This window comes from Thunnus albacares, chromosome 7, assembly GCF_914725855.1.
Source record: "Thunnus albacares chromosome 7, fThuAlb1.1, whole genome shotgun sequence".
NCBI classification, from domain to species: Eukaryota; Metazoa; Chordata; class Actinopteri; order Scombriformes; family Scombridae; genus Thunnus; species Thunnus albacares.
In genome coordinates this window covers 2,740,164-2,884,342 of record NC_058112.1, presented here as the reverse complement: position 1 = coordinate 2,884,342, position 144,179 = coordinate 2,740,164, and the positions used below count along the sequence as shown (strand labels likewise).

Below are 144,179 nucleotides of genomic sequence, written 5' to 3'. Positions count from 1 at the left end.
AAGTAGCATATCACATGACGAGGTGAAGCTATGTTTGAGTGAAAAAAAAGGGTATAAATGCAGTTGCAAAAACAATACTCTCCACTCCTATCTTGGGGTGTTTGATTTGAAAGAGAACTAATTATCTGTTAACTCTCCCTGCTCTTTCATCTATTTCACTTGATTGTCTCTCGTTTTTCACTCTGTATTGAGTGTTTTGTCAGAGTGATTATTTGGGGTGCTTTAACTGTGTGCTCTCCCTCTATGCCTCTATGTGCCTTTTTTCTGCCTCTTTCCCAGTCGATGATCATGGAGGCTTCAGTGGAAATTATAAATGAAAGTTTTGACAGCATTTTAGGTGCAAATTCAGGAGGCTTATCTCCGCCCAGTTACCGCAGTGACAGTCAAATCAAGCGCACCTGCAGAGCAGTCGCCCCACACTAAACTGATATAACAGCTACATGAGTCGCATGTTTTACCTGCAAGACTTGTGTTTTAATGCTGTTGTTCATCATTTGTGATGTTAGAATACAAAGCTTGCGTCCTGGTATCAGTTCAGTTATAAAATCCAAACGCAACACGGAGCATCTCTCCTGCTGGCTTTTGACAGTGTTGTCAGCCAGAGAGTCGATCACACTGGACGGTAGAGGAGGAGACGGTAGAGATGCTGGTACGCATCTGTTTAAACAGTTTAGCCGACTTTGATGCATTTAACACTGGAGCTGAGAGCGTCAGAGCTCGGAGCAGAAACACAGTCACTCTGGGTCATACTGCTGTCCTCCGCTTCCATCGTCTCGCGCCAATTCATTTTGAAAGAGGAACGGCCAATGGGGAAACTCCAACACTGAGCTGGCCAACCAATGGTGTAACTTCATCACTTACTCACTCAAAAGCCTGTGGCTCTGTGAGGCTGCACTTACGCACAGTGGTGCTTTGAGCTAAATGAATGTTAGCATACTAACATGATTACAGTGACAATCCTATCATGTTCAAGGTCAAGTAAAATAATTGTCTTTTGCACTGGTACAGTATTGATGTTCATGTTTAGCATGTAATGTTTAGCATGTTCACCATCTTAGTAAAGCTGGGATTTATGTCATTAGTTTTGCAGTATGTGGCCAAAGTATTGGACTAATTAAAAATTTCATGTGACTATTGCACCAGATGAAAAGTTATTATAATTCATCTGTAGTTGTCAAGACATTTCAGTCTGAACCAAAAATGACAACCTGCTGGTGGCACGAGGGGAAAAATCAGTGGACCACTAAAGTCATTAGAGATTATCATCTAGGAATCATGAATGACTATTAGGGTATTTTGGTCTGGACCAATGTCCTGCAACTAGTGAGGTTAAAAATGAAAAGCTTTGATGTATTTTTCCCATGAGGAGGAGGGCAGTGTTATAAAATCCAGCATATGATAGCAGTGCCAGCAATATTCCACTCAAGAAAAAATGAAGACATCAATAAAACAATCACAGGGGAACACATAAGCAGAAGTTTAACAAAGAGAACATCAAACCATCAAAGCTGTCAAAACTCCTACTATTTTCAAATAAAAAAAACTGACATTTCTCACTGTCTGAAGAGTCTCTATTGGATCATTTATGCAACTGTGCATTTTTAAGAGAAAAAAGAGTTAGACTTGAGGTGAGGTGAGAATTAACAGCCAGTGTTATCTCTGAGAACAGACATTAGACTGAAAAAGGTATTTTTAAAAGATTAAAAGGACACACAAAAGAAACTACCCTTTAATTAAATGTTCACATTGTGACATATTATCATCAGTGCCTGAAATAAACAGAGTGGGTTGGCAAACCAGAGTGACTCACACCACTAATTACACCACAGTCTGTGTCAACCTGGTCACATAGTACCTCTGTGGTCAGTCTTAATAACTTTTATAAGATTAAAATCAAATGGTTCATTTTAGATGTCAGAAGTCACTATCAGAATCTAGAGGTTCTTATTAAATCTTCCTTTAACACAGGTCCCTGTTGTGTTTGCAAAATCTAGATTGAGAAGTTGAGTTATATAACTAGTTGAATTTATCATTATTCATTTGTTTATTTATCATAACTCAGATTCTGGATGAAGTCTTGATTATGGTTGCGCAACTAGCTAATGTGTTGATAAAGAGCACACTGATTAGTAATTGGTTCCTGTGTGTGTACAAGGACTGACTTTGCTTGATTGGATGGTGTAAAGCAGGCGGAAGCCATCCCTTCCATTTTATACTGACAGAGGTTAGTTGGGAAATACATTAATGGATAAAAACCAAGAGGTGTGGCGTGGAAGAGTGCTAAATAATTAAGTGAAAAGAGAAATGAGTAATGCAAGAGTGGCGAAATAATAATAATAATAATAATAATAATAATAATAACAACTTTTGTAACTGAGGCAAAGTAATGAGGCTAGTGGACCTCAACCACCTGGATTTAGAATCCCCAGGAAAACTGACTAAAGCTTGAGCTGGGTTCCCCACAGATAGTGGTAACAAAATAAAACAGAGATGTGGATTTTGACTCTGGATTGGCAATTTATTGAACACAAATTATATAATAAAATCAGGTTTAGGGCAATTTATTCATTACAACATGATAAAAGCACAAACAGTCAGTTGTAAAACACCTCAGAATCCACAGGAACCAGTCATGTTGTTGGTTAACTAAGTGCTACCAGGATGCCCAGACACTATTACACACACACACACACTCGTGCGCCATCACCTAAACAAAACAAAACCACACAATAGTGATCGAGTTGACAATGCACACAGTTACCACATCACACCACTACATGTAGTGAAGGGGAGGAACACTAGGAGGAAGAAGGGGAAAAAGGTAAATAGGCTGAGGTCAGATCACACAATAGAAAAAAACCCCACAAAAACATTAGCAAACCCTAGCAGTTGGTACCAACATTTCCATAGCCCATTCACTAATTAGCTGTGTCTAGTGCGAATCCATGTAAGAAATCAAGGCACAGATAGCAGCACAGTAGCATACAGGCAAAACAGCAGTGGAGATGGCTCCACTGATAACAGACTAATAACAGAGATGACATTTTCAGTCTCTGGATGCCACTGAGCATGTGTGGGAACCCAGTTCCATTTACAATGCTCTGCTAGCTTGTTGTACTACATATCACAACCTCTTGACTTTGTCTTACACCCTTAATTTTTCAAAGAACTCAAGTACAGAGTCTAAGACCAAGCTTCATTGCTAACTCCCTTGTTAACTATTTGCCTTTAAGAACATTGCGATCATCTGCTGCTGGTTTATTTGAGATTACCAGCAACAGCCAAAAGAATATCAGAGGCATCCGAAGCAGCCTCAATTACACTCCAAAACTATAGAACACACTACCGATAGATATCAGTGAAGCACAGATTCATTTATTAAAAATAATTAAATTAATATTCTCAAATTGCAGCCACTGTCATAAAAACATAAAAATAAAGATCAAATGAGTTTTATTTTCCATCTTATGTCACATTGATTATGGCACTCTATCCTTGTTCTTACTATTTTCTTGACTTTATTTTTTATTATTTTTATTTTTTATTATTACTATATACTATTATTACTCTTCCAGAATATCTTCTATACAAGATTGTACCATACCATACACTGCATTTGGGCAGTCAGCTTTCTCTGTGAAAAGGCTGCTAAAAGCAACTCAACTCTGTAACCACTGACTCTAAATTTTATCTCATGGTCTTCTCATGAATTACATTAGTTATTTCTAGTTGACATTGTGGGTGTATGTGATGTGCCACTGTGTGTAACTTTGTATTTGTATCATGCGTCCTGTGTGTTTTTTGCTTTGTGCTGTTTGTTATTGTTCTGTTATATGTTTTAACTGTGACTTGCTGAAGGCACTGTAGATGAAAATGAGCTATAAGCTAACTCTAGTGCACTACATTAAATGGTAACATTTATTTATGGTCCCAGTAAATAAATAAGACACAAGACTATTATTATTATGCATTCTATTCTCTATTTACATTATATTTGTATTCTCTATTTTACTTTTATTTTATTTTATTATTATTATCAGGTGGGTTTTATTTTCCACCTTATGTCACATTAATTATGGCATTCTATCCCTGTCTTTATGTTCATTTTAAGTGTATTTTCATGAATGTAAATTCTTTATTGTAAAGCACTTTGAGCTATATCTCACGTATGAGAGGTGCTATATAAAAACGTTTATTATTATTATTATTAGTAGTAGTAGTAGTAGTAGTAGTAGTAGTAGCAGTAGTAATATTAGTAGTAGTAGTATATCAAAGAACAAATGACTACTGTACACTGAAGGCTTACTGGATTGTGTTTTATGGCTTTCAACTAACTCAGCTGTGGTATAGAAAAGCTAACAGCCAGGGTGCAGAGCTCAGCATGCATTGCTGTCTCTCTGTTGAATGCCCTTGTGAGAACAAGATCTGCAAATGTGCTACCGGTTTAAAAAAAAGAAGTTAACATCAATTTATCAATTTATTTCAGTTTTGAGGAATATCTGGTGAAACACACAGTTTTTATCAAGGCAGTCTCATTGTAATCACTCCAAATAAAGTCATCATCACATAAATATTATTCTCATGTGCTAAACCCTAACTGTCTACCAGGCTCATAAATTTTGTGACATATGAGCCTAACATATGCATATACATTTACATATTGACACACACTACATGCTTTCACACAGAGTAAACCATTAAGCGATGAATAAGTCATGACACAATAAACGTCAGAGCAGCTCTGTGCCCCGCTGAGCCGACAGACAGCCGCAGGCTTGCTAGCTGCAGCTATATCAAGTTACAGATGGTCACATGTCAAAATGGTATCTCTCATATGGATTAATCATTGCATTAAGATGTGTATAAACTGTACATCTCTCTATATATGTTCTCTTTGCACATTGTATTTACATTGTCAACCACTTGCTGATAATCTGTCTTAAGTAAATTGTGCATTTAAATTGTGCAAAGTTTCAGGGTTGGAATATTAAGTCATCTCAAATAGATTCACTAGATTTGATGTATCTACTGTAAGTTAACCCTTTTTCCCTTCATTTATAGGCTTATGACATTGTCACTATGTGTCACCCAGGCATACCATATGTTCAAAAGTGCCATCATTTTGCATTTGAGTAGTACTGTACATGCTCTAGGAGACTTTTCATTAAAACAGAAAATAAAATTGTTAATTTAAATGTAGATTTTTTTGTTTGTATGTCAAGAGGTTTTTCAGGAAAATAAGAACCATGTTGTCAAAAAATGTGCCAAATGAACAAAATACTGTACAGAAACCCCCATTTTCATTGATTTGGTCACCCTGATTGTTTTACTGCCAGCAAGGCATCAATACATTTTGTGACATTCTGACTGATATCAAGTTGGGATGTTTTTTGTTTTTTTTGGTTTATTTCTTGTTTACATTATGGTGAATCTGCTCTACGGCATTATATGCTGTGTTTACTTCTCAATCCTTCCAGTTTACACAAAGGCAGGGATGTAGCTGTAAAAAGATCGACAGCTTCTGCTGATTTTTGCAGTGTGTATGATGTCTGTTTGAGTTATGATGTTATGAGATTAATGGGTACAAACTGTTATGGAAACTGCATCCCCTGGACACAAAGGGTTAATAATCATTGCAGTACTTTGAAAAAAAGCTGGAAGTCAAAGTTTGAACTTTTGCTGGTTTCCCCTCCTCCCCCCTCAATTCTTCTTCATTTTCCTCTGCCACCTCATTTGGTTTCTGTTTATCTCATTTATTCCCACCCGGCTCAGAGAAGAAGTGTTTGTGGAAGCAGACTGTCCCTCTTTGGAAGAAGACACTTGGCTGTCAACAGGATTTAGTTAGTGTGAATTATTAATGACAGAGGAGCGGGAAGACGGATGTTTAATGTCCTGAGCACCTACATCCGCCGAAAGGCCACTGCACATAACGTTCTGTTTCTGTCAGCAGACACACTTGACTGTGATAACACAATATGCTTTTAAAGAATACAAAACCTGTTTTATTTGTAAGGAGGATTCAAGAGAATGGAAAGAGCAATTATAGAAAATAGAAAACAAATCAGCCACAAAAATATAGAAATGATGGGAGATAAAACAACTCAGACAAAGCAAAGTAGTAACAGCCTGTGTTAAAGCCCCAAACTCATTTTTTCAGACCGCAAATTTGAGGTCTGTTGACAAGCATAATTTAGGAGTTTGAGTCAGAGATGAAAAATCTGTCAATAATAAATCTGTATAAAAGACTGTTTGACTGCAGCATTTGCAAAAATTATGAATGTAAACAAACCTTTGAAGGGGATCTATTATGCTCATTTCCACCTCCATATTTTTATTCTGGGATTCCATTACAGTAGCTTTGCATGATTCACAGTTCAAAAAAATCCTTATTTATCATATACTGGCCCTTTATGTGGCCCCTCAGTTCAGCCTCTGTCTGAAACAGGCTGTTTTGGCTCCTGTCTCTTTACAGCCCACCCTCCCCCCGAAGAGCCCAATCTGTTCTGCACCCACATCACAGTTGATTTCTGGTCACTCAGGAGGCTACATAAACAAACCATGAAACAAACTATAGTAGTAGAATATCACCTCTTTTTCTTGTTCTTTACTTGAAATGTCAACTTCTCAAATACATCCGTACAGGTTTGAGCTGTAATCCGATCCAAAATTTGCAAGTGAACAATGTAAACAACACATGTACAAACCTTAGCAACCAAGGCTACAGAATGGATGGCTGTTTATGGGCATGCATGATGATGTGACATCAGCTCGTTGGCAAGGTAGAAAAAAATGCCACAAACGAAGCATTCAGAGCATATTGAGGCCCTGGCTTCTGACTTGTAGGTAACATTTCTACTAGGGATGTGCAGAGAGCCCAGTATTAGTATTTGTATCTGTATTTGTTGAGGCCACTTGCCACTAGCCACTACTAGCATAATACACCCAAATCTGTACAGTCAAGTGAATTGGGTTAATGGGTAATGTAGGAGCCAGGTTATGACAAGGAAGAAGAAGCCACTGGATTTCTGGTTCTGCTTCACTGATTTGAATCCTTATTTTTTTTTAAAAACAAAAAGCTAGTTCAGGCAGCTGCACAATCATGGCGGTGTACTTTAGTCGTCAGTGCTATGCTCACACTTTGCTGCATGCCTGCTGCCACACTGCTCACATGAGCTATGCTTGCTTGCTGCTATTGCTGCTGCTGCCTTTATAGTGTTTCAAACGCCCCACCTCCACCCAGCATCCACCTGATGCTCTGAGTCTATCTTCTCCTGAGGGGGAAGTTAGTATTATTGCTCCACACTCCCTGCTGTGCTGAGCTCAATGTTTCCATGTGTGGAATGATGAGGTCTGAGCCTAGATGCCAAGCCTGCAGACTGACAGCTTGCCCGCCCTATCAGATTCATGAAAACTCAGTCACTTAGTCACATAAATGGAAGTTTTCATGAATCTGATAGGGTTGGCAAGCTCTCAGTCTGTCAGTCAACAGATTGACAGCTTGCCCACCCTATCAGATTCGTGAAAACTTCCTCTCTTACTGTACGTGACTGAAGTTAGGCTACATCATGCACGCGCTGTCACAACGTGGTTGCATGTAGCTAGCAGCTAGATGAAAGTTGGAAACTCCGGCTAAACAGCTATCTTTGAGCCGCTTTTCAAAAAAACAAGCATGTTTGGACCAGGCCATGCCTCAAAGTGAAGTCACAGCAGGATGGTTGTGAGACGTTTGTTGGCTTTATAGGATCCATTCAGTCACCAAATACGGTGTAACAACAGATCCAGATGCGCCTCAGATCATCTATGTTGACTGGACACCTGAGCAACTTAAGGTTTTTGTCTTTTGAAAGAGAACTAGCTGACACTTTGGATTACAATGACATAATCAACCTTTAAAACTCAAAGCCCAGAAGACTCCGCCCTCTGTGGGAATAGTAGCCACAGGTAAGCCAGTGTAATGTATTCTGGCCCGCCGTGACATGTTAGGATTTCAGTTTCTGTGAGGAAGATCTGAACTGTAACATGTTCATTGTTCAATTTGTGTTTGTAGCTGCTCTCATAACAAGGGTTATGCAGTGTTGGATTTGTTATTACAGTGGAAACCATATATAGTTATCAACCACTTATATGGATCAAAAAGCTCAGGGCAGAATCATTCCTATACAAATGCTAATTAAATAATTTACTTACAGTGATCATTTTGGGTCTTTTGATACATGAAAACGTATGGAAAAAATTTTAAAACTACAGTAATTCTAATTTTTTTTTTTTTACTTTACTCCCATAATAAACATTTGATATGTATCTAGTGGCTGAGGAACCATTATAGCCTCGCAGTAATTTGTCTGCTTCAGACTGGTTACCTGCTGTGCACATTGAAATCATGACGGGAAAAAGAAAGTAATTTTCTCTCAATGAAAAATGTAGTATCCTTAAAGCTCATGACAAACTGCCAAAAAGGAGCCAACGAGATGCAGCACCGAAACAACAATCAGCCTTTAAGCTGCTGTACTTTATTTTGAAAGTCAGTAAAAAAAGTAAATGGCAAAGCTGCCCGTTTCATTACTTTATGTTCATGTAATAAATAAACAAATGTCAGTTAGATGGTAATTGCATAAGAAATTAAGAAAAAATAAAAAAATTCAGTTGTAATAATCATCTGCTTATAGTGATCAATTTGACCCAGACAGACATGATCACTATAAGTGGTTTCCTCTTTATTGTGTTATTTCTTCTTTTATGTATAGATAGCCATTCATCTGGCTCATTTACATTGCATTACCAAAAAAAAAAAAAAAAAACCTCCAATCTATGACCATGTTAAAAGAAGTGCCCACCCGTGACAGATGTCCAGATAACAGTCTTTGTTGACCTTTTGTTTTTTTGTTTTATTAAGACCTTTTAGATGTTAATAGGTCTTATTAGGCATTTGACCCCATGGCAAATGCTGTTATTTTTCTTGTGAGGACTATCTTTTGTATTGGAACATCCAAAGGATTAGTGAAGTAAAACAGCTTGTAAGTAGAAATTCTGCAGTGTCTTTAGCCATCGCTGCAGTAGCTGAGCTGCTTTTGCTTCATGGTTGAAGCAATGTTTTCGCATTCAGCTTATTGGGCCCTATCTTAAGGTCTTGGTGAAAGTAAGGAGTTTATCTGGCTGTCAAAATACCTCACTCATGTATGGAGGACAGCACACGCAGTAATGATGGATAAAATTGTCTAATTATTTGACCAAAAAGTGGCAATACATGTAGGTATTTAAACAGACGGACAACAACAGATCAGACACAGATCGACTTTCCTGCTGCATCAATACATGATGACATGAGGAACACATGAGGAAATAAATGAGGTGAGAACAATGATCAAACTAATGAAGGAAATAAATCTGCACAGCTTCTAGCTGCTGCCAGCAGCAGGATCAGAACTTTGGAGAGCTGATCAAGTCCTAATAACTGTGTTGATGATTCTTTACATGATTAAAATTAATGATTTAATTTTTGAACAATACTTAACAAATATTCTTTAACATTTTTGAGAGTACAGTGATCAGGTTTCCATACTTTCAGCAATTAAAACCCTGCTGATTTGACCTGTTACTCAATGACTGAACAAAACGATTTTAAAGAAACCAAAGCTGTAATTAAAAAAATTAACCTTTTCAAAAACCAAACGAAGATAAATTTGCAACAAATGAATGAACAGGAGGGTCCAGGAGCAGCAGGGGTCAGTGTGCTTGTTATCGATTGTGCACTTTCACTTTGCGCACCAGCAGATCCGTTTCCTCTGCAGAGAAGTGTCCCTTCTTAGTACTTGGCAAATGCTCCATCATAATAGCAATCCACCAAGGTGCAAGCACACCGTGCTTTTAAAGGGAATGGGAGATGACACTTTGATTGGTTTATTGCATGTTACACCGAAAACACACCCATGATTAATTAGGAGACTATGAACAACCTCTTTGAACCATGCGCCTGGCGCTCTGACCATTTTTTCCACTGTTAAAATAGCAAAAGTGGATTTGGACACACCCTAAATGCACTTGCACCATGCACTTCAGACCGTGCACTTTAGATCGTTGAAATAGGGCCCAATGAGTCATATTTCTGTGACATTCATTTGGAACATTATCATGATGCATATCAACAAAAACCCAAAAACTCTGGAAATGGAACATGCAGAAATATAAAGTCCTTTTGAAACACTTCCTATGCCGCCTAGATATTTGCTGATGCAAAACTTTGCCCTCATCTTCCTTGATCTAAACCGGAAGGTTTTATTGATTTGTGCTGAAAATAAAACACTTATGTCCTTGGCAGTAAGACTTCCCCTCTCTCCCACTCATTGGTAAAATGCCTAGCACAAGTAAACCCATTTACCTGCCAAATCTATTTGCACCAGAAATCCATTTTGCCATCTGGCTTCAAAGAGACCTCTTACTCTGGAGAGACTTTCATGTCTTCCTAAATGTACAATCTCAAAAGGAAGCTTTGTTCGACCTGCTTAGATAATGTCAAAAATAAAAGCAGGGAACGGGTCTTGTGGGAGATTGGAAATAATATCTAATGCTATCAGAGATTAGTTGATATATGAAATAATAATTTTATGGAACAATGCTGGAGTCAATAAGTCATACTGGGCCCCTCATAGACCTGACTGAAAGTTTCCAGTGTGTTTAATGACACACACAAATCAAAGATTGAGGACAAAGGCAGTGGTTTTTGCTTTCCTCGTAAATCAGCCCCATGCTGACTAGCTACTCTCCAGCATGGACCACAGGGGTGGAGTAAATCAAATGAACTGGTCCCACATCAATTCACCACCATCTGACAGCCTGAAACAATCAATTTTTCAGTTCTCCACTTGCCATCACTTCCATCAGCTCTTATTAGGGTCAAATGGGAATGTCAATTCGATGGAGCCTTGAGTATAGCAATGGGGGTACATAAAGAGTTTATATATGTATATATTACTGTATACTGCATATATACAATATATATATATATATATATATATATATATATATATATGTACACACACACTCACTTCTATTACAAAGAACATGATTTAGCAAAATGCATATTACTATAAAGAAAATAAATGGAAATAAGAGACACACAAAATGAACAGAAGACTTTAGTCCCAGCTAACAATAAAAATATAAAAAAGAAAGAAAAGTTAGACATCAAGAATGAATTAGATATCACGAATAAAAGGTATTGACAATTAATTAATGAATCAGTTTTATAATCGATAGCAAGCTCTTAAAAATGTGCTAGTTTGCCTTCAACATATGTGCACCTCGATATCTGAGGTAATACTGTCCAGTTTTATAAAAACGAAGGTGAAGATGGTCAACCTGTGTAGCAGAGTAGAATCTGCACACGTCTTGGTTGTGCTTTGTAGTAAGTTAATTATGCGCTGTAACACATCCTTTGAAGACTGAATTCAAATCAAGAGGTCTTTATTGTATTCTCCTCATGGCTAATAACAATATTAGTTGCAAGTTTACAGAGGCAGTGATAGTGGGAACAATAGTGTATTATGTTCAGGATCAATGGATCATAGTGTTACACTAACATTATCTGATTGAAAACACCTGTTTCATTCATGATCCACCATCACTGGCTGATCAATCAGCTGACTGGAAGTGTCTGATCACATCCATGCAGGTGTACAGCACAGCTCTCCAGTCCAATCTTTTCCTTCTGTTTTTTTGTGTTTGGTAAATCAGATCTTATGCTCATGTGTGTGTCTGTTGGTTTTCAAGGCAGACTTTTTGTTGTTGCTTGGATTCTTTGAGATCTCCCATAAAGAGCAGAGGCTCATTCCATCAAGACTCTTACACATGGTTATATAGTTAAATCTAACTGTATAACCATGTGTAAGAGTCTCTGACCAAACTGTAACTGATGATGTACTTTAAACTCATTGCAGCCATAGCCTGTATATAAAGATGGACATAGTGAGGTGTGATGTCACCCGCTGGTTTGCATTGGAGCCAGTTTGAAGCCCAGAGTTGCAGCTTATGGTTGGCACCATCTTTTCTTTTTGGAGCCAGGATCTTCCAAATAAGGTGTGCGGGGTGTTGGATTTTATACCCTGGAAACACGGCCCACCACCTTGGACCCAAGCTAATGCTAGCTTACTGTTAGTTACTTTAGCCAAACTGTGCTAACAGGGCAGGTAATCATAATCAAGTAACATTAAACTTAGTGAAATATTGTGACAATGGTTCTGACTCAGTGTGAGTCCCAGAGTCTGGGAGAGCAGCAGTTGAGACACTTTAAGGTACTTCCAGATTGGCTTCAGCCTCAAGCTGTGGTAGTTGCCAGGTGATTGCAGCACATACTGTCCCTTAAATCCTACCCTGGCATCATTTCCTGACCTTCAGATAGTTGATAATGTCTGTGTGTGTGTGTGTGTGTGTCTCATTTTCTCGTTACATGCCCACATTGCCTAGATATTTAAGAGGTGCATTCACCCAAGGAAATCACTCAGCACCAACAGACTGTACCAGACCTTTGTTGCATTGTGTTGTAATGCTAAAGAGGTCAAAACTCCAGTAACACTTGTAATATACAGAACAACGTTATTGTTAGACCAACGCGGTTCGGCTTGTGGCCTTCATCACAGAACACAACTTTAAAAAGCTGTAATTAAAAATCATAATAATAATAATAGCATAAATAAATAACTTTATTAAGTGCTATGTATAAAAAGAGTAGGAAGAGCATAAAGGTACATCATAAATCAATATAAAATAATATGTCATAAAAACCACTACAAAACTACATACATGAGAGATATTTAAGAACCACAATAGAAACTCATTCATAGAGAAATCCTCATTCATGCCCCCTGGAGATAAACTTTTGAAATAGAAAATCCAAAATGCTCTCTTTTTCCCGAGAAAACTGACATTACTACCTCTTGGGTTGGACTTAATTATTTCTATGCCTATAAAAAATAGAGATGAAATGTGATGTTGCTTTTCAATGTCTTGCAACAGGACTGGCTACATTGTGTTGTGATGCTGACAGTAAGCCAAGCTAAGACCTGTAACAAGGAAAAAGACAATGCTGGTTAATGTGTCGTTGTTAGCGGCGCTGTGAAATCCATGACGTTCACTTTTTCGGAAACCCTGTTGCTTAGCAGCAGTCGCCCACTGGTTACAATAGTTACAGCAGGACATTCAATTTACATGCTTTGGCTGAAATCAAACTAGAAAATGCAATTTTTGAAGAAATTGTGTGTGATTGCTGAAAGCTGATTTAGATTACATTGCTGGAAGCTGAATAGTATTGAAAATCTTCCGAGGCTAATGTAAGCAAAGCTATGCAATGAGCCAACATGTGACAGAGCAAACAGTAAGCAAGATAGATTTTTATATTTAGACTTTTAATTGCATAAAGAAATAAGACTTGCACCTCTGACATTTTTATAATATAAAAGGAAGCTGGAATAGACAAGTTGAGAAGGAGGCATGTTTGTGTTTGTGCAAGTGCATGCCTGTATGTTATGTTGTTTTTGTATGTTTTGTTTGTTTGTGTTTGTGACATGAAGGCAGTTTTGAATTACCTCAAACCTGAAGGTTTGAGGTAACTAACAGTTAACAAGACTAGGTCAAAACCTAGTATATAGCTGGACTGGGTATGAAACGCTAGGGGCTTTTAATTTGAGAGACCATAAAGAGTGTTGTCTTGGCCTGCAGTGTGTGAAAAGTGCCCTGAGATAACTTCTGTTGTGATTTGGTGCTATATAAATAAAATTGAATCGGATATTGGATTTAACAATGGATACACTCTTCAATTCTGATGAAGTTACGCCGAAAAGTGGTGTAACTTCATCACTCAGTCAATCAGTCGGTCACAGTCTTTGGGCCCCGCTGTTCTGGTCCAGCCAAAAACAGAGAAGGAGAGAGGGAGAGGGGTCTTATCAGAAGGACTGTGTTTTGCAGTCTCAATCAGTAGATGGGAGCACCTGTGTGCTTTTTTTTTTTACCTTCAACTCTACTGAGTGCTGCCCTGAGCAGGATTCAAACTTTTTGATCTAAAAGGGACACACACAAAAGTGGCAAGATCTTAAAACCTTGGACTGCTCATATATACTGTTACTTGAAGAAAAAATCACTGTTTTTTAACTTGCATATCAACCTAAATATTAAATAATAATATTAAAGAGTGCAGGAGTCACATTGAATGATGGTACATGATAAATATATAAAGCAACTTTGTTCATAATAGCAATGTTATGAGGGGCACTGTCATGAGCCAGTATCAAATCCAGAACCATGTAATCTAACAGGGAAAGCTGACCCTTACCAGTGATTAACCACAGAACCATCAGAGGATTCCTAAAACACACAGCACAAATTCACATTTTGTTGAGGAAACATTGATTTGCCTAAAACAAAACTTCTAGGTCAGAAATTTGCACATCATTAGTGGCAGGAGAACTTGCAGAGCATGAGGATGTATAACATGTATACAAAGTGTTTGAAGAAAGAGAGAATCTGTTAATTTATGAAACGGGAGTGAGAAGAGATTGACAGCCCGCAGACAGAAATACCTGGAATACACTAGAAAACAGAAAAATAATCTGCTGAATGAGCTGCACAGTTTGACATTTGAATGGTTTTTCCAGCACAACCTATGCAGCAGTGGAAAAGGTCCAGAAAATGTCTGGAATGTGGAATAAGACATAGCATAATAATAAAGAGTGAGAAAAACAAAGTGTGATTGCTTTCAGCAATCATAATCATTCAACATGTAGCAGCCATCTGGCTGATGGAGGTAATTGACTATCGACGAGTTTTAGGTAGCAGCAAGTACACAGATTCATGAAACCATGATTTGATATGCCATTTGTTCTCTATCAAATGTGAGTCTTCTGTCTGATGAGATACACATTCTGTGTCTATGTGTATATGTGTACTACAGTGTGTTGAGAGCCATAATCTCAGCATAAACAGATTCCACTTCACTGTCGGTCAGGAAGGCAGAGGAGACCTTGAGCATCTTTTTGTTCCTCTGACTCATTGTTTATTATTATTACCACGGCCAACAGCTTTATCTTTCTAACCATGTCCTCTCCACTGAATGCAGGGGGGAGTAGCAGTGGCTTCTCTGCAATTTCCATGTCAATACACACGCTGGGGATGTCAAATAAGTGTTGAGATGAGATGAAAACAGGAGAGGCTCAAGTACGCCAGAGAGCTTTGGGGTGCATTGTGCTTCGCCCCCTGGCTCCACTTTGGCAGTCATCATCCTCACAGGGTCTTTTCATCCACATTATGAGCCCTTGTCTGTACCAAGTCCACGTTACAGGCTTAAAGGGAAACTTCGATATTTTTCAACCTGGACCCTATTTTCTGATCTTTTTGTGACTAATGGGGACAACAATTTTTGAAATTGGTCCAGTATTGAGTGAAAGTGCCTCAGCCGGAAGCTGCGAAATGCAATGTCATCCAACGGAGAATAGTGCAGTGTCGATGTATGTCCTATAAAAGTGCTTGTTTTTGCCACTGACAGGCTCAGATTGTTACTATAAGTGTCTGACAACTTTATGGAAGGAAACATACAGAGAAATAAAACATTTTTCTTTACCATTTGCTTGATCTGGACTGTTTGTTATTGTGTTTGAAAAAGTCTCACTCAAGGAAAAGTCTTGTTCTGAAATCACGTGCGTTGAGTTGTTGTTGAAATCAGTAAAATATTCAGCTATGACTTTGAAAATCTTTTAGATAACACTAAGCTACGCTCTTTCCATACTCCAACACAACAAACTCCTCTCGTCACTCCTCTCTCCAACTCTGTCATGGCTGAATATTTAGTTGATATCGACAACAACTCAACTCTTGCAAGATTTCAGAACGAGACTTCTCCTTGAGCGAGACTTAGTTAGACACAATAACAAACAGATTGAACCAAGCGAAAGGTAAAGAAAAATGTTTTATTTCTCTGTATGGTTCTTTCCATAATGTTGTAAGACACTTAAAAGATTTCAGTTTTTGGTCACCCCTGTAGTTACTAATAGTGACAGCAAGCGCATTTTTATCAGTAAAGGTCCCAGCTCAGTTGAAAATGACCTACCCACTGGGGGCAGCAAACATACCCTGAGCAGCTGCTCAGTCAGAAATGCAACAGGAAAGGACCTCATATATAGTGTATCTCTTCTCATTTCAGACACATAAATCATAGTATACAGTAGTAGTATACCTTTCCCATCATCCCTTAGCAATGACAGTAAAACAAGGTGTCTACCTTGATGACATGTAAGAGCCCATCATCTCCAGCTCTTCATCTAGAAGCTGCCAAATATAGAAACACGCTGCATTTACAGAAAATGCAACCAAATGCAGACAATACAACCCAAAACAGAAATGCGCTGCAAAAGCAGAAAACACAAGACAATACAGAAATGCTGCAAATAGCACAGAACACAATTGAAATGAATTACAAAACAACAAGTTTAATTTGAATGGAACACCCTGTGGCTTAGGTGTTAAGACTATTTAGGTCAATGTACCTAGTTTGAATCTGGTAGGGAACTTTTGTTGCATCTCTCTCTCTCTTGTTTACTGTCATCCATCCATTATTGCTGTCTAATAAAGGCATAAAATGCCCCCCATAATAATAATAATAAGAAGAAGAAGAAGAAGAAGAAGAAGAAGAAGAAGAAGAAAAACGTTTTAAAAAAAAGTATTTGTTTTTGCAGTGTGTTCTGTATTTGGTCAGGTTTTCTCAATTCACAGCCTTTTTGTTTGTTTTTTTGATTTTTAAGGATTTCTTAGATTTCTCAAAGGAGGTCTTCACCTGAATTTGCATCACCTACAAATTGGAGCCTGTTTATTGCACACACTGTAAAGGTTTTTTTCAATTCAACATTAATCAATATTGAACCAAAGTGGTGAACTGACCGACCAACTGACATCCTCTAAGACCTCGGGTGATTGGTTATTCTAAAGGTGGATGCTGCACTGCTGTTAGAACAAAAGATTATGACTGCCTTTGTTTTTCCTACTTTCCAAAATTCATGCCAAGGATGACAAAACTTGGGCTCCACTTTTTAAAAATGGTCAGCGTATGTCACGAGCTGTGAACTATTGGAGCTATCAGAAAATTTCTGGATTCAAAAACAGGATATACAGGGCTGCTTGAAAGTTTGTGAACCCTTTAGAATTTGCTCTATTTCTGCATAAATATGATGGAAAATGTGATCAGATTTTTACAAAAGTCCTAAAATTAGATAAAGGGAACCTAATTAAACAAATGAGACAAAAATATTAAACTTTTTCATTCATTTATGTGGAAAAATGTATCCAATCTTACATATTTGTGGGAGGCTTAAGTATGTGAACCCTTGCTTTCAGTAACTGGTGCGATCCCCTTTTGCAGCAATAATTTCAACACATTTATGCTTAGAACACAGTGTGTATTAATCATCCCTGAAAGGTAGGTGCTATTGCAGCATGAAATTGCATTTTTATTGTGGGGAAGACAAATTTTCAGGGTGCGCATCAGACACATTTTACTGTCAGGTGTAAGTGTAATCCAGCTAAATCATATCTAGACACAAATGAGAAACAAGCTGTGTATTAATGTCATGTGGAGAGATTTACAAAAGAGTTACAGTGTAATATTATCAAGAAAGACTCACAAACACGCGTTCACATTGACACAGACAAACTCCCTCGGCCTGTAACTGCGATTAGTCTGGATTCATGACAGAAGTAAGTAGCTGTGTCACTTAAGCCCTGTGGAGACTGTAAATGCCAAGCTAAGCATGGCATTTAGATCACTGTCAGTCATTCTCTCCGTGTCTTTCCCAGCCACTCTCCAGCTCTGTGTCTAACTGCTGTTCAGACATTCTCCCACACACTTTGTCCACCTTGCTGCAATTTTCTATCACATTTCCCTTCAATTACCTATTTTGTTTGCCTCACAGTCACACACACACACACACACACACACATATATACAAGCATGCCAGTGATCGCAGACCAGAGGAGCCTAAGAAGACTGGTTTAAACTGATCTTGACACAGAATAAGTATATATGAAGTTTTCATGCTGCAAACACTGCTCAGAAAATGCCTCCACTAATGGAAAGTGATGAGAAGACTGTAAAGAAACCTTAACAATCTTCTGATTATGCCTCGGTGTCCCTTAAAATAAAATAAAAAGGTTCCTGCGGTTAAACTTGTGTTTAACTCTTAAAGTATTGGCCTGGTATTGCACCCTGAAGGTCTACAGTGCCATGGTCAACACTCTTAACTGAAGATATGCTATGCTAATCCATAGTATTAACTAAAGGGTGTAGCACAAAGCTACTATCTGTATCTGACAGCTGCTAGAAATAGCCTAGTCTGCTTAATTTGCTGGATTAAATTGTTTTCTACTGCCATTTATACTCCTCATACACATATCCATTAGTTTGTCTGCCAACAAAATTATATAATATTCTAGCCATGTACCTGACTTAATCAAATAATAAAACTTGATTTGTATTTGAAACTCACATTCAAAAAAGAAAAAAAGGTAAAGTCAAATTAAAAAGTGTTAGTCAGTGGAAAAATACAGGTCAGAAAACTGGAGTTTGTATACAGAATATAATGGGGGGAAACCTAGATGGAAGTAAATTTGGTATGAAATGTTGGGAAAATAATAGCTCATCAGGCCATATTGCATATATTCATTGCATTTCAAAGGAAGGTTGTGCATGCAGTGGGAGGAGTTCCAAATGAAAGAAAAGTTAGTTTGAAGTGTCTTTGGAAAAATATTAGACAGATACTGACAAAAATCAAAGTTCAGTGTCTAATGTCACCTCATCAGTTTTCTGTCTGCTGTCATTTTGCTGAAAGTGCCAGGCTTCAGTATCTGATCATTAAGTTGAAATAACACCAATGGAAAGTCTTTCAAGCTTCTGAAAAGTTATTGAGATTGAACCTCAATTAATGTCTGAGTATTAAATTTGAACCTACCTACCTACACCTCTGTGTTTTTTACACCTATAGCCTATTTGTTCATTCTGGAACATCTGGATCATGCTGCTTTTGCTTCTAGCAGTTCATGTTTGAATTGTGCAACCACCTGGATTACTTTAATTCTGAAGTCTGCATCTGATGATTATGAGCTACAAGGAGTACCTATTTTTATGATTTATAAACACATTTATGGACATCTAACCTTGATGGATCCTGATGCCACTGTTGTTCAGGCTTGGTGCAGAAATTCTGATATTTTGCTTATCTGTTCAGAGCGCATTATCTGTGCATATCTGAATAATGTATTCATGTTTGTTTACACTTGTAATATTAACTGTATGATTTACTATCTTTTACCTTGCTGTAGGAGTCAAGTCACGTCAAATCAAGTCAATTTATTTATAGAGCACATTTAAAAACAACAGATGTTGACCAAAGAGCTTTACTGAGAGAATTTGATTGATGGTTACAATCAAACAAAAACACAGGATCAAAAAAGGAGCTGTGATGGCATCTGCTGTAATAAAACGCTGTTAGAAATTCATGTTGTTGTTTTGGATTGAAAGTCTCCCCACTGTTCATCATTTGGATTCTTTTATTGTGAAACAGCTGCAGAACATGTGCCCTGACCATCTGGATTTGTACATTTCTCTGTCATTTTTAGCTGTTTATTTTTAGTTTTCCCTTTTAGAGCTAAAATCCTCCTAAAGACATTTACTCCTCCTCAATTATGTGACCACAGTATGATTCATATGTAGATAAGGTCCTCTGAAAATCATTCACTGAGCTTTTATTGTGAAATATCATAATGATGACTTGCTGGTCCATTACTGTAACCAAAATAACCATCTTTTCTCCTATGTGAGCAGCAGAAAGGCCATCTAACTTCAGTGCTACAATGGCATCAATATTTATCTCTGCTGCTCTATGGCTTTATCCCCTAAACCCTGTCTGCAAGCCAGTGATAGCACAGGGAGAGCAGAAATCAGGGACACTTCTCATTCTCCCCCCTTTTTTCTCTGCTTCCCCTGTTACTGCTCCTGATGTTAAGATTGCTACTCTCCTGATGTTAAGATTGCTACTCTCCTGATGTTAAGATTGGACGCCTCTCATCTGCTCAGTAGATGGCTGGCTGCTTGCTTGGTAATCTACAGGAGGGGATTGCTGGGCTGGCTTTGTCTGGAGATTTGTGTAAGCCCAGGAAGTGAGGACTTTACTGAGAATGACCTCTGACTATCACCACTATCACTGTTTTCTGATGGGAACAGAGAAAGAGGGTGAGAGAGCAATGATTTGTCTTTTCTTTGGGTTTGATCCTGGTGAAAGGGTATTTTAAAACCAATGAAAAATGCCCCCACTGTGATCAGTTGCTCCACCTTAATAGCACCCAGCATTCATAAAGGACTAGACCCTGCTGAGAATTCAACTATTGTAAGTGTGTTTCAAAGAAGTACTGCATTTAGGTTGAGGTTAGGCATTGTGCCTGGCACAGTGATGAATGGCTTTATGACTTTGAAAATACTAAGCATCCATCAAAACATTAAGAATTTTATCTGTGGACCAAGCATTTTTGTTGTTCTACTTTTGTTACTGATGTGAGTGGAATAGCTAAGGTTGTGTTTGTGCAGAGCAGACAGCAGTGCAGTTTTTGACGCTCATTATGAAACTGGGCCTCTTGTTCCTGCCTGCTTAGACCATCTCTTGCTGAAAGTGCAAGTGCAAAGAGTAATTTATGTGGCTATAGTAGGACAGGCACAGACACCGTAAAATCACAAAAACGATTTGATGTTCTGAGCTTTCCTTTTGATAAACAGTTTTCATCTAGAAGACATTTAAATGCACATCACAGTAATAGTTGCCAAGTTATTTTGGTCTTCCAGGATTCTGGACACGTACACAATATTGTACAATGTGAGGTGACTGACAGTTGTATCATGTCGAAGGATAGTCTTGCCAAGGTGTTCCCAGGCCAGAAGAGATATGTAATCCCTCCAGTATGTTCTGGGTTTGCCCCAGGGTCTCCTACCAGTTGGATGTGCCTGGAACACCTTCAGAGGGAGGTGTCCAGGAGGCATCCTAACCAGAGGTCTAAACTACCTCGGCTGGTTCCTTTTGATGCGAAGAAGCAGCGACTCTACTCCGAGCTCCCCCCAGATCTCCAAGGTCCTCACTATCTCTAAGGCTGAGCACAGGCACCATCCAGAGAAAACTCATTTCGACCACTTGTATCTGAGACCTCATTCTTTCATTCACTACCCAAAGCTTGTGACCATAGGTGAGGGTTGGAACGTAGACCAACTGGTAAACTGGGTGTGGTCTAGTACTATGCCAGCATTACTGATGCTGCACTGATGTGACAATACTATAGTTAAAGGTTGGTTAGGTTTAATAAAAGGTGTAGGCTAAAATAAGTACTATGTTAAGGTTAGGACACGTCATCGTCATGGTTACAATAATAACCATGTGGTTAAGGTTAAAGGGCAATCATGGTCATGGCTTTTAAAAAGCAATGTTGACACGAGGATGGAAACAGGAAATGAACAGCAGTCGCCCTTGTTAAAGTCCGATTTTTGGTTGAGCCATGCATCCAACTTGAACTCCTCCCTGTAGACTTTGTTGTTCTATAACAACGTCACCTAGGCACTGTCACTGTTAAATGTAGATATGTGTCATTTTGGGGCACTTGCATAAATGACTGGTCATGTTGTTTTTCTAGGGAGGACAGTTTTGATTTGAGACTACACTGTCTTTCACACATAGTTCAAGGTAAATTACTGGGATAACCTTTCAGGCACCACTAGTGATTTTGACTATTCACACATGCAGCTACATTCAGGAACATTTCCATCTTGCACCTTTTCACAAATACCATGGCAATGCTGGAATAGATGGGGCAAGGGACAGTCCAGCAGATGATGGTAATGCAACACTTAGGGATGCCAACTGCCATAAAACTCAACAGAAGAAGAACATGGGGCAAGGCCAGATGTATGTCAAAGATAAGGCTGCTGCAGTGGCTCACTGCAAGCTAGCTAACTCGTACAAGCCACGTAAATGCATGTTCAGAACAAGAGTTCATAATTATTGTACTGATGGCAAAAGGCCATAACAAACGCATATTTACTTCAGTTTTGTGCATAAGCACAAGTCACTTTACACACCTTCACACCTCATTACTTTCCAAAGGCATTAGTATCCTTTGATTTTCCATTCTTGAATACTTCCACAACACAAGAATGCTTTCCTTAACTGAATGCACTGATAAATCATATATGCTTCCTTGAACAACATGTATTCTACATATAATTTGGGGAATAGTGTTAAGTGTGTTTGTACTGTAGTTGTTGTAGTTGTTCTATTCTTAGCCATGTTCATTTTTTTTTTCTTGGCTCTGTCCATTGTTTGTTCCAGCAGCCATCCAGTTTTCCCTGGAGGATCAACAAAGTTTCACCAAATCTTATCAAACCAAGGACTGTGGCCATCACTTTCAATTCACTGACAGTACCGAGTCACAAATAGAGAAGGACACAACAAGGGATTTTTCTTCTTTACTTATTCGTTTTGTTCGGTTCATGGAGCACTTCCAGTTCCTTAGCCCTCCAGGTTTGTGACAGGTTTTATTTGCCAGCCGTACTCCAGATATATCACTGTCAGAGAAACACTGTCAGAGAAACAGCTCATTACCATCATGGTCTTGATGTTGCCACCTGCGGCTCAGGAAGGGAGCAGTGTATGGGCTCAGAAGGACAGGAAATCCTAATCTAAAGTAATCAAGTCCTAATCCTAAATGAACTATCCATTTAACCTATATCAAAATATACAACTTCAACCCTGAACCCAAGTGAAAATCCAGAATCAAAGACATCAGTGGCTTGTGTAACTGAGAATAGGGATAAAAATGTCAAATTACAGAAAAAAAAATCACAAGGTGCACCATTTCCTGAAATAAAAAACAAAAGTTTTCACCTTGTTCAGATTTGCAAATGTACATTAACAGCTGTTCATTGTATAAAAACCCAGCTGTAAGGGTCATATGTGCAGCTGATGTGCAAGGTGATAATTTGCAAAGTCTGTGTAGAAGTGATCTTTGTAGTTGGTGAGTATAGCAAGTCTTAGGCTCTTTCCTCCTCTCAGGCCATGGCCCCTTTCATCTCAGATTTGTGAAGGCAACAGCAGAGTGAAAATATGCTCAGAGAAGCGAGATGAAACCTTCCTCCTGCTTTGACTCCGGAGACTTTCACAGTGGGGGTGAGTGACAGGTGGCTGACACAGTGAGAAATGCTCCTTAATGGAGAATCCTAATGGAACTGACACACTGTGGAGCAGCAGGTTTGTCAGGTAATTGCACTGCACAGAGAAGCCTGGTGTGCCTCCACACAGAGATGGAGCCATCAGTGCAGAGCAGCGGTGGATCTAGAAAACTTTACATGGGGTGTCAACAGGACGGCAACCGATTTTGGCAGGGTGGCATAGGAAGACGGGGGTTCCACTGAAAATATATACTACTTCTGCAGGTAAATGGCAACAGGAAATAGCCAATAACTATTTTACTGTGTGTGTTATTGTACTGGATTTTTTTTAAACAGCGAGAAAAAATACCACAGTCCAGCTGAGACTGTCATAGAAACAGGGTCATGTGTCTCTCAGTCTTTATCTCTCTACATCAGTTTCTGTTTCTGTCCCTCTCTCATTCTTCTTTTGTCTCATCTGTCTCACTCGGTTCTCCATCCCCCACAGTCAGTTGTTCTCCAAATTACTTCTTCTCTTTCTCTCATTTCCTGATCTCTTCCCTCTATGAGTTTGTCAACCTCTGTCTCCCCCTCCACTCTCTCCTGCCTCTCACTCTGCTCTCCTTTTCCATCTCACCATCTCTTCCTCCTGACCATCTGGCTGCACAGACCTACAGTAGTCAAGAGCATGTGGTTCATACAGTAAGCTACAAACAAACAAAACAAAATAATCATAAACACTAAGTGATATTTGGATCGTGGCTGAAATATATCTTTAGTCTGACAGTGAAGGATGCAGTCTGTTTCTGTGCTCACATTAACAGATGGGTGTTAGAGGAAGGGCAGTTTTAAATATATTTATATATTTAATATATAATCAAATAATACTTGATCCACAGGCACTGCAGTTTGAAGGCCTTTTGAGGCCTCACCAGATACATTAAATCCCGTGAATGAACTGAAAGCGCCACATTCCCTAAACCTTGGAATATAAGTAACACCTGTCCACTCGGGAAAGCAGAGACGTGATTGGCACACTGTCTGGGAGGCGTGGGTTCTTTTCCGGGGATAGTTTCTTTAAGATAGGTGTGTAGGGCTGGGCACGGTGAGAGAAGTCGGCAAGCAGCCAGTCGGGACGTGAGTAGCATTGAGACAGAGACAGGCGTAACTGAGTCAAATAGCACACTGTGGCCATGGACAGCAGCAGAGTGCTTCAGGGGCACACACAACCAAGAGAGACAGCACGACTGAGCGACACCAACCGGGAGCGGAGGCTGGGCAGCAGACAGTCATGGGCACGTCAAATGGAGAGGGAGACGGGAGATGAGGCGTTGTGGGATCTGTGGAGGGGTGAAGCACGTTTCACCTCTCCTCTCAGCTAAGTACCTCTCCTGAATTTTGCATGATTCCAGTAGCAGTTGTGCTAGTCTTCTTTAATACAGGCCCAAGGGGATACACACAGCCGCTCAATTTCAACCAATGCTAGGGCCAATTGTTTATTTCCTTTTTTTCTTTATTAGTTTGGCTTGCTGTGGCCACATAATTTATTTGATTCACACGTTTGGAGTATTTGTTTTTGTTGGATTCAGATTATAATTACTGCATCTTTCTACTCTGGTCTACTCTTTTCTACTCTACTCTTAGACTGTTTATTCAAAGCACATATAAGAAGTATTAGGAGCCACCTTTTCAGACTGTGACCTGTCACTCAAAGCGGCCATGTCCTTAATTATGCATAACTTTACAGCTTCATAAAATTGAAACAAGTGAGAAAATTCACCCCCCGTACAGTTGTCATGAAAGGGGAAATTAGCTATAGAGACCAAAAACATTTTTTGTACCAGGCTATAAACATGTTTATTCCTGCTGTAAAGTTGGGCATTTTAACATGGAGGTCTATGGTGATTGACTCGCTTTTGGAGACAGCCTCAAATTGCCATTCGAGGAACTACAGTTTTTGGCACTTCTGCATTGGCTTAATTTTTCAGTCCCGGAGGTTGCTGCTTGGGTTAGGGTTAGGTTTCACCCCATTACACCTGCAGGTCTTTGTTATTACTTTAGATCAGAACTCAGTTAACTGCATATGCTGTTTCAATTCAAACAACAAGTGATGAACAGAATTGCTCAGGGGAAAAAAGTGGGGAAATTGCACACCATTTCCCTTGTAGCAGGCGACTTAGCTTTTGGCTAACATAAGAACATGATCTAATTACTGAATCTAGTTTTTTATAAAGGAGTTACATTCATTACTGACTTTGTATGAGCAAAGAGAGAGAAGATCTAAATTCACCTCCAGATGCAGCAGCAGCAGCCTCAAGTCACTCTGTGTATTGTATGCAGGGGTCAAAGTGGGCATTATGGATTTTCTTTCTATTTCTTGCTTATTTCACTGCTTTGGACAGCTTAGGAACATAGTGGTGGCCAAAAATGATAAATTATTTTACAATTACTGTTGTAGGAGCTTAAGAACTTGGGGAAACCCTACAGTAGAAGGGGCAGCTGCCTGTATTTGCCACCCTGTAGATTCACCCCGATGCAGAGGTGAGTGGGATGGCAAGTGCAGATTTATGGAATTCTCTTCTCACATTAGATTTTGTATTATCATTATTGATGTAAATAAACAAGATCATTCATGTAGTCATCACAGCATAGTGTAGACTAAGTGGACTGTACTTGTATAGTGCCTTTCTTGTCTTCCGACCACTCAAAGTGCTTTTACACTACAAATCACATTCACATATTGAATGGGTACAGGGACTACCAGCCCATCAGAGGAAATCTAATCACTCACACACTGATGGCACAACCATCAGGAGCAATTACAGGTTAAGTATATTTTTTTGACACATTTTTGACATATATTTACTTTGACACATCGACATGCGGACTGGAGGAACATACTGAACATACATACAGTGGCAAGAACAAAATTGGCTGGTGCACACGTGTCATGAATCCAGTGTCTAGACAACATGCATAGTGAAAGCAGCACATTAGTGGAGCAGCTTCAGTCGTTAAATAGACTTGACGCGTAAAAATGTGCTTTGGGTCGCAGTTATGCACATAAAGTGAAATGTGTGCTGAAACAGATAAACTCTTTTTTCAATACAGCAATCTACAGAGGTTGGTATAGGTGATTGGAATGCATTAGGGTGCACCTACTAGTTCCCTGCAAAGTGGACTGAACAGGGTATTCAATCGTCAAACTGTAGGGAGCAAAAAATGCCCAGTTTAAGGGAACTGTGAACTGTGTAGGGAAGAACCATAGACTGTATAAAAAACATGGACATAGCCACTGTGACATCACCCATTGGTTTGTGGACTCCCATTCTGAATCCTCAGGTTTGACGTTTTGACTATCGCCTTCTTGGATTGTTGGAGCCAGAAGTGATGAGAAGTGGTCATATTTGGACGAGAGGGTAGAGTTGACCCTAACACTAGCTGCTAGCTACTACTTTGGTTAGCACAGTGCATTTACAGTCTATGGGTAACTGTGATAAGGCTAATGCTAATGCTAATTTTTGCTAGCGAAAAACAGGCTTAAACCACTAAAACAAAATGTATGGAAAAACTCAACATCCAACTCCTTAGAGGGTCCTTTAGTACAACCAAATGCTGAATAAGACTTTTTAGGCCACTAAAATTCCACAATTAACTTTCAGGAACTGAAAACACACTGAAATAGTGATGGCTAAGCTATGCCTGTACTCTGTGAATCTGGGGTTACACCATGGTTACGTTACCTAACCAAAGTTCTCACATTGGTGGTGACTTGTCAATCACAACGTAGCCACACCCTAAAGCACACCGTGCTATATCATCAAATTTAAATTAAATGGGACTATAACTTACAAAATGAACATCATGCTGTATTGAAGAAGACTTGAAACTAACGTTTGAGACCATAAACTCATTAGGGAATGTTTGCAGTTGAACCTTTTGCAATAGCAGTACAATTACACCCACAAATTTATGGACTAACAGCTGGATAGATTGAACACAGGTTAGCGCTGTATGCTGATGATATAATCTTATTTATTACAAAATTAAGGAAAGCAATTCCAGTTTTCGTATAGTTAATAAAAACATTTGGCGACATTTCAGGATATACAGTGAATAAAACAAAGTCAGCAATATTACTTCTTAGTGAAAATGAAAGAATGAACCCAAATTCTGAAGTGATCCAATTTAATGTGGTAGAACAATCCCCCTACTTGGGGATACAGATTGTGCCAAAGATAGAAAATTTTGTTAGTGCTAATTATGGACCTTTGATGGGAGGAATTAACAACTCAATTTAAACCTGGATATCCCTACCTGTTTCAGTAATTGGTAGAATTAATATTTTAAAAATGAATGTTTTACCAAAATGACTATCTTTTTCAAAATATTCCTCTGCCACCACCAACAGATTTGTTTTCAAAAATCAAAACATTATTTGTGGGATTTATTTGGAACAATAGAAGGGAAAGGCTTTGTTTGTCTCCGTTATATTTACCATTTGATCAAAATGGCCTAAAATGTCCAAACATATTGTTGTATGAATGGGCTGCATAGCTGAGCTCCATTATGTTCTATTTCTCAACAAATGACACTCCCCATTGGACGGAAATGGAATCCTATGATCTAAAACTGCCTCTTCCCATGTATATATACTCTGACACAGAGAAAAAACTAAAAAGGCAAACTGGCAATCCAATCGTTAAACATATGATTAAAATCTGGTATGACATAGGAAGGTAAAAAAAACAAACTCTTTGTCAAAATATAGTCCAATATGGGGTAGTCAGTTTTTTATACTAGGAAGAGCAGATACTATAAAAAAAAAGATTCAAGATCTGTATCTACCAAAGTGTAAATTTAATCTGAATAGAAAACACTTCTTTAAACTCCTATAACTGAGAAGCTTTGTAAAAGTGAAACAAAATGATACATTTACTAGACCTCCACATTCACTTATTGAAACAATGATGACAAAGCACTGTTTAAGAAAGGGCATCATATCAGAGTTTTATAATCTGCTCACATCCTGCTCATCAGAGAGTTCACTTTATAAGTTAAATGTTTGGCGCAAGGATTTAGCAACACACGCCTCAGATTAATACACTATAACTGGTTAATGAGAATTTACATAACTCCTGAGATATTAAATTGTTATAATAAAAATATACCACACATATGTACTAAGTGCACAGAGGCCAAAGGAACACTGTTTCACTGCGTTTGGCAGTGTAGAGGGATGAAAGCATTTTGGGAAGAGGTCAGAGAGACGTGGGAAAATTATTTCAAAGGAATTCAATTGGACCCTAAATTATTTTTACTTGGTTTATATCCAGAAGGACATAATTGTAATAAAAAATGAATGAATATTGATGGACCTTACCATCCTTAATGCCAAAAACCTAATAGCATTGTTTTGGAGAAAAACTCACAGACTAAATGTTACCAACTGGATAACACAAATTATGTCAAACCTCCCAATAGAAAGAATAAATTCTATACTAAAAGATAAACAAAAATTTTTTGACAAAATTTGGGGACTCTAAACTATGTTAAAGATTCGGATCTGGCGGAGTAAACAGAGGAATGATGCTTGTTGTAAACCATGCCGAATTTGTTTTTCTTTATTGTATCAGCAGTGTTTCTTCTTCTCTTTCTTTTTGTGGAGTGGTTTACCAGTGCTAAATAAGTGGTGCTTTTGTTGTTGGGTTTGTTGTTTGTTGTTGCTTAAAAAATAAAAAATAAAAATATTGATAAAAAAAAAAGTTTACTGAGGTAATAAATCATATGAGAAGTAGGGTCAATTTCTCATAGACTTCCATACAATCTGAATTCTTTTTAGAGCCAGTGGAGTTGCCCCTGATAGCCATTAGAGAGAATGAAGGTTTAAGTCACTTCCGCATTGGCTTCACTTTTCAGACCCAGAACTACCCACTTGGGAAGAACTGCACAATGGTTCATCACTCGCTGGAAGTTGACAGGCAAGATTACCCATGCGCTTTGTTGGAGCGCCAAAAACAAATAATGGAGCTTACAAATGAGTTTACATATGTCTGATGTGGCTATTTAAGTGGTTGAATTACCTAAAAACAACAATATTCAAATAATCTATAAATCAAATACTCTAGGGAAACAAGCTGTTGTTGACCTTATAACTGCTATCAAGCTAAATTAACTGGTTTGGCCAGCATAGCCGTGTAACTTGACAACATAATGATAGTATTACATAATAATAGTCTGTAAATAATTGACATATATTACATAGTAATCTATACATAATCTGCATCAAACTAACAACTTTAGGAATCAAATCACATTCATTCACGAGTTACATACATTTCAAAAGAATAGGTTTTGTATTTGAAAGACAAGAGTAGACTTTATACATTTCACACACACACACAATTATATATACAGTATATATAATTAGAAAAAAATTAAGTGAAAACAAAATGGATTTTCTTTGTAAATTTTGAATTGGTGCAGCAGTGTTAATGTTCTTCCTGGAGAGAGGAATCTGGATTGCCACACACATCAGCATGCAATATTCATACACTTGTACTATATATAATACATATAAATTATGCATGAGTAATGCTACCACCTGTAATGTTGGAGAGCTATCTAAGAACATACTAAGTGTTAATCATTCCTCCTTACAGTGCATGTCTTATCTCAAATACGAAGCTTTGAGCTCTGGTGTTCCACATGACTTGTGTCTCCTTGACTTTTATGTGTATGTTTCCTCTGCATATTACTTACTCACACTGATGCACAAATGCACATCAAAATGGGCTATAGTGGGGGGGATATGTAACGACAGTCGTGTTGTTGGTCAGAAGATATGTGTAGCTCAGTTATTATGGAAATGGATGAACATGGAAGTGAGCCAGGCTGGCTAAAAGGGTAAGTTGGGTATAAAGAAGTCAATGACCAGAAGTCAAAAGAAGTGAGCGGTTTTCTTTACACATAGGGATTTGGCAACATGTTTTCTAAGAATTAAAAGAGCAACATTTGTGAGTTAAAAGACGCCATGGAGTAAACCAAACTGCAAATTCAGGATCATAAAAATCCTTAAGCCCAAACCTGCAGTTTATTGACAGTTAGCTAGATCATGACCGAGATGTTTTAGGGTGAACCCCAAACATGAACTCATTTTCAGATACAAATGTCTCACTTTCTCAGATTTATAATGGAAAATTGTTGATGTAATAATTATTTTAGATGTGAACACGCTGTTATTCACATATCATTATGATCAGCTGGTGTAATTATCACAATTTAATTTTTATGATGAAGAGCTACCTATACTCATACAACTAAATGAAAGTTTGTACACTAAAAGTAATGAACCCAAATTTAGTTTGGCATACTCTGAGCAAAAAGACAAACTCAACTAGAGATTCTGACTGTTAAAAGACCAATGGAGCCAGAACATCATTTTAATTTGATGTTTGAAACATTAAAACTTATAAAATGGTTAGCTCACTTTACTGAAAATTGTTTATGCAATTAAAGGTGCTTTTAGAGATGTTTTAATAAGGTTTCATTTTCATGGCAAGCTTATAATTATCATTTTCTCATTTTTTAACGTGCAGGGTAGTCCGAGTCCTGATCTCCCACAACGTCTGAAATAGATGAGACAGATGACGTCTAAATAAGGTGACAAATTTCAGCCTAGTCGCCAGAATAAAACGTTGGCATTGTATGTTTCTGCAAACCACAGTTATGAATATGTACATTTCAACACCTGTTATACGGAGCATATTAACATTTCAACAGTACGTATCATATCGACATTTCTGAAGTGACGTACTTCATATGACATATGTATAAGCTGACTGACTTTCTTATTAGGAGGTGGAGGGGCCGATGGATGGCTTATAATGTTGCTGGCTGCCTAAACCTAACCAGACCTTAACCACCGTTGTCACACCATAAAATATATTTTTTAACAGTGACTACCGTGATACTGCGCGTTAAAAAATGACACTAAAGGGGTACCCCGTGCGTTAAAAAGTGACTCCAGGAGGTCCTGACCAAGCTTCAATATGCGACAAGTTGGGTGAGTGAGAGTTGGGAGTGAGAACGTGTTGAAATGTCAATCAAGAAGAAGAAAAGCTGTTTTGTCCAGTGTGCTATTTCAGTGATATAGGAAATTTGCTATTACTATTTATTTGGAGCAACAGTGACAATATGTCATTTTATTATTTCATTAAAAGGACACTTTTGCTTCATTTATTTGATTGTGGTTAGAGATTGAGTGTTATCTCAGTCCCAGTTCCAGAAAAACTCGTTTTTCAAGGTTAGTGTATCAATAATAGAGAAATGTACAGTATGGCACAAATCTATGTTGTTACTGTTTTTTGATTTTGGCTTATGGAAGGAACAAAGTTTTGTGGTCGCTCGCATTCATTCTTTGCATTCCCTCTGACCCATAGAGGAAGGCTGAGCTCCAACCACAGCAAATAGTGTGGGATGCATTATGGATAAAATATGATGTCTTTGTAACAGCTGCTGGCTATGACCACAGCATGAGTGGGTGCACCCTTTGCTCAGCCAGGAGTCTGTACTATTAACCTACATCTAATGTCAAAATATTGTAAGTAGCAGAGGCTTTTTAACCTGTGACAAGCTCATTTTGATTGCTTTGGCTGTGGCACATCATTTTTATTAGATGTAACACTAACTAAATGCAGATGTTGTGTGCAGTTAAATGTGTGTGTATATGTTTAAATATGTGTGGTGTATATTAGCAACACCTCTGCCATATCTGATATCTGAATGTCTGACTGTACCATGCTTTCAGCTAATGTCAACACACACACACACACACACAAATATTAACTATCAAATGCATCAAATGCATGAATGTGCACATGAACCTGAAATCATTTCAATTTCCCGGGGGGTGATTAAGTCAATACAAATATCCAATAGTCAAACTCTGTGTGTGTGTGTGTGTGTGTGTGTGTGTGTGTGAGAGAGAGAGAGAGAGAGAGAGAGAGAGAAAGTGTGTGTTTCTCTCTCTCTCAGTCACAGTGTTGATTGCCGTCTGAGAGGCGAGATTTTTGGCCATGACAAGGAGATGGGCAGATAGTGACAGATGAGTTCTTTAGAGTGGGGCTAACAATCAAAAACACACACACTCGACACACAAACGCAGAATTCATCTATTCCTTATCACAATCTAGCCCGTCACCCTGCAGCATTTTATTTATATCTTTGTCTCTCTGTGCTTTTCTGCAGTGATGAAATACTGCTTTGGATGGCCTATCTCTGTCCAGGGGAGTAAAACTCCTGAGAGAAACAGCCATCACTACCAAGCCAGATGAGGTCACTGAGTGAGAGGGAGAGAGATATTTGTCAAAGGAAATGAAATCAAGAAAGTCATTTTTAACACTGAGTTCTTCATGGGGTGATGATGGAGCTCAAGTGGAATGTTTGATGCATCAGAGCCAAACCAGGGTCCTGTTAGAGGCAATGATGTGTTTTTTTGTTTGTTTGTTTGTTTGTTTTTGTACCATCCCCAAAGGATGCTCGCTAATGATTTTTGTTACACCCTGATCTTTCATTTACGAAAAATTATAACAAAAAATAATTTTTAGATTTTTTTTTAGATTCACGGTACCCAGATGATGAATCTTGGTGACTTTGATGACCCTATCATCTCTTTCACACACCAGATAACAATACCTGTCATGACTTTCATCTGTTCCAAATAGTTTGCTCTGTCTTAGCTTGTTTACCTGTTTGGACTGATCTCCCCGTAACAGATTCTGTTTTGTACTCTGAACATAATAAACTTTGTTTTAAAGGACAGGCTCACAGTTTTTCAAGTCTTTCTTAAAACAACAGTCAGGTGCCCAAATGAACATTGAAACAGGTTTTTCTTGCTGTAATCATTCCTCCTGTTCATACTGACCATTAGAAGATCCCTTCATAATGCACTTACAGTGTAAGTGATGGGCGACAAAATCTACAAGGCAAGGCAAATTTATTTGTATTAAAGTTACAGTGCAGTGTAAATATTAACCCTCAAATTTGATTCAATAAAGGCAGTGGCAAACAGAAAAGTCTTCAGCTGTGGTTGAAAAGACCTGAGAGTTGCAGCAGACCTGCAGTTTTCTGGAAGTTTGACTTTTTTGGATCCAAACAAAGTCAGTCAAATAGACCATTTAGTATCAGTGAATTTTCTACACATACAAATTTGTCTTAGTAATATGGTTTTCCATGAAAATCATGATGTATATCAGCACACAGATTAAAACCTTAAATGAGACCAAGCTTGAAACATGCCTTGCCTATAGGTTTACATGTAATCTTCACTCCATGTCCTCATCAAAATATCATGCTGACATATATCTGCACTCTGAACAGGCTAGGATGCAATCAAGTCCTTGACTACAGTATTCGCATATATATAGCGTATAGTGCCACAACCTGACTTGCTATTGCAGTGTTCAAGCTCCAACAAGGATTGAGGAGAGGGGTTCTGGTCAGAATGGATGGGAATGAGGCATGAGTCTTGGATCCCCCAGCCCCTTTCCTCCAGCAGTAGCAAGTTTCCCATCCATTCCTGAACCTAATGGTACACTCTGAAGCTGTGAAACATGGCAGACAAAGATGTTAATGGCAAGTTGCAAGGGTAGTCGTTTTGCTGTTAGTCATTTTAGCATGGAAATGTTTCAGCTTAAGGTCATTGAGAGAACCCATTTCTCTGCCTTTGTAGATTAGTATTATTGCCCTTTCCCCTGCAGCAGCAATTTCATCCTTGGTAGCCAATCGTTTTTGTACTCTGAATGAGTCGCTCTACTCTTAAAGCCTAAAGGACTAACAAAAGGGTGTGAAGCAGATTTTCAACTGTGGAGGCTGGAGACTCAAGTTTGTAGTGCAGTTTAATGGATTGCCTGGACATGACATCATTTGTGCCAGCATGCGTTATCACAGTGTGGACAGATGGATGTCAAAAAGAGCTTGGATTAGCTCAATAAAATCAACTGTCTTGTCTCCAGAGAGATGGTATGTAATAACACCAAGAGGCTTTACGAATCTGATGATAGAGTCTCCAATAATTAAAATTTCAGGTCGCTCAGTTTCAGGGTTGCCTTTGCAAATTGAAAGCTTTGATCTGAGATTATGGCTGATCATTAACAAACTGGCTGAGTGCAGGTGAGCTGAGTGATTGGTTACCTGATCTGATGCTTGCGTGGGGGAGGCACTGGGATAGTAACAGGTGGCTATGATGAAGGACAGGAGGTCACTGGAGCTGACACTGGGTGGAGCTCACAAACCAATGGGTGATGTCACGGTGACTATGTCCATATTTTTTTACAGTCTATGCCAACTTTGGGTACCTGGCTGGAGTCAGATTTTGATGCCATGGGCTTAATCACATATTAATTATGCACATATTTGGACTCAATTGGCCATCAGGGTTTAAAACAGTATGCAGTTTACACATGTGGTGGGAGCGGTAGTATAGGTCTGAGATTTAAGGATATAACCTGACAACACCACAATAGTAGACATACACTAATCCAATAAAGGGCACACTGGTTCGTTCACTAATGAAAGTCAAAGATGTGTCATTTCCAATGTCAAACTACAATGTTTATTTGAATGTTCACAAGTTAAAAGGCAATAACAAGGGTTTCATACACACACACACACACGCACACTCTTCACTACTTTTTTCATGGGTGCCACACTGGCAGGACAGACAACCGCACTAACCACAAGTAAATCTGTCAACTAATTTGTCATATCACGATAGTAGATTGTTGGTCACTCCTTGTTAATAGTAACAGCTGTCTCCGTGTTTCATTGGAGGATATCATGTTCAAACGGAAAACAAAATGAGCGCTCCTACAGGATACAACAGAAGCTGCAGCAGAAAGCCGGTCTGAGCCTTTGACAGCTGCAAGGGGATGTCTGCGTAAACACTATTTCAGAAATTTAGAAGTGGCTAAACGGAGTTCATGTGCATTTAGTCTCCATTACAGCCCTGTGTATAACTGTAAAAAAAAAAATTGCGTAGTATAACCATCACTCTATACTAAAAAGACTCTGACTGTTCATCTCTGTTGCTGTCGCAATGTTTTGGCGTGAGAATTGTTTGGGCAGTGTGAGAGCGTGAGACTGAAGGTGAAAGCGCGTATCACACACCAGAAGCATGAGAGTTGGCAACCCTGTGTTAAAGCAAGATAGTAGCTGTTGTTGAGAATGTTGTCAAATTGTAAGTGTTGGGACTTTTCTACACCCCTTTACACCTGGTTAGGTGACTGACAAAGTGGCCATGCTGTTAACAGTGTATTGGTAGCTAGCCGGTGACAAGTACTGTTTGCTGTTTACGTAGAATGTTGCACTAAAAGGTGCAAAGGAATCAGGATGTTTGTGGAGTGTTTCGCGCATTATTTCATGTGTGTTCAGTGTTTTCAGACAATTTCCATCACGGTTGCGTTGGCAAAGGCTTGCAGTATGGGGATAAAAGTTGGTGGCCACAGGGAGCCACCTACATGGAATATTTGGTGGCCACAGAGGAACAGTGGCCATTAGGCCACAGTTAATGTTGAACCCTGTCTAAACTCCAAAGGGTATCTGTAAGCAGTTTAACCGAAGATATAATGGAGTTATTATTATAACAAAGGTTCAGCAACAAGACCAATTCCCTCTCTCTCACTAAATTCAATCACCTGCACCTCACTAATTCAATCATCCGTGCATACCATGTCTAACCACTTTCTCTCCCGTTTGTCTCAGTTCTCACGCGACCTCGACACGCAAATGCTTACCTCCCACCAGTGCTCTGTGATCCACGTTCCTCAGCAACATACCGCCCACAACTAGAACCAGCAGTACCAATGAGATATCTCCTTCACCACCACATCCACATCGAACCCTTCTCCTCCAGAAGCCGTGCTTCTGATCAGCTGGGATCCAGACGCTCGACAGGCATCCACGCAATGGCCCACTCAGACGCGGCTCTTTTCCAAACGATTAACATCTTCAAGCGGATGTTTGCTCACCTCCGGTGAGCTCTCAAGGAGACGGTCGTCCCACTCCAATGAAACGATGATAAAGACAAACATTCCAACTCTATGCAGACTCTACATCCATCAACCCTCTCGCCGGCAGCTCAAATCCTCCCGCTCTTCCAGGTTCATTGTCCGCCACCGGGTCGCCGCACACCGCACACTGATGACATCACAATGCCACCTACTACAACAGAGCCCAGAGTCAGCCTGGCCTTCAGCCCCGGCTGGGGAATGTTGTCAAACTGTAAGTGTTGGGACAGTGCTCCCTCTGATGGACCCACTCAATTTCCTACTGTTCTATCCCTGCTCCCCTCCCTTCCCCCTCCCTTTCCCAACACCCAAATGTTTTTTCTGTGTCTTCAGCATCCCCCGTCGCCGATCCCCTCGCTCCGAACCACATCTAAGTCCGAACCACATCTTATGTCAAACGTTCACCCCTCACTTCAGACGTCCTGGCCCACTACCAAACTCTCCGCACAGGCAACCTGTCTCCCCACATCGACAAAGTCAGTCCACATTCCTAACCGTACTCTGGCCAATTCTTCTGGAGTGGAGCTGCTTCAACCGCTTCCAAATAAGAAATCCCAGACCACCTGTTAAAATTAAATAAATAAAATTCTCGACCGCTAGTCTTTCCAAGATTCCATACCCACCTCAGCGACATTCAAAGAGCCCGTTCTCACTTAGTCCAATGAAGTTAACTTTGGGAGATGACAAAGCAGAAAGCTCATTAAGACATGTCCCCCATCCTGAGTCTCGACCCCCAGGTTCCTAGACACTCCAGCCTCTTTGTGATTCCATTTGGTCCCCGGTCATCCCCATGCCATCGACCCCCTTCATCCCTCTCCTCGACCCCCATCCAGCCCACCATACACTATCCTCATCCAATCCTGAAGCCTCTCGACAATCCAAATAAATCTACTCGTATTATCGTTCAGATGGCATGGTCTTTGTTAGTGAAAAGCTAAAAGTTATGATATGATGGGATGCAAGCAGAGCTACTTTGAGTTTTAAAAAGTTCTGTTATGCTACTTCATTAACCATGCATAGTGGCTTTTAGCGATATAATCACAAATCAATTAAAAGAGGGGGTACCATCCAGTTTATACAGCATGCTGTATAAACTGTTGGGACAGTGCTCCCTCTGATGGACAGCATGCTGTATAAACTGATGAGATTCAACATCTGTTTTCTGTGTTACAGTTGGCCTATATCAGTCTCTGGTCCTCTTGACCTATAGTGGCCTTTAAATGAGATATTCAGTAAGGTCACATTTCCACAAAAAAGAGGAATAAGCTGGCTAATTAGAGCAGAAGTGGGTTTACACTTTACTTTATCCCTAATGAGGTCAAGACTCACTACTGCTCTACCAGGCTTCTGCTGCAAACCACTTCAACTACACATGTGAATGTCAGCTCCATTCATGTAGCATAGGAGACCACATCTGCCCATCACAAGTACAAAGCGTACATTGAAATAATAGCACAAGCACTGGAGAGCCCTCTTCACCTGGCTACATTTTCTCACGCTAATTTGTCCTAGAGGCTAATTCAAATAGCCAAATCTAAATTGTAAATACTACCACTTCCCCTGTAAATGTTAGACAAGACAAAACAAAAAGTTTGCTCAGAATTTGCATGAATGCTTAATACATACTCTGATGAGCCAGTGTGGCTTTAATAATTAACATTCAGAATAATTTTACATGTATCACGCACTTGTTTCTTTTCCTTTCTCCTCGCAACCATTATCCTGTTATTCAGTCCAGAGCCATTATGAGGTTTTGTACTTACAGCAGAGCAATGACAGGAGACAGTGTTTGCTCTTAAAGTGTGGTCATATTAAATCAATGCTGTGTGTTCAGAGATGCATCCAGGTCATCTGTGCTGAGTGATATCAGGACTTAAGTAAACCAGACAACTGCAACCATGGATTGGACGGTCCTCATCTGGTGACAAATATGTAGATCATGCAGGAAAGTGGACCTTCTGAGAAGCACATATGATGGTAACAAGGGGTAGGGAGCAAACTGTGGGTGCAGTAGTAAAAATTATTATTATTTATGGGGAAAATGATGACAAGCATTGTGGCAAAGATACAAACTGCAATGACAAAGAAGGGCAGCAGTCACAGCAGGAAGAGGATGGACATACAGTATAAGGTGTACAGTGGTTTGACAGAGGTAATGAAAAAAAACCTTTGAAATTAAATGGCAACTTTCTTTTTGCACCTGTCATGGAAACTGTAGCAACCTGTTCTTTCTCTTCTATTTTCCACTAACTGTACATATACAGTACCTATAAATAGTATTAGAAAGGATTAGAAGAAAAAGTTTCTGAAGCCATTGTTGTTTTGAAGCCATTCCTGTGCAGCTTTTGGCTTTATGCTTGGACTCATTGTCTCGCTGCACAACAAATCTTGTCCAAGTTGCACATTTCTTGCAGACTGCATCAAGTTTTCCTCTAGGATGTGATTTGCTGCATTAATTTTATCTTCTTCCAGTCATTATGGGAGGGCCTGAGTGCTGTGCCCAGCTTCATGAAACTAACAAGGCTTACTTTGTTTTATTGCAGGATATAAGCTTTTATCTATATCATTAATATTGACTAATATAACTCTAGTGGGTTGCAATATTTGCAAGTGTGTTTTTGCAAAACTTCATGAATTTCATTAAGTTGCAGATATTTAGGATCAGGGAGTTGGTTAGTGTTTCTGATGCTGTTTTCTTCAGCAACACTTGTTGGAACTATGGACATTAGAATTGTTTTAGCAAGAAAATCATGTCCAAAGGAAGAGGGAAAACACAGTGAGTCTTGCATAAGGATGATGCAAAAGGTGCATCATCCCCTGATAACATTCAAATTAACTAATCAATTCATCTGAATTATTGTTGAAATAAAATGGAAATATAATTTTGAATGATAAATAATGTTTTTAAGCCCTAATTTGAAAAAACAAACAAACAAACACGTGACAGCCTGGGATAATGAAGTTGCTCATCCAATTAGTTTCATCTGTCAATGGGTCTGACCCTCACAACCCTCCAGGGCTGACTTCTTCCCCACAGCATGATGCTGACACCATGCTTCATGCTTGGGATGCTGTGGTTGTGGTTTCATAGAATCTTCCAGCTGACTTCAGAATCCCCTACATGCCTTCTGGCAAACTGTAGCTGAGATGTCATTTGAGATTTTTTGTTTTGTTTCTTTTTTTCGGAGTGGCTTTCTCCTCGCCACTCTCTCATAATGCTGCTGAGCTGTTGTTGTATGGACAGTCTCTCCAGTCTCAGCTTCTGAAGCTTGCAGCTCCTTGTTGTCACATTTCTCTTGCTGTCTTCCCTTACTTGTTTGCCTCCTCAGACGCTCACTCAGTTTTTAAGGACAGACGGCTCTTGACAGATTTACAGCTGTGTCATAGTATTTCCATTTCTTAATGATTGATTCAACTTCCAAGAAATGTTCAGTGACTTGGAAACATTCTTGTATCCATCTCCTGATTTGGACTTTCCAATCATCTTTTTGTAGAATTGCTTGTTCCTTTGTCTTCATGGTGGAGATTTGTCCATGTTACTGACTCACCAGAAGTTTGATCTTATAGAGCTGTATTTATTCTACAATCAATTGAAGCCCTTGAGTATACACCAGTAATTTCCATTCAAATAATTATGTGACTTCTAAAGATAGATTTCCATTCAAGTCCTAAAACTAGATAAAGAGACATCAGTTAAACAAATGAGACAAAAACCTTATACTTGTTCATTTATTTATTGAGGAAAATGATCCAATGTTACATATTTGTGTGTGGCAAAAGTATGTGAACCTCTAGGATTATCAGTTTATTTGAAGGGGAAATTAGAGTTGGCTGTTACAATCAATAGGATGACAATCATGTGTGAGTCTGGGAGGCCCTGCCTTATTTAAAGAGGAGAAATCTGGGTCTTCATTATCAAAGTCTGAGCTTCACAACACAGGTTTGTGGAAGTGTGTCATAGCTCAAACAAAGGATATTTCTGAGTACCTTAGAAGAAGAGTTGTTGATGCGCACCAAGCTGGAAAGGGTTACAAAACCATTTCTAAAGAGTTTGGACTCCACCAGGCAACTGTCAGGGAGATCATGTACAAATGGAAGACATCCACCATTGTTACTCTCCCCAGGAATGGTCGAACAACAAAAATCACACCAAGGGTAGGTGTGTAATACTCCGAGATGCCACAAGGGACCTCAGGGTAACGTCAAGGAAACTAAAGGTCTCTCTTGCAGTGGCTACAGTTGATGTTAATGAGTCCACAATCAGGAGAACATTGAACATCAATGGTGTGCATGGCAGGGTTGCAAGGAAAAAAGCCCCTTCTCTCCAAAAAGAACATTGCTGCTGTCTATGGTTTGCTCAAGACCATGTGAATAAGCCAGAAGGTGATTGGAACAATGTTCTGAAGATGAATGAGGCTGGAATTGATGGAATTGAACTTTTCAGCTTGAATGAGAAGTGTTATGTTCAGCAATGAGCAAACACTGCATTCCAGCATAAAAACCTTAACCCATCTGTGAAACATGGTATTGGCAGTATCATGCCTCTTTGCTGCCTCTGAACCAAGACAGCTTGCAGTCATTGAAAGAGCCACGAGTTCCGAGTTGTACCAGGACATTCTACAAGAAAATGTCAAGGTATCTGTCTGTGAACTGAAGCTCAACAGAGAGAAGGTCATGCAGTAAAACAACGACCTTAAACACACAAGTTGCTCTACCAAAGAACGGTTAGAGCAGAAGAAAGATAATGTTTTGGAATGGCTGAGTCAAAGTTCTGACCTTAATCCTAAAGAAATGCTGTGGAAGGATCTGAAGCAGGCAGTTCATGCAAAGAAGCCCACCAACATCCCTGAGTTGAGAATGTTCTGTAAGGAGGAATGGGCTAAAATTCCTCCAAGCTGATGTGCAGAGCTGATAAACAGTTACCAGAAACATTTGGTTGAAGTTATTGCTGCAAAAGGGGGTCACACCAGTTACTGAAAGCAAGGGTTCACATTCTTTTGCCTCTCACAAATATGTAACGCCTGGCGCATGGTTCAAAGTTTGGTTTTCCCGCCGTTAAAATAGCAAAAGTGGATTTGGACACACCCTCATTGCAATTGCGCCATGCGTTTCAGATCGTTCAAATAGGGCCCTATATGTTTATGTTCAAGTGACAGCACCCTCTAGTGGCCTTAATTATGACAGGAGTAAAGGAGGAAATCAGGTGCTATTATAGAGCCACCCAAATAAATAAAATGTCGGACATTGACGCTGTTCATTTCCTGTTTCCAATAAAAGTCAATATTGTTTTGTTTTTTTAAACAATGACCACGATCATCCCCCTACCTTTAACCACATAGTTATTTTTGTAGCCATGACAACAAAGTTTCCCTAACCTTAATAAAGTAGTTATTTTAATCCAAACCATGATCTTTCCCTGAACCTAACCAAGTATTTTTTGTTCTAAACTTAACTGGACCTTAACCATATCGTTATGTAGAACGTTTTGGAAGGCACAGCAAATGATGTCATCCTGCTGGTAAGGGCGTCAGATCGGTGTTGTTCTGGAGTGCACTGACCAACAACATATTTTGTCATTTCATTTGGAGGGAGTGGAACTGGTGAATCTGTTTGCAGCACAATCAAACCTTTTCCACACAACAGCAAGATACAGTTAAAGTTTTTGACTTGCATGAGGATGTGTGCAGCCTGTCAACTGCAATTTTACATCTAACAGCTCAACTTGGCTGCTTCTATTTTGTTCCATTACTCCCTGCAATATTTAAAAATGATCCATCATCCAAAAATGACTGTTGTCTTGTTTTGTAGATGCACTGAGAATGATCCATTGCAGTCAATGCTAACCACGGTACAAATACCTGTTTCCTGTGACTGATTCACAATAAAAGCAATCCTGTGTTTTGCCAGTTTAACACATTTAATGTGAAGCAGCTGTAGAAAATGTTGGTCTACTCTTTTTAGTAATTTCATTCAGGTCTGATACAATAGGAGAGTCAACAGTAAACAATGAGGCTGATATTAATGAATATGGAATCACAGACATTAATGCTGGATTACATGCTGCATTGGTTCCTATGAATCCCTCATGTGCATGAAGGCCATTTTAATCCTGCATTGGAATGGCGGACTCTGCCACTGAAAAGGAAAATTACTACAGAAATATAATGACAGGAATGTAAATACATTGAATGGCTATTGCAGAAAAAATGCCGACCATAAATAATGTCAAGAACAGGCTTTGATTTACTTTGAGTGCACTTTATTTAGTAATTTATTCAGAGTGAATTTATTACATACCCACAGAATAAGTGCAATGCTGTTTTTTACACCAGTTCAAACTGACATAACCATCTTCAAATAATCTTGTGGTTTATACTGGGATTTAAAGTGTGTTTCAGGACACCACTATTAAAAATCTAGTAGGAAACAATGATGTTGGAAGATTCTTTTTACTGTGAACGAGGCTACAGATATCTGCCAAAGGGAGTTTGTACTGAAAACAGAGTACCTATATAGGCAACCCAGCAAACATTGTTCGGACGGTGACGTTGTGTCCCCAGCCAAAGTGGTTCCAGTCGGATGACAAAAACAGCAACATGCACATGAAATGTAAATCATGACACTTGAGTCAAATCGCTTTGTAGCCGATGTGTGCACATTTTTGGAATACAGATATGCATGTTTAAGTGTCAGTTTCTCCCTCTAATGAATATTAGGTCTGTTTCAATTTTGGTTTAAAAACTGTTAGCAGACATCACAGGGTGTTCTTCTTTCCACGTTCAATAAAGGTCCACTTGGACCTGACCTCAAAAATATATATAAATAATAATAATAATTATTCTCAAAGGTTTGCTGTGCAACACATCTATGGGTGTTTTGTGTTTTATTTTTATTCATTAATTGGTTAAGAGTAGATTGTCCTAGAGGGATGTCCTCTCCACATAGAATCAACATCATTGGGCTTTATAAGTTTTTAACAGTTTAGCAACGATGTGAGCTTTATCTGGGTTAATAAAAGTTACTATATAAATAAAAGTTGACACATATCTTCATACTTTTGGTCATTCATGTTTGATATAAGCAGAGCATCAGCCAATCTTGCGAGAATACATGTAGTTCACCACGAGAGATGAGAGATGAGAGCTGAGAGTGAGTTGAGTTTGAAAAGCAACAGTAACAAAAAGACAGAAACGACGGTGCTGAAATAACACTGTTCAGGATGTTTGCTTTTAAAGTTTTCTAATGCTCCTGCTCATGTTGATGAAGATTTAGATCCTCTGTTTTCCTCGTAGAGTTCAGACGAGGACAAGGGCCCCCCTACTTTACCCTCCTCCCACATTCTTTTTAAGTTATGAATCACTGTGTCCCTGCAAATGCCACTATTTTGCAACACTTACGGTAAAAAGACGTTTCAATCATTCATGTCCACTCTAAGACATTATGTAAAATAAAGCAGGCAAATATAAAACAGGAAGAATATTTACACTTTAATCCAATCAAAAAGGACAATAGGCTATAGACCAATTTGACTATTTCTTAATTGGATGCTTACGCCCATATGCGAAACCTATTCGGCATGTGCAGGCAACCAGCCAATCAACACATCTTTTGAAAGTTCACATGAATTTGTACTTGTTCATGTGAAGGTTCATGTGAATTGGTTAATCCATGATACCACATTGAAATGACAGGCCCAAAGCATTTCCTTTTTGAGTAAAGGCAATCGAGGTGCTCCCAAAAATTGTTTAAGCTTGTTATAGGCTATGAATGACATTTTCATAACAGCATGATGATGTTGATAATTTGTCTTGTCTTGTATTAACTGATTATATATAGTTTATTATCAGCATTGTCTGTATAACAGACATGTCAGACAGGACGTTGGTTGGACCATTTTAGAAAGTAGAGCATATTAAGTTGTGATGTGGACATAGTGGATCTATAAAGCTGCAGAATGCACACTGTGTACATAAACCTTAACAGAATAGCTAAATAGTGATGCTATGACATATTTCGATGTTTCTGGGATGCCCAGGAAGGACATCCAGCTGGTGGCCAGGTAACATCTTGGACATTGGCACAGTTTTCATTTTGGAACTATTTTTGAATCATAATGGGACGTCCAGATAACGGTCATTCAATGTCTCAGTGTTTGCTGGGAACAGTGTATCCTTAGAAAAGAGTCGTGACTGAGAGATGTTTTGCAAATGTTTTTTTATTGACTTTTCTTAAAATATTTAAAGAAAGCCACTGTACTGAGCATGCACACTGTGTAACCACAGACCAGAACAACAATCAAACATTTTACAGCAGTATTACAGCTAAAGCCACTTTAAAAATCAATACACTTGGAAATCTGTGATTATAACACATTTAGAATACAACAAACCAGCAGCTCTCCAGGGCTAAATAATGACAGAATTACACACATACACACACTCGCACACACACACACTAGCATGTCCAAGGGAGTTCATCTATGCTATCAGCCAATCCCCACAGTGTAATCATCGAAAAGCAAAACTTGTCATATGCAAGGTTAGTTGTTTTCAAGTTTATTTTCAATAAGTGGGTGAGTCACTGCATTCTGTGGTAAGATTCTAGAAAGAATTCGATTTTTTAATTCCACTGTTGTCCCACTGGTAGCCGTCAGGGACTTTTTAAACTATAACTCCCCGCAAGCAAGCAGTTCTTGCACATGCCCACACATAGACACACACATATCAACATAGTGAAATAAGGATTTTAAAATTACATCAATTAAACTGTCAGCCAATATACACATTCGGCTTACAAAGAAAAGGTTTTTTAACTTGGAACATTTATTCCATCACCAAATGACTTGCTCCACCATCACAAAGCAAATAACTGAAAAAGCACCCACCAGAAAATGAAAAACTGTGATGTGACTGCTGTGTTTAGAGCTGGTTTCTCTGTCCCAAAGTAGCCCAAAAATCATTCAATGCAGCTTTAAATTTTAATATGGCTGCAAATGTTTTAGGCTATTTTCGTTAAACATCAGCACTGCTACATGCATGTACATATCTATATAGCACATATTGAAAAACCTAAAAAAAATCTATAAATAAACAGGAAGAAATTAGGCTTTCTAGATGGTAATAAAGCAAACTTTTGCAAGCATAAAAACACAAATGAATTTAGTACACTAATTATGTTAAAAAGCCAATAAGGTCCAGCAGGACCAGTGCTTGCTTGCATTGCATTTCAGAAATCCCAGAAAAATAAGCGAGTAAAAACAATTTAATGATAACTCAAATGTCACTCACATTACTGCACATCATAGTTTACAGTAACTATAATGAAAGACAAAGGAACAGGTACAAGACAATATGGGCCATATTTACATGCAGCATGTTCTTCAAGAGTTTCATTTGTAAAGTTTGACTCTTTAAATGCTTCTTAGTTGTCTTTGTGTTTCATAGCTTCAGAGTGCATGTTAGCTGTAATGCTGCCGAGAAAGAAATTCATTTTACACTGACTGAGCCTCATGGGAAAAGTTATTCACACTCACATTCTCACAGTAAAGATAATGTCAGGAAGCTAATATCAGTCAGTTACATGTGTATGTTAAGTTGCTAGCATGGTAGAGCGAGGAATCGGCTGGGACACATGATGATTAGTGTCAAAGTTCTCATCAATTAAAGGGTAAGCTGACTTATGGGACAAGTTTATGGAAGTAAATAATGGCCACAAATACCTCAACTTAATACAACTTAAAATCACTGTGAATTTAATCACCTCTGAATAATAAATTGAATTTGTAATGGAATTTCAATACCACACCACTGAAATACAATTATACTATGGAGATAAAGTTTTTGAAATTGCGCAACTTGAATTTCTAAGAGGGGAATTCGGACCATATATATGGTTTTTAAAATAAAAAATTTCAATGATATTATTTCAGTGTTCAGAAGTGATTCAATATCACCATTAAGTATTCAATTGCTTATAAGATTCAAATTTTTATGGACATTATTTGCTCCCATACAAGATCCCCAAAACCTGGTGTATTCCTCTATAAAATACTGATAAAAAAGAACGATAATTGTGTTTTTTGAATTGATGAATTTTACAGTTGTTCTATTACAAAGGCAAACTGCTTCTGTGTATAAAACAAGGGCATTACAATGAACAATAATTATGCAGACACACACAAAAACTATTCAAGAAACAGTAAACATTTTAGAAAATATGCCCGATAGCCATCATAAGTCAGTGGGAAGATTGATATAAATTTCATGTGTCCAGTGCATAGATGGGTTCATGACATGTTTAGCCTGGCTTTGCACAAGAAGAAAAGAAGCAGCTCATAAAAATTCAGAAAATTCAAAAACTGTCTCTTTTATGTGCTTTATCTTTTTTATTCAGTGTGTAGAAATATAAATGTAATAAGGCAGCTAGCTTAGCATGAAGAACATGTTAAGCTAGGAGAGACATGCTAATCTTGAGAGGCTTTCTTTCTCAGTCTGACTCAGAAACTCATGCATGCATTTGTCATGAGCAGGCTGGATTACTGCAACTCTCTGTTTATGGGTCTTCAAAACAAAACAATCCATAGATTGCTATTTATCCAAAACTAAGCTGCATGAGTTCTAATCAGGACAAAAAGATCAGACCATATAACTCTAGTCCTCTGGAACCCTCACTGGCTACCCGTTGTTTTCAGAATACAATTCAAAATCCTCCTTTTGGTTTACAAAGCACTTGCTGGTCTGGCTCCACAGTACATCTCAGACATGCTGTCAGTTTATAATCCCAGCAGATCTCTCTGGTCACAAGGTGGAAATTCCTCCATGTGCCTCGAGCACGTTCAGAATCTGGTGAGATGGCTATCAGTACTTACGTACCTAAAGAATGTGTGATGTTTCTGTTTCTTTGCACATTTCTGCTGTTTCTTTTATTCTTTTCTTTTATCTTTTATATAAAGCATTTTGAACTGCTTTATATGAGATGGTGCTGTACAAATAAATTTGAATTTAAGCTAAGCTAGACACCCGCTGGATTTCTGCACTTGACACACAGAGATGAAATTAATATCGATCTTCTCCTCTGACTCTGGGTAAGACACAAACATGCAACATATTCAAGGTTTGTTCCCTTAAATGATGGCTAACAAGCGTTTGCCAGACTGAGCCAACAAACATTCTTGATGGTTTGCCTCAACATCATAAATCAATGGACTGGTTTATACATTTGGGATATTTGGGATACACTTCCCTCTGAGTCTTGACTTTAGAAACCTTATTTGGAGCCTTTCACCTCTCAGTGAAAATAAACAGGCAGTAAAATAGTATCTTTAACATCTTTACCAAAAAGCTGAGCACTCCAGCAGCTTGCCAAGGTCAGTAGCTGAGGAGTGTGTATTAATGTACACTGTAAGAATGACTCACTCTTACTTGTGCTATACAGTATTTTCTGAACACTCCTCATATTGTCTCTGTCAGTGAGGATGAGCAGGGTGATGAGGGATTATATGGAACAAAGTAATGGACAAAATAACCAAACAGTTTTTAATTGCACATATATGTCTTTGGTTTGTTTGTAAGCTGATAGATCACACATAGTATAGTAACATATCTAGTTAATGTTGGCCATGCATTAAAATGTTTCAAAAACAGAATATAAGTATAATATGTTCTAAATATATAATATGTTCTAAATACTGCCATATAACACTGACAACAATCAAATTCAGGGAGCAACAATTTTCATGTAGAGACATTTGTCATTTTCAAATCCTTTTGTTGTCTAAAAATATGAATCTCTAAATTACAGATCACAAATGTATCCTTATAAAGGAGCAAACAATCAGCAAGACACTAATAATCAGTGTCAGCATCTTTTTTGGCTAGCTGTGAGTTAACATCTAACACCCTCTTTGTGTCTCTCAGCCAGCAGGAGGTTGTCAAGTTAAATCATCAGACAACACTGGACTGTTTATGTGACTATGTACAAGAATACAGAAAAATGATCAGTGTGTAGTATTGAATGATGACTCTCATTACTGCTGTTTTTGTATTAAAAATGGTAATGATAACACTGATAATAGTTATGGTGATAATGATGATGATCATCCTCGTCATTATTTCAATGTTGATACTTTATAAATCTGATATACTTTTATCAACGCATTTTATTCAACTGATCTGTATTTTACATTTTAAAGTCCCATATTTAGCCACTCCAGTTAATGCTTGTGTTACTGGCTTATTTGTTACCACTGTCTACATTAAAAAACAAAAACAAATCTTAGCTTTAGATTTCTCTTACTAACTCAGTAAGTAACTTGTAATAACAAGGTACTTGGCTCAGCCAAAAAGCAAGTTTTATAATCAAAGGATAATGTGCAACTTTGACAGTAAAAACTACTGACAGGATTACAAGAATGAGCAGTCTCAGGTTAGCAGCAAAAGTACTTCTGTCCAGTGTTGTCATATTTAAAGACAGAATGTGTAGGATTCTGCTCTCTGTGCCTGTATGCACAGGGGTGGGGCTGAGCTCCAAACACACACACACACACACACACACACACACACACAGAGTGGACAGCAGAGCACAGAGTCACAGCAGACAGAACGAAACCAAATTTAGGTTATACTTTACTCGATTTGACTATGACAGCGACTACAACCGCTCACTGCTGAAAGTGCAACAAATCCGACAGTAAGGGAGACAGTATGAGCAATTTATCAAACGACTGCTGAACAAGCAGAACACTGGCACTATGTCCACCATTTTCATGGCTTCCTCTTGGATGCTTACTTACGATCTGGCACCTGGTTGCTATGTTTTTATAGTGAGGCGAAGTCCCTCCCCTTTCGCCGGATCACCATGGGACCTTATTTCAGAAAAAATATGTACGGTAGTTAATGGTGAGAGACAAATAATTTTTTGATCCTGTTTGAATTGTGCCATGAATTACACATTTCCCAATTTAAAAAGATGATTTTGTAATTCAAAAAAATCACTGTTTGTCATAAAACTGCTGAAGTATGAAACTGTGAAAATATGTAATTAGAAAGACTACACACCTAAAAGTTGCGTAAATGACATAACTTTCTCTATCCACAAGCTGCCCAGAGCCGCTGAAGCTAAGGCAATGCCTGTGTGTTTCGTACCGGGATGTAGTTCTTTCGTTCTTTGCTCGTTCTTTCGCTTCTTGGTTGATGGAAGGACCAGGAGTCACTGGTTAAAGCACATCAGGTAAGATACATTTGGTAACGTATATTGTGCAAGATGAAAATTGTAGTTCACTGAGCAGTTTCACACAAAACTAAATGATACTTTACTACTTTTATGTTTATGTTTTTTAAACTGGCAAACAACATATCACTTATTCATGGCATAATTCAAATGGGATTGTTGACTACCGTACATATTTTTTCCAAAATAAGTTCCCATGGGGGACTATGAAAGGGGAGGGACTTTGCCTCTCTATACAGTCCTGACCTCACACCCTGCGCACTATTATTGGCTGAGGGCTACACACCCACTGCCCAAAGATTTACACCCAGAAATGTCCCAAACACATAAAAATAAGAAAATACAGGCAGAGGGCAGGGTCGCTGCAGACACCTACACTGCCACACGCTTCTAGTGGGCCGTAAGTGATGATTGAGAGGTATTATTTTGTATGAGTCTATACATTGTTTTTTAGGAAAATCCTACACATTCTTCTTTCACATATTTATTTTAAGTGCTGTATCATCTTTATTATGAATCATTCCTTTATTCTATTAGATCACACTAACTTTCAAATAAACCAGAAACAACAAAATATACAATGTATACAGTGGATCAATTATTTACATTCTGCCTGATCTTTAAAACAGTTTGGTGACCTTCAAAATCTTCTAAAACTGAATTGTACTGATCTTTTGCTCAAGTTTGAGTCTGTGCTTTCCTTTGAATTAGAGAAGAATAAAGTATGTTGAGGAAAAATGTATACAGTCTCACAGCTGTAAGTAGCTTATGAGCTAATGTTTTGACAAGCTATTTTGACAAGATTTTGTAGCCGAAGGAGTAATGTTTCCATACCACTTTATGAATTCTGCCATTTTCTTATCATCTTCCTTACATGTGACCTATTTGGTCAAGGAGGAATCTACTCTATCCACGACTTTTAATCTTGAAATAAATAGATGTCACAGGTATCTTGTCTCTTTTGTCATTACCTAAAGCAGATCCTGTGCATGAGTAATCCACAGCTGTCTTGTCACTGAATGGTAACAACTCAACTGAACTGACTTTTTTCCCCTCATTGGATGGAGATTTCAGTGAGACTTACGAGTTCATAGATATCCTACAATGTGGTAATATGGAAATATTTACATGATTTCCTTCTGATCATTTGCTGTATGTGTGTCTGCAACATTAACTGTGTTTTCATTTGATGAAGGCCAGTCCACCTTTGCATCACCAGGTGGCAACGTCTGAACTGGACCAACACCAAAACTGTAATTGGCACCATGTCTGGTGTCAGTGGAATGGTCTGCTTTCTTGCCATTGACTGCTGTTGTGTCCTGATGACTGCTTCCATTCTGCTTTGTGGTCATATCAGTGGCAGGTCTCAGGATGGATCTCCTGGCCTTTTCATCAGTTCCATTGCTATTCGCCTGGGAGGTTCGTGGGTCTCGGAGGGTGCTGAAGCCGGCCTGAATCACTGACAGTGTCCTCTGATTTCCCTCTAGCCGCTGGCAACGATACAGCCCGCGAAATGCCGAGCGGAACTTCTGAGACATGGCATTGTATATCACAGGGTTGATAGCGCTGTTGGCATAGATGCATGTCCGACAAAACAACAGGAACCAAGCATCCAGATAGGGCGTGGACACAAAAGAGTTGATCAAAACTAAAGTTCGGTAGGGCATCCACAGCAGAGCGAAGAGGATCACCACTACTGCCAGCATCTTGGTCACCTGTATGGAAGAAGCAGATACAGTACATTAAAACTCCATTGAAACTGCTATGTGTAAATAATGTGATTTAGTGAAGCCACAACCTTCCACAATGAGTGACACAGTGGTTTATGCAACATTAATTGGTGAAAACAAATTTATGAGACCCTGGGGTTCTGAAAAAGTTTTGAAAATCACATTGCTATTCACCCACAACAATCACATAAGCAGCTAAACATTTGTGCCAAAGCTCCAAGGCCCAGTGCAATATGAGCTGATGCATCGCTGTAATTTCTCTGATTAGCTCTGATTGCTTCATGATTATATAAGTCATCATCAACATGTCGGATGACGCATAAGCAGTTACCAAGAAGATTGTATGTGTGTGTGTTAGAGAGAATTTGTTCATATGTATGTGTGTACAGTAGTTTGACACCTATAATTAATATGTTGTGTACATGTTAAGGGGGGTTAACTGGCTAAATGAGTCATTTGCACAGTGAAAGACAAAAGAGAGGCAAGGCCAAGCAGGGAAAGGCAAAGGAAGGGAAAATTAAATGATAAATGATAAAAAAAAAAAAAATAGAGCAAATTAGAGCACAAAACACCAAAAAGTTAAAGAACAGGAGCAAAATTAAATCAAACAAAATCATGATATAAATCAATATAAGAAAATGTGGTTGTAAATGTCTGTTTGCTAAGCCACCCATTGTTTCTGTTGAGCCTATCAAGCTTTCCATTCCAACGCACATAAACATTTTTTTTTTTTTTTTTATAATGGCAGCAGATTTACCACACGAAATCTGTAGTAATTTTTCAAAAAATAAATTCTTGAATTCAGATGGAGGAAGACAAAAACAAGTTATCATTTCCAGCCAGTGATTGTCGCTGATAGATTTGATCAGCTCTAGCTAGCTATCTAGTGAAACTAACGTTGGCTGAAAGCACTTTCTGTAGTTGACTTTTTAGTTTTTCCAGCTGACACTCATTAAAAACAGATATTTAAGAACAGACTGTACTGTTCCAACATAACAATAAAAAAGTTTTATGATGAGGACTATCCAATAAGTTTGGCAAATGTAACGCCATCTCAGGTAATGTTGGCTGGGTTCGCTAGAGGTGTAAACTTCCCTAAAGAGCAGGACAGAGTTGCTAACATTGACCTAAACTTTTACAGCATCCATATATTTGATGGATCGCCATCAAATTTTGTATAGACATTTATGGTCCCCAGAGGATGAAGGCTAATGACTTGGGTGATGCCTTGACTTTTCCTCCAGCACCCCCAGCAGGTCAGTTATTCAGTGAAATATCTCTTCTACTATCTCTACATCTACTCAATGGGTTCACAACAAAATTTGTAAAGATATTCATAGTTCCCAGACAATGAAGACCAGTGACTCTGGTAATCCTCTGACTTTTCTTTTAGCACTCCCAGGATGTTGACATCAGCGAGTGTCTTAACAACTAGTGTTAACGACCATTAGATAGATTGGCAGGAAATTTGGAACAGACATTCATGTCCCTCTCTGGATGAATTCTAATAACTTTGGTAAACTGTAAACCTTTCTTCCAGTGCCATCACCAGGTCAATTTTTTAAAATTTTCCAGTACTTTTCTTTATGACCACATACCTGCAAAACTAATCCCATAATTCCCAACAGCTTCAGCTGTACTTTGTGTTGATTGCTCATTAGCAACATGCTTAACTAAGATGGTGAACATAGTAAACATTATACCCACTCAATCATGAGCATGAGCAACCAGTGAATTGGAATCCAGTACAGGCAGCAAAGTCACAAAACTAAATGGACAGCAAGGACATTCAACCTATGTGTGTGTGTGTGTGTGTGTGTGTGTGTGTGTGTGTTCCTTTGTGTGCACAACATCCCTCAGCATGCCTTGACCCTCTTCCCCACCCTGCCCTACCAGTAGCTGGTGACCATGGTAACAGCTCAGACATTTCTGAACCCCTGAGAGACAGAGTTTGGGAATAGAGCCAGCCAGCCTGTAAGACTTCAGTGATTATTCTTATCAGTCGACAATAATGCTGCACACCTTCACCCCCATCCTTATCCCCTCCTAGCCTCACCCCTCCATCTGTGTCCATTTTAAAGCTCTCACTCTGCCTTCACTGGGCCGTTATAATTCTGGTGAAGCGTAGCTGCATTTCGTTCAGCTGCCCATGTTTTCCAAACCACAACAGAAAAAAAATGGCACAAAGTGTGGCAGGTTGATAGCAGGTATCATGCACATGCCTCGTCTCAGCAAAATGCTTTTTGAGATAAGGGTCTGTGTCCATGCCTTAAGCGCCAGTGGCAGCCACCTCAGCAGGTAGATAAAGAGCAAAAATCTCTGCACAACACTACGTTTAATTGAACATGAAGGAGGTGGGGAGGAGAGCTTTCTAATTATCTCTGTGCTGCGATAATGAGACAGAAAGCATCGGGTGACATTATGAAAACGCATATTATGACTGTAATTGTGTGACGTTAGGATACTTGACTGTGGCATTACAAACATTTTTTTTTTGTTGCTAACAACAACATTCTCCCAGACTGAGTCCAGCCTTGCGTGCGCAGTTCTGCCCACTGAGCCAAAGAATTCACATTTAGCTTCTGATGCTATCAACTCGCCCTGGGCAACAATGACCAAGCTTCCTCATCTCTCATCCTCAACTTGCACTTGAGGAGATCACAGACATGAAGAAACTCTCAGAGATTAAAACTACACAGTAATCTCACACCACACTGTATTAATCTCCAAGCATAAAAGTGCCATTCTTTGGCATGCACAAGTTTATCAAACTCCTATCAGATTGAGTTGGTCTATCAAATGATGAATGAAAGAGCATGAAGTGCCTATTGAAGAACTGAGTGGGTAAAATCATCTGCGGTATTAAGTACACTTCAATGTAAATCCCAAATCAAATTATGCAAATCTTCTACTCTTATATGGAGCCCCTTGAACACATCAGATTAGGATCGTCTCTCTGGTCTCACATGAGAGTTCAGTCTCACCGAGGCCTCTGTTCATGGAGAGATACACAATGATGGAGAATCAACCTATGATAAAGTTTAGAGGTCTGCATGTAAGGTAAAGCACTCAAGATCCATGAAACTAAAGAGTTATTGAGGAATCTATAACTTTGATCAACCTCTGTTGGCGAACTCTAGAAACTGCAGTGGTTACTGAAAAGTCTTTCTTTAGAGTTGCAACATGGGAGGAGCTCTTTCAGACATCCAGCAGTCCAGTTCAGCATAGACAATGTTAGTGGACTGGCAGTTAGAGCACTTCATAATGGAAATTAAACCCTCCCAGTTGCAAAATATGGACAACTGAATTATATGGTTCTTTGAAAAAGAAAAAGAAAGTCTAAAGCTGCACAAAGCAATATTTTTATATTAAAAATGATAAATTTACCATGTTTCCCTCAACTCTACGGAGAGCTTTAGTGTCTTTCCGCTCACTGATATGGTTTTCTGGCCCACATCTTTACTGTTTGGTTCCAGCTAACTGTTAACAAAACCTCATTAACAGCAGCAGCTGTTTTTGGTAAACAAGCTCTTATAAACCCACTATACACTACCTGTCCAGTACCAAACAGCAGAAAGACAGAATTAGTGACTAACTGGTGAATACAGTGGAGCATGTGGAGCTAAACACATCAAAGGAGCCAGATATTTTTCTCAGTCAGTAAGAAAAATTGTTTGGTGTTGAGTCAATGGTGACCAAACCAGAGCTAAAAGGAAAGTAAATATTAGTCTTACATTTGTCAAGTGGCACACACCACAAGACTCCCAATGAATGCTAATGTTGCTCTATGTCTGCCAATGTGTTTATAGGCAACTGTTTGCTTTTCAGTTTGCCAAAGGTCCTCCAAACAGACTGAGGTATTAATTTTATGTCCAAAGTGTTTGTTCTAGTGATGACTGTGAAGCATCAGGTCTCTAGTGCCTATCATTCTAGAAAGCCAGGGGGCACTAGAGCGCTCCCACCAAACCTTTAAGACTATCTTGCGTATCTATTGTGTTGAAACAGGTAAAGAATGGGATGAGGGCATACCTCTCCTGTTTTTTGTTATCAAAGTGTTCAGGAGGCACAGGGTTTCAGTCCTGCAAAACTGGTGTTTGGCCACACAGTTCAAGGCCCACTGAAATTGTTGCATGAGGAGGTCATCTGCAATTCTTCTCCTAGACAAAACGTGCCTGACTACGTCAGTTCTTTCAGAGAGCATCTTCACCATGCCTGTGAGGTAACCAAAGAGGCATTGAAGTTTTCAATCCAGAGACTCTGTGCTGGCTTTTCTTCCTATCTCTGGTTCAGTACTGCAAGCCACGTTTGCAGGTCCTTACATGGTTGAGAAAAATCTGAGTGAAACAGATTATGTTATTTGCACTCCAGATAGGAGACGTAAGACTCGAGTGTGTCATGTGAGCATGCTGAAGTCTTATGTTGCCAGGTCTAGTGAAAAACATACATCCACTTCACCTAAGGTGTTGCATGTAGCTTTAGCCTCAGTGTTGCCTTCTTACGCTCCCCAGGAAGATGATTTAGTGATGCAAGATGCTTCTGTTCTGTGTGCTCGATTACAGAATTCCCAAGTGCTAAGTGATTTGGAGACTAATCTGTCTCACCTCTCTGGGTCCCATAAGAGTGACATTGTCGGGTTGATTGAAAATCATTGTGCACTATTCTCAGATGTACCTACCCAAACCACTGTCTTGCAACATGATATTGATATTGGTGATTGTCCTTCTGTTAAGTAGGATGTTTACCATGTGAACACCACAAAAAGAGCTAAAATGCAAAAAGAGGTTGAGTATTAACTGAAGCATGGCCATTCTGTTCCTAGTTCCAGCTCCTAGAGCTCTTCATGTTTGTTAATGCCAAAGTCTGATGGGACCCCATGCTTTTGTACTTTGGTAAGTAAACAGTGTTACCGAGCCAGATTAGTACTCAGGTAAGTAAACAGTGTTACCGAGCCAGATTCATTTCCTCTTCCTCATGTGGAAGATTGCATAGATAGGGTTTGAACTGCTTGCTATGTCTCAAAGTTAGACTTGCTTAAGGCTACTACTGGAAAGTGCCCTTGAAAGCCTGTGCTTCTGAGATCTCTACATTTGTTCTACCAGACAATTTCCTGCAGTACACATTCATGGCATTTGGTATGTGCGATACCCGAGCCACTTTTTAACTCAGTTTATTTTTGATAACAGTATACAGATCTATAAAAGGCAATTTAGGCAAGGACAAGCATTACAGCTGGAGCGATTACAAAGTCACAACCCACAACAATTTTGGAAAGAAATAAATAAACTGGGCCCTAAGAAATTAAAGAAAATCTCAATGGAAATTATACTAGATAATGATGATATATAAAAATAAAAAAGAGGTAGTACTTGGAAAATGGGAGAACAATTTTGCTGATATATTTTCAGGAAACCATATTCCACCTGGTTTTGATGACATGTTCCTAAATGATATTTGTGCTATAAAATGTAAGATGGAGATGGCTATGAATACACCAGGATATAGACCAAATACATTTTTAAACCACAATATTACAATAGAAGAAGTTAAAAGGGCTGTAGATAAAGCACAATTGAATAGGGTATCCGGAATTGAAGGTATCCCAAATGAAGTCTTAAAATCTCCATATCTCTTAGATAAAAGAGGACCTTTATCTTTTCAAGACATGCTTTGAACATGGTATAATCCCGACAGTATGGGACAAGTCCATTATTAAGCCTGTTCCAAAGTAATCGAAAAATGACCCTAGAATAATTATAGGGGCATCAGCCTCCTTAGTACAGTTTACAAATTGTATTCTAATATACTGAACAACAGGCTCACACAACATTTAGAATTGGGACAGTATCTTGTTGATGAGCAGAATGGATTTAGAAAGAAACAAGCCTGTATTGATCATATAAACTTAGCACAAAAAGTAAGGAAATTTGCGTTTGGTAGATTATTTCTTTGTTGTAACAATGCTTCTTGGCAATAAAGCTTATACTGTTGGAAAGCCTGTTTATTTCCCTTTTAAATGGTGCCACATTTGTAAGGAACGAGAGAGTCAATAGCTACAGCAAAATAAGCTGTTTGGCATTGGCAGAGAAGATCTGGCATATTTTTCATGGGCGCAACCCACCTACTCAGCTCTGCACAAATGCATGCTCCTTACAAATGTGGCACCATTTAAAAGGGAAATAAACAGGTTTTCCAACGGTATAAGATTTATTGCCAAGAAGCATTGTTACAACAAAGAAATAATCTACCAAACACAAATTTCTATACTTTTTGTGTTATGTTTACATTCAATATCGACTATTATTAGAACTAGAATTGCCAAAGGCAAACCCACTTTTGCATGTTTTGTTGATTTTCAAAAGGCGTTTGACTGGATTCACAGAGATCTGCTTGCCTTTAAACTTATGGAAGCAGATGTGGATGGTAGATTTTATAGAGCAATCCATCCTTATATCCATCCATCCAGTTGCCTGTGTTGAAATCAATGATATGTTTACTGACTGGTTTGATACACCTTTTGGAGTAAAACAAGATGACACACTTTCTCCAACTCTTTTAGCATAATTTGTGAATGACTTTGCCCTACAGATTAAGGAAGCTAATTTAGGCGTATGTATAGGTGACATTAAATTGGACATTCTATTATACACAGATGATATAATTTTATTGGCTGACTCTTAGTCTGATCAACAGAATATGTTAAAAATGGTTTAGTTTGTAATAAATCAGAGCAAAACACAAATAATGCATTTCAAAAAGAAAGGTATGGAAAGTAGTTTTGGTTCAGTCGCTTTAGTGTATGTTAGTGTCTATAAATACTTGGGTTTCTTTCTTGATGAATTTATGACTCATGAGGTTGGAATTGGGTCCCTCGCTGATTCAGCTGGGAGAGCTTTGGGATCAGTTATTAACAAATTCAATGTAATGATCTTAGTTATTGTACATAAACCAAACTCTACGATGCATGTGTCTCCCCCATACTGAATTATGCTGTAGGGGTAGGGGGTTTAAAAGAATCTAAAATTATAGAGTCCATACAGAACAGAACATTAAGATATTTTCTGGGGGTTCATAGATTTGCTCCGATTCCGACAGTTCAGGGAGACATGGGCTGGGTACCAGGATCTGTACAATGAAAATGTGAAATGATCCAACCGTGGAACCGTCTAATCGCAATGGCAGAGGATAGAATAATTAAGAGAGTATTTATGTGGAGTAAATTATACAGTTCTCCATGGGCAAAAGAGCTTCATTCAATTTTAGAGGAGGTGGACAAGCTGTATATCTATAGGAATAATCTTTGGTGTAATGTTAACTCCATTAAAAATAAGATTTTACTGAAATTTGCAGAAAGATGGTTTGAAAACCTTGTGTCAAAGCCAAAATTAAGGACATATATGCATATCAAACAGAATTTTGGCCCTGAATTATATGTTATATCTTGTTTATCTAGAAGCCAAAGATTTTTGGTGGCACATTTGAGAGCTCGTATTCTTCCTCTGGCCATTGAGGTTGGTCGATTCAAAAATACTCCGGAGGAAAATAGACTGTGTGAGAACTGTGATTTGGGTGAAGTGGAAAGTGAGTCCCATTTTCTTTTGTACTGTACAAATTATGATGACTTACGAGAGTTACTGTTTCTTGAAATTGCTCGACAAAACCCTGAAATATTCTGGTGTTCAGATGAGCAAAAACTGGAATGGCTGTTTAATTTTGATGTATTTCAGTTTGCTAACTTTATCTCAATAGCCTGGAAAAGAAGGCAAGATAGATTGTTTAATTAGTATATACTTAGAATTTTCAGTGATATATGGTAAGCTTCTGACAGTAAATTAGAATGTCTGTACTATTTAATGATGGTCTCTAGATTTGAAGGAGAAAGATTTTCTTTTTACAATATATACGTTGTACTCTAGTCCTGGCTTATTGGAATTTATGGTGTCTTGTATGCATGCATACAGTTGTATGCATCACACAGAAATAAAAATTTTATTTATTCATTCATTTTAAAGCCTGATCTGGAGAGTGTTTACTGGAGTGGCAAACTGTGAGGCATATCTTGAAGATGTGGTAGTCAACTCCACTGATTAGTAATCTCATGTGGAAGCCCTGTCCACTGTGTTTCAGGGTTTGCAAGAGGCCTCTCTCACCTTGAAACTTGCAAAATGTGAGTTTGCTAAGGCTAACATTACCTATCTAGGTAAACAGGTTGGTCAGGGCTAAGTGCGTCCAGTAGATGCTTACAGCCATCTCTAAGTTCCCTGTTCCCACCTCTAAGTGGGAACTGCATAGTTTTCTTGGCTTATCTGGTTACTACTGAGGGTTTAGCCATTACTTTGTTTCAATTGTGTCCCTTCTGACAGACCTCCTTAGCCCGTCGAAGCCCCAACAATGCTCTGGGCCCTCCAGCATTTCGAGGCTTACGTTGGCTCGACCCCTCAGCCAGTGATAGTTTTTACAGACCACAACCCTCTTGTGTTTCTAAATCAGATGTAACAGTAACCAGCAGCTCATGTGTTTGGCTCTTATGGCCCAGAACTTCAACATAGAAATCCATCACAAAAAATGGGCGTGGCAATGTTGTGGCCAATGACCTCTCATGTGTACCTTAGTATGGTTGTCATCTCAAGGGAGGGGGTGTTACATGTCACGCTGTGTCTTGTTATTGTTTTTCTTGTGTGTGTGTGTGTGTGTGTGTGTGTGTGTGTGTGTGTGTGTGTCTTTTCTATGTCTTTGTGTTCTAGGTGCAGCTCACTGATGACTCACTGAGGATACCTGTGTGAAGATGTGGGCTGGGTCTATATAGGTTGTTCCTTCCTCTGCCCACACTCTCTCACAACTCCCTTATTTTATACTTTTTGTTTTTTTGTAAATAAATGTAATCTTTTCGCATCTTATGTTGCACCTTTCGAGCCAGTCATAGAATGATAATATACTAAAAATAAAAGCTCTTTCAACATGAAAAGGGTTGTGAGGCCAGAGCTAATTTACAAAGTTTATTGCCCACACTTTCTGCTGCTCAGCTACACATAATTTTCCTCTCTAAAGGTCAGACGTGCTTTATGGGTTGGTGGTCACATAGCTAAAATTGGTTGAGTGGAGGATGTGGTTGGATATCAAAAAGTTGATGCCAAGGAACACGTTGCTGTGCAATGTCGAAGCAGAGGAACCATCAGTGGGGTCAGAATGCACTCCCCTCACTGTCTGGCCTCTATAATTGGAAACTGTGTTGTCAGTGGTGCGGTTCCACGAGGAAAATTATCTCTTGTAATGAATAGAGACACTGTGTAAATGTAGCTAGTCTTGTGTGCAAAGGACACACCACATTATACATTTTATCAGCCTCTTCCAGGTTCATCACAGAAAAAAACTTTTTTACCATGAAGATTTAAAAGATTTACCATGTGCTGCTATCTTGTCAACAAGAAGTAACAAGTTGGCTTAAAGGTTGTGGTGGTTGCCACGTGAAGTTCATAAATGGAAAAAAAGCAGGGGCTTCAAGGTTCTTCTTCCTGCCTCTCATCAATTTAGCTGCCACATCAGTTTGGGTTGATGTGATGGTTCAGCTAGACCAGCGTCCATGTGGACACCTCAGTCACCCAGCAGGCAGGGAGGCTGGTGCAAGACTTTGTATCACAGAAATCATTGCTACAGATGAAGTGTGTGACTAGTACATTTGTTTTTGCCCCTCAAAGTGTAATTTGGCCTTTTCTGTCTGTTGATGTGACCTTTCTAATGTCCCTTATAAATATCACATATTTCTGCAGGACAGGAACATGGTGATATTTCTGTTCTGATAGTTGCACAGGGCAGAAATATCACTATCTGATGAAGTAATTGTTGGCTTTTGTCAACAAATCAACTGGTCCAAGTCCAGAAATCATCTTTCAATGCTATTCTAAGTTAGCAGTGGTCATTTTGTACTTTGAAGTAATGAAAATCATACTTATGAGACATGCAAATGGTTCAGAAAGTAAAGAAAAATTATGGATTTTCAAGTGGAAATACTATAAAAATAATATCTCATCCATCATGAATCTGGACACAAATTAATTTAATTGTATCTAATGAGTTCCTGATGGGCCTTTATAACTGTTCTCTAGAACACCAAGCTATTTTTATCAGTGACAGACTGACATCTCCATTTATATAATCACACTTATTATAAAAGTTAGGGATAAAAACTCCTTTATGTACAATGTGAACAAGACTAAGAGTCTACAACTAGCAGTTCTGTGAGGCTGTAGGCACAGTGGTGGTTTGAGTAAAATGCTAACATTAGCATGTTAACCTGCTCCCAGTTACAATGTTAACATGCTAATGATATTAGCATGTAATAGCAGGTAAAGTTTACCAAGTTCACTATCTTAGCTTTGCATGTTAGTGTTCTAATGTCTGCTAATTTGCACTAAATGCAAAGTACTGCTGAGGATGATGGTGCTCTGGCTGAAAAAATAAGGGATCACCAAACTTATTACAATTCATCCTGTAGGAAACATCGATCAGATTACTAGATTTAATCACAGTCCATCTGACATTTCACTCTAAACTTCACTCTCAAAAATGACACCAGATGACAAGTCAGGAGGTCAGCAAATTAGTTCCTGTGGAGCTGCATCCAACTGTTTCTGAAACCAACAATTCAACATTCATTCTTACTTCACATTGTAACAGAGGTGTTTCCCAAAAGCATTGTAACTGAAGATGTTCTTAGAAATGATTGTAGATAAATGAGTACTTAAATGAGTACTAAATGAGTACCTACACACTTGTAGGAGGCTTAGATCATCTTAAGAACCTCCACAACTTGCAGAAGGATGCTAAAAAACAGCTTTCTAAACAAGTCACAGTGATTTTAGAGGAGAGAATATTGTAGTCTACAATCAGACTGTCTACACAGCTGGAATGATGAAAAAAGCAAGTTTCACTGTAGTTTCACTGTAGTTACTTAGGGTGTGCCTGAATACAAATACGTTATTCAACAAAGCACAAATAGTTGTTTTTTACGAATATTTGTTTCGTACAAATATTTTTAAATTAATTTCTTTTCCGGATGAAAAAAAAAATCATGTCAAATACCAGCGTGCAGGTCGGTTACATTGCTATCTCAGTCTCTGTCCTCTGCTCCGCTGTTATGTCTATCAGCGTGTCTCAACAAGGGGAGTCACATCCACCTGCTACATGATGCACATTTCCTTATTTGGACATCACTCCCAGAGTTGGGGGTGTTCCCCAGAGATAAAGCTGATCTACTTACACATGCGAAGTGCTTTCAAGGGACTCTCCATAACCTGTTGTTCCCCTTCTCCTTTCCACAAAGTTAGGTTGTAAAAAATAGGCAATAAATTAAAAGTGCAAAGCAAGAATTGCCTTTGAAGTTCTTCCCTACATTTTACATGCTGTGCTGTGTTATGGGTGTCTGTCTGCACATTGGCAACACATTTGGTTTAAGCTCAGTGGTCAGTCATCTATGATCTGAGAGACTAGAGTTTTAGACCCAGTGTGGGGACCTCCTTCATAAGATAGTTTATTCATAAACACTTTTAACACTTTAATATCCTACAATTAATAGTGTAATAAAAACAAAAACTGGATTTTTACACCTATTTCCATTTTTTTAATACAAATATAAATAGTTTTCCTGCCTCAACAAATATGGATACAAATACAAATACTGGGCCCTCTGCACATCCGTAGTAGTTACACAAGATGACGTGAGCTGTGTAGACTTCTGTATTGATTAAAATAGAAGTGTATCTGCTCCATCAGATGCGTGTGAGGCAGAGGACTGAAAAACAAAGCAAGAAACAAGTAACTCCTCCCGTGTGGACAAACTGTTAGACAACTGAATAAGCACTTCATCTGAAGCATACTGAGGGAACCTCTGGGAAAACACTATGAAGGCTTCAGACCTGCTTTTGGTTTTAAAATTCCATACTTTTAAGAGGAACAACACTTTACAATGATTCAGTCATAACCTACCTGATCAGGTGAAAAGAAATTCAGTAAAATGACTGATCTTTTTCTTTCTTCAGTTATATGTATATGTGAACACTTAAATGCACACATGTTCAGAAACCTCTGAGACTATTACTTTTGTAGAGAGCAAAAATATCTCTACAATAGCTTTTCAGGTTTTTTGTAAGGACTTAATGTGAACACAAAACTACTTAACCCTGGAATAAAACAGGCTTTGTCGTCTTTTTGTCAAGTCTGAAAAGACTGAGAGAATGTGCATGAAATAGCAAAGAGACAGACCTTTACTGCAGAGCAATACCATGCAATCTGGCTTTCTCAGTAGGAAGGCTCTTTGACTACTCAGCCAGAGGAAAAGTAGCCATTACCACCCGATTGCCTTCAGGGCCTCATAACAGCCGGGACAGAGAGCTGACATGAGGGCACTTTTCTGAGGCAATGGATAGCAGAGACATCGTCACCTTGCTGTTAAGAGGGAATCATGGCCTCTATATTCCCAGCAGATCACACACACAGCCAACGCTGAGACCGGGGTCAAATGTGACTAAAGCTATCGCACAGCAATTACTTGACAGATAAGACACAATGTAACAACAAGAAAGGAGAGAGCAGAAGTGGTTAATGGGAAGAGGGTAAATGCGGGATGAGCCACAGACCTGTTTCCTTGAGGAGAGCGCGCTCTTTGGACGGCTCTGGCGACCCCCCTTCCCCGCTTCAGAGGCTTCCCGGCAGCTTCGACGCAGCGTGGTGGCACTGGCGTCAGGATGGTTGGGCAGAGGGCTGGAGGGACACAAGCAGCATGTTAGAGCACTCATCCCAGTGGTTGGTTTAATTGTTTGGTTAACATGTTGAGGAAGAGGTTGGATTTAACATGTGGTAAGAGCCCTTTACTGGGAGGAAAATCCTGCAAAAACATCCAGTTTTTGGATTAAAACCACCAGAATTTTCTCCTGAAATGCAGTCATTCATTGTTTTCCTCTAATTAAATTCTTGACAGGGCAAAAACAGCATGTTATAATCACTTCTTCAGTCAAACAGCATAAATCTATTACTTGGACTTCTGCCCAAGAGCAAATTTTTAACGAGGCCAATAATGCTGGCCATAAATAGAGATGTAAGCCAATCAGAAATTTCTTTCCTTGCTTTTGTTTTGCTTCAAAACTGAGAGTTGCTGCCAATCAGCATTTTTATATTGCAAGAAATATCAAAATCCCTTGAATGGCATCCTTTTTTTCCTCTTTATTTGATATGTTGGAGGATACACTACAGAGGTATCCTTACTCACAACTGCATTATAGCTTTAACTCCCAAAACAATCATAATGATATCAGTTGTTTAAGTGAGAATTCTCTGCAAGATGACCTTCACTGCGATTCAGTGAGTCCACACAATGATGCAATCACTTGTCGCATAAAGCAAACATTTCGAAGTTTCTGTAAAAGAAAAACTGAAAGTAATGCATAAAAACAGATTCTCATCAGCACTATATGATTAAAAGGTCAATCTTTTGACTTTGGATATTTTCTTATATAATGTTTGTTTATCATATAAGATCATTCATAATTTTTCTCCACCACCAGTTAAACAGTTTGTAAAGACCTTTAGTGCTGGTACAAGATCAGCAAGAGCCTCCACTAGAGAGAATAACATTTTTGTGTTGTATTCTGGTCCACAAAGTTGCTCTAACTAGTACAGCCTGGATGTTCTACACTTATACTATACCACTAGTGTCAAAGAAATACGTAATACATTTTAAAGCTGGATTGAACAATGGCTCAAGGATATTCTCTCACTGAGCTTCATTAAAAAGTGTTAAACATAGCTGATTTGACTAAGTCAGACTGCTCATACAAGCTTCAGATAAACTTTGGAATACATTTTTGCACAAAACAAGACCTGTGGATTTTGTCTGGATTTTTCTCTTCCATCACTTACATTAACAGCAAATATGAACAGGAGGAATGCTTACAGCATGCAAAAATGTTTCAATGTTCATATGGGCACTTGACTGTTGTTTTAAGACAGAATAGAAAAATTGTGAACCTGTCCTTTTAATTTGACTCTTCCTGCCAAGTTAAAGCCCATGTCTTTGAAACTATTCTCCCTCTGCAAGACAGACTTTGCGTTATAAATTTCAGGATGATCTCGACTGGGGTTTATTTTCTTGGACTTGACAAAGCTCCTTCAGAGTTACATAGGACACAATATAACTGTTTTCACAGGCTGAGTGGCACTCCTCATGACAAGTGAACTGATCTTCTCGAGTAAAATCACTGGAGTGCACTTTGGTTTAAGATATTTCATGCAAACCCACTGGTACTGTCCTTGTTCACCATTTTACCTGAGGTAGAGGATCCGTGCTATCAGTCCATACAGCACAATGGCCAGGAGCAACGGGATGACGTAGAAGATGGCAAAGTCGATGAGGTAGATGGGCAGGTAGAGCTCCCGCTTCACCTTGTAACCACACTGCACATGTCCATCCTGGCTCACCTACATGTCACACAGTAGTCATATAGGCACTGCAAGAAAGCAGGCTGGTGGCTCACAGACTCTCGCTGTGATATGCATGTAATAATGTCATGAGTACAATCTTTTACATCTGCACACATGTAATAATACTGCTTTCAGAAATGGCAGAGCTCATAAAAAGCTTTTTACATTTTCCTGCTGTTGAACCAGCATTTATCTTGCAAATCGCAGCTGTTTTATTTCTCTTTTCATGACTCATATACTTACTGAAACACTGCAAAGGGTACTATTGTCTGTATTTTCAAGTACTGCCTGCAAGTGTTTCCACATAGCAATTCAGCCTGTAAAACTATATGTTTAAAAATGTTATGTGCTCTTCACTCTCGTTCAGTTGTGTGTGTTTTTAGTGTTTTCTAGTTGATCATTGTGGCCACAGATGCTAACTTCTGTCTGAAAAAACTGGAAGCATTCAAAAAGGCAGTCAGTAATTACTCTGCCGTTGCTCTCACACACTTAATAGGTAACATGCAAAATGTAATGTGCAATGTATTTCTCTAACCTGAATGTCCACCAGGAAAAACCACAGCATGCAGTAGACACAGGTGAAGATCCAAACCCCGGCAATGATCCGCTTCGCCCGGGTAACTGTACAAACAGTCTGAGCTTTCATTGGATGGCAGATAGCTATGTACCTGCACATGGTGAGAAAACACAATGTCAAGTTAACTGTGACTGTTGAGGTTTTTTTTGTTTTTCTTTTAGTCCCACCAATCTGTTGGCAAGTAGATGCCACTGAGCTCTTTATGCAATGTTTTTCCCATGTAGAGCAGTGACCGTGGGTAATGGCAGCTCAGGTGTCAGATTTTCACACTCTAGTCCTCCTCTATAGCCGAATGTGTATACTCTTCCATCTTGGATCATAAACAGAAAGGCCACAGACCTACTTACGATTCTATGAAACATTTTTGAACAGTCAGTTTAGTTTTTTAGATCATAGAAGTTTACAAAATAAAGTTAATTATGTTCTTGAATGTTAAGGACCATACAAGTGTTTTTGCACACTTTACATAACTGTCAACCAAGGTCCATTGGTTTCCTCTTATTTTCATACAACATGGAAGGTTATAAAGTCTTCAAACTTGCAGAGATTGTTTGTTTTGTTATAATCTAGTATAGACTCCTCTTGTCAATCTTCAATTTCAGCCGTATTACCACACAACACTGTAACTGTTACACTAGTACAGTAAAAGCAGTCAAGAAAATATTTTTTGTTTGTAATTTGAGTGGGTCCTAACAGATCCTAACTACATGTTGAAATAGAGAAACTGAAATACTTTTAAAACAAAGATTGTTATAACCCATCCCCACTTTGATTTGGTCACACAATGTTTCCTACACAAACCTTACAAGATAGTCCAAATGATATTATTTTGTGGGTTGCAGGTTGCATCTACCAGAGTACTGTCTATTCTAAATCTCACAGGTGTCTGCTTTCTCCCCTGAATAATAAAATGTTTGCTTGGGTTTCTCAATTGCTCCTCTTCTTCTTCACCGGAACATACATCTGCTGAGCTGTGGCACAGTCTGTGGAAATACTGGATTTAATAACGTGTGCTCTTGATTTAATAATTCAGGCTTTTGATTTGACAGAGTTCACCCTCATGCCATTCTCTCATCCTGCATACACACTCACTATGGATCGCTTGGATTTAGATATGCGAGAATACTTCAGGTTTTGGCATGAAGGCTCAATACTGTGTTATTTCTGAGATCCCTTAAACGTACGCAAACCTGCAGCAAATCTGGTTGTTTTACCTGTTCATCTTTCACCACGCATCAGCACATCAAGAAGTAACTGATATTACAGGGGAAATGTCTTTTTTACTATCTTCAAACTCCTGGCTGACTGAATGTGTTTAGTGCCCTCTACAAAAGGGGAACAGGCAAAGTAGATAAATAAAGAGCACTAATTAAGTAATCTGTGTGCACAAATTAATAAATCAAGGGCACAAATTAGTTCTTTTTTTTCCTTGGCCCCTCCTGGGATCCATGAGATTAAAACATGATTGAAACATCATATTTTCTAGGACTCAATGTGCAAGACAGTTGAGCAAGAATATCTGAAGACCTGCAACACTTGCAAGACTGTCATTGTTATGTACATTTAAAAATAAAGGTTATCTCACACAGCTATGGACTGTCAGTATCTAGACCCTTTATCTAAGCAGAGAATGGACATGTAGTTTAATAATCAGCAGAAAGTCCACTTACTGACTGATCTGCTCCTGCTGTTTGTTTTTCTTGACATCAGCCTGATATCCACAGACTGCTACTAGCTAGCATTAGCTACCTGACAGATAAAGACAGATTGAACAAAGTAGAATCTACATACTTTTCGACTCTCAGCATTTCAACTGTCTTAACAAGATAATACTTATAAATGATAAACTAACACAAACCAAGAGCACAGATCAGTATACAGAGTAATTTTCAATCTGTTCCTCTGGTAGATGCGACTGTTAAATTCACAAGATCGCCAGAGACAACCAGCCACCTGGAGTCATGACTGACTGCAGCAGGCGAACGTGTAGAGTAACTAATGACTTCAGTTTACAAGACGGTCATGACTCAAGACAGCTAATGTAGCGAAATTCATCTACTTTACTTTTTGTCTAAAAGTAATCTTTTTGTGCACGTTGTAATACAGTTTACAGGACGGTAATGACTCAAGACAGCTAATGTAGCGAAATTCATCTACGTTACTTTTTGACTGAAGGTAAACTTTTCGTGCACATTGTAATACGGTTACCAGACGTTGTGGTTTGTCCGGGATTTCCCGGTTTCAAGCTGTGTGTCCTGAATCTTGACAAATATCTGAAAAACACTTAAGAAGTCCCAGTTTTCACCATTAAAATAATAATTGTTATATGTACTTGTTTTCAGCACTTACATAGACATTTAGCATGTTCTATCTCACTCATTATTACCCAACCAAATATAAAAATGTAAGCAATGCACCACATGTCTGAATTCAACACTGAATTCTGTCTGTACGTGTGTCAATCAATAAATGTGTCGTTGTCACGGCTGCTGCTAACCTATGACACTTGCGGCTCTTTCTGACAGAACCTGTCAGTATGCTAACGGTTAGCTATCTAGCCAAAGAGAGCTCCAGGAGGGTCATTATCAGTCAGGCATGGTGGAAATGCCGATATAAAAGATCATATTAAGACGGCCAAACATAAGCAGTGGTTTCCCTGAGAGCTCCAGAAAAGAAACTCTAACTAAGAAGAAAGACTGCAAAGCATGAAGTACCTGGCAATCTTCTTAAAGGTAACTTTCTTTACAGGCTCTTGGTTTTTTTTATTAACGAGGTGCAGTTGTGATTTAATGGTTTGCTGTTTTAATCTTTGTTAACTTGCGACCAGTTCGTGTCATAGTGTTGTGAAGATGTAAGTTAAAGTAATTTTTATGTTGTAGCCTATAAAGTTATTTACAGGCCACAAAGAGATTTGTACCTTGTTTTGTTTGTTTTGGTTTTTTTTTTAAAAAGCTGGCAGAGAATGTGTCACCATTGGTCATTTAGCCGGCAGCCTGCACTTGTGCACACTGACAAATACCTTGGTGGATTTTGGGAGACAAAACTGTTCACGGTGTTCAAAGGTGCCCTCAGTAGGTGTGTTAAGTGCTGAAATAATTGTCCATCATCCTGATGAAAACGCGTAGGGTGCGTGCATACATGTGTGCGTGTATGAACATGTGGTACAGGGTCCTGGTTTTGGGGTTTGAAAATCTGGAGACCCTACATTGTAATAATTCAGTTTAACTCACAATCTAGACATTGCACACACTGTGCAAAAGCAAAAGTCTGAATAAATCCAATTAACACTAACAGAATTTTCCAAATCAAAACAAGCCAAGGCCATCACTCACTCCTTTTCCTGGTTCATATGTAGAGCATACACTTGTCTTCTTACACACTAGAGTCAAAGCCCTCTCCAGTTAAAGTAAAATTCCTGCTAGTAACAACTCAGAACAACACAAGCCAGCAAAAGCTGCAGTGAGATTAGTGGTAGTTGGTTACTTGTCCACCCTCACCTCTCCACAGTGAAGGCGGTGATGGAGCAGGACGACACGTTGATGCCCAGGTACTGCAGGTAGGTGATTCCCAGACAGCCAGCATGCCCAAACACCCAGGTGCCGGTCAGACTATCCGAGACATTGGGCAGCCCCGCCGCCACCAGCACAGTCAGGTCGGCTATGGCCAGGCTCACCAGGTAACAGTTGGTGGGTGTCCTCATGTGGCGTGTGGTGAGGACCACAAAGACCACCATGATGTTACCCACAATGCCCACACCACACACAAGCAGGACCAGGAAGACAGACACTGTCTTGTACTCCAGGGACTCAGAGACAGTGACGGTGGGACTCAGGGAGATGTTGGTCGGAGTGTCAATTCTGGAGCTCACGTTGTCGGTCATGTCTGCTAACAGCTGGTCTTTTTTGCTTTTTTGTTAATCAAAGGCTCCGTTCATTTGATTAAAGCTAAGATATGAGGGGCATGACTCATAAATGTCGCCATGTTTCTTCTTCTTCATTTAGAGCATTGACTCTCATTTAAAGCCAATCAAGTTGAAAGTAGCGTATGATATTGACTGGCTATCCACTGTGTGTAGCTAGTGTGTTTGAAGTTGTGAATCTTTAACATAACATGGGTTTGATCGTGTTATTACTAAAGAGGATATGAATTTGTGTTTAGAAACTTTGGGTATTGAGAAAAGGAAAGAAACACTGGTCTTGTTTTCTTGTCTTTGATATTTCCTTCTGTCCCTCACCTTCTCTGTCCACCTCACCGTCTTCCTTTTAAACTAATGTGGTGGAAGGACAAAGAATAAGATGTTGAAGGTAATTCTCCCAGGACTTCCAAACACCACTCAGGCTCCTAGTGAGTCACCTAGAAATAGAAAATGAATTCAGTTGATTGGACAAATGGGGAATAGACTTGAGAATAACCTTTGCATTGGCTTTGGACTGTAACATGTCAATGACACCCACACATATTAACACATACACAGAATTTCTCTGTGTTGCCCTCAAGTAAATACTGTTTGGAAGCAAAAGTGCTCATGCAATCAGATAAAGCATGAGGTGGTTAAAACAAAGGGGTGGAGGTGGGGGTGAGGGGAATAAAAGAACAATGCAAGCTGTTGGTTTCAAATGGCACTTATATGCTGTTTGAAAATGTAGTGCTGGAACTGCAGAAATCTTGAAGGGAAAAGATCAGCAGTAGTTTGATTGTTCTCTGGATAGAGTAATTTTTTTAGATGATAAGACATCTTTTGCACAATGTTGACATTTTGTCCTGAGGGTGGTGCTAGAGTGAAGCACATGGAGTGTCTGAATTGGAAAGGTTTCACCCTCTAGTGAGCATGAATTTGCTCATTAAATTTCATGCCAATCTGACCATTATGTTTCTTGTGTATAAGTTGAAGGTTTGGCCAGATGGTGGTGCTAAAGAAAAGGTCTGGAGGTCACCAAAATCTTCAGGATTCCTCCTCTTGAAACTATGAAAAATTGTCAGCGAATATCATGGAAATCTTGTCATGAGATCTGGGTATACCTTGTGTACATCTAGTTTGATTGTTCTTCACCTCTCAGTCCTTCCAGAAATCGATCTGATCTGCCATCATGAGTGGCGTTCCAATGCTCTCATTTCTACTCCAGGAGGATCCAGGAGCTAGAACTGGTTCCTGAGGAGGCTTGAGCAAGGATACACAAGCCCAACCCAATCCATCGGTGACTTGTGTGTACAGCTGTTTGGGAACTTTTAAGTGCATCAACACAATACTGCAATTTGTAGATTTGATTTGTTTTCTGTTCACCATCTTAAAACTAGTGGATGTGTATTATGTTCCGATTAAATAAGGACACATAAAACAATTTTCATCATTCATCTGAAAGATTTTTCACTTTTAACCTGTATTATGGATAATATTAGTCATGGTCAGGAAGAGGAGGAGAGTTTTTGGCAACATTCCATTTTGTCATTGCTTTTGGTTGTCTTTTAAACTGTCTATCAGCATTATTCAGTCACATGTGATGCTGCAAACCATTAACAGTACATCTACTAATCAATTTTGATGGTGTCCACCCCTGAAACAACCAGGCAACTAATTTACTTTCTACTATATTCTCTTATTTGTTGTGTACCACAGCATCAAAGCAAATCTCTTGCATGTGTAAACCTACTTGGCAATAAATCTGTTTCTGATTTCTGAATCTGGTATATCCTACACAGTATGAGGCATTCTAATCACAAATACTGATGAAAACAAAATTAAGACTGCACAGCCATGCTAGCTGCTCTAAGAGGTTATAATAACAACAATAATAATGCTAATCTTTATTTATAGAGCACTTTTCAAAACCCACGTTACAAAGTGCTTCACAAGGGCAGCAAAATAAAAAAGACAAATCATAAAATCATTTGATTTTAGAAACACAGATAAAACCAATTTGGTGTAAGATAAAACATAAGAAATTTTGGAAGACAGAAAGAAATAAAAGACAAAATACAAACTGAAGTAAAATCAGGAAAGGCTCTCGGATAGGTACGTTTTAAGAAGAAATTTAAAAGAAGTAACTGACTCAGCAACCTCATTTCCTCAGGCATATTGTTTCAGTGCCTCAGGGCCCTGACTGCAAACACTCTAGTTTTCAGTCTGGCATCTGGACCAGATAAAAGACCTCAGCCCAAGGATCTTAAACTCTGTACTGGCTCATACGGTACTAAGAGGTCAGAGATGTAGCAGGGAGAGAGGCCATGAAGTAAGTCAAAAGTAATCAGTAAGATCTTAAAATCAATTCTAAAACATACTGGGAGCCAGTGTAAAGATGGTAAAGGTGTGATTGATGTTGTGTGATCTTGGTTCTGGTTAAAAGCCTGGCAACTGAGTTCTCTACAGTCTGAAGTCAGTCAATAGATTTTTGATTAAGCCAAGTAAAAAGACTGTTGCAACAATCCAGGTGTGATGAGATGAAGGCATTTAAATAATCTCTGTGTCTTTAAAAATGAAAATAGATCATATTTTTGACATATTTCTAACAATGCCAAGATTCCTGGCAACAGGCTATTTGTTTTTACCTCACTCTGACGGTCACCACGGTCTAAATAGAACGATAGCCTTCATTCCAGAAAGGCACAAAGGACAAGCTTGAAGTTGACCCTGCTTTTATATTGTGGGAAGTTCCGTTTTCAGGGATCATGGGCATGACTTTGTTCACATAAGGTCTCAAGAGTAAGCCGAACAAAGGCTATCACTCCATTTAGACCGTAGTGACAGTCATCCTTCAGTCTCTCAGATCCAGTTACATTCCTAACTTATACAGTACTGTGCAAAAGTTTTAAGCACCCTAGATGTTTAGATTCTTATCCATTATGCAATACCATCAGGGATGTGTCTGATCGGTCCCAAATTTATTCATGACATGACAATTACCCCAAGCATACAGCTTGAGTCATAAAGAACTATTTTCAGCAACAAGAAGAATGATGAGTCCTGCAACAGATGGTATGGTATGGCCCCCACAGAGCCCTAATCTCAACATGATGGAGTCAATCTGGGATTACATGAAGAAGCACCTGAGATGGACTAAATAATAAATCCACAGAACATTCTTTCTCCAGGATGGTTACAACAACCTACCTGCAAGTTACCATGAAAAACTGTGTTAAAGTGAACCGAGGAGAACTGCTGCTGTTTTAAAGACAAAGCTGCACACAGCACACATTGATTTCATTTAGGTTTCTGCTGTTTACTCAACTTTGTAAGAAGTTAATTGATAAATTAAAAAAATTTATAGCAATTTTTTTTTAAGCATTCCCCCTTTACTTTTAGTGCCTAAAACGTTTGCACAGTAGGCTACTGTATGTTCCAATAGGGAAGCAGCAGAGGGCAGTGACTCAGTTTTGTGACAAGGATTTCAGGTTGTACTTAAAGGGGACATATACCTTTTTATGTTTTCTATTATTTATTTACTGTTGTGATGTTGGATGTTAAACATGGTCAAAGTTCCAAAACTTGAGGTTACCATAATGATGTTGGCTCATTGCACATGCCCATAAACAACCATCCATTACATAGCCTTGGTTGTAAGGCTGTTGCTAAGGATTTCCACATTTTTTTGTTGTCCACTCTTATATTTCAGATTGGATTTCAGCTCATAACAATCTGTTTCAGACAGAGACAGAACTGAAGGGCTGCATAAAGGGCCAGTATAAGATAAATATATAAAGGAGTTTTTAACTGTAAAAGCCCTGGATTAAAAAATATAGACCTGGAAAAGTGCAGAATATGTCCCCTTTAAGCACAGTGGTGCTTTGAGCTACATGTAAACATCAACATGCTAACAGGCTCAAAAATGACAATGCTAGCATGCTGATGTTAAGCAGGTGTAATGTTTATCATGTTCATTATCTTAGTTTAGCATTTTAGCTTGGTAACATTTGCTAATTAGCACTAAACACACAGTACAGCTGAGGCTGATGGGAATATCAGATATGCAGATATTTGGTTTCAAACCAAAGTATTAGACAATAGTATTTTTAACCCATTAATGGCTCTAGATGAAAAGTCAGGGGATCACCCAAGTTGTTACGATTCATCCTCTGAGCACCAAAGTGGTGAACTGACCAACTTTGCCATCCCTTAAGTCCTGTTGCTAGCGTGATAGTTATCTTTAAATTAAACCTGTCAAAATGCCAAAGGGAGTCAAGTGTACGGTTTGCCTGACTCCACTGATATGTATGTATGTGTTGGACTTAATGTCAGTGTTTTGTGGTTTATATTTTCTTTGTTTTGTTCGTTTTCTTCTAACAGTTAATAACGTTTATTTTCAGATTGTTTACAACGGTTATAGAACGTAGAGTTAGAGCCAGAGCCCGAACAGCTGATTAGCAGCGCTGTTGTTTACCGTCGCCAAGGCAACCAGGCAGTTCACGAGTTGTAATACGTCACGCGTAAACAGAGAGAATGAATGAGAGAGATTATATTGTAATGTAAATGTTGCGTGGCTGAAGTTATGAATGAGATAATTGTTTTATACCTGAAATGATAGGAATTCTAAATAGTTGTAGATAATAGACTGATATTGTCCGGGACTACTGATGCAAATTAGCTTCAGGCTAATTCAGGTGCAGTACATCTTTAATGGTGCAAACTGCACACTGTCCCATTCAATGAATAAATCAATAAATCAATATAAAATTGATCATTTTCAATAGCCTATTTTATGTATATATATTTTGTGATTCTGTCAGCCTATTGATTTTAAATGGAAATAGCTAGTTTATACATGATTACTGTATTTTGAAATATTGAATTTTTATATTATATTGTTATTTTTTGTATTGTTGTTGTATTGTTCCAACTAATTTAAGTTGGCAGTTAACATACTAAGAGCAAAGCCACGGAAGATCAGCTGACTCATACTGTTTTAATTTGTTCTTTCAGAATAAATTATTTTTCTAAAATATGTCACCCCTCGAGTGAGCCTCCACACTACGGGCCTAACATACACAATCTTAATACAGCTTTGTTGGGTATGTGTGGTTTATAATCCTCTGAAACTGTTTATTTTAAGGGACAACATGACTTACATGACTTGTATTTCAGTTTAGTCATGTCATATCACTGCACAACTTTTTGTTTTTATTTGGACATGTCATTATATGTGCAAAGCATAGCAGTTAAAGCTGACATCTCATTTCATTATAAACATGTTTCCTTGATTCTTCTTTTCTCACATCTTTTCCTTCAATCTTCAGTAAGAGGGAGCAAGACACAAGAGAGGAAAATTAGGATGCAATTAATCGAACTGAGATGTACCCTTTGTTGTAGACTAAAGTCATGGTCAAGTGCACATTTCTGACCTGATGGCAGTGCTAAAAGAAATGTGAGTGAGGTCACAAAAAACTCTAAGACCATAAATGTCCACAACAAAATTTGATGGAAATGTGGACAGTGGTAAAAAAAAAAAATATAATGTAATTTTTCTGGGGAGCTCAAAAAGCCCTCTAATGTTCCTCTGGAGGTGCACAGACCTCAGATTGACAGCCAGAGCTAAAATCGTGCGCGATGAAGCTTTAATGGGACCCAGAGTGGATAGGCATAAATAGGCAATATTCAAATGAGCCATTTTGGTGCTGCAGAGCATGCAGTGTAACAAATAACCCCTAATGCTACGCTCAAGGCGTAAACACACTCTGTGGGTGAATTAAGTTAATTTTAACATAATATTCTGTGATAGACAAAACACTCAAACTTCAATTTTTCTTACTCTCATAATGCACCTGCAGTATGATGCCTCCCAGTTCACTTCTGGTAAAGTTATAGTCATATTCCTAAAATCCTGTACAGCAGAAGGATTCCTGATTAAAGTAATTTCTTAAACTATTTCTGCTGAAAAGGTTTAGAAGTTGTCAAAAGTCCTCACCAAGGAGTCACCTGACCACTTCCCAGGCAAAGAAGAAATCATACGCACCTAACTGAAAGGAACACCCCCTCTCAGATCAATTAATCCACTCAAAAGCCTTCCTCCCTTTGTTTGTCCTTTTTGACTCCAGCCATGTGTTGTGTGCATCACAGCTTAAACCACACACTCACACTGAAAATGAAGTCTACAAAGAAATGAAAATAAAATAAAACAGCTCTGCATTTTTGAAATTTGGATTCCTGCCTCATCTATGGGTCTCTCTCACATACACTCAGCCTACCCCACTATCCATTTGATTTTGAATCTAACAGAGGTTATTAGAAGACAAAGTGTGAACCAGTTTTTTAATCAAAAGAATCCTGAGGATTGTTTTGAGGTTTCACATCTTGCTGAAAGCTAATTAACCATTGTGCAACACTGTGAAATTCTACATGGCATCTGTTGCTCCTTTCACTTATCTCCCAGCCCGGGCACACGCACATATTGGACCTCCCCTCCTGAGGGCTGCCTCTAATAAATTGAGGTGGACATGAAATGAAAAGTAATTTAGTTCGACCATTCTGCCATCAATCAGACTGCATCCACTCTCCATTCCATTACACACACATCCACAACTCAGTCGAGCTGATCCTTTGCACATTTCTAACTGTCCATCATACTAGACTGAGTGAGGCGCTTCAGTAACGCTGTTCATTTGGATGGCTTCATGTTTTACAGCGGATTACAAACACAGTTGCCTTTTCAACATGAGAAACAAATAAAGCCAAACAGACAACATATCTATTTAAGATCTTGCAGAAACATGTATATATATATATATATATATATATATATATATATATATATATATATATATATATAAATTTTGTCATGTACATGTCCATTAAATGTGAAACTACAGCCAGGGGACAATTAGCTTAATTTAGGATAAAGACAGGAAACAAGGGGAAAGTTGCTTGCCTTGCCCTGTCCAAAGTTAATAGAATCCTCCTGTTGCACCTCTAATGCTCACTAATGAACATATATCTTGTTTGTTTCACACATACAAAAACCAATGTTTAAAACTGCAATTGGTGGAGCACCCTGGTAGCCGAATGATTACTAATGGTTGCATGCTACATAACTGTAACGTCCCTGGCTTGATTCCAACCAAGGACCTTTGCTGCATGTCATACCCATCTCTTTTTCCCCTTGTCTCCTGTCTGCCTCTTTGCTGCCCACTGTCCAATGAAGGCAAAAATGCCAAATGCAATTTGTAGTTTGACATGAGGTTATGTGTCGGACTAGCGCAGTGACTCTCTTGAGTCTTGTCCTCACTGCGAGATTTCCACAACTATCACTGTCACCACAACTTGTCGTCTTCATATTTCAGTTTTATGGACTACACAAACAAGATTTTGGATTTTTTTTTTTTTTTTGGATTTTTTGATTCTTTGGACAGAGCTAGGCTATCTGTTTAACCTTTTGTTCCCGTCTTCATGCTAAGCTAGGCTAACCATCTTCTGGCTGTAGCTTCATATTTAGCGTACAAACACATCTCATCTTACTCTCCACTAGAAAGCTAATGAGATTATTTCCTAAAAAACTATTGCTTTACAAATTACAGGTTGTTCCACTTTGATATGCTGCCATTGAACTGTGGACAGAGCTGGTTCTAGTGTTACAAGGGTATCAAAGCTTGAACACAGGTTATGTGAATGGATTTTTGGTGGAAATAAACTAGTAAGTCTGCCCAGCTTTCATAAAATAGAGTATATTTTTATGTACAGAATGGAGTAATGACAACTCAGCATGGAGGGAACCCTTGTAAGAAGTGGCCTCTTAGTGCATTTTTGTAAATCGTATGGTACTTAAAGCCCACAGAATTAAATTTGGGTTCATTTTGGCTGAGTGATGAACCACTAAACCCAACTGACACCCAGTCCATGAACCCTCTCCTTTGCTGTCTAAGTTTAGGGTGATTATGCAGCTGATGGTCTCGCTTCCTCCCTCACCTTGCATTCATTCAGTTCCCTCCCCATTAACATTAAAAATAAGCACGATTGTCATTTACAGGCTGCACGTTTTCCTCCGGGGATATGGTGATAACAGATATCTGGCATCTGATTAACCTGGGTAAAGGCAGCAGGCTTGAGGTCACCAGACAAGCATGGAAAATCTATGTCTCAGCAGTTGGCGTCAAGCTGCCCTTGCGCAAGGCATCAAACCCCAAACTGCTCTACTGCTGTGGCTGTGACAACATCAGTGTGACTATAAAAATTTTAGAATGAAACTGCATGGACCTAAGAGTATTTTCCTACTGCTAAATAAAAATGAAATAAAAAAAATATTGAAGGTGAGTGTGTGTGTGTGTGTGTGTTTGTGTGTGTGTGTACAGAAAATTAATGAGACCACTCGCACATGCACACATGGATAGCCTACAGCCTTTCATTTCTTTCTTTCATTTTTCTTTCTTTCTTTCTGTCTTACCTTTCTTTCACAGTAAATGATAGATAGCATGAGTTTGACATGGCAGAGTGATGGCAGCAACAGGTATACGAGACAGACATAACTGATTCTAAACTTCTAATTATTTTTTAATTATTTGCAATAAAAAGAAAATGATTTACCTTGTGTGTTTTTGCATCATCTCCACCATCTTCCTCCAGAATCTTCTTCACAAGTCTGTCTCTCTGCACAAAATAAAATGCTTGATTTGTTTCCTCTGTGTGTATGTGTGTATCGCAGATCAGAGCCAGGTCTGCAGCATAGCCATGCTTTAACAGTTGTCTACCTACTGTACAACACAGTGCCCTGCTACTTCTTACTGAGCTCTGTCACACTAACACAGATTTAACGTGGGAAGCAGCGCTTGTGCCTTCAACATAAAAGCACAATACGTTCAGAATAATGTCTTGTTATTTAATTGTGTGGTTGTCTGTGATTTGTTATCATATAAAACCTCAATCAGAATCATAGAATGAATAATTCTTCATAATATTATATTATCCACAGTAGATGTATATATATATATATTTTTTATAGGTGGATGTTTACTCATCACTGAATGGAAGTTACAATTTTTCCATCGTTTTAACATAATAAGTCAGTTGCATTTTATTGATACTAACCTGTGTTCTTTGGCAAAATAGTAAATGAATTAATTTACCACAGTTATATTATTTACAGTATTTGTGTGTGTGTCTGTGTGTCTGTGTGACTGCGTGTCTGTTGGCCAAGGTGGATGTTGCGACATTAATATAACTATAATGAATGTGTACAATTTGTGATATTAAATATATAGAGACGTACATATTTTATTTAGTTGCCCTTCTAAATGAATTTAACTTTGCTTAGCCTACCATAGGTCAACAGCTGAACAGCCGATTTTCTTCATTTTACTTTATTTATTTGATGTTATGTAACAAAAAGCTTTTCAAATTGCATCATCTCCCGTTAAATACATCGAGATCCAATTTAGATCTTGATAAATCAATTTTACATGATGGTGTGGGAATATGAGGGCCAGGCAATTTTGACCTGGAATGAGTGCCAGGTCACGGTGACCTGTACCGATGCCAAACATGTCAGTCCACCAAACCAAAACAGGAGACACCTGGAGATATTGGGAAAGAGGCGGAATACCACACACACACATAGTGCAGAGACGCCCATTCAAATTTGGTCAAAGTCCAAGGTAAGTGAAATTGAGGAATATCTCATTCTTCTTTAGTATTTGAGGGTGCCAAAGCGTCTGGCAAAACAGGATGAGACTTGTCACGCAACACGAACACATACACACACATAGCCTGTCTTCAGTATAAAAAGTCATGCCACGTTCTGTAATGTTGGAATTTACTCTGTCTACGTTGTTGGTGAGCTGTTGTGAATAAAGAGATTCCCCATCTGACAGCTGTGTCTCAACCAGCTGATTCCTCTTTCATACACCTCTTTCTGCCACAACAATGGCTTTATTTTGAAACTTGCCACAGGAAATTGCTAATCCTCAAAAGTCCAGCCTGACGATTCATTCTGACAGTTGCAGCCCCCAGTGCGCTCCAGTTCCTCGCTCCCATCAGGACTCATGTGTTCTAGAGAATCAACTCCCACTGCAAATGCACACAATCACACACACACACACACACACACACACACACAGATTTAGCAAACTGCACTTCAATCAGAGGAATCTTAGGTCCAAGTGACAAGACAAAGTTTCATGTACTATTACAGATGTTATGTTAATAATAGATTACATCCCTAATTGAAATCTTGTACAGTGTCACTCCACACACTAGTAATGAATTCAACCAGCACTATCCAAACTGGGTAATAAACATCAGTAATGCTGGACACGAACATTATTCTTGATGTCCACCAGTATCACAGACTTCAGTTTACATCCTCTGAACAACTTAAAATTCTTCAGTTACCTCTTTTAGTCATTTGCATGCCAGTCACACAGGGTTACCTGCAGTTTGCATTTTCTCCAAAAATAAAACAGTCTGATGAACTGGAGAATTTTCCAAAGATATGAATGTGAGTAAATGATTGTGGCACATGAATCTGTGAAGGCTTCACATGCTGGAGGTAGTACTGATGCTCCTTGCAAGTTTGTTCAGATTGCAAACTGTATGAAAATGATCAAACTTCAATATGGAATTTCCATATTCATTCACTGCCATCTTAATAATCCCACTATGTGATAATTTATCGGAGTAAATTTTTAAAACCTAGTTAAAGGTCTTTTCACATGACAATTTAACACTACATGTAAATTAGATATATTTTTGTATGTATCTTTATATGTATAACTTAATATATACAGTGGAACTAATGTCTAATTGCCCTGATGCATCTGCAGCAGTAACTACACATCATTTGGTATATTGCTGCCATCTAGTGGCTAAAAGCTGGCACAGTGCCATATTGAAGCAGAGTGAAGAAACTTTGCAGTATAATCATATAACTTTTGTGCCAAATGCATATTACCGAGTTAGTAATGCAATTGATTACTTTTTTCTATGTATATTAATTTCTCCTTAAGTTGGTAAATCTGTTTTTGAAACAACTGAACTTCAATTGAAGAGAGTAGAGGTAGTTTTATTTAGTTTTTGCCAAAATTTCACATATATAATACCACTTTCTGATAGGGCATACTGTAAAGCCTAAAGGTATAATAGGCTTAGCTTCAATACCAGTAGTTAGGACTTCTTCAATCAATAGAGACATGAAATTGGTTATCATATGTTCCTTATACTTGTAGTTTAGTTTAATCAACAAAAATAATTAGAAATGCTATATTAACTGTTCAGTTCTCCATACTTAAATTCACCTTTACTTATAGAGACCTGAGAGTAATTGATAGATAATGTTGTATTTGCATCTTAACCATCAAAGGAACTGGTCTTTATTGCCTTATTGTTGATTGATATTCAATTAGCGTCTTTTTAAGGGTAATTTTATGTAACTACATATTGTCACTAGAGCGTACTCTGTGTAATGTCATCCTTAAATAAATGATTTATCAAGGCATTATCACTATTAATAAGACAGAGGAGCCAATATTATATTATATTATGTTATATTGTATTATATTATATTATATATTAACAGAAGATTTCTGTTTTTCTATGTAGAGGGCCACCTGGACCATTAAAAGAACATTTTCTAATGGGGTTAGCCATAGGCCTTTTCAGTCTCAAGTTCATGAAGTCAAAAGGGCAATTGAATATGGGCAGGCAACAGATATTTTTGAATTGATAAATTGCGTTTAAAGCACTATTGATATAAAAGAAGTGTAAGTACAGTCCCACTGCTATATGTCCAGGAGACTTTGAGTTCACCTGACTAAGCTATGATTGAAAAAAGGTCAACATTTGATAAATCTACACTTGTTTTTTTTTTTTAATTAGTTGGTTGTTTTAAAATTTCCATATATAAATAATAATAACAATAATAATAATGATAGTAAATTATTAACACTAGTCACCCAACTCAGTCACTACTCTGCCGTGTTCTGGGAAACATTATGGGAGCATCAGCACAAACACCACTTGAGAAATGATCCCACATGCTCACTCACTGACAAGCTCTGTGTATGCAACGTTGTTCTTTGTGCTCATTTGTTTTACTTAAGCATGCACTATTCATACTGTACACTATGTATAGTGTTTTACACCTATTGCAAATGTTAGAGACATTTTGGTTTGTATAAATGAAAATATATAATGTGAACTTTTCATTTTGATTTTGTAGTGTTTAAATTTTGAGTGTCTTAGGGTTGAGAGACAAAAGCTTTGACTAAATCTCTGTTTATCATGATTTAAAAAAACATGGATTCCAATAGAATTTGAAAATAAAATGTTTGACAAAATCTGTATTTTTGTAGTTTTTTTTAAAAAAAATCATGTTAATCCATGACTTCTCCTCCTGTGTGCCTGTAACATCTTTAGCCTAAGGCCTTAAGAGCTCAACTAAGTAAATATGACGAGAAAATACATGAATACATTCCTATATGAGTTTAATATCAATGAAATAATAATCAAAATATGTTTTACGTCTGGACTTGAATTCTTAATCATACAACCATTAAGTAAGTATGTTTATTTTGAGTGACACAATATACTTCACAAAAGAAAGACAATTTCAGAAAAAGAGTATGACTGTTGTGTCATGGTGTTGCCAGTTTTCAGTTAAAATCAGTGCATTCTGACCTTGAAGCTGTTCAATAAAGTTTGATAAAAGTTCTTATACTTAGTCTTGACTAAAACTAGACCACAATGTCAAGAGTTGTTGTTAACTAAAGCAAACAACAACAGTAAAAGACCAAAATGTTAATGGTTTTCTTTGTAAAAGAGCCTCTGTGACATAAACAAGAAAATTCACTGATTGAAATGTTATTCATTTAAACGCTTATTTGCTTTGTCCTCGTAGGCAGGCAGACAAATGATAGGAAATGCTGGATTTTAGGGAAATGAACATAGGAAATATTGACTATTGGAGAAAAGGGATGTGTAACAGCAGAGAAATTATGGAATTGATCATTACAGCAGTAATTTTCAAAAACATTTGTATTGAGCCATAGGATCAGCCTGTTCCATGCTGGAACAATAGTAGCAACAGGTATGTGCTGAGACAAGAAATTAATCTAAAAATTAAGGTTATTTGTTGCAAGTTCTAATGGTCTGATGAAAATGACCAACAAACCATTTAAGATTGTTTAGGAGGGCTTCATATTTTTTTCTATTTAAAATTTTTACAAAGTAACAGTAGTAAATCTATTTAGATTGCGCACAACTGCTTTAAAAAAAAATTTTTAAAGGCATTTTTGCAGAGATTGGCTTTCTGGTTTTTATAATTTAAAAACATCATAACATAACAGGATTGTGTGAGATAACAGGTTACACAGTTCATTGATCATATCTATAGAAAAACTGATAATGACATTGACAATTTGCCTAAAGGGTGAAAAAACGGATATCTAGAGATAAGGTATGTTTTATCCCTTCCAAAACGGTTGTAAGGGCCTTTAAACTGTATTTAAAATATGCAGAACAGACACTGAAGAAAAAGTTTAGGAACATTAAAGGTTAATATAATATAATATAATATAATATAATATAATATAATATAATATAATATAATATAATATAATATAATATAATATAATATAATATAATAGTCTATTTTATGATGTTCCTGAAGTGTTCTTCATTGAGGGTGCTTTGCTTCAGCTGGCCTGCTCTTACTGAGCGTAAATCAGATTTGGCTCTTGTGACTACATGACAGTATTCAACAACCTGAATCACGTACAGATCTCAGATCTGTTCTCATTCACTTTCAGCGCGGCTTTTCCCACTGGCTGTCCTATGTTGATGACGTAAAGGTAATGGCCGCTCTCGCTGTGCCGTGCGGTTTTTTTTATTTTCTCCACCATAGCGGTTAAATTAAACCTTATAATATTTATTGCAGACCAAAAATAACAATATCAGCGGGGGAGGACAATTCTTAACGCAGCAGTGCCGTCTTTAAAGAGCTCCGGGTCGGCAAGGTGAATTAAAACGTGTGACTGTTAGCAGCTAGCAGAGAGTGGCAGTGCTGTTAGCTTAGCTTCAGGAGAGGCTGCATTGTTAATTGAAAGACGGGCGAGAGTACCGGAGGGTCCGCCCGGTGTTACAGCGGTGTTCGCCGTTAGGATAGCCGGTTTATTAGTTTCTGTTCGAGATGGAGCTTAGTTGCGTGCTCGCGGGTTAACCAGCTCTTCGCATTGTCAAGTTACGGCCTTGTTGCCAACTAGCGCGTCCCAGCTATTAACGTTAGCTGTTAGCAGTCATGTTACACCGCAGGGGAACTATGTAGTATTTACAAACTTGGAATTGTTGTCTAACTATGTGCACAAGTAGGTAACTTGGAACCCTTGCGAGACATTTTAAGTATATGAAGCTTTTATTCCCAACTATAGGTAGACAGTTATTAGCCAGGTTGCTAATGCAAAGTTTTTCATTGAATTAGCGTCGGAGAGAACTTAAATTAAGAAAAACCTGTGTATTATAATTACACTGCCGCATCAAAATAACTATTAGTGCTTCTTCAGTTAATTGTCTTCTGCTCTTCTTTTTTCAGGTAGGCAGTTTGTAAGCAAGTTAGCCAGTTTTTCTTTGCACAGACAAAGTCCAAATCACCCGGAAAAAAAACATGAAGTTTGCTGTCATTTAGTTTTATTTAGTTCAGTGTATGCTGTACCGCGTATTATAGAGAGTCCAACATGCCATACTCAATTTGAAGTTAGGGCAATGCAGTGCTTCCTTGTTCATTTGGTTAAGTACAGTAGTTTGTTAGTTGTATTTACTGGTACTTTTCCAATAAAGTGGGTTGAGATAGTTTGCTGTGGGAAACTTATAAAGCAGTTCATTAGAATATTTTTCCTCTGGACACTAGTTATGTTTTGTCATTAGACAAAAGATAACTTTGATGGTTAGTTAATTGTCAAATTCTATTCTACCTGGTATGTAACCTGGTTGACATGACAGCAGTGAAGATGTTGAATTGATGGGTTTTTTAATGAAGCTTGGCATGATGTTCTTTTTAAATGTACTATTAAAGTGTGGGCTCTGTTTGCACTTACTTGCTTGCTGTATATTACTTGATAGATTATTGTTGTTCTGTTTTCTGCAGAAAATTCTCTAATGGATACTCCTGAAAGCCCTACCCAGTCCCCTCAGTCTCCGGAGGAGGAGGAGGAAAAGGGCCTTTCTGACAGTGAGCTGCTGGATTCTGCTGATGAAGAGGAGGACAGGGTCAACTCAGACAGTGAGATATTCCATGAAGAGGAGAACGGGGGGCTGGCAGAGGAGTATGAAGAGGAAGAGGCAGTGGAAAGCCGAGGAAGAGGTTTGGGATTAGAAGAGGAGGGGGAAGAAGAGGATGAGGTGATCCCTGACTTCGTGTCTGACCCAGAGGATGAGGAGCCTGTAGGAGAAAGAGGAGGGATGGGACAGGAGGATGAGACCATTCTGCTGATGGAGGGGGATGATGATGGTCCACAGCGGGGTCAGTTGGATGGAGAGGAGGAGGAGGAGGAAGGAGAGGATAAAGTCATTGACACCCCACAGTCTCCAGACTCAGAGCAGGGCAGGAGCTTCAATGTTGAGGAGGATGGAGAAGATCGGGAGGACGAATATGGAGACTACAGAAGGGACGCCTCAGCAGAGCCTGGTGCCGAGACAGCTGAGGTGGATGATGAGGAGGAGGAGGAGGAAGACAGAAGCAAGGCCGAGGAGGAAGAAGAGGATGAGAGGAAGAGAGCTGAGGAGAGGAGAAGAGCCGCCGCGGTGAGGGAGATGAAGGACGACTCAGCGTCTGTTTCTCGGGAGCTGGACGAGCATGAGCTGGATTATGATGAGGAGGTCCCAGAGGAGCCCAGCATCCCCACACACGAGGAGGAGGAAGATGAGGAAGACGCAAAAGCTGAGGGAGAGGAAGAGGAGGATAGTGAGGACAAGACTAGTAAGAGGAAGGAGAAGAAACCAATCCTCCCGCCATCTCCCAAAGACGGTGAACCTAGGAGGACGGACGACTCCAAAGGGCCTGAGAGGGTGCGCAGAGATTCCTTCAGAGACAAGAAGAAGGAAGAGGATGATGGCGAGATCGATGAAGGAGAGATTGATGTAAGTGATCATTGTTTGATTGGTAGTTACATGTCAGTATGTGTGAGCTTGGCTGGTTGCAGCTTTTCAGTATACAAGATGTCCTATAGTCTTAAATAATATATCGAATGCATCAGCTTTTGCAAATGTGTATTGAAGTTATAACTGGACATTATTTACAAAATCATTTGACAATTGTTTTGGCCAGTTGTTAGATATACAGGACATACAGTATGACACTATAATAGCATGATAATTAGGCAATGATTTGATGGTTCGAGATGATGTGTACACCAAATACATTTTTAGGAAATAGCCCCATCAATTGGAGTTTATTGTTTCATTAGCCTACTCACTGTGCTAACACAGGCTAATAAGCTCAGAAAATTGTATTTAACTACTGTGTAATGCAGCCTTTAAGAACAGAGAAACACCAGTGTAAGGCTTAAGCAGTCAAGCATCAGACATTGAAGGATACCTATTTACAGACGGCTTTCTCTCTTAGATCAGGAGTTCTGTAATTAAAGGTAGAGCCAGCAATTCTAAACCGATCCGCTTTTTTCAAATTCAGTGAATATCTACTCACGGTCCGCTAGCTGTGTGTGTCTGTGTGTGTGTGTCTGTGTGTCTGTGCGCGCTGTGTTCATACACAGCCCTGGCTCTGTAAATGGGCATGTAAACACAGTGGCTCGGAGTGAACCACACAACACAACTCTGGCCAGTCAGCAGCAGGGGTCGTTCATGCTTGTGCACAGGACAGGGGGCAGTCATTAGAGCAGCTGTCTGTGTAAGGACATGACAGTCTCCCGTCTCCAGCACCCGTTGAGTTACGCTGCAATTATAAACTGACAGGGTCTCCTCCGGGGTGTCTGTGGCAGCAGCAGAGTTGCAGCAAAAAGTAGCAGAGTGAGACATCTGTTCTTTGTCCTGCTGCCTGTAAACAAACGAAACGCTAGCTGTTAGCAAGCAGCTGCTCTCGTGTCTCCCTGGGTCTCAGTGCTTGTTTTCGGCAGCAACTCTCCCGCTCTCTGCCTGCTCAGCCTGCTCTCTGGATGGCAGGCGAGTTGCACCGGTGCTGGTTCTAAGCGGCAGTCGTCCTCTGGCTCGTCCCCGTCTGTGTTTGCCGCAGCCCGGCTGTACACGGAGGACAACCCAGTGGCAGCAGCCTGAAGCCCGCCGTTACTAACTCTTAAATAAGGGGAAGATCTAAAGTAAAAATATAGTGTTAAAGATCAAAGTAAGTGCTCTTATATATAATATCTTATTTTGTAAAATATCCGGTGTAAACGGTAACACCGGTGTTGTCACGAGATTATTAGTTGGTGGGAAAATTTCCTCAATGTGGCATCCCTACAATCTACCAAGCAAACACTCATTACAGTCGTTTTCTCTGGAGCCGACTTTCCTTGTATGATGCAGATCACCTCCCTGTAGCAGTTGGAGGCTTTGTGGTCCTTGATAGCCTCCAATTTTAAATTTTTTGTTCCCACAATAAAGCTGCTGTTTGTAGTTATGCACGGACTGATCAGCCACCGATCGAAATCTGCCAGTTTTCAGCTGTTTGGCCATGACCGGTGACCAGCTTCAATCAGTCTCATAATGGATGTTTCTTCCGGATGGTTCACATCGTGCACACAGTGGTACAGACAGTAATGCTACAGTCACACACGATAAAACTAAATGATATGAACTACAGCAGAGAATCGCCATCAACTGGTAACATCACAGCACGTCAGCCAGCGTGGCTGGTAGGTTGAGCAAATTTACCAGCCACTTCACAAATTCACCAGCATTTGGCCAGGGCCCAGTGCTAATTTCCGTCCCTGAATGTAGTTCTGTATGATGTGAAGGTAGATGAAAGAATATTCTGTAATGATGTCCTATGTGAATGTGTGCCCAGGATGATGACCTGGAGGAGGGGGAGGTCAAAGATCCCTCAGACAGGAAGATCAGACCACGTCCTATCTGCAGGTTCTTCATCAAAGGTAGGTAACAGCAGATCCTAGAATAGAGCTCAACTGACAGCAGCTTATGGCATATTAGTTTGTGACAACTAACTACTAAGTAACAGAAAACTGCAGGACAGAAAAGGCAAAAATATCTTTGGTGTAATTTTAGGAAAAGGTGTCTCCATAATCTAACTTTTTCAACATCAAAATGTCCTATTCAGTACATATTAGTCCCAATTATTTAAGAACCACATTGAATGGATTCTTATAGGAAATGTTAATGTTAAAACCATTGTTGCCCTCTCTTAGTGTAAAGGCTTTTGAAACTGATGCTGCACCAAAGACTGACTGTTTCATCAGTGTAACTAAGTACATTTTAATGTGACTTACACTTTGGTCCTCATATCATATATTGTATCATACCATTTCATTTCATTATTTTTCTTTCTTATCATTATAAACTGAAATCCTTTGGATTTCTCAAACAGAAAAACAAACAAAAAAAAACAATTGCAAGACAACATCTTGTGCTCTGATTCATCATTTAATCAAAAAATAGATATAAACATTTTGAGCTGCAATATTAACATATATTATGGTTCAGTTCTTGAAATTCAGTATAGGACAGTTTTTAGATAAAGAAACCAGACGTGGATATTTATTCTGGCTGATCCAGTGACATAAATGCCTGACAAATACTTGATACTAGTTACATCTGTGTAATCTACCCCTGCAAAATTTCTAATCTTAAAGTAATGAATTGTTTGCTGCTTTTTACTCAGTCTGGTTTATAGACTGCTACAGATGTGACACCACTGGCACTCTTTTTCAAAACTGGGGCCTCCCAGACTTGCAGAGTGTGATGGTGCTGCTACTTAACACACATTTTGTGTATAGCTATTTAAATTGCATGCACATTTGAATTGAAAGACAACATGTGTCCAGCAGCATGAAGCTAGCCAGCTAAACAGAACAGCACCACTTGGTTACATACATGAACAACACAGGAGTAAAAATCCTTTGGGTGACTGCATGTCACTGCTCTTTAAAAAGCTGAGATGGTGATAACATTCACCAGCATGAAGCGTGTTCACCAGACAAACAGTTACGTCTTGGAAACACAGCCTGCATGAACCTCAGCTATTTAAATTGCATGCACACTTGAACTGAAAGACATATTTTGGAAGCAGGAGTTGTATTTTACTAAAGAATATAATGGTTCAGAACAGTTTTTCCATTCTAGATAAGCTTGACAATGGTAAAAGTAAATATAACAGGCATGACTTGTGTTGTGTTTTGATACACATGAGCACAGAGGGACCAAACCACTACTTTTACTTTCATACTTAAACTACATCATGCTGATAATACTGATGTACTTTTACTTGAATGCAGGACCTTTACTAGATTAATCTTGCAGTTTAATTTCAACCATTAAACCCTTTTCCCCTTCGCCTTGCAGCTATAGCCCCAAACATGTGTCCAGCAGCATGAAGCTAGCCAGCTAAACAGAACAGCACCACTTGGTTACATACAGGAACAACACAGGAGTAAAAATCCTCTGGTTGCCTGCATTTCACTGCTCTTTAAATAGCTGAGATGGTGATAACATTCACCAGCTTGAAGTATGTTCACCATACAAACAGTTACGTCTGGGAAACGCAGCCTGCATGAACCTCAGCTATTTAAAATGCATGCACACTTGAACTGAAAGACATATTTTGGAAGCATGAGTTGTATTTCACTAAAGAATATAATGGTTCAGAACAGTTTTTCCATTCTAGATAAGCTTAACAATGGTAAAAATAAATATAACAGACATGACTTGTGTTGTGTTTTGATACACATGAGCACAAAGTATGCTGTTGGGTAGGATATAGTTTATTATTATCTGTATGTTGTCAAATGTATCAGTTGTTCTACAGCAGGGGGAGCTGTTGTACTTATTATATATTTCAGGGTTTTTTTTCAAGTGCCCAAAGTAAAGCACTAAGTAGTTTAATTGTCATTCAGGGATAAATACACCTTTTAATTAAATATTATACACTAGAGATACACCTACAACTATAATTATTGTACTGGTATTATGATGGTCCACTGGCAGATGCAGACATAAAATACAGTGCTTTCCAAAATGTACACATTTACTGGGTAAAATAAGAAAACTACTTCAACTTAGGTTGCATGTAAAACATGCCATGTTCATTTTTATGTAGTATGTTCAAACGAAACTGTAAGATTAATCCTACTTTAACAGGCTTGGATGATGCTCTCCCTGAGACAATCCTGACAGTAGCAACAACCAGGGCAAATTTGACCTATTTCACAAGTTTCAAAACAAGTAAATCAACGTAATCTCTGTCCAAAGGGATCATGTGCAAGTAAGTGCATTGTACAACTATACAGCAATTAAAGCCAACTGTAAGAACAAATAGTGGTTTAGTGTACTCTAATGATGTCATATATATTAATATATCAGTCAGAGGGACCAAACCACTACTTTTACTTTCATACTTAAACTACATTATGCTGATAATACTTATGTACTTTTACTTGAATGCAGGAACTTTACTTGTAATGGAGTAATTTGACATTGCTGTGTTGGTATTTTTACTTCAGTAAAGGATCTGGATACTTCTCCCACCTCTACAATAAAGCTGGATAAGATCCAGACTCCGAGACAGTCAGTAATGTAGCTCCTCCAAACTGCACCAGGTAGTTCTGCTGTTGCCTTTGTCTAGCATGGAGGATAACTAAAGCTGCTCATGTTGACAACTGACAATGAAATAAATTCATTTAGCAGCTGTTATGGCAGTTAAAACAAAGCTGACAGTTAATATTTCCTCGCAAGCTGCCACACTGAAAGATACCAAGGCTATCACTACAACTAAAACACTGAGCATGGAATTAGCACCCAAACTAACATAGAAACATCTTTTTCAGGACATTATGCAGGACCAGCAGGGAGAAAAAAAGCATAGATTAATCTTGCAGTTTAATTTCAACCATTAAACCCTTTTCCCCTTCGCCTTGCAGCTATAGCCCCAAACATGTGTCCAGCAGCATGAAGCTAGCCAGCTAAACAGAACAGCACCACTTGGTTACATACAGGAACAACACAGGAGTAAAAATCCTTTGGGTGACTGCATTTCACTGCTCTTTAAATAGCTGAGATGGTGATAACATTCACCAGCTTGAAGTATGTTCACCAGACAAACAGTCACGTCTGGGAAATGCAGCCTGCATGATCCTCAGCAGTGCGGGTCCATCACTGAACTGCTGTGTCTCACACGCTTGCAGCATCCACACAGACAGCATTGCTGCTGCGGCGCCTCTGCTGCCAGCTCTACCTTTCTACATAGAGTTTGGCTTTGATAATAGCCATCAATAATACTATGTTTTATATCATTTCATTATAAATTTCATTTATATTTAGTTTAGTCAGAAAAAGATTAAGAAGCATGTGCTCAATTGTTAAAAATAAATAATATGTGAGGTGAAGGCGGCTTTCTTTCTGATGGGCATGGTGAGGTTTGGTTGGGGATACTTCTGTGTCAGCCACATATACTCCTCACAAAGGACAGGGTTTTTTATTTGTGTTTAGGTAAAGAAACCAGACGTGGATATTTATTCTGGCTGATCCAGTGACATAAATGCCTGACAAATACTTGATACTAGTTACGTCTGTGTAATCTACCCCTGCAAAATTTCTAATCTTAAAGTAATGAATTGTTTGCTGGTTTATAGACTGCTACAAGTGTGGCTGGCACTCTTTCAAAACTGGGGCCTCCCAGACCAGTAGAGTGTGACTTCTGTCAGCCACATATACCACTCACAAAGGACAGGGTTTTTTATTCGTCATATTAATCATTCTGCTAGTTAAAATGGAAACCGGGAAAAAATAGGTGAGACCAGAATCTCTAGATGACGCTCCACATCAACGTGTGAGTCGCACATCTCACATAGGCTGCGGCTGCTCTGATCTGTTAACAGGGGCGCCGAAATGAAAAGCAAGAGGTTCCGCAGCGCATGTGCACTGCTCACGCAAGCTGTGTGTCCGAGGCGTTAAACAGGTCGTTGAATGTTTAGTCAACGGTTTGCGTCCTGTGTGCATAATTAAATTGTGATCCTATTGGCCTGTCATGTCGGGAGAAATGTTCATTTTGGGCTGATACTGATATTTCATTTGAAAGCCATTTAGAAAATCAATTTTTGACATTTGTGAATCAATTCAGAATCGTCCATGTCCGCATAGCGCATGTGTCTTTAGAATTGAGAAATTTCCACACCTCTAAATGTCCTCTCAGCCGCTGATGTTTTGTCACTTCTTGTATTTGCATCTTAAAAGTCTAAAAATGTGTTTATTTTATAACTGCATTAATACTGAGAATCTTGCAAAAAATGCAAAAAACAAAAATGCGTATGGATACTGTATAGTACATCTCATGTTGGCATTCGTAAAAGACCATATTGATGCATCCATGATAGAAAGCATAATACATGTCTAATTGGGCTTTTGTGTTATACTTAAGCAGTATGAAAAAGGCTGCCCATTTGATTATCCATTAATAGCTCCGCCTGTCCACATGTCAGGGTGTCCTTGAGCAAGACACTGAACCCCAATTGCTCTGTGTGTGTGTTTGTGTGTGTGTGTGAGAATGAGAGGAAAATTGTAAAGTGATTATATAAAGGCAGTCTAGTCCATTTCCACATGTCTAAATCTAAGAAATCCTTTGTTTCCTGTAGGAAATTGTACTTGGGGTATGAACTGTAGGTTCATCCATCCTGGAGTCAATGACAAAGGTAACTACTCCCTCATCAGTAAGCCAGACCTCTTCTCACCTAATGGAGCACCTCCTGGAGGACCACACCCGCTCATACCCAACAACCCCTGGGTACGTCTCTCTCACAATACTGTGTATTTTTTAGCACTGATGAAAACACTAACAACCATCATTAGTGGTGCAACGGATCGTTGTTGCTCCGTGATCTGTACGAATTGCCCTCCACGCTTTGGTACGTAAAATGTAATGTCTCATTTAAGACAAAGTAAACACACTGCTGTAAGTACAAGTCATGGACAGACAGCGTGTCACTAACAGGGATTTTGAAGAGCAACGACCAAACCAGCATCCTAACGGGTCCGTAGTGACATCTGCAGGTATATTTACACGCTGTTGTGCTGCAGTTGAGCAGCTAATTAGCTACGTAGCTGCTAACTGACGTTAGTGCTGCTCTTTTCCTCTTTTCCGTTTGTTTCGTGGCTCGTTTAACAAGCTAAGCTGCAGGACAAGATGCGTGTTTATGTTATCATCAAGTTTTGATGATGTGGACACAGACTGTTTCATTCACTACCATGTTTAAAAGAGGAAAGTATCAGGCCTCATATTGCAATTTAATTTAACAACTGAATATTGAATATTTTATATATTTTAAGATTTTATTTAAACATTGGACATCTTGAACGTTGTTTTCATTTAAGACTATGGACAAAAGTTCATATCCAGAATAAATGGAAAACAAAGTTTTGTTTGTCTCCCCCTTTTTTTTCTTTTTTTTTGCTGATCCGAAAAATGATCCAATCCATGACTCAAATCTGTGATGCAATCTGAACCGTGAGTTTTGTGATCCGTTGCACCCCTAACCATTATTTATGCCTATAAACACTGACACATCATAAAAGTTAAAATTGTTCAGAATATAGGACGGAGGATTTAACATTTTTCTATTACACTAGACAAATGGGTAATTGATTGGCTCATATAAAACTGCATTTTATTGCTTTATTAGCTGATCTGAGTGCAGTGCTCAGGAAGTCTAAGTGTTCTACATGTAGTAACACTTATGCTCTACATCTCACTGTGAGCAGGTGCATTTATGGGGAAACAGGTATATGAATTTGTTCTCTGTCCCTGTTTTAGGCTGGGCCTGCAGTGGAGGAGCTCCCGCCACCACCTCCTCCAGTGGAACCTCCTGTTGAGAGCGCCTGGGAGAGAGGCCTGAGGCATGCCAAAGAGGTAAATACTGCCACTGCCTCTTGTGGAAACAAAATTGAGCTTTTGCCAAATGCTGCTGAGAGTGTGTAAACTGACTGCCACCGTCTGTTTAATGACACTCCACAGCAGATGGAAGGACTTGAAAATTTCAGAGTTAAATGTGATTGCAGTTTTATGCACCACTGTGTTTTCCTGTCACCAGTTTGGAACATTTTGGAAGGAAGAAAATGTTGCTCTTTTAGCTGAAATGTCTTCTTAAAGCCCTAATTGTAAGCCAAATGTGTTACAATGTTTATCTTACGGTAGAAGATTCAGTTTGTCCTTTAGTTTATTTGTTTGTTCATGTGGGTGAACCGTGATGAAGCATTATTTTAATGTGCAAACAAGTTTGATGTGATGGTGAAGGTTAGGGTTACAGGCTTCTCCCTGCCTATCTAACTCAAAGATGGGCCGCCGCCTTTGTTGAAAACTCCCACATATGATGTTGACTGAGTGAAAAAGGTGGAACTCAACTGTGTGCTGTGCAGCACCCGGACAGTCTATAGCGTGCACACGCTAGAGTTATCTTGTAGTTCATCTTCAAAAAAATGCAACAGTTGCAAGCATTTCTTGATTTGATGACTAATAATTACCTTTGCGAGATGAACTTGAAGGATATGGTGAACTTTCTTGATGTTACTCAGAGACTAACGTTGCGGAACAGTGAACTCCAGCAGTAACAAATGAGACCTGCTGACACACACTGCAGCATGTTATTTAGGGAGCTCAATCACAGAAGGACAAACATCTGTGTCCGCACTGAGGCAGAGAGATACTAATGTGTTAATGTGATACCAACGTACGGTTAAATGTTCAGTCTGCCAAAAGCTGCTGCTGTAACAGTAAAATAAGTGCTGTTTGCTGCAAAGAACATCAGTACAAAGTCAAAAGGTTGTGATATGTAGCAAAACAAGTCATAAACAGAACCGTGTTCCTGTGCATGCACAGTAGTGTCTGTCATACACTGAACTACACCAACCAAAGACTGAAAACGTGATTGTTGTTATCAGTTTTAGGAACCGTTTCTAAACAAACTAACGTGACCGTAGTCTTCATAATATAAGAACATGTCACCTGCAGTGTGGCTCATTGAAGTGTTTTTTTTTTAACATTTTTGGACAAACACAGAAGTTTACAGCACAGTGGAATAAGATATATCAGGCTTTGGATACACACAGACATGTAGGTTGGGTTCATAGTTGGTCTGGCTCTGCAAATGAGAATTGTTGACAATAAGAAAAAATAACTGCCAGCCTTATCCTTTAACTTCTATGTGTAGGAAATAAAAATGTCTGACTTTGACAACTCCTAGTTGTAATAAATAAACACAATGTAACTGACAGAAAGGAATGCCTGGATGGGAATACACCGAAACCTTGGCTCTGTGTGGGGAAACGCATAATAGGAAATGAGCAACGCAGTCTCATAAAAAGCAGTAGTGAGTGCAACATGCAGAGCTGGTTGGACACATTTTACCTCTCTTCATGTCATTGTAAAAACCTGCAGATTTCTGTGTGGTATAGTTCTCTTCTGCTACCGTTTGGAGCCACCAATGTGAAGTACTGTAGATTGTTATATCAGTGTTTTAAACATACAAGTCTGTATCCGGCTCTAGGTGCTGAAAAAAGCCACCATCCGTAAGGAGCAGGAGCCAGACTTCGAGGAGAAGCGTTTCAATGTGACCATCGGAGAGGACGAGAGAGAATTTGACAAGGAGAATGATTTCTTCAGAGAACGCAGCTACCGCATCATCAGAGAGTATGACCTGTTCACATCCAGCACACTGTTTCAACATTTCAAAATGAGGACACGCAAGACACACAGCATTAGTGACACAAAGCACCATTCTCACATTGATCTCACACTGATGCTGAATCGGGGGTCAACCCCACAGTCCAGCAGGAGTACGTAGGTTTGGGTGGAATATTAGCCTGATATAAAACGAAAGGTTCCAAGATAAGCTAATGTCACCTTTTCCCTATTTAAACATGGACGCTCTCTAATCCAGCAGTCACGTCAGACTCACCAGATTAAAGATTGGTGAGATGACACACTACACAGTGATTCAAACAGAAAATAGTAATTAAATTGAACACACATAGTAAAGCTTTAATCATAGTAAATAACTAATGGAACTAAAGAAATTTTAACACTTCTCACTGCCACACCACAATGTTTCTATCAAGTGGAGAGATGCTTTCCTCTTGTTAACAAAAAGATGAAAATAGAAAACATGAACATTATGCCAGTGGTTTGTGTAATGACTAATCTGTTTTGCTCTTTCAGTGAAATGGACTTCAGAGATCCTATCTATGGGTAAGTGTAGATGAACTTAAACAGCCTTGGTAACATTTTTGTTTTGATTGGATAAACCATTGATGATTTATGGACATGTTTATCCATGTCTTTTGTTAAGTAATGAAAGAGATCACAATCGAAAAGGAAAAGCAATGTTTTTTGTTTTTAAAAATATGTGAGTGGGCTGACTCACTGATCATTGCTTGACATTTTATATTAAAAGTCAAGTCAACAACTGAAATATGTTCTTAACATAGACACCCAGTCATGTATCATTCTGCATGATGTCATGCTTTATGGCGGTCTGAAAATTGAAATTGACCAGCAAAAACTTTTTTTTTTTTTTTTTTTTACCCTTTATGCTCAATAAACCTCTGTCTGAAGTCAGGGAAGTAGTACCTTTTTCAGGTATAGTACAATTTCTCAAAGGTGTCTCCCCCTGCAGTGATCCATATGCTGACCCATATTATGACTATGAAATGGAGGCCCTATGGCGAGGAGGCCAGTATGAAAACTTCAGAGTGCAGTACACAGAAGCCCCTCTTCCTTACCACTACAGTGTGAGTATTCTGCTCAAAATTTTCCCTGCAATCTTAGGGGTTTTTTTTATCAACAAACCCAAAATTTAGCAAAATTATTCAAGTATTAAGTGCAAGCAGAGGACAACAGTTGAGACCAGTACTTACAAAGTGTATTTTTCCAGGAAAATTCAGTACAAGAAGTTGATTTATGAACTTAATGTTCTGTACTTCCTGTGAACCAAATAATTACTGTCAAATTAGCCTTACACAGACTAATTATGTCTACATCTTGGCATATGAGGGACTTAAATTATAGTGCAAATTTTACCCACAGAAACTAATATTTTGGTTACCGGTCCATGTCAGCAGGAGCGCGAACGTGACCGTGACCCTCGAGAGCGGCACCGGGATCGAGAGAGGGAGAGGGATCACCGCGAGAGGGAGCGGCGGCAGAGAGAGAGGGAGCGAGAGCGGGAGCGTGAGCGTGAGAAGGAGAGGATGCGGCGGAAAGAAGAGTGGGAGAGGGACAGGATGAAGCGGGATGAGAAGGAGAGGCCGAGGATGCGTCCTCCTCGAGACGCCAGGGAAAAGAAAGATGAGGACAAACTCAAACCACGCTCACCCATGAGCCTGCCACCCAAGTAAGTGAAGCTTCAGTTGGCTTTAGCTTGGTTGATTGATCATGCTGATGTTTTCTATGTCACATCTTAATTCACTGGAAAGGAGCCGGGACAGCTAAATGCAGTCATTGTGATGTGTGGTTTTTGTTTGAAACAGTTATTTCTTCCTAACTGGCTTTGGTTGACATACAGGCATCAGGACCATATTTGCCTTTTCTTTCATTTGTCTTTCTCAAAATGAAAACCTTAAGACAAGCAAGATAAATCAGAATTGTCAGCATGTTGTTTATTTTTTTTTAGCTTTTGAATAATTTGTTTCATTGTCAGTAAAAACAAAAAGAGCCTTCCTGGCAAACAGTGACCTAAAGTAGTGACTTGTGTATTGTAGTACCTGGCTTGACAAACAGTTTTCTGTGCACCCAAACTTTCATGTCACACTCCATCATTTACACCCTGATTGCTTTCCATATATTTGAACAGCACACAAATGAGAATATGAGTTGCACGTTTTTTATTTAGATTAATTCATAGATTAATTCATTTAATTAGTAAATCTTGCTAAAGTAGAGCTTAACATTATGTAATGTTAAGCTAGGACTATGGTATACAAGAGAGGGGAAACTGCAGAAGAGCAAAGTTTGATTTACAGGGAAATATGTACCACAGTTCCACTTTCCCCCTCTTTACTCCGATTTCTATTGGCTTATGTTTGCCTGCTTCTTTGTAAAATGTTGCAGTGGAGAAAAAATCACAGTATTTCCGATTGAAATGTAGAGCAGTAAAAGTATTAAAATAAAATAGAAGTATACACATTATACTTGAGCATTTTCAACCACTGACAGGTGACAACATTACCCACGTTGTTGGGTATTTGTCGGGTTAGTTTCACATAACCGAAGCAGTCACAATTATAGTAAAGGACATAGTACATTGCAGCCCATATGCACACACAGTATTAGGTTAGTATTGGAAATACTTACAGTTGTTAGCTACTGTAATGGGAAATTGCTGATCACTCAATAAACACACAAAGAGAGCATTGTCAGGTCATGAAATAGTGTAATCAAATAATACAATCAGAAGTATAATGCGTCATAGTTCTGGAGACGAAGATACATACCACCTAGCTATCTTTTCTTTGTCTGAAAGGTTGGCACTTAACCAGTCCCTTAAATACTACTCGTACAGAATTTAAGACATCTGTTTACTAACCTTACAGGTTAGCAACCAACCCTCAGATAGAAACATAAGTCAAAAGTTCAGCTAACCTAGGAACAGACTTTCTTCACGACCATATATGACAGTACATAAGCATGCACCAAGTAGTATCACAAAATAACATTACTACTATATTAAATTAAGGACAAACCACACTATCTTTTAAAGCTTATCAGTTTTACACATAAACATCTACATAACTACAGTTTATCTTATCACTGGCTCAGGTAAGGGTATAACAGAATAAACTTAACTGTTAGACACACAACTGCGTCATCTTACACATCAAAGAACTAAGTTTAGAATAGACATGGCACAGAAGAATTTAGAACATGTGTGAAACACAAACTAACACTAAACTGAACTTAAACACTGTCTGAAACATGTATGATATATTGAAGAAATACATCAAATGATAACCTGTTATTCAGTTTTCTTTTACACTACCCCCATGATTACACCCCTTGTTGGCATTTGTTTCTTTTGATTAATATTCAAAAGAAAATTCCCCATCCCCATCAACAACACCCACACTGTCAATGCCTACAGCAACCATCCATGATGAAACCGATTGCAGCATTGCAGCTGTCTGGTGGACGTTTGTTTCCTGGTGGCGTAACAACAATTATTCAGACCAGGTGTGATGCTTTCCACTAACAGCAGCAACAGCATGAAATGAATGAAACAAAACCTGCTGCAGCCAGAATCTCCCCCAGGACTTTCAGGTATCATCTGACTTCAGGATATACCAGGGAGTGGTGGAAGTAATACACATCACCACGGCAATGCACTTTCCACATGCCACTCTTATGACTAATAACATGAAACGAATTTTATTGGCAGTGTTTTACATTTTTGTGAGGGTCAAGTTTCACCCTCCTGTTAATACAGAACAACATGCATGGCACTTCAAGGACACACAGTTTTTCAAGTCTGTCTTAAAACAATAGTCATGAGCCCAAAAGAACACTGAAACATGTTTTTCTTGCTGTAATCATTCCTCCTGTTCATACTGACCACTAGAGGATCTCTTCATAATGCACTTACAATGTAAGTGATGGGGGACAAAATCCACAGTCCTCCTTCTGTGCAAAAATGTATTTAAAAGTTTATCTGAAGCTAATATGAAGCTTCAGCCATCCACATGAGTCAAATCAAGTAGATATCTTTCAACATTACAGTCTTTTTAGTGCCAAAGTTCCTCTTTTTGTTACTATAATTCAACCACAGCTCAACAGGGAAACTCTGTCTGAGGAAACACAAAGAGGGAATTTGATGCTAAAAAGACTGTAAATATGGCAGATACACACTTGATATGACTAACTCAGACTGCTGAAGCCTCATATAAGCTTCAGATCAACTTTTAAATACATTTTTGCACTAAATGACTGCGGACACACTGTGGATTTTGGCCCACATCACTTGCATTTTTGCCTCTTGAGGTCAGACAGGATGTTAACACTTTACTTTTCCCGGCATTTAGATGTTTTGAAGGAGTTGTAAGAATTTGTTTCTGACGTCCACCAAACTGAAACAGATTGTTTTAGTATTCTTGCTGGGAATGTTTATTTTTTGTGTTTCCCAAATGCTTGTACACTCACCCATACCACCTGCATGGCGTTAATTATAGGCCATAGTATGTCCCAGCAGTAAACTTTGTGCTACAGAGACTCATTGAAGATTGGTGCTTTGTCATGTTGGTCACTATCATATGTGTGCCACTAAGTCATCAAGTGTGAAATAATTTGTGGTATGTACTTTTGTCCTATTTGCGTATAGCTGTTTAAACAACCAATACTACAAAGGTTGTCTATCATTCATGTTTCCATTTCAGTTATTCTCTTTTTCCAATTCACTGTTTTTACATGATAATAGCTTGGAAAAAATTAGTAAAATGCACTGTCAAGTCACGTTTACATATATAGCACATTTAAAAACATCCAGAGTTAAAATTTGTAATTAGAAATTCCATTTACTGCTAAAAAGTTTGCCTCTGGCGTGGCATGCAGTGTAACAAAATACTCCACTCATTGCACCACACAATACTACAACAATGCAAACATTGTTTGCATTCTATCAAGTCAGATAGCTAATGTTACCGTTGTCAGTCACGCATATAATGATGGAATGGAAAAGCAGTAGTCCATATTTTGGAAACCTTCCTACGGTGCGATTGAGAAGGGACAGATCTGATCACAGTCTACTAGTCTATCCCACAAGCCAGTGGTGTCACATATTTTCATTGTTTCACCCGCATTTGTGGAACTCAACAAGTTTTCTTTATCAGCTTTTGAAGTACCAACAATGAGGATATCGAACGTGTTATCTTTACTGTCAACAAATGGGAACCACTGCCAATGTTTTGCTAATGTGTTCAGTGATGAGTGACGTCAATCCCTTAGGCAGTATTATGTGCCAGAAGCAACGTGGAAATCCTTCCAGCTGAGCAAATCATTTCTTCAGATGTGGAAGAACTCAGGTCAAAGTTTCTCATGGAAGATTTTCGGAAAAAATAGATTTCAACAAAAACAATTTAGACAGATAATATTAATATATAATAATACAGATTAGCTGACCTCTCTCTAACCTATGATCACTTATTCACTTTTCAATCAGCAGTAATACAAATTTTCACTTTCATGACAACTGCAGAAGTTACATCACTGCTGCATAATAGTTGTAAATTACTAAAAATATTTGATGGTATAGACATGTTCTGTAATTGAACTGTATTTGTGGGAAAACCTGTATGTATTTAATTTGTATGTACTGTATGTATGTAATTTTATTCACACATTAATTTTATTTGTGCAAATTCTTTACTTCACATTTGGATTGTCACAATACTGGATTCACCAAAACTGGTTCATTTGAAGAGAGGATATCCCACAAGTTTACCATGAATTCTTTAATTCTTTTATCCAACTTTTTTTTACTCCAACTGCAGAGAGAACCAGGCCTTTATTTGGAGACTTAAATACAGACACATACATATTTCTTATTTCCCATTTTCCGGTTAATGGAAACACTTCATCCATGTTCATCTGTTGCGTTTACATATTAAGTGCAATGCACACTTCCACAGCTGTAATTCCATCAGTACATACAATTCATATAGTATAATTCACTTCTCTGTGTCAGACTCTGTCTGAGTCTGTTTTCATGCACAAATTACTTATTGATTAGTATTAATCTACCATGAATGAAATTCAACACTTTCTGCAAATATATTAAACAATTAAAGTCGTCCGGGGACTTAATCACCACAAGCCTTCTCTTTTTTGATGTTTGTTCATCCTGAAACATTTGCAGGAATTGTTGATTTAAATTGATTGTATCTTAAAATTGATTTGAAAAAACATCAAAGGGGAAGTGGTTGGAAATGAAACAGCATTTCTCTTATAAACAGGAGCTTGAAGCAGCATAGTGGTGTGACATGACTCTGTCAGTGCCTGTATTATTATATAACCAGTATTATACAGATAATTTAACCCCCCTCAATGCTTTTTTGGCACTGAGGATGATACCTAGTTCTTGAGGTGATTGCTGTGAAACTACCAATAATTGAACAACAAAAGATACGTCTTGAACTTGAATCAGGTTAGTCAAAAAAATTTGCAGTCAGCTGCTCCTTAAGGAGTTTTAACATGTAATTAAATGAAATTTAAGTCTGTAAATTGTAATTGAATATGGTCAAATTCTGTGTTTCACACTTCAGCACAGGTGAATGCAAATCTTTCGCTTCAATTGATTTTAAAAGTCGTGTCCTTTTTTTGTCTCAACTTACTGAAGTATCTACTCTGTGTTGATTTGTTTCTATATTAACACACCTGCTCCATATTAAAGTAGTGACAACAGTGACATTGGGTTCATGCAATGGTCAGCTTTAGTTTGTATAATCAACTGAACGTCCTCCTACCAGATTGGTTTATGCTTTTCCAGAAACTTCCTCAGGCTTATTCAGTAAACCTCCAAAGGTGTGCAAACATCCTATTATCTTTTGTTGTACCATGTGGGCTTTAGGGTTTTATTTTCCTCACTTCCTTTTTTCATTCCTTCCTCAAAGGAAACATTTATAAGTACTTAAGAGCTAAAAATAGCTCCTGTGTTGTGATTCTATTTTTAGCTTTATGAGTTGTGTCAGGGTTAGTTGCTTGCTCTTGCATCACGCCTGTGGAATTTCTCATTCACCAGGGGATGTGTACCTTGTATCTACTGGTAGTGTGTGTATGTACGCACAAAAGGCTACCCACTCATTCATTGTTGACAATTACGCTATTCCAATTATGTGTCACAGTCCCCGATTGACGTTAGTGTTAGATTAATTCTTCCATGTTACATGTGATATTAAGCTTCAAATGGTTTGTGCAGCACATTGTCCAAAGGTAGTTTCTATTGTAATAGTAAACCAAAACATGCTCCCTGCACTGAAAAAAAATACCAAGCCCTCAGCCCTCACCAGACAGCAGCTGATATACACGCGGGACTCTCTCAAGCATCCATTCAAAGTTTCTGTATCACAGGACCTTTTTTTTTTTCTCACAGTGGGAATATCCACTCACACCTTGTTAATTTCCTCCAACAAATATTTACTCACCTCAAGCTAAACACTGGAATCTTGCTTAATTTCCACAAAAATAACCATTAATCCCTCTACTTGGGAAACTCCAGTTAATCACAAATCAGCTCCCACATACAGTATGCTACAGGGATGTTAAGTATGTACTTATATGGAAATGACTGACTCTGACTGGTGCACATTTTCACAAGCTATTAATCCAAATACTTGAGGTCCTGCTTCAAAACAGTCAAATTGATCATCTTAAATTATTGATATGATATAAATGACCGTTTGACTAGAGAATGCAACTCCTGAAATAGATATGACGCCTTCCACCAGAGACAAGATGCCTCACTCTGTTGGAGTTCTTGGAAGTACAGAAACACTCAGTCCACTCACAGTTGAACAGTGATGTCACAGAGCGGTGGTTTCTTACACACAAATGATCTTTGGCTAAATACAGACCCTGGCTTGCGGAGAGCACTCAAAACTGACTACAGCAACGTTTACTTTTGGCTTGATATCAAATCATTCAAAGAACTGATGTTAATTGTTGACAGCTAATATGACCTGTTAGCGCTTGTGTGGAACTGGCGAAAGCGACCGTCAGCACCAGCTAAAAATTAGAAGCTGTGCACTGTTACTTTTTGGTCAGTGAATCTGAGTTTAGTGAATCTGTGTCTTTTGCCAACCGGGATATCAGAATTCAGAGTCAGTCGCCGCGGCGTGCCCAGATAATCTTTGACAATCACGCACACTCATTTCATTGGCATATACAAGCAAAATGTTGCATTGTAGGCTGCTGTAAAGGAGAGCAGCACTGCAACACCAGCAGGCTGAGGTGGAAGAAACACAGTAGAGTACAATAATGAAAGGACTGGCGTTTAATCTGGTTTTGGACTATCTGTCAGAAAAATGAAGACATTTGAGCTTTGGGAAATTGTGATGGACATTTTTCACTATTTACTGACATTTATGGACCAAACAATGAATTGGTTAGTTGAGAATTGGCAGATTAAACATGAATGAAAATGATCATCAGTTGCAACCCTAAAAATGATGTAAATTTGTCCGCCCTACCATTAACACCACACCTTTAATGTCTCTGGGTGTATTAAGCAATTGTGGGCAATGCGATGAATCAGTAGCTTGGGGAAGGGAGTTCCAGAGCCTGGGAGCTGCTCTAGAGAAGGCTCTGTCCCCAAAACTGCAAAGGTTGGACTTGGGGGTGGATAGAAGGTCAGCAGAGGTGTATCTGAGGTAGTAAGAGGGTTGGTGGGGGGAGAGGAGGTCCCTGAGATATGGGGGGGGGGGGGGGGGGGGCAGTTGGTGAAGGGCTTTGTAGGTGATGACCAGGATTTTGTAGTTGATCAGGTAGGAGATAGGAAGCCAATGGAGCTCTTTTAGGACTGTGGCGATGTAGTGCCAGGATTTGGTTTGAGTAAGAAGTTGGGCGGCTGCATTCTGGACCAGTTGGAGTCTGTTGGTGGAGCTTGCGCTGACACCATAGAGGAGTGAGTCACAATAGTCAAGATAAAAGGAAAAGAGTGGACTCAGCAGCAGGGCGTGGGAGAGAGGGCCTGATCTCTGCAATATTGTGAAGGTGCTGGAAATAGGATTTGACAATTTGGCGGATGTGGAGGAGGACACAGTACAGTGAGCATGCACATTTACGTCACTCACCTACAAAATGAGCTATTGATGCAAAACCAAAAATGGCGGCACACAATCTTTCTCCTGAAAAATAATCACGGTCAATTATATGACAACCTGTTTGACATCTGTTGTGTTAAGAAATGATTATGGGATGACTTCTTCAGGATGAATGTTAAAGATTATTTGTGTGAATGTGGTCAAACAGTATGAATATGTGAAATTGTGGGGTACCAAGAAGTTCTCAGCCCTAATATTCATCATCATTTACATTCTTGAATATGTCTAGGAAGGGAAATGACTTAGTTTCGTGTGAGACATTAGTGTGAAATTTCATCTAAAAATACCTACACAAGTTGCCCTCGGTCAGCAGCCGTATTCTTATAGTTTCTGTGGTTTTTATTTGTGCAGCCTTGACTCATCAGCTCTGACCTTCTGTATGTTGTCAACCTGTTATTAGCCTTTTATTTTACATGTCAGCCCCTTTCTGTACATTACACGGGTCATCAGTGATGGGGAAATTGGGTCATTGTGACAGAATGTCTATATATATCCACCAGGAACCCATTGATGAGTCAAACAGCACACTCAGCCATTCCTGAGTGATATTCACTCACGACAGCCTGCTCTGTAACTGCAATGACTCAAGTGTGTCCATCTGCTGAGTTGTCAAGCTGTCGTATGTAAACGCCTATATGGCAGGTAGAAAGCTATAGCTGAAAAGAAAAAGATGGATGCACACAAGCAGCAATAAGACTACAAGGATTCAGTCCCACAGTTTAGTCCAGAAGGAAAAGAATATTATTTTTAGCCTACCGTGAAATTGTTCAGAGATATTAATCTGAAATGATTCATCCCTAATATTCCTAATTTTTTCAAAAAGTCAACGTTTGATTGCTCCACCATCAAGAAACATATCAAATATATGAATAAGAAAATCACTGTTAAATAGTGTTGAAATATTTCAGTGGTGTTTGTTCATAAATTTCTGTGTAAAAAAATGTCTCATGTATAATCAACTGATAATTTATTACCCAAGAATTTTAATTTTAAGAAATGGGTAAATTTCACCACAGGTCTTGCATATGTCTTCTGTCAAATTAATTTCACAAAGATTAAGAAAATGTTTAGTAGCTGAGACTGAAAGTTCATTCTTGACCTTGGAAAAAATAGTCTGACCAAAAAAATTCTTAACTCAGGGTCCACTTACGTTCCATTATTACTGAGCAAACGAGCTCGTTTCTTGAATTTTAATTTCCAGTAGGTTGCAAATTTGAAAAATTCTCTGCCCCAAATTTGAATATGCCCCAATGTTGAATGTTTGTTTGAAACAGGGCTGTTTTTAGTTCAATGAAAACAAAAGAAAGAAATAAGGAAGGAAAATAATATTTGCGTTTACCTTCCCACATACCTTTTACCTGGCACTCTCTAACCAGCCATTGTTCATTTCTTCAATCCTCTCAGCAGGCCGATGGAGCCTCCCTCAAAGAAAGAGGTTGTTCCAGTCATGAGGCGGCCCGATGAGTGGAAGGACCCATGGCGCCGGTCCAAATCCCCCAGGAGACGGCCCGGGTTGGGCTCCCCTCCACGAGGCCGTCGGCGTCATCGGCCCTCTGGTTCCTCCGTCTCTCTGTCCAACTCCTCCAGGTAGGAATTCCTCCTTCAAGTCACAATATCTTGTGTCATCATGATGGGGAAAAAAGTTTGTATGAATTGAAAGCTTACGAAAAACTCAAGACACTCATCAGTCAGACATTTCTCCGTTCTCTGTTAAAGAGCGGCTGAGATTGACACTAAAATGAGAATAGCTGGTCCACCTTAAAGGTCAGTCCACCTCAAGTGAGCCTGGTCAGGTTAGGCTAACGCATAGTTGCTAACTTCAGGACTAACCCCCTTCGATAGACAAGTATTTTCTTTGTCTTGAGGAGCTGCAGCATTTATTAACTGACACACTGCAGCCTGTACTGTACATTTACTGCCAGACTGACAACTTACTGCTAACCTTCCTCTTCTCTGCTCACATCACCATTCACCATTGTTTTGAGGATGACTCAAAACAATTCCACAATAACGTAGAGAGTTATTGTGCTCGCACAGTGTGTGAGTGAAAATCATTAGTTGCCCATTGATATTAATGATAGCATTAAATTTTAGCAGCAGCGCTCATAATTTTGCAGTGCTGGTGTGCCGCTGCTGAATGAATATAGGGGAAACACTGATCAGTGTTCCGATGCTCTGTGAAAAACTTTGTCACTATTGTTTTGAAAAGTGCTGTACAAAAAAGTTGTTGTTGTTGTTATTATTATTATTATTATTATTATTATTATTATTATTATTATTATTATTATACGCCCAAGGAGGGGTCAGTACTGTGTTACATTACTTTATAGACAATGTACTATATGAAATAAAATATATAAAATAAAATGTAATGAGGAAGCAGATGAACAGAAATCATTATAACCATGATGTCTATGAAATTAATAATTACCATAGCTGTAACCTCATAATCATGTGCATCTGGATTTAAGTGAAGTTACATAATGGTAGCTGTCTGGTCAACTCTCCATCTTTTGGCAGACACATTTTTTAGCGTAAGCTTGCATAATTTAATGAATAATATGACTTGAATAATATAATGCAGAGTTGTTTTTTTCTCCTCGGAGTATGTCATATGATATGTATTTGAACATTGGAAGAGAAAACATGTTGATGTCGATTCTAGTGTATAAAGAAGAATGTGCCAAATGAGACATGAGGGAGATTTTTTAGTAACTGCTGCTAAATCAGTAGCCACCTGAGCTGAACTGTCATTCACCAAACATTTGTTTAAAATGATTTGATGAATCAGAATGAGGTGAAAGATCAGAATGCATTCACTCAGAAAGTGTACAGTAATTCTTGTATAATACAAAGAACAACAGTCACAGCCTTGCTATTGGACTTGCATCTGGTGCTCATGTTTATGCTCTACGCACTTTGACTCATACATGTTTTTGCCATTCTGGATTCTTCTTAAAAATCTCATTTAACAACAGCTGATGGATACACCAATCTCTGCTGATCAGAACTTTACACTTACAGGAGTAGGCACTCTCATCACTGGTGCTGTAAGCTGTGTAGTCTTTTGTGAAAGGTACATAATGTCCTCAGTGCTGCCATTAATTTGTCTAATTGTAATCACACTAGGAAGCAACAAAAGTGTTTATATAATTGAAAAGAAAACCACCTCCTCTTATCATTTTCCTACCATATTCAATGAGGAAGTAGATGATAACAGCTGTTATTCTTGTTGTGCCACTACAGGTCTGATCATTTATGGGAAGTTACATGCTAATTTCTCACTCTGTAACCTTGCTCGCTGTATCTGATGTAAATGTTATGTAATTTTATTTGCAAAAGTGTCTTGGAATCCCATCCATCAGAAACAGTCATGTACGCAAAGACTCAATGAAGGGAGACATTTCTTAAAGCTCGGATCGGATCATTTTTTCGGATCAGCCAAAAAAAAAAGGGGGGGACAAATAAAACTTTGCTTTCCATATATTCTGTAAAACACTTAAAACAAGGACCTTTTGCCCATGGTCTTAAACGAAAACAACATTCAAGATGTCCAATGTTTGAATAAAATCTTAAAATATATAAAATATTCAAAGCTCAATTGTTAAATTAAATTGCAATATGAAGCCTGATACCTTCCTCTTTTAAACATGGTAGTGAATGAAACATCAAAACTTGATCACTTACAAACACGAACACACATCTTGTCCTGCAGCTTAGCTTGTTGAACGAGCCACCAAACAAACATTCAGCGCTAACATCTGTTAGCAGCTAGAGGGCTAATTAGCTGGTCATCCACAGCACATTAAACAGCATGTAAATAATGTTATACCTGCAGATGTCATTTCAGACCCATTAGATGCTGGTTTGGTCGTTGCTCTTCAAAATCCCTGTTAGCGATGTGCTATCTGTCCATGACTTGTTTGAGCAGTTTGTTTTGTTTTAAATGAGACATTACATTTTGCAATTAATCCACAGTTCACATGCGTGCCGAACCGTGGGGGGCGTTCCGTACGGATCACGGATCAACTACGATCCGTCACACCCCTAATATATATATTTATATATATAACCCATAATGCAACTAGCAACATCTTTTCTTTAGACCCTCTCTGCTCGGTAAACCCCCATATCTTTCAAGCTCTCTACCCCTAGTTTGAAACACAGGCTTCCTGTTGTATGTGATGACATCATTAAGGTTGTTTTCTCAGACATCAGAAACCTCATCAAAAATCCAGACACAAAGACGACATTATCAAACTGTTTCCACAGGCTGGGTAGTACTCCACATGACAAGTAAACAGAGTTGTGCCCTATTAACATATATCCTCTACACTGTGTATAGAGGATTCTCAACCATATAAATGTTGAACAATGCTGATAAAACTCAATATGCAATTTTAGGGGTTTAAAACTGGTCTGGAAATGTAACCGCTGTTGCAAGGCTGACTCCAATTGTGATGTCGCCTGATGTAATTGGACAAAAAAACGGGTGTGTCCCCAACTGGAAGAATGCATTCAGAGTCAAGTCCCCAGAGATCACACACCCCACTTTCTTTGGTTTTTATTTGGGTGTATACAGATGTTTGGTTACTCTTTAAGAAGGTTTTCATTAGTCTTACATGTGTTTGTGTGTGTGTGTTGCAGGTCTTCGTCTCGCTCTTCATCCTACACAGGCTCTGGGTCATCTCGTTCCCGCAGCCGCTCCTCCTCGTTCAGCTCCTACTCCAGCCACTCCTCCCAGCGCAGTTCCTTCAGTGGCAGCCGCTCGAGGTACACAAGAATGTGTGTGTGTGTCTGTGTATGTAGGTGACTTCACCTTGCTGTTGGATGTGCTCCAACACTAACACACTCTCTCCTCTACTTCCTTTCATCCTGCAGACATGTTTATGCAGTGTTTTCAATATTTCCATGAATCCCACTCCTGTGGGAATCTACACTTTTATGAAATGTGAATGAGTTTTCAGCCTTTACAACAATGTTTCCATCTCTTGTAGGAAACCTATACCTTCAAATGGAGAACAATTTACAGTATAACTTACATAATAAATTATACTGTAATGTTTTGTGTAATGTAATGTGTTAACAGCCAATATCCATAGAGATAAATGACTTAAGTCATTAAAATGTCTACCTCTTAATGACAATAATAGTGGAATAGTGATGTGCATACGATGGTCCATCTTAGTTATTAAAAATATGATTAGCATCAAGCTTTTGTTGCATGTTATGTTGTTAATGGCAGCAGGCGAGTGAGCCCTTAGAGGAATAATTGGAAACTTAGCTTAGCATGAAGACTGGAAGCAGGGGGAAACAGCTAGCCTAGCTCTGTCCAAAGGTTAAAAAACCTGCCTACCTGCACATCTAAATTTTAGTAATTAATATATTATATATTATTTGTTTAATCCATCCACAAATGATAATAAAGATGACAGCGAAGTTTTTCGAGAGGCTAAATGTGTAATGTAATAACAGGCTTATATGAGAGACATTATTTAAGTATATTCAATCATATTTTAGTAAGAAACCTCCCTTTTTTCCTGATCTGTCTGATCTGCTGTGTTAATTTGTCTTGACAAATTCCAGATAATGTACATTTTCATAGATCTAGTACAACATCAATACAACATAATCATGTCATACTCAACATTCTGCTGCTCTGACTCTCTTTTACAATAGAATTTAATAGTTTGACATTTTGGGAAATAAGCTTCACTTTCTTGCCCCACGTTAATGAGATGATTGATACCATTCTCATGCCTGTACACTAAATTCTAATCTACAGCCTGTAGGCACTTAGTTTAGCATAAAGAAGGTTTTTTTGACCAGGCCTTTTTTTAGAAACTGGCTTTTATTTGTTCATGTCGTGCGTGCTAATAATAGTGTCAAATGATACTGTGCCTATTTATGCATGGATATGTCAGCTACAATATTTAACGTGTAAACGTTAGGACCTGTAAATAACATTCACGTCAGCTGTCATCAGCTAAATCCTCAGAGAAAAAAACAGCCACTGTAGATGTCAGTGTGTAAATGCTACCTGGGAAATTTGCTGTTTGACAGCAAAGCCCAGAAAAAAAATCTGTTGAAGCACTTAAGATTTAATATTATTCTTAATGATGATCAGCATCTCAAAACACTTTTGAAATCTGTATTGCTAGATTATTTGAAATACAAGCTGTAGATAATCAATCAATCAATCAATCAATCAATATTCATATAGCACCAAATCACAACAAAAATCATCTCAGAACAGTGTGGTAGTTATTTTTCCTCGATTGCTCAGTTACTCACAGTATGAACAGTCATGTGTGGACAGCCTAAAATCACTTCAAAAATGTAAACACCTACAAGTTTTTGTAACTGTTGATTTGTTATGTTTGTTTCTGTAGCATCATAAAATCATTGTGTATTTGTTCTGCGTGATCTAGTTTTGATTGATTTCAGATCATTGATAATTGATTTACAGGTCTCGGTCATTCTCCACGTCTCCCTCACCCAGCCCAGCAGCACCAAGGAATGCAAAGAACAAACCAGACCTTCCTCCTGTGCTTGCTAAAGGGTAAATCTAAGCACATACATTCATTTAATCCACAGGCAGCCGTGCTCATATTAGCTTTAATTAGGGGTGTAACAGTACACAAAATTCACAGTTTGATATGTACCTTGGTTTTTGGGTCATGGTTCAGTAGGTTTTCATTACAGCAGAAAAAAAAGAAGTCTTTTACTTTGAAAAATGTAAACATTCAACAATGGTTCATTGGCCAAAACTATTACTGAAACTGTTTAGTTGTGCTGCAGTGGAAAAGGAAAACAACCTTTCTGTTTCCTGCAAGACTTCTGGCAACAACACTACATAAGCCAGCCTACAGGCTAATTTGGCTAAACCAGCTAGCATACATCCATGAGCATGCTACAGCTAAGTGGTGCACTGCCAAAATGTTCTGGGTGAAACTCTCTAGAATTATTGTTCCACACGTCGCTGTAAGTGGATTATAAAACTATTTTGACAGTAACTGATTGGGAGCATACTGAACTGAAGAAAGTCGCTCAACAAAGATCCTGTACCGAATGGTTCAGGACAAATACACTTACTGTTAGACCCCTAGCTTTCATCCATCTTTCTCTTTGGATACATATTCTCATTACTGTGCAACATGGGGAAGGGGGAGGAGAATAGTTAATAACAGTCATAATTCATAAATTGTCATAAGAGGTCACTTTGAAGTCTGTGGCTTGGTTTGCCGCACCATTGAATTGCATCATGTCTGTTCAATGATTATTATTTATTGATCATTAGTTAGAACATTGCATGTGCTCTGTTGGCATGCTAGTTGTTAGCACATGCCTGTCTGTCACTGTCTGCATGTTTGAAAAACCAAGAAGTGCCTTTTCCCTCCCAAAGCATGCCGCTGAAGCCAGGTGCCATGCCCCCTCCTCGCAGGGACAAGCCTCCCCTGAAGAAAGCTCCCAGCCCTCCTCCACCTGGCGGACCACAGGGCAGGCCTTCCAAACCCCTGCCAGAGGGAGGGAAGCCTCTCACTAATCCCCGGGAGGCTGTAGGTGCAGGTGGCGGGGGAGGTGGCGGCGGAGTGGGGAGACCCCTCGCACCACGGGAACCTGGAAAACCTCCCAACCCAAGGGAAGGCAGACGGAAAGAACGGCAGCAGCATCCGCCCCGGAGGTAGGCAACTACTCCTCAAACTGTTCTTTTTGAGGCAATAGTACAAGTGCTGTAAAAAGGATAATACACTGATACATTACGTTGTCCGCTACAGGGTCATCTTTCACTGAAAATCTTTTGGATCACAGTCCAGTGCAAAAAGAATTTTATTTATGGTAGGAATCAGGAAAATGAAAAGTTGTGTTCCTCTTGGTCTATTCAAACTCAGTAGTCTGAAGTTGGTTTTGGCTTACTTAGACAAAATGCAAGTATCCGATCCTTGTGACATTTACTTAAGCAATATTACATGAGAGGGTGTGCTTTACCGTCATTGTTGGCTAGACAGTGATGCTTATGGAACTCTGTGTAAAGCACACCTTCTCTTGTAATATTGCAATTATACAACAGTTGCCAACAAAATAAGATACAAACAAAAGGTATCCATATTGTGGGGAAATTTGCTCTTAAAAAAAAAAAAAAAAAAAAAAAAATTTTTCATTTCTGTGGAAATACATGGGGTACAGTGTTTCCCCTATAATAGGGGGGGGGGCGCCAGGCCAACGAAAACCCCTGCCAGGCCAAAAAAGATTTTCAATACCAAGAATAATGCCAAATATTAATTTCATTCAGAAATCAATAGGTTTGGGAGCCCCTATGCAGTGCTGTTCCAAGTCACCCTCTGTGTGTGCCTGGGAAACTCTTGGTATCGTAGCTCCTAAGGAATAGGGCAGTGCGTAAAATGTGGCATAGCAGGTGAGTGATTGGTTAAGTAAGAGCCAGCGGCAGAAAAATGACGGTGAATGCTAGCGGAGCAGAGGAAAGGGTTAGTAGTAAGTTGTCAATCTGGCAGTAAATGTACAGTACAGACTACAGTGTGTCAGTTAATAAATGCTCTAGTTTCTCAAGATCAAGAAAAGTCTGTTATTTCCCCAACTCCTGGAAAAGTGAAGGGGGTTAGCCTAACCTGCAGATGCTAAATAGCAGTCAACCTAGGGGAAACACTGGGGTATGACTAATACCTTGAAAACAATCAGTCACATCAGTAGACTTCTATGAAAGGAAACCTAGTTTAATAGTCCAACAAATAGGCTGACCCTTAGTAACAACATATCAACAGAGATGATTTCTTGTCCCCTCAAATCAACCAGCCAACTTGAGGTTATGCTTTCTAGAGAATATATGATTTCCCAAACTGAATAAATACCGCATTTATAAACACAAAACTGCTTTGCCAGCTTAATCATGTTGTTACTAAGATATCTGCTGATTTTTTTTTTTCCAAGGACAGATTTAGCTTCTACATCCACAAACTTCACATACATTTTTCTTTCATTTCATTTCATTTCATTTCTTTCATTTTCACATTATTAGTGCGGTGTCACCGACACAGCTGATGGGGGATGCCAGAGTGGAAGCTGAGATATACTCTCAACTGAAGGGAAGATGGTTAAGTCTTGTTGTGTATGGGGGTGCCAGGTAACAATAAAGAGTGGAGAAGGGTTTGGATTTTTCTCTGTGTGTGTGTGTGTAACTCGTCCCACAGTCTCAGAGTTCAATCCACTCAGTAAAGGATCCGTTTTGTTTTCCCCACAACCCCATATCAGTTTAGTTCAATCCAGTTTCACAAACATAGAAGAAACACAACTCAAAAATCTGCTCCGGGGTTTACTGCTGATCCCCACAAAACAGAACAGTACATAAAATAAGCACAGCAGAAACGTCAGGTAGGTCGGACCACTGTGTTTAACTGTATATCTTCAAACGTTACAGTTATGGCTGAAAATTACAACAGAAATAAACAAGTTTGCCAAGTTTACATATCTCCGCAACTCAAATCAACAGCCAGTTTTCTACCTGGAAGTGACTGACATCACAGCCTATATTTCTAATCAATGGCAGAGAAATCTGTATATGATCATAGTAATGAGGCATGACTCCTCACCCCAACTCAGTGGTGGAGCCAATCTCTTTGTTTATTTCAGGAAAAGTAATCAACCCTTAGGCCCTTGGATTTTCCACATTTTCACGTATATATAGCTTTCATTGTGTCTGAGCACAGCATGGGCATAAAGGAAAACTGGCTTCCATGCTTTAAGTTTTACGTGTGGGGAAGTGGGTGTGAGAATGTTGGCCCGCCGGCATGTTTGTTAATCAGGCTTGCATTTGCAAGGAAGTATGTTGACAGTGGATTGACAGTGATCAGATAAACTGGTAAGCAGAACTGTGTTTCCTAACACTGTAAATATTGTTTGCATATTTGTCTGTGCGTTTGTGTGTGGTGCCAAGTAATAGTGCAGGTGTATTCCACAGTTGTGCGTTTTGGGGAAAGACCATAAAGCTTATGTTTGTTTGTGTGAGTGACCGAGTGCAATCAGCCAGAGAGGAAGAACAGTAAAAGGTCACAAAAGAACGATATGGGTGTGTGTGTGTGTGTTGTCATCTCTTCGTGTTAAGTGTGGGCAGGATGGGTTGCACCGTGGAAACTATTCAGGAATACCTGTTCCAACATGTTTGTTATTCTGTCTATAAACTACTTCCTTTCAGCTGAATAGGTCATGATAGGTCAGTGATACTTGCTGGGGCAGTAGGATGAGGTCACATTCTAAACATGTTTGAAGAGACAACTTTAGTGTGTTACATCTTTAAAGGGCGGGTACATTATTTTTTTAGTTTTTGAGGTTTTTATATTGTTCTGTTTCTTCACATTAGTGTTCCATATGTATTCATATCCAAAAATTTGGCGTTTTGGCGTCAAAATACTATTTTCCCAGGCCTTTTTAAAAACTTTTTCCCACATAACCTGACATAGGTTTCTGCGTGATGATGTTGCTACATACAGTATAAACCAATATAAACCCCCTAGCCAGTAGCCACAGAGAGAGACTGAGCACTCACTGTTGCTACTGCTCTTCTAAACATGCTGACGCACTCATTGTCACTCCTGCTCAAAGTTTAAAAAATAAACTCTGAGCTCTCCTTCTGCCAGCAAACCGTTCCGGATCAGAGCAGAATGCATTTTGACTCACGGGTGGTTTCCTTCACAGCTCCTCAGCAGCTGTCTATCCCGCCGCTGGGTTTTTGTTAATGGCTGAGTGGGCGTTTCCATTTGAAAAATCCGGAAAGGACCGCAGGTGGAGTCATCCTTTTAAGAACAGGTTCACCATAAAATGTCAGCTTTAGAGACAAAACATACATTGTTGGCAGGATGCACACAACTGGTTCTGTGGAGTTTCAAAAAGAGGAAGAATGACAGTGGCCCTGCACACCCTTACTAGTACAAGTACAATAAAACTAAAATGCCAATCAAGCAAAGTTTGTGCATTCACTAATAAAACAAGTAAAAACGCCTATGCTATGGAGACACATTACTATTCACACCAGTTTGTATAGCTTGGGCTTTGTCTTCTATGATAAGGCATATCTAGTGTAGCTTCATGCGGCTTTACAATAAGCCACATGATGAGTCTATGCAGTAATGTTCCAATAAGCTATTTGAGGTCAGTCTCTTCTCTTCAGTGCTTTCTAAGGTCACAAAAATGTAACAACATTTTTATGTCAGGAGGATGCTCTGGATCCCCCTACATTGAATGGGACCATGTCATACCATCATCTCCATGGATGCATTGGACTGATGTTATTCTGTTAAATTGTAACATGCTGAGCATGTTTGCATGAACAATTAGTATGCTGGTTATGATCATCTTTTTGGAGTACCTCAGTTATGTGTTTGCACACATTAATACATAATACACATAATATTCTGGTTTCGTAAGCCAGGGCAAGTTCTCAGTTTTGAGAAACCTCGTTATGCTAGCTGAAGTACTCAAAGAAAAGGTGGCATACTGTGTGTCATTTTAACACCTTGTACAGGTTTCTGGTCATTCTGTAGCATGTATGCAGGTGCAGCCACAACTCCAGATATGTAGAAGTTCATGAATAAAACCAAAAATGTGATGATAAAACAATGTAATGCTTAAATAAAAGTAAAAATCTGCCAGTGAAAATGAAGAGGATAGATTTTATTGTCAACAGAGATGCTCAGAAACCTGGTTACCGTTAAGAGTCCTGTAAACCGGGATATGAATAACCAGGATTCTTAGGTTTCTTGTAAAACTCCTATACCAAATACAGTATGATCAAACACAGGTAAGTTTCAAAACTGTGGCACCAGTATACTGACATGGTAGGGAGGCCTGCAGTTACAACACAGTAGGAATATGAAATAACTACTTACTTGCAATAATTACTTACTCTATAACAGTAGAGAGCTGAGGCTAACGTTAGCTGAGAGGCTAGCGGAGCGTTAGCCACAGCATGGCTGGAGGGAAGCACAGCCAGCTAGCCTCCCAGGTAACGTTAGCCCCGGGTCTCCATGTGGATCCAACCAGAGCACCAAGCCCCGGTTTGTTATTCAGGTTAAAGTTGAAAGAAGCCGCGGGTCTGACAGGCAGCTTGAGTGAAGTGGAACCTGCGGAGGAAGCACCGGGACCGTCAGGGTGACACAGTCCGTGGAGGGAAGCACAGTTAGGGGGCGGAGGAGAAGGCAACGAATTGGCCTCTCATAATCAGCAGAAATGGCCGATGCCGATATTTCATTTTAAAGCTTTTATCGGCAGATACCGACGACGTGCTGATAATATCGTGCACCCCTAATTCAAAGCAGAGTATTTTTATTTGTCGTAAAACATGTCTGAAGGGATCTTTGAAGAGATAATAGAGCCTGTAATGCTCTATGAACATTTTACTACTTCTATTTCTTTTTTAAGAAGCTTGGGTATTACACTCATTTGATTTAATTAAAAAAAAAATAAAAATGACATGCTGTGTTCTCAGTTCTCTCTCTCTTTGTGTCTCATGTCTCTTCCAGGCGGACTGTGAGTGGGAGTGTTAGTGGAAGTGGTAGCAGTTATACTGGTTCTAGCTCTAGATCCAGATCCTCATCCAACTCTCTGTCACGCTCACGCTCTGGATCCAGAAAATCCAGGTGCTTGTTCATGTGAACACCTTTGTTGTGTCGTTAAAGCCTTTTGTTTAGTTTTATGAATCTTGCAGAGATATTAGCTCTGAGCTTATTTATCTCTTGCATTAATCTTTAGTTGCTGTGTAATTGCGTAAGCTATCCTAATATAAATGTATAATAGGTCACAGTGTAATATGAGTTAATTCTGTGCTCTTCTCTCGCTTCCATATGCTGTCTCTGTTGGGAAACCCCCCAGGAAATCCAGGTATGAAAGTTATTATTCAGGGTGTAATTGTGTGTGTGTGTGAGAGTGTTGTTTATAGACAGCTGTGATGGCAGTGATTTTCAATGTGATTCTAAGAATCTACAGCTCATAGTCGACCTGTCGTCTTTTGCCACAGATCTCTGAGTGTCAGCAGCGTGTCGTCGGTGTCATCAGCATCATCCAGCAGCAGCTCAGTGCGTAGCGCAGACTCAGATGACATGTATGCTGACCTCGCCAGCCCTGTGTCCTCAGCCAGCTCCCGCTCACCCACACCAAGTCACCCCCGCAAGGAGCGAGTGGGGCCTGCACGGGACCGACCTCCACACAGCAGAGATAAGAACAGGGGTCAGTGTGGGGCAGAACATTGTGTCAAACATAACATGCAGCAGTCACACAGGACTTATGAGAACTTATGAGAAAAATGTAGAAAGGATTAGCATTGCATGGTTCATTAGCACTCATGTTGTCCTTTCTTCATCACAGAGAGGCCATCAAAGAAAGATGAACCCTTCAGGGAGGATCGCAGGAAGATGGACCCATCTGGTCCCCCACCTAGAGGAGGCAACCCCATGCCCAGATCAGGACCTGGTAGCAGGGGTGGCCACCCTGTACATCCCCCACCTGGCACCATGGGCCCCCCAGGAAGCTACGGAGGTTCAGGATCCCATAAAGACATCAAACTTACCCTCCTCAACAAGGTTACTATTGCTTCTTATTCCACTTTTTTCTTCCCAAATCACAAAAAACATGTTTTCTCACCTACCTCTAGTGTTAACTAGCCTTGCAGTGGGTTTTGGTTGTATGTGCAATATCCTCTTGTTGCCACCTTATCTTAATAACGTAATATTAGCTTAAGTGAGAAATGAAAGTGTGCAGAAATTAAGACATTGGATAAGTTTGTTTTTTGTTTTTTTTTAAAAAGGCAATTAATCATTTGACAACTCTATCACACACCATATTCACCGCACAGACAGACGTATTTTTTTCAATGTATTGGTGTGGTGAGTGAATGTAATAAAATTTGTGGGGTTTTCTGGAGAACAGAACTGTGTCTTGACCCAAAAAACATGTCATCATTGGCACAGTGTTGGCTCATGTTGAAAACAGGTGCACCTCATATGCTGCCCGTGTGGGTCATCCTTGAGTATGTTTTCTAGAAGCCTTTCAAGTGTCACTCAGAGCTCACTGTCTAGTGACGCAGCACAGATTAATCCCTCTATAAAAATCAAGGAATCTCTGTCTGTCTGTATGTATGTACGTATGTGTGTTTGTCCTTCGCATATCTCAAGAACCGTTCATCCGATCTATTTCATACCTGCTGGATGTATTGCTGGGGACTCAAGGAATTGCGGTGTCAAGTGTGAAGTTCTTCGCATGAGCGGTTCTCGAGAAATATATAAAAATACTTAATAAACAACGTTTCAACAAGCAGAAATTCAGACAGCGCCACTCTGCCATTGCAACCCACATTGTGGTCGAAGGTGGGATTACATCCATAGTGTTAATGACTTGAAAAGGTTTAAGAGACTTAAGCTCTACTATTGAACTATGTACTGTGAATTTATAGTAAAGACTTGCTGCAGGATGTTTCAAACACATATTGAACAGGCACAGCAGTTCATCTAACAAAAAAGCAAGGAATCTCTGTCTGTTTGTATGCATGTATGTCTGTCTGTCTGTCTGTCCTTCACATATCTCAAGAACAGTTAATCTGATCAACTTCACACTCAGCAGGTGTATTGCTGGGGACTCAACGAAGTGCAGTGTCAAATTTGGTGCAATTTGGACATGCGACACGTTTAATATTAATAAGCTTTGAATAAACAAGTGAACAGCAAGCCATTCAGCTCCGTGTCTGAGTGAAGCAGGGACTATTTGATAATAAACATCATCACATCACAACACGGCAGGGCTTCTGGGCTCTGACTCGACTTCACACTTGGTGCTGTGTTTGCAAGTTGTTTGGACATGCGACATGTTTAATTAACTTTGAATAAACAAGCAAGCTATTCAGCTCATGTGCAGTGAGGGCTGTTTGATATAAACACCATCACATCACAGCAGGGTGGCGCGTCTGGGCTTTGACTTTAGTGGGACAAAGGCATGCGCCCTGCTCAGTTAAACTGCCCAAGAGAGAAGAACAAGCATACACAGGAGGCCAATAGGAGCACAGACACGTTTGATTGGCAGCAGAATCAACCAATGGAAAGTCCTAAACTGCTTCTGTGGTTCAACTTCTGTTTAGTCTCACTGGTGAAGTTTCTGTCTGGATTTAAACCATTTAACTTATTAATTCATCATCGTTTTAATTGATACATTTATCAATTGATACATACATATGTGGTACTCTAAAAATAATAAGCAGTCTCTCGTTCTGAACAGGCACATTTTGAACAGGCACTGCACTAGTTGTTGATTAAAGAGTTCAGGGAGTAGCTCAGATAGATACAGTTGTATCCATTGAGACCCACCTAAGAAGGCTGGGACTGCAGTAAGAGCCATAGGTAGAAAAATGAAAACAGTAAAAAGTGACTCTGTACATTCTCTGTTTGTTGTTTGGTTGCAAACCACAGAAACGTTGAATGTCTACATTTCAACACGTGAAATATGTAGCATATTAACATTTCAACAAAACGTATCATATCAACATTTCTACAAAAGGTATCATCTCAACATTTCAACAAAACGTATTTTGTCAACATTTCAACAAAATGTATAATTTCAACATTTCCAAAACACGCATCATCTCAACATTTCTAAAGTGACATAGTTCACACAAGATCTATATGAGTTGATCTTTCCTATTATGAGGAGGGGTCAGTGGATGGTTAGTAAGTTTCTCGGCAGCAAGTTGGAAATCAGCAGAGAACACGATTCGAGATCACCTCAAAACCAATGTCCGTTTCCCGTTTCAACCAACAAAAGCAGGTGTTTTTAGCAAGACGTCAGGACATTTGCAGCTGTTTTTCTGGCAAGAAATTCGGGTGTTTTTAGTGAGACATCGGCCGTTTTTATTTTATTTTTTATTTGAACCCAAACCATGATCTTTCCCTAACCCTAACCAAGTGGTCTTTGTGCCTCAACCGAACCAGACCTTAACCACAGTGTTGTCACACCATAAAACATCATCAATCTTAGCAATAAATGCACGAATGAATGAGAGAAAGTGGCATCGTCGGACAAGACAAACTGCGGGAGAGAAAGCGGGTGAACAACGCCAAACAAGAGAAAGCATGGCAGGGGAGAATCCCCAGGCCTGGGCACAAGAGCTTCTAAAGCAGTTTGCTGATGTTAAGGAATCATTTGAACAAAAGTTCTATGATCTGAATGAAAGTATGAAGGGGCTGAAAAAAGACACACGAGCCATAATTAACAGAGTGGCGAACGCAGAACAACGAATTGGCAACTTAGAGGATTTCAAAAACACTCACACTAGAGCGACCCGGGAGCTCTCCAAAGAAGTGCAACAGCTTAAAACTAAAGTTACTTACATGGAATCCCAAAGCAGAAGGCATAAACTGGTGTTTGTGGGCCTAAAGGAGGGACTGTTTGAGTCTTCCGACCCTGTTAAGGAAATGTCAACGATCCTCCGATTATATATTGGACCTAGACAAGTCAGACCAGGTACCAGAGGTGGAGCGGCAACATACGGCCTTGCGCCCGCGACCGGGTCCATCGTAACCACCGAGACCGTATATTGTCCGCATGGTGAAATGGAGTGACCGACAATATATCCTCAAAGCAGCAAGGTCCAAGGAAGGATTAAAGTGGCACGGGAAACCATTTCACATCTTCCAGGACCTTCCAGTGGAGATACAACAACAACGTGCCGCCTATTCAGACTTGAAAAAGATGCTCCAGGACGCAAATATACGCTTTGGCCTGCTTTACCCATCCAGACTACTGGTGACACTGAAAGGGGAAAATTATATCTATAAAACACCTGAAGAGGCGCAGCAAGACCTGGTAAAACTTGTACCATCAGCTTTTGGTTAATTACTTTATGGACCACAGGTCAGTAATTTGATTTGATCTATGATGTAAACATTTAGAATTTGGTGACGCTGGATAAATATAAACTGTCTTGGTTTTAGGTTATAATTTATTAAAATTCCAGCAAAAATAAAGGGTAAATATTGGAATTTAAAATTGATGTAAGGTCTGTCAATGCTTAGAATGACATGTAAACTCTTGGATCATGGACAAGGGACAGAGAAGGTGTCCCTATATTATGTGTTGTTTATTCCCTTATGGTGATATTTTATTTAGTTTGTTTGTGTTTTTTCTGTGTTGTATTATGATAAAGTCATAGGAACAGTGTAAACTGATTGATATGAGTTTGGGAATCATTTGTAAAATTAATTATGTGAAAGATGGGGCTGCCTGTTATTAAGATTATATCATGAAATATCAAACAAAGTTAAACGTTGCAAAATACTTTCACATTGGAAATCCCTAGTATGTGACATAGCTATGACACAAGAAACTCATTTTAATGCAGATGAATCATTAAAATTAAAACAGAGGTGGGTGGACCAAAAACTTGGAAATAGTGCCTCAAGAGGTGTCAGTTTTGATTGCTAAAACTACCTCTTTCAAACCACTGAAAGTAATTCCTGACAAGGAAGGTATATACATAATAGTATCAGGACTTCTTTGTGATAAAAAAAAAAAAAAATGGTGCTTGTTAACATCTATAGTCCTAATACTGGGCAAGCTAAATTTATGACAAATTTGAGTGTCCTATTATCAAGGTTCTCGGACATCCCAATACTAATTGGTGGTGATTTTAAAGTAGCAGCTCAGCCTAGTGTTGACTGTTCCAAGCAGCCTTTGCCAACTGACGGTACGCTTGCGGTAGCTTTTGAAGAATTTCAGATGACAACATGTACAATAGATATTTGGAGATGTATCAATAATGATGCGCGAGAATACACATTTTATTCAAAGCTCCATAATTCATATTCTAGGATTGACTATTTGTTATTATCTAGCCAGATGATTAAAAATGTAGTTAATTCTGAAATTCATAATATAGCTATATCAGATCATGCTCCTATCTCCGTTAGCTTTTACCTCTCCTTTGAAGTAAATAAAACAAAACAATGGAGATTTAATAATTCACTCTTGGGAGAAGAAAAATTGATCTCCTTAATAAGGGCTAAAATAAAGGAATATTTTACTTTAAACATTAATTCAGTATCATCATTACATACCGTATGGGAAGCATTTAAGGCTACATGTAGGGGATGGTTGATTAGTCACTCAACTGCTAAGAAGAGGAAGAAGAATGAAAGGAAAAACTTTCTAAAAGAAGAACTGAACAAGCTTGAAAAGAGACATATGAGGGAACCAGACAATCATATATTAAGGAACTCTGTGTGATAATGCATGAAGAAACTGCATTTGCACTGGAAATATTTTGAGTCAGGTGAGAAGGCTGGTAAAATGCTGTCAATGAGACTAAAACAAATAGAATCCAAACATTTAATATCAAATATATATGATGGTAGTGGAAGAATTATACCCCAAGCAAATTAATCATTGTTTTAAATCTTATTATGAGAAATTATATGAATCTAAGGGTCATTTTAATTTAAAGGAAGCTCACAATTTTTTTAGTAATATATGCTTACCATCAGTTGAAGATACTAACAAAAAAAGAACTTGAGGAATATATTACAGGTGCGGAGGTAAAATTGGCTATAAAGTGTCTGTCTAACAGTAAGACACCTGGAGAAGATGGTTTTAGTATTGAGTTCTATAAATGCTTTCAGGATATCTTGACTCCCTTTTCTTTCAATGTTATATAATGATATTATAATGTCTAAATCAATGCCTGTCAGCATGCAAACAGCTGTAATTTCAACAATACCCAAACCTGGCAAAGATCATATGCAAATGAGTAACTACAGACCTCTTAGTTTGCTTGACAATGACTACAAGTTATTTGCTAAAATACTTACAATATGTCTTGAAAGAGTGGTTCCCTCATTGGTCTATTTTGATCAAGTAGGGTTTGTTATAGATTGTCATGCCACAACTAACCTGAGAAGGCTCTTTCAGATAATGCATAGAGCCACTTCACTTCAACATCCAGCAGTAATGCTATCGCTGGATGCTGAAAAAGCATTTGACAGGATCAAATGGCCATATTTATTTTATACTTTAGGAAGATATGGCTCTGGACCTATATGTATGCAGTGGATTAGGGCACTGTATCACAAACCACTTGCTTGTGTGAAAACAAATGGAATTGTAACTAGATCAACAAGGCAAAGATGTCCAGTCTCACCAATAATTTTTATATTGGCATTGGAACCCTTAGCATGTGCTATTAGAGCTAACTAACAAATAAGTGGTATTAATATATATGGTTATGATTTTAAGATAACTTTATATGCAGATGATATATTATTAACACTCTCAAATCCAGCAACCTCAACCCCACACTTATTTAAGCTCATAAATGAGTTTGGCAATCTTTCAGGATATAAAGTAAATTGGAAGAAGAGTGAAGCAATTCTGCTCAACTGCATGACTTTTCCAGCCCATCTTACCCAAACTTAGGTAGTCTGGAAGAAAGAGGGACTGAAATATCATGGTATTAATATCATCTCCCTCATTGAGAAGATATTCGAGATAAATGGCCCTAAATTGATTAAAACAATCAGAGAAGATCTTGCCAGATGGGGAACACTTCCGCTGTCCTTGTGGGGTAGAGCAGAGATAATTAAAATGAATGTTTTCCCCAGACTGTCTTTTATGTTATCTTCGATTCCACTTAAATTACCTGATTATTGGTTTAAAGAAATTAAAAAGGGTTTTATAAAGTTCCTTTGGGGGTATAAAAAACCAAGAATTGCTTTTAATAAACTGACAAAACATAGGAATAAAGGAGGATTAAGAATACCAGAAATATATACATATTATTTGGCTTTTAATGGCAAATACCCTATGCTCTGGGCCTATCACGAACAGTGTGAGGCCGGCAGTTGGAAATGGCTGCAACAAAAAATTGTTGGTGAGAGCAAAAAACAAAAAGTAGTAAGAAAGTATCCCTTTCTTCTTTGTGGTATTGTACAAAGCTCAATATAAATATTAAGAACCCAATTATCAGTTTTTCATGTGAAATAGCAAAAATAATTCAAAAGAAATGTGCAATTAATGGAATACTTTTGCCTTCATGTCGATTATGGGAAAACCCCTTATTCACTGCTGGAGGGAAGACTCTTATTAATAAGGAATGGGAAAGCCATAATGTTAAGAACCTAGGCCAAATCATAAAGCAGGAGAGAATAATAAGATTTAATGAGCTTAAAGCTAACTTTGACCTCAGTGCTCTGTGTTTTCTGCAGTATCTACAGTTGAAATCTATAATGCAGACACTTATCTCTCAAGGTATCATACTGGCCTCAGATAAAAATGCAGATAATAAATTGAAAGAGATAGAAGCACAGTTTCTCTGCTTAGTCAACTCACAAAGGGAACGTGATCTAAGAAAACACCTACCACTAGAACAATGGGACTCTATAATGCGACATACAAATTATTTATCGAAATGTGTCAGATATAAACTTATACAGATGAAAATTTTGTAACGAATATATATAACTCCACACAAGCTGAATAAAACTGATATGACAGATCTATGTTGGCATGGATGTGGAGAGAGACGATCTCTTATACATATGTTATGGAATTGTCCAGAAATAAGACAGTTTTGGGTAGGAGTACATAAAATGCTATGTTCAATATTAAATGTAGATGTATCACTATGTCCAGAAGTGTGTTTACTGGGAGTTAAAGTGGATGGATTGAAATCTGTAGTAATACAATGTTTGATAACATTGGCTTTTCTTTCTGTGAAAAGGATCATTCTTATGAACTGGAAAGTAAGGAAATTAAATAGTTTTTGTTTGAATCACTGGCTAAAGGACTTCATAGAACTGATAACGTTGGAACGTGCAGCCTCAGCCCCGCAGGGGCTTTATAGAGACAATGGCTTAGATAGACCATGGACACTTATAAAAGACTATATAAATAAGAGACTTTTAAGTTAAGTGTTTTTGACTGTTAAGAATAAAACCAGCACAATTAAATAGAAACCTGATCCTTGTAGGTAGAATGGAGTAGTCCTGTTTAAGAAGTATTGGCAATGTAATGATTTCTTAAACAAGTATATTATATTTCCTTTGCTTATTGTCTGTAACATCTGGTGTACTGTTTTTGTATTGTGTATGTGTGCTGTGTTGGGTCTGTTTTTGTTTGTTTTGTTTTTGTCCTTTTCTTTTATAATTAAAAATGTAAATAAAATAAAAAACATAAAACATCATTATTCAACGGGTAGAAATGTTAGTATGGTACATTTGTAGAAATGTTGATATGATACGTATTACACGTGTCGAAACGTATATATTCAACGTTTCTGTGGTTTGCAGAAACGTTCAATGCCAACGTTTTCTTCAGGCAATTGGGTTGTGCGGAGACTGGGGAGCTTTCGGCTGGGTGGATGTCTCTTAATGGGAAAATTGTATGGTTTCCCATCGCTATTTATAACAGAGGAGATGGTTCAGCCACTGTGCACCCACACAAACCTGCCTGGGAGGCGGAGGTGTGAGGAGTGGATGGATGTGGAATTGGTATTTAAAGGGTTAAAATTCTGGCATTGATAAAAATTTGGACTCCATTATCAGGACTGATGCCAATAAAAAAAAAAAAAACTTGTGAAAGTAGAAAATAATATTAATATATAGTGTTTCTATAGCATTTTTGGAATGTAAACAAGAAGTGGCCATTTTTGGCCATTTTTTACCATAATTGATGCAACTGGATATTTTTTTTAATCATCAGAGCAGGTCAATACCTTTCAATAAGTAGCAGTAACAATGATTTTTTGCATAATTACTTGAGCAGTGACAAAAAAAGGTTAGAGAAAGGTTAAAGACGCTGAGTAGGAGCTTAAACCTTTTTTTGTCACTGCTCAAAATAAGTAATTATGCAAAAAAAGTCATTGTTACTGCTACTTATTGATAGGTATTGACCTGCTCTGATGATTTAAAAAAAAAAAATCCAGTTGCATCAATTATAAAGACTTAATAATTGTAAACAAGCCACGAACAAGCTGAGTGGGACTTTTGTCTATTTTGCTTTCCCTGCACGAAAATAACAATGCATAATAATCAGTGTTGTTGTTAATTAGTTACATATCCCAGACTGTGTCATTCATTATACAAGAGAAAACATCAGCACTGAGAATATGGATAATAGTTGATAGTGATTTTGAACAAGACCAGAGGGTTAAAGGAATAGTTTGACATTTTGAGATTTTGCTTTCTTGCCAATAGTTAGTCCGCTCCAGGAAGTAACTGCTCTCAGCCAAGAAATAGTCTGGCACATAACCTCCCAGTAAATCGACAATGTGTTGTTTTTACACTTCAGATTTACAGATCAAACAAGAAAGCATAACGTGAATTAGTGAGCTTTAGAGGTGTTGGTAGGTGTCTTTTTTTTGTTGCCATTGGTCAGAGCCAGGCTAGCAGTATCCCTGTGTTTTCTCTTTCTATGCTAAGCTAAGCTAATCGCTTTTTCTTTAACTTGTTGTAAATCGGGTTTTCCATCACTAATAAAATTCCCTCCACTCACCCAGTTAGTTCCATACTTTTGTTAAACAGTGTACCGTTGTACAGACATGTTTCCTCTGAAAATCACAGGGCAACTCTAACTGAAAAAATCAGTTACTAATTGTCCAGGTGATTTTTTTTTTTTTTTTTTTTTTTTTTTCCTTTTGGCATTCAGAAGTGGAACTTGGTTTCTTGTATTACACGTCTTCAATTTCCGTCTTTATTTGAATTGCTATCCTCAGTATGTCCTGTCATTTTCCAACAGCAAGGAGATAAGGGCAACAGGAAGAGGTACCTGCCTTCAGACAAAGACAGGCCAGGTTCCCCGCTCAGCAAGAGAATGGCCATGTCTCCAGACAGAGGTGAGAATCAGCATAAACACCGCTCACTCTCACACTTCTTTTCATTGTTTCACACAAATACACCCCAGAGCTGGACCAACACTTGGAAACAATCACAGCTTTTTACAAAGAATTAGGAATTTGCTGTTGACCCTCGCTGACATGATACTATGGGGGACCCTTCACCTGAGATATCTTACATGTTTTATCACTACTGTCAGCAGTATTGAGCCTTTTTCACACATGCATTGCAAACCTGAAGTTATCGAGACATTACCCAGAGGAGCTGTATGTGTGAACGCAAATGTCCGAATCAGTCAGACTGGACATTAGGTGGAGGTGTTGTCCTTGATGGTCTAATGTAAATTAGTTAAATGAACATGTCTTTGCCAACAGGTATTTCTTCCAAAATTCTCTTATAATAATATTTAGCTGTTTCTCATTTTCTTAAAACTGTGTTATGGAGTAGGGGTGGAGCAGAATCCAAATACGGTATTCGGAAAAGCACAAATAGTGGGTTTTCACGAATATTTATTTTGTAAGAATATTTTTTAAATTATTTGTTTTCTGGACGAAAAAAAACATGTCAAATAACAGTGCGCAGGTCGGTTACATCTCAGTCTCTCTCCTCTGCTCCGCTGTGTTAGGTCTATTAGCAGCTCTCAACGAGTGGAGTCACATCCACCTGCTGCATGATGCACATTTCCTTATTTGGACATCACTTCCGGAGTTGGGGGTGTTCCCCAGACATAAAGCTGAGCTACGGACACGTGCAAAGTGCCCTCAAGGGACTCTCCATAACCTGTTGTTCCCCATCCCCTTTCCCCAAAGTTAGGTTGTAAAAAATAGGCAATAAATGAAAAGCGCAAAGCAATAATCGCCTGAAATTCTTCCCTACACCTTACACGCTGTGCTGTCTCTGTGTTATGGGTGTAACTATAGATCTGTCTATACAGCAGCACAAAGCTGAGCTTTAGCTCAGTAGTCAGCGCAGTTGTTTATGATCTGGGAGACTTGAGTTTGAGACCTGGAGTGGAGACCTCTTTTGCAAGATAGTTTATTGATGAACACTTATTTTAACACTTTAATATTCTAAAATTAAAAGTATAATTAAAAACAAAAACATGATTTTTTTACACCTATTTCCACTTTTATTCAAATGCTAATACAAATAATTTTGCTGCATCAACAAATACAGATACAAATACACTGGGCTCTCTTATAGGTCATACCTCAGCCCTCATTGATAGAAAACGTAATATAAATTTTAAAATACCTGTAAATAACATAATATAGTCCATGATGGTATTCTGATTTACATGCTTATCAGAATGATGTAACATCTCATAGAGTAGTAAATGATTTTAGAATGAACACTTACCAACAACGCCATGTCCATTGTATGACTGTTTTACAATCCATCAACTGGTCTAGTTCTAAATAAGTTTTTCCTCCCACTGGAAAGGTAAACATTTCTGCTTCCTATGACAGTTTTTGCTCTGGTAAAGTCGATGTAATGTGTTCCTTCCACAAGACTCAGTTCTTCGTCTGTTATTTCATCTTAACGTTCCCTAGTTCTGATTATTCAAGAACACAATGTGTGTTATCAAAGCTATGTTGATGATACATAACTATTTGTCAGTGTCCCCTGGAAGCCTGGGCTATGTCAGGAAGACACAAATCACTAGATGGCATTAGTCCTGTCACAATAACTACTTTTGTTGGACAATATATTATCCCTGAAATAATTGTGATAAATGATATTGTCATTTTAAGACCATTTTATGCCACTGTTATAATGATAATATAATAGCATAATAATACAAGTGCACCCTTTTAAAGAGCAATGAACTTTCAATTCTTAAGAATATTCAGACATTGGAATTGGAATGTGAAAAAAATCTTTCCCCTGAGCCGCAAGGTTTGTTGTGATTGCTTGCACATGGCTCCCACCTCTGTCATCACATGTAAACATTGAAGTAGCCAGGCTGTAATGGCAGCGGCTTTCAGTGGTTTGGGGGGGGGGGGGTAGTGGCTCAACCTTGAGCTGCTTACTCACCGGGACGACAGGGGTGGAGGGGGTTGAAGAGTGGGCGCTTTAAAAACGCAGACCCATCATCATTAGATTAACCAGGACAGAGTTATTTACAAATAACTCACTTACTCACTCACTTGTGCATTCTCCACTCGAGAATGTAGGAGATCTGCTGGTGATGTGGAGGAGGAAGGGCTTGCCTCACACGCTGCCTTTTCCTTTTTTAATTTAACAGCAGGAGCGAAAACTAGATTTATTAAAATGTTGAAACCTTCTGGAAACAACCTACTGAAACAGGTAGACAGATTATTTGCCTCAAATAGATAGACCACACACAATAAGTTATGCTGTTTATTCTGGCTCTTGGTGACATTCTCATGTAAACAAACACATGTAAACACAATGGGCAATATTGAAGTCAGCAAAAATGATCAAGGTCATGTCCATATATATTATACAATAAGTCGATATATGGACATGATAATGTTGATAATTACGTTATTATACAATAAGTTGATAACGTAATTATCCTGACAGGCCTAGACGGCACAAACATTGTTTTCAGCTAAACAAGGACAAGATGAGAAAAACATAACATAACATAATTAATTGTGAACTTTGATTGAATCAAATGATGGTGTTAAATGAAAGGATATCTTACTGCTGAAATCGTGCAGAATTTAAACCCAAATCTGTAGCCCTGTTGACCTTTTTAGCATCTTTTAGCTCATTGTTTTAGGCTCCACACATTCACTGGCCCCATTTACACCTGGCATTAACACGCGTCTCGGGTGATCTGATCACACCCAAGACGCATTGAGGATGCATTGAGATCCGATCACTCAGACCACATTCTGAGGTGGTCTGGGCCACATTATTTAGTAGTGTAAACGCAATGTGTCCATTTTCCTGCAGACTAGGCAAGGGAAGGGCATTGCTGCCACACAGTACTGTGTTTAAGTGAAATGGTAATGTCCGTTCTTTCCATTTTAATTTCTATTTTTCTATTATAAAGACACAAGCCCACATCCTAATTTATCTAACCCAATGTGGAAGTAAAATATTTTATGAAAACTTAAACAGCTGTTAAAAGAGGCAACACAGCTGTTCGATTTCAACAGCTATGTTGTGTCCAGAGCCACAATAACTTGGTTTTTAAAGAACTAACACTTAGCCAAAGGCCACTCAGTCCTAATGGCTTCATTAACCCCGACACTGGTGTTTTTCAGGCCGTGATAAGAGGGTACCTGGCCGACCCCCGCTCTCCCCTCGGATGGATCGGCCCAGAGGCCAAGGGCCCCGGCCCATGCCCCCCCAGGGAGACAGGTTGGTGCCACTTTCAGTATGTTATTGCTGTAGAATTGTTATATTTATTCTTTAACACTACATCATACAACAACAGATGTCAAAAGTGGTTTAAAAAAAGAAAAGAAAAGCTGGAACTGTGGAAATTTTATAGTCAGGTTTATTATCTGACACATCAAGCCAAACACATCTGGGTTTTCAGATAATGAAGTTTGCCTGATCAGTGTTTGGCCCAAATGAGGAACATGCCACAGAAGTGGAAGCACAAAGATATTACACCATCACTGCACGTGTCATAAGATTCACCCAAATACCAAAATACCCGGGTGTTCAACTTCTGCTTTGTAAATGGACTCCATATCGATGCCATTGTTAAGGTCTCGACTACAGAAGATAGACAAAGTAATATGAACACTCGAAATGTCAGGTCAGATATGTCGACCACATTACCTATTTACATTGTTTACACTTCATCCTAATCTGGTCGAAAGTAAGCAAGCTAACATCAGTTTAGTCAGGTAAGCTAGCTAGTTCAGTTAGCAATGCAACACTTAAACCTGGCAGTAAACATTTAGTGACTTATCTTTACATAATAACTAGTTCAAACATAACAAATTTTAGTTAATGTACAAATCTCCACAGTTAACTTCAGAACGCTACTCAATCAGGAGAAAATAGTGCATTTGTTGGGGACTATTTTCAGTGGTAGATGAATTTGGGCTCTAGTGAGCAGCAGCACTGTGTGTGTGGGACTGAGTCAAAATAAACTACAGTGTGTGTGTTCATGGTAGTAAAGGCACATGTCACCCAGTAAAATAGGGTGGCTCATTGGTGTGTTTTTAATAGTGTTTGGACAACAACTGAGCTCTGTGACACAGAGGAATAAGATATATCAGGCTGTGATACACACACAATACTTTTTAGCAGGATACATTAATTGTAGGTTTGGGTGTTTTTGTGGGATTTGCTGATAATGAGAAAAATATCTCGTATCCTTTAAATGATGTTCATACAGAATCCAGTTGATACAGTACTTGGTGTGAGAGGACAATGAGAAAATAGCCCCCTCACATATTTGTTCCCGCATTCAAAGATCATGGCAGCTTATTTCTCATTGCTGTTGTGTTCATAATTGGGTATTTCCTCTTTTTTGTTCTTAGTCATGTCACACTGTCTGCTCTTATGAAATGACATGAGTAAATATGTGACCCCCTCTTGCTCCCTTTTCTTAGAAAACGTCCTCTGTCACCACCCCCCAAATCATCGGGGAAAGGCCCAGCAGCACCGTCGGGCAAGCCCCCCGCCCCAGGCTCCACTTCGGCCACTGGCTCAGGCTCCAGCTCGGGCTCGGGCTCCAACAAACCCAGCAACACACTGTCCCGCCGCGAGGAGCTGCTGAAACAGCTGAAGGCCGTGGAAGACGCCATCGCCCGGAAGAGGGCAAAGATCCCCGCCAAATAAATGGAAGCCCGCTCCTCACCTGTTCGCCTGCCTGCCAGTCTGCCTGCCTGCACGGCCTCGCGAGCCGGGGCAACAGTGAGGGTCGTGGGACAGAGCGGTTCCCAGCGAATCCTACCTTTCTTCCCCTGCCTCCAATGGACGTGTAAAAATGTTGTATGGTTCTTGTATAAAGGCTATTGTGTAAGTGACAGGTGGCCGCCACGAAAACCATCCTCTGCTTGTTGTCCTCAGAGAGGTTGATTTTTAGAGCGTCTTTCACTCCCATATACCCTACTTCTGCTCCCGTTAGAAGTCTCTGAATGTCTCAACTGCAGTTTACCTCGTCTTTGAGAAACAGGAGGGAACAAAGGCATGCGGTGAGGGAAGGACGTCTCAGGAAGGGAGTGTACTTTGTGTAGACTTTACAGTACAGAAACAGAAGGGTAGTAAGGTGCACTTCATCACATCCTGCTCACTATGATCCTTCAGTGAAAAGGAAGAATCTTCCTTATGTTGAGTGTGTGACGAATAACAGATTTCTACACATTGAATCTACCACTTCTGTCTTTCTCTGCCCCCTTTTATCGTCTTGTTCTCGCATCTTTTCTTTAGTTTCCTCTGTGTGAAGTGATGTGTGACTGTGGTGTGACTGTCAGTTCGACAGAGTACAGACAGCCTACAACTCTTCTTTGTATAAATCTGCAACTTCTTGAGCATCCATATTCGGCCCCTGAAAGCAATCACGAGCCCATGCTTTGTTCACAGCGGGCCCACCTTTAACCAATGACTCGTCTGCGTTCTGTGTTTTTGGGCAGTGTTCACTGTCCCACCTTGTACAATAATAGCAAGTCATCAGATTCTCTCAAGCGAATATTATAGACAACAGTGATGTGAAGTATTGCTTTTTTTTTAATCTACAGCATTTTCTTTTCTTCTTAGCTCTTCTCAAGTGATAAACCAATGTTTTATTTGTGTCACATTTTTAGTTGGAGGAGTATGAGAGGTGGAACGGGGACATTTAGAGACAAGATATGTCTTGCTTTTGTGACAAAAGCCTTCTAAATAAACTATTTTGATAAAGAGAAGGTCAGTTGTATGTTTTTTCTCTCTGCTGTTGTGCAAGATAAAAGGAGGTGATTAAATAAAAATGCACAGTCACATGTTTACAGAAGCATTCAGACACAGTATTGTTCAGCATAAAGAGTGGAAGATATAGGCTACATACTAAAAATAATCATTGTTGCTCAGGGCTTGTGCACAAGTGATCCATGGTGTTTGTCCACAATGGACTACGTCAATATTGAACTAAGAGCATTGCATCAACATGGAACAGTGCTATGAATCATCTGTTCCATTTCTTCACCGTCTGTTTATTCTGCTTAAGGCCACCATGTCATTCTCTTTTAATTGAATTCAGCAAGAAGTTGTCCTTCAGTCTTGGCTACAGCAAGTACAAATTTAATCTTGTAAAATTTCAGCCGTACTAGCAGGGATGGCATTGTCAGTAGTTTGGTCCAGACTGAAACATCTTGACACTATTTGATAGATTGCTATGAAATTTACAACAAATATTCACAGTCCCTGGAAGATAGATTCTAACCATTTTGGTGACTACTCTACTCACGGTGTACGCAAGATACCTGCTAAACATCAATATGCTAGCACTATCATTGTGAGCATGTTGCTGTGCTAAGGCTCACCAAGACCTCTCTCTGGCCTTATGAACCAACATAAAGAGATCATGAGATTTTTTTCTTTTTACTACTTTGTGTTTATTGGGTAGCATTTTTGACATACACTCCAGATATTACGGTTTTTCTTCAAAACACTAATAAGGTTACGGTCTATGTATGATGGTTGGCATTAGACAGCCCTGCACTATGCTAATGTTAGCTTTTAGCTCACAATCAGTCTCTCAAAGCTGCTAGCAAGACTGGTCTTGTTACTATACTAATAATATGATGCCAGAAATCCAACCAGTTGGTAATACTGCAGTGCTTCCAGTGCCCTTAAAGAGATAGTTTAAGTCCATGTAAAGCAATAATAAATGTGTTCTAAGTTTGTCACACCACAGAAAAATGTGTAATTTACCACCCAGCCAAATTTAAATGATTAAAAAAATCGTAGGCTACATAAAATTAGGTTTCGAAATCGTTGAAAAATAGACATTATTCTCTGCTCTGAAACGCTGGGGGTATGTCTGCTGAAGATAGTGAAAGCACAGCCCAACTGAACAGCCTCTGAGTTGATGCCAAACTCCTGCATAAAAATACAAATTTTAAAATAGGCTTTGTTTGTAGGTATAAGGCAAGAAACATAGAAGATATTTTAAAAATAAAATAATTCCTTGAGTGCTAACATTGACTGAAAATGGCCTCATTCATCAGTAACAGCAGGTTATCTGAAGTGAATCCCAGTTGTATCCAATGAAAGTTTGTAAAACTACCTGAGGGGTGTTCCGTCAACGCAGCTGGAGAAAGCTGAGCTTACTTGAAAAAGCCTGGCTAGAATAAACGTCAACTTTCACTTGAGGCTCAAGCTGTTCCACTAATCATCGTATAATTCGTAATTCATTTGTAATTCAAAAACCAAAAAACGATAAATCTGTTATTTGTTTCAAAACAAAAAGACGTTTTTGGTGTTAGAATCAAATAACGAAAAATCAATCAATCCCGGCCCGTTTTTGTTTTTTGCAGATTCGTAGGTCTGAGGATATCAAGCCAATTCGTTTTTGCGTTTGAAACCAAAATCGGAAGTCACATGGTTTTTCCTTTTTTCATTTTAAACCAAAAACGAAAAGAGGAAATCACGTGATCTATTCCTTTTTTTGTTTCCAAACGAAAATCCAGAAAACGAAATTCAAAAGACCGTGCAGTTTTGGTTTAGAAATCAAGTATTTTTGTCAGTTTTGCACGATAGCGGAAGCGACTACATTAGCCTACCCATGATCCTCAGTGACCGTTGCTATGGTGAAGACGCCAGCGATAGCCGTGCGTGTGTGTAAACGGGATGAAGACGGGGTTATAAAACTGAACTTTACATTTCACATCCCTCATTTAAGTCCTTCACTTTCGTAATTTTCATCAAACTGGACTTTAGATTGTGCATTTTATTCAACCTCCACTGTTACATAATGTAATTATTTATGAATTATTTATGTTTAATTTATTCTCTTATCACCTTTCTTATATTTCATACACTTCGTTTCTTTGTCCATAGCACAGATTATTTTCTTTACAGTTCAATGTACAGTAAAGTACGTTGATCCCGATCATAACCAATAATCTGCAGTACTACATTATGTTATACTGACTGTATGTTAAGGCTGTCGCTGGCGCCTTCATCATAGCAACGGTCGCTGAGGATCATGGGTAGGCTAATGTAGCCGTATCCGCTATCGTACAAAACTGACAAAAATACTTGATTTCTAAACCAAAATTGAACGATCTTTTGAGTTTAGTTTTCTGGATTTTCGTTGGGAAACTAAAAAAGGAATAGATCACGTGATTTCGTTTTTCTTTTTTGTTTTAAAATGAAAAAAGGAAAAACCCCTGTGACTTCCGTATTTGGTTTCAAACGCAAAAGCGAATTGACTTGATGTCCGCAGACCTGCTGGATATTCAATCCAAAAAGGAATAACGATAAAACGAATCGGCAAAAACCAAAAACGGGCCGGGTTTGATTGGTTTTTCGTTAGTTGATTCTGACACCAATCAACTAATCAACTTTGTTTTGAAACAAATGATAGATTCGCCGTTTTTTGGTTTTTAAATTACAAATGAGTTACGAATTATCCGATGATATCTGCACCTCAACGCTAACTCTAGCCAGGCTGGAATAAACTTGAAGTGTGCGGGTGCACGGAGCACATAAGCAGCCCAGAATAGTCGATTGTCGAAAAGATTATACTATGTCGCAAAAAGAAGAAAACTAGAGGTTTTCTTCTCAGCAGCAGAACAAACCTGCTGATGAAACTGCATGAAGAATATAAAGGAGCTTTCACCAAAAAGGGCAAAACGGCTGCAATTAACAAGGTGGAGGAGATGACTTGGAACAAAACTGATGACAGATCAGCAGTGATAACGTAAAGATTAGAGGAGCAAACTTATTACCAGAAGGATGATGGTTCAATCCACGCATCCGGCTTGATGAGTGAAAGTGAAGAGCAGCACTTGTTTCCGCTCATGGTTTTATCTTTTTTTTTTTTTATTAATAAATGAGCATTCAGATCAGTGATTGTGGTTATATTATCACTTGGCTAGATAATATCACATGTATGTTTAAAATTATGGTGTAAGCAACTTAAGAGATCTTCCCGACATTATCATACTCTTTGACACATTTTTTCCTTCACAGGATGTCCATTGACAAGCATCACTGAAAGTTAAAAAATTAACTGGAAACTGAAGAAGGATATAAGTACAGTGGAAGCCACTTATAATGATCACATCTGTCCGGGTCAAATATCACTATACACAGATGATTATCATAACCTTTTCTTTTTCTTTATCTGTCATGCAGAACACCATCTAATTAACATTTGTATATTTATTAGCCTACATGAATATAAAGTTACAGAATTTTACTGACTATTTCAAAATGCAGTACAGTACAGTTTTGTCATAAGCTTCGAGGAGACTATGTTTGTCATTGAGAGAAAATGACTATCTACATTCTTTGACATGCAGCTGAGTTTAGCTGGACAGTCAGCCTGCCATGGAGCAGTCTAGTTCTGCTGACTAAGTTACCATGGTTACTGAGTTGGGACTCATATAAGCCGCAGTGATGGAACGGAACTCTCACTTAAATTAGCGAGGCTTATCGAAATAAACCAGGCTATCCCGTTAGCCAGCTTGATGGACCACCCCCCTGGTGTAAAAATAGTAACCATGAGTACATCACTCTGGTGTTTATATGGTGGAGGGCGGCATGCTCGTAACCCCTCCATGCCATCAAGTTAACATTTTAGGCCCATCCAAAAAATTCTGAAGACAGAAATGGTGAAAAACAACTTAATGCTCTAACTCCACAATTCAGTACTACATAGTTCACAGTCTTTTCACATGTTTTTAGCAATTATTTTCTAACATGCATAATGTGTTTTGTGATTTTCCTTTACATGAATTTTAGGATAACGGGTTAGAAACCTTTGTAACCAAAAGGATAAGTGTCACGTACCTTAATAAACATTGTAGAAATTGAAAGCAATTACAACACTAGCAACTGCTTCACTTTCTGGGGGATTGTTATACACCAGTGCTCAAAAGCATGAAATCATAGAAACATAGAAATGTTCATGTTTGAGATAGAAATTGATACTTTCATTAACCATAGTAGCATTAAACTGATCAGAATTAAGTCAATACAATGACAAACTCAATATCCTATTTTATATAATTGTTCTAATCAAACTTGACATTCATTAATGATAAATGGTCAATTTGTTGCAACTACTGTTTTGTAGACTTTTGGCATTCTGCCTGTGAGTTATTGAAGATGGTTATTAGGGGAAATGTCAACTTAATTTCACCTCAAGCTAAGAAAAAAAAAACACAGCTAAGCTTTAGTCTGTCATCTGGCATGGAGGAACAAATAAATATCTAAATGAGGCATTTTCTGGATCCATGAGGTTTTTTGCGTTATGGAATTCCTTTCAGAGTTCCCTGTCACTGTGTGACCTTTATCTGAACCAGGAATTTGCCTGGTTTTCCATAACTTTGATATGATAAACATGATGATAAACATTGTTGTGAAAGCCAGTACACTATTCCGAGTGTACAGATATTCTAATCTGTATGAACATTTATTGCATTTAAATATAAGAAGAGTGAACCATTCTGAGTTTTGAGACACAGTGTCTGGAAACATACCCCACCCACATATTGACACAAATGTGTATCAAATGTTGCTAAATGTTTTGCAGAATACAATAACAGGAGTTTCCAACTAAACAGGCTAGTCACTGTTTCTCTTATGACCAGTTCAATTTGTTTTCTCTCAACTTATCCTTAAAAGGCCTGAAACATGTAAGATGATCCAGTTATTCACAAAAAGAAAAAAAAATGAGAGGTAAAATGAAAAGTTAAAATGAAAGGTAAATTGAACATAATTTTGCTGCTTTTCTTTCCTGTTAATAATCTCTTAACCCTGCGAGGATCCCGACCACAGAACAAATATTTGTTTTAGATGCATACTGTATCTTCTTTCTTTATTTCAAACACAAACTAAATTACTGTAAAGCATTTAAGTGGCATATAAACAGGTAATAAATGTGTAATCTCATGGAATTCACAAATTTAAGGATAAAGTCAAGAATGAACTTCAACTCTAAGTTAACAAATTCTTTATAACACACCGTATGATCACTAAAAGCTCATGACTTCATTTGGATTTGGAAGAAGGTGTTATGAGCTAATTGCTGGTACAGTAGCCTGGAAGTGCAAAACAAAACAGCCAAAAATATTACTTTGAGATAGGCAGTGACTGAAGTGTGGTATCACAACACTGTAGAACAGAATATAAATAATTTATCTACTGAGAAAACAGTATGTGTGTGTCACATTGTACTATAAGTAATTGATTCTACAAGTCTCTGAACTCTACTGGAGGGATGAACACCATTCTTCAAAAAGATATTCCCTCATTTGGTGTTTTGATGATAGTGGTGGAGAACACTGTCTAACACGTCAGTCCAAAATCTCCCATATGTGTTCAACTGGGTTGAGATCTGGTGACTGTGAAGGCCATAGCATATGATTCACATCATTTTCATAATCATCAAACCGTTCAGTGACCCCTCATGCCCTGTGAATTAGGACATTGTCATCCTGGAGGAGACCACTCCCATTAAGATAGAAACATTTCATCATAGTATAAAGGTGATGACTCAGAACAACTTTGGGTTTGGGTCCACGACAGGTGGACCCAAACCGTGCCAGCAAAATGCCCCCCACAGCATAACAGAGCCACCGGAACCCCTCACCGGAACCCGGAATATATATATATATATATATATATATATATATATATATATATATATATATATATATATATATATATACAGTGCTGCTTGAAAGTTTGTGAACCCTTTAGAATTTTCTGTATTTCTGCATAAATATGACCTAAAACATGATCAGATATTTAGACAAGTCCTAAAACTAGATAAAGGGAACCCAATTAAACAAATGAGACAAAAGAAAAATCTTTGTTTTTCTTTTTTTTTCCATTTCTTTACTGAGGAAAATGATCCAATCTTACATATTTGTGAGAGGCTTAAGTATGTGAACCCTTGCTTTCAGTAACTGGTGTGACCCCCTTTTGCAGCAATAACTTCAAACAAACATTTACAGTTACAGTTACAGTTGCTTTAACCATTCTTTGGTAGAATGACTTGTGTGTTTAGGGTTGTTGTCCTACTGCATGACACACTTTCTGTTGAGCTTCAGTTCACAGACAGATACCTTGACATTTTCCTGTAGAACTGGCTGGTACAACTCAGAACTCATAGCTCCATCAATGATTGCAAGCTGTCCTGGTTCAGAGGCAGCAAAGCAGCCCAAACCATGATACTACCACCACCATGTTTCACAGATGGGTTAAGGTTCTTATGCTGGAATGCAGTGTTAACTCATTGCCAAACGTAACGCTTCTCATTCAAGCTGAAAAGTTCAATTTTGGTCTCATCCATCCACAGAACATTGTTCTAATCACCTTCTGACTTATCAACGTGATCTTGAGAGAACCATAGATGGCAGCAATGTTCCTTTTGGAGAGTAGTGGGTTTTTTCCTTGCAACTAATGCAGCAGTAAGTACAAAGAACAACGGGACAAATCTGTGTTGGTTCTGTGGTGTTGGCAGTTCAATTCTGACTTCCAGTCAATTATATCAATTATCGCTTCCAGTGTGTTTGGGCCTTACGTTGTGGACATGTTTTGTGTAATGTACATAGGCTACATTTTGCACTTCCAAGCTTCCATAATAACCCAATCATAACTCATAAACATACCTGCTATCAGCATTTATTGCAGACATTCCATGCTTTAGGTGGTAAAACTGTCCCACACTAGCTGCCTGTTTGTCAGTAGGTTTTGAGGCCAACCAATGTCACATAAGCCAGTGCTATCATTCCAACATGTATCACAAAAATGAAGTTAAAGCCTAAAATATGCTTACACTGAGGCTGAAACGGCTTCTGTGACTCACACACCGTTCAGTTCTTACCTGCACCACAGACATATAGTATGTGGTTTTAAAGCCCACACTTGATACTTGATGACTTGTACTTGAACTTCAGAACTGAAATTTGTCATCTAAACTTAGCTGCTTCTATCTCAGGTTGTGAAGACTGAAGAGTATCCTAGATAGCACTTCCTCTTTTCCTCACAGTACATGAAAGTCCCAACTTCTCTCTCTCAAAAAACACTGTGATGTGTCACACAAGACATTAGAGGGAAAAAAGTAATCTTAAGGTTGTTTATCAGATTTATTGTTCTTTCAAAAATGTTTATTACTGCTTGCTTCCCAATGTCATCTGCACCCAGGCTTCCCCCCTCCACCTGAAATTGGACTTTCTGTGTGCAAGATGGCAGGAAGTGTATGCACACTTTACAGTGTCACCACAAACAATTTTGTACTTATGTCATTTCTCTTGTAATGTGAGTTCATAGTAGCTTTATACTTTGTCAAACTGACAAAATCATAAGATGTACAGCTGAATTTGTGCTGAAAAAAAGGATACCAAAATGAGCCTGGAAGAAACTAATTAGAAGTCACTTCAAAACAAAACGTGTTTTCTTTACTCTGCACAAGTGTGTCTTTACAATATACTCTGAAAGACATGAGGAGTGCAGCGATGAAGAGATTTACCAAACCAAACAAAATAGAAACCTTTAGCCCAGACAGATAGATTGAGAGAGAAACATAATAGTGAATTTGGAAAGAGCTTTTTTAGTAATTAGAATTAAACTATGTGGAAATTAAATAATAGGCCTGATTTCACACTTCAAAAATTGGGATGAAGTACCCCCAGAAAAATTTAATTTGAAGTTTGTGAAAATACTAATAAATAATAGAGCTGAACTTGTTGTATTCCACCTATACAGCAGTTAATGTAGCTCCATCTAAACCAGGCATTGCATGCCAGTCTGCCTCACAGTCATACCAGTCATCCATCAAAACACCAAACCAAACAAATTACACAGAAAACTGAGCTGCAACTCACCCCTCAGAAAACTTCCACTGGCATCCAAAAATAAAAGATCTCAACTACACACAGAGTGAGTGAGCATGATGAACAGCTGATGAATGTATCGGTGTAACCACTGTTACCTAAATATTAAAACAGACATATATAAATATAAAACCATTCAAGATTTATAAAAAAATCAGTGATGGAAGAAGTATTCAGATCCTTTACGTAAGTAAAAGTAGAAATACCACAATATAAAAGTACTCCATTACAATTGAAAGTTCTGCATTTAAAATCCAATTTAAGTAAAAGTACAGAGGTATTATCAGCTAAATTTAAAAATCAAAAGTAAAAATACCTGTTTTTTATAAAAACTCCACTGCAGTAACTGATATATTAAATATGTTTAATAAAGTACATTATTAATACTGATGAATTGATGTGTAAGTAACATTTTACTGGTTAGTTTGAACTACTTTATATACACTTAACTAGTTAAGTCCTGTGGTTCCCAACCTAGGGGTCGGGCCCCTCCAAAGGGACCAAAAATAAATCTGAGGGGTCGTGAGATGATTAATGAGAGAGGAAAGAAGAAATTCTGCTGTAAATTTGGATTCATTTTTCAGACTTTTCTCATATCCTACTTGTTTGGGAAATATTGAAGAATTTTACTCTTTGGGTTAGAACAGTTTATAAAATGAAACCATATGAGACATTTAGAGGGGAAATGTCTCTTTGGTGAAACTGCTAACCACTCCTAAACATCTGAAACATGACAGAGACACAACTACACACTGATTTTATAGAAGAGCTCATAAGACAAAAAGGTTGGGAACTAATGGTTTAATCTTTTACAGTGCAGTGTAATTTATAAACTCATCAAGTGTTATTTTATGTAAATTTTTAATCTGAAAAGTAACTAAAGCTGTCAAATTAATGTAGTGGAGTTGAAAGTACATATTTCCCTCTGAAATGTAGTGAAGTAGAAGTATAAAGTAGAACAAAATGGAAATACTCAAGTAAAGTACAAGTACCTTAAAATTGTACTGAAGTACAGTACTTGAAAAAAAGTATGTTATGGATATAACACATGAAGACAGCGTACATAAGATATATAGTATAATGATTTTCTTTAATGTTCACTGCCCATAATTCCTATATTAGCAGTTTGTATTACATCATTACATCATTATATTGTTTCTTCATCTTTCTTCACTCTTTCTTTTATATGCAAGATAGATAGAATCTATTTATTAATTAACACTGCTGGACACACAGTGAGGGGATTGACCAGTGGAAAGTTAACTGTGAATGCCCCTAGCACACTCATATTGATAAGAGGACATTCCCCTCTCTTGATAGGTGGACTGTTGAATTGACAAAATGTCCCACTGCATACACTGCGGAACTGTGGGCCTTCTTTCTCTTTCATGGGTCCATCACTCAGTCCTCACCTGACCAAAAGATGTGTCATCAATTAAGATAGCCTCATACTCTAACAAGCAGCGAGAGGAAGAGGCCAATTGATCATGCAAGAGGAGAGTCCACCATATTGGGATCCTTGTTAAACCTCATTACTTTGGACTTTAAATATTGTTCTTATGTTCTTATGTTTAACAGTTAGAGTGTAGGTTCCATTTACAGTGGTGGAAAGTAACTAAGTACATTTACTCAAGTACTGTACTTATGTATAATTTTGAGGTACTTGTACTTTACTTGAGTATTTCCATTTGATGCTACTTTATACTTCCACTCCACTACATTTCAGAGGGAAATATTGTACTTTCTACTCCACTACATTTATTTGACAGCTTTTGTTACTTTTCAGATGAAGATTTGACACAATGGATAATATAACAAGCTTTTAAAATACAACACATTGTTAAAGATGAATCCAGTGGTTTCCAACCTTTTTGGCTTTTGACGTCTTACAAAAAGCAGTGTGTAGTCAGGGTCACATTTCAGATGTCTATGAGTTGTTAATAGCTCCATCAAATAATGATTTTTCCCTCTAAACTTCTCACATGGTTTCATTTCAATAAATGTTCAAATGATCCAATATTTCACCAAAAATCAAAGATTAGAGGAAAAAGTCCAAAAACTGAAAAAAAAAACTGTGTGTCAGAACGTTTTTTCTTCTTT

General features: G+C 38.7%; 2 protein-coding genes and 2 long non-coding RNA genes across 7 annotated transcripts; 3 read left to right on the top strand and 1 right to left on the bottom strand.

The window, feature by feature from the left end:
• The first annotated feature begins 25,064 nt into the window (after positions 1-25,064).
• LOC122985137 lies at positions 25,065-33,032 on the top strand. The gene is made up of 3 exons (XR_006404035.1): positions 25,065-25,753; positions 30,811-30,874; positions 32,462-33,032. It is a non-coding gene; the product is annotated as an uncharacterized LOC122985137 (long non-coding RNA).
• Positions 33,033-45,847: 12,815 nt separating this feature from the next.
• trhr2 (thyrotropin releasing hormone receptor 2) lies at positions 45,848-71,356 on the bottom strand. Its single transcript, XM_044357795.1, has 5 exons — positions 69,780-71,356; positions 66,241-66,373; positions 65,551-65,702; positions 63,866-63,989; positions 45,848-51,221 (listed from the first exon to the last, which is right to left on the bottom strand). The coding sequence occupies exons 1-5, from the start codon at positions 70,160-70,162 to the stop codon at positions 50,631-50,633; spliced, it is 1,383 nt and encodes a 460-aa protein (XP_044213730.1). The 5' UTR covers positions 70,163-71,356; the 3' UTR covers positions 45,848-50,630.
• Positions 67,956-71,634, top strand: LOC122986498. The gene is made up of 3 exons (XR_006404317.1): positions 67,956-69,014; positions 69,790-69,838; positions 71,349-71,634. It is a non-coding gene; the product is annotated as an uncharacterized LOC122986498 (long non-coding RNA).
• Positions 71,635-84,029: 12,395 nt separating this feature from the next.
• On the top strand, positions 84,030-133,934 carry zc3h18 (zinc finger CCCH-type containing 18). 4 transcript variants are annotated; one of them, XM_044357576.1, is made up of 20 exons: positions 84,030-84,207; positions 85,332-86,323; positions 88,203-88,287; positions 92,998-93,146; positions 94,173-94,268; positions 95,902-96,044; positions 96,573-96,602; positions 97,030-97,144; positions 97,472-97,746; positions 106,622-106,804; positions 109,865-109,990; positions 111,687-111,779; positions 112,623-112,901; positions 117,748-117,864; positions 118,097-118,105; positions 118,242-118,450; positions 118,589-118,803; positions 127,994-128,090; positions 131,334-131,430; positions 132,642-133,934. In XM_044357576.1, exons 2-20 carry the CDS (start codon positions 85,343-85,345, stop codon positions 132,868-132,870), a joined length of 3,528 nt encoding a protein of 1,175 aa, XP_044213511.1. In that variant the 5' UTR covers positions 84,030-84,207; positions 85,332-85,342; the 3' UTR covers positions 132,871-133,934. The 4 variants fall into 4 exon arrangements, with proteins under 4 accessions (XP_044213511.1, XP_044213509.1, XP_044213510.1 ...); XM_044357574.1 differs by lacking the exon at positions 84,030-84,207 and adding an exon at positions 84,267-84,555; XM_044357575.1 differs by lacking the exon at positions 84,030-84,207 and adding an exon at positions 84,269-84,555 and having other exon boundaries at positions 97,475-97,746.
• Positions 133,935-144,179: the final 10,245 nt, after the last annotated feature.

What these genes read in the sequence shown, in the direction of transcription:
- zc3h18 (XM_044357574.1), top strand. An exon ending in CTCTTCCTTACCACTACAGT is followed by an intron (nt 97,145 to 97,471) that starts GTGAGTATTCTG and finishes GGTCCATGTCAG; the next exon opens with CAGGAGCGCGAACGTGACCG. An exon ending in AACTTACCCTCCTCAACAAG is followed by an intron (nt 118,804 to 127,993) that starts GTTACTATTGCT and finishes ATTTTCCAACAG; the next exon opens with CAAGGAGATAAGGGCAACAG.
- trhr2 (XM_044357795.1), bottom strand. Translation starts at nt 70,162, where the DNA reads ATGACCGACAACGTGAGCTCCAGAATTGACACTCCGACCAACATCTCC. An exon ending in TTTTCCTGGTGGACATTCAG is followed by an intron (nt 65,703 to 66,240) that starts GTTAGAGAAATA and finishes TGTGACATGTAG; the next exon opens with GTGAGCCAGGATGGACATGT. An exon ending in CGCTCTCCTCAAGGAAACAG is followed by an intron (nt 51,222 to 63,865) that starts GTCTGTGGCTCA and finishes TCTTCCATACAG; the next exon opens with GTGACCAAGATGCTGGCAGT.